Genomic DNA, 144,179 nt, shown 5'->3' on the forward strand with positions numbered 1-144,179 from the left:
ACAAGAAACAGATAAAACACACCAGGAAAGGTGTAATAAACAGCCAAGCCCTGAGGTACCACTACATTTGGTCTAGAAAGAACACAATCATTGCTACATCAGTAATCTAAGGATTATTTTTACCAAAGGATGCTATTCTACTTAAGCCGATGGAGTTCTTGAAAGAGCTATTTAAACACCTCATAAGGAATTCCTTCAGAACAGAAAGAAAACCCCTGATTTTATGGAGTGGCTAACAAGTGCCATCCTAGCCTGGAACCCACACAGAGCAGTTACAGCTGTGATTACAGTCTTATGAGATAAATATCCTACTTCGAAAAAGTCCTTCTAGGTCTCCTATCCTACCTTGAAACAACCCTCATGTTTGAAACTAGGGTGTCATTTACAGAGCTGCAGTTTCTTCAGGTCTTTTGTTTTGTGTTTTATCTGTTTTATCTCCAGTAAAATCTAGGTGAGGAGATAATACGTGGAAGGATTCAACTACTACACAGCAGTAATTAATACTGCAACTATCTTTGAGAGGTGAGAACTATGTATTCACTGAACTTGTTTTGCCCAAATGTATGAAAACTGAGCCCTGTCAGGGGGCAACAACAGTTGATCAAGGAACTAGCTTAGGTGCCTGTCACCATTAAACATTAAACATCTATCTGTGCCTGCTCTAGGGTTAAAGCACCTGTCAATGCAGGCTGTGGCTGAACGGAGCCGCTCAGAAATGGATATAGATGGCTATAGGGGGTTCATCAGGAATAGAAATCCTTACAAGCTCCAGCTCAGTGCAATCAGTCAGCATTTCTGCTGAACTCTGCCAAGCCTTTTGTAGGCATCTCAACAGTTTTGCCTTGTCTTGTGTGCCCTGTGCCTCTGCATAACTGTTTTCTCCTCTCTGCTAAACATGCCTTATATGTTGGGAAATCCTGTTGATCTGGCATGATGCCCAAAAGCTTTTGCAGATGGGCAGAAATGTTTTATTCTGATAAAGAAAGGGCTCCAGATGCAAGAATATCAATTCTCCAAAAAAAGGGAGGAGAATACCTGGTGGAATGGAAATAAACCTCTTTTTCTCAAGGACAAGAGATATGCTTAATAGTTTTTCTAACTCCCTTTTGTGCTCGGCAGCAGCAATTTGTGCTCGACTCATTATTTTGTCTGTGGACGAGGACCTAATCTTCAGCTTGGTGTTTCACCATCCGCACAAGTACTTTTAGGAAAGGCAGTGAACTTGTCTGATGTTAGTCATTTGACTGCAGTGATTGCTGCTGCTTCAAATCTGTTGATCCTGACATTCTGGTAACAACTGCACTCAACTTTCTCTATTACAATTCTGGGCACTGGCACTTCTCTTCACCAGTGTCTTGATCTGATGCAGTGTCTGTGCAGCACTGTGAAATTAGTCACCTTTCTATGTAACACAGCACTGTTTCAAAGCAAATCTTTTTCAATTTACACTTGAAAATTCCAGACTTTATTTAATAGGATCTGGTCAACAGGGGCCTGTTCACATCAGGTATGAATGTGGTCTGAGAAGAACTAAAGACTGTAATATTAAGCCCTGAGTTAACCTAATCTTTTTTTTTTTTTTTTCCTTTTTCAATTGTAAGATTAATAGTCTTGGACTGTATTGCATCGCTTTACTACACTCTTAGCAAAACACATAGGACAGAAATCTCCCCATCCTAAAGTAAATGTCTAAACCAGAGTAGATGAATGGTGCTGCCTCCTCCACTGGTTGCACTTGAACCCCAAGGTGATTAGCTGAGACAGAGACATCTCTGCTATGGACACAGGGCACTGGGGGCAATGAATCCCATCTAAATTGCCTGAAAATACTTGAGTAACTGTATTCCAGCACAGAGTATGTATGCTGACAGTTGCTATGGGACAATTACCTCTTTGTACTGCCAATAAATATAATTTGTCCTTATAGTCCAAGCAGCCTGAGCAGTCAAGCAGGTGGGCCAAGATTCACGATGGTTCTACATGTGATATATTTATTTCTTTCTTCTTCCCTGAAAACCTAAGGAATAAGGGTACTAGTTGTTCAACTATAGCATGTATGTTAGGATTACATCTTTATTTACATAATCACATGCGATTTTGTCCCACAGAACAGGGTACAGAATGATTTCACAGGAGGAAGGAATCAGGACAACCTTCCATCTGGCATCTGCTTAGCTTTCCAACCTATATGCATGATGTTTTGCATAGGATGTATAGGAAATGTAATGATGGTAAATTGCCTGTGAATCCTGTTCATGGTGCAGTCAGGGAGTGAGGGGAATGGTGAAGGATGAGAAGACAGTGCAAAGAAATTAGGTTATATTTTAGCATCAGTTTTCTTCACAAAGCATGCTGGGAAATGGCAGAGAATGGGAGAAAAATGAGGTTATTAGCAAAGGCTAAGGAAGGAAGTTATGGGAGTGTAGAATAAATGGTAGCATGACTCAAAAACCATGGATACTCACTGTAGAGCTTTGAAAGAGTTTAAGATCCAATGAGATGCCAATAAAACTATACAGCATGCTTGTGAATGCTCATCCAGTGTTTCAGTGTTGAGAGGACAGGGGAATTCATGTTTATTTTGTGTCTGGAAACTCCAATATTTGTCTCTGAAAAGGAGCATCAGCAATATCTGCTTCATTTAACCTTTCACTGCTTTCTTAGGTGTAAAACAGAGGCATTGTCAGCCCCATGGTTGCCCTAGTAGCACGTCCTGGTTGGACTTAAATCTAGCTCCTCTAGCTCACACTCTCCTGAATGTTTGTCTATATCATGCAGATGGTGTAGAGCATCCTCTAGTAAGTGCTGATCCATACTTGCAAATCTGTATAGTAGAGATGTTCCTGATCTTATCCACTGTCATTTTTCTGGAGAAGATGCCCTGCAGAAAGCAGAAGTAGAAAAATGCATCCCATATGAATGTCATATTGGTAGACCAGCTACTAGGATTAAATCTGAAGCGCAATGTTTTATGTTCTTTCCAAAAACCTATTTTGGCCTTGCCAATTTTAAGTCTGGATAGCCTTGGAATGCGTGTACATGTCTAATTTTTCATAGAATCATCTTTAAGTATTGGTGAAAGCGATGTATTGTGGCTATAAGTATTCTACCCAGCAATGTGCAAAGTTAGAAAGCACTTATTTTGCCTAGTTGTGAATGTTCCCCAGGACTACATCCTTCCAGCTGAGAACTGAGAGTCCCTGTGCTAATCAGCAGGGTAATACCAATTCAGTGTCACCTCTAGATCATTCCTGTGTAAGAACAAAGGGAAAAGCTCTTCAAAGGGCTAAAGGTCCCTGAAACTTTTCTGCTGCAGAGTCCTCCAAACGCTAACCAGATCAAATTGCCTCCTTTACCTAGCAGCTAACTTCCCTCTCCTTGTATATGTTCCAGGACAAGTATCTGGCAGGTACATGTGAGCCACTGCCCTTGAGTCCTGTAAATCTACTTTTAACTCACCACCCTGGGTCTCCTGGTGTTTCTTCTCTCAGTCCCAGCCACAGACTTTACTGTCTTAGGCTCCACAGGCCAACAGCCCAGCTGCCAGAGTCTATAGACAGATGTTCTCTTCCAGAGCCAGCTGTTGGTGGAAGAAGTGACCACTTCTGCCTGTGTCATTGTGTCTCCCCACCAAGGCTGCTATTCTTTCTTCCCTTTTAAAATATCATGGGTTTCTTCTGGTGAAGCAGTGGGAGTGCTTCCTAACCCATTTAAGTGAAAAGCAGCCAACTTGGCTTAGAAAGTTTAAATAATTCATTTTCACATTCTAGGTCACTTTGCCAGAGATGGGTTTAGAAGTGTTTACAAAAACAACTCAGCTGACAGATATGAGGGGTCAGGAATCCACGGAAGAGCGGCAGCGAAGAACATCATTTGGGAGTGATAACTTCCAGTGTCACAGCTGAATCTAGAGGAAGGTAACGGGTCACAGACTAAAACTGCCTACTCTTCAGAAAGAACGTGGGCAGCTGATGTACACAGCTAGTAGCGAAGCCATGCTTCGGTGCCTGGAATACCGGTTAAGCTACAATTCAAAATGGAATGATAAACTAGAAAGATGATCAAAATATGACAATCCTTACACATCTTTTGAAAAGGAAATTTATGTCTCACCCTTACATTATAGTACTCTGAATCCATCAATGAAATAGGAAGAGGAGAAGAATCAGATCACAGAGAGTTGGACTTGAGTGAGCCTTTGAACAAGTTCTTTACAAGGAATAACTAACCTATTTGAGAGAAGTAAAATACCATCACAGGCCAGAGATGGGAGAAATCAGTACTCACTCCACCCACGTTGATCACGGCCAAGAGTTAACACTGAGTAGCCAAGAGTTCGGAGTAGAAGCCACACTACTCAGCACAGCCGTGCCACGCTGCTGAATGGCAGGAGACATCCCAGTCCTCACAGCTTGGTGTCCTACTACGTACTTGCACTTTTGCTGTAATAACGTTATACAGACCTGGGAGTGATGATGGGGACAGTGTCAGCTACTCTGTCATAAATGCCAGAAGCAAAGCTGTCCCTACATCTGTTCTGGTGAGAAAGATTAAATGAGAGAATAAATGCTCTTTTTACTTGCCGTGACTCTTCCAAAGGAAGAGCATCATAAACCAGACATCAATAAAGCATTTTCTACCCAAATTAAACTCTTGGTTACGTAATAAGAAAAACAACTTGTATTATTATCTGTAAAACTGCCATCTGGGGGCTATTCGTATTATGTTCCTTGTTTGGAGTGGTGTGCATGGATTTATGAATGTTCATTACTGAGCTGGAAAAGAGGTGAGAAGTAGGGAGGCAAAACCTGCAGACTAGTCAGTATTATTTAAGGAAGGGGAGACCTGGAGACAGAGCAAAGACTTTCTGAAGGGATATTCTAGAATAATGTGCTCAGCTTGGCCACTGTGTCAAATAAAGAATATAGCTGAAAGAAAGGTTGAGAGATGGGCAGTAAAAAATCATGTAAGAATGGAAAACCTTGGGTATTAAAGGAAAAATGCTGAAACTTAATTTTAGAAACGGGACAACGAGGGGAGACTATGATGAAATGCATGAAATGAATACTTAAAAGAGGCACATTGGGATTCTTCCTTTCATGTGCTTTTCACAAGAAGCCATTCACTGAAACAGAATAGTGGTGAGCGTGAAAGGAAGGAGGGAAATATTATTTCAAATACTACACGACCTCCACTGACTTACAAGGTATTAGGGTGAGAGATTAGCTGGGCTGAAGAAAGTATTTTCTGAATTTTTTGTATTTTCTGACAATTTTCACAAAAAATGTGAACATCCTCACTTAAAGGAATAGAGATCGAATTATGGTATGGAAGAGATATAAACCCTAAAATTCCATGGCATGAATGTAGCTGAACTGTAAGTGATACTGTCAGGGAGAAACCACTAACTGCAAGTATTCATGCACCTGGTTTTATAGGATCTGGCTGTTACCAAGGAGAGGATACTTAAGTAAACAGATCACAATTCAGGTCCAGTATGATAAATCCTATGCAAGCACCAACACTTTGGTGGACATCCTGGTTAAAGATGATGTCAGAAAAATTTAGACATCTATATTGAATCACCTTGTTTGGCTTTGATTGTCAACAGGATGAGATAGTGGGATCTGCTTAATCTTGATGCAGTGTTTGTAATTTTTTTGTAAAAGACCTTCAGATCCTCCCTCTCACTACAGTGACACTTGAAGTATCTTGTGCTGTAGCTATTACGTGGGAAAAATGTGTGTAATAAAACCTTTGTCTTCAGACATCTCTGAAATGGTACACTCTCAATACGAAAAAAGGCTCCCACTGAAGGCAGAATTTGCTGGGAATTCTCGATTTCCTTCTAGCCTTTTTGTCTTTGCAAGCTCAGCACAGTGTTAAACTCTTTGATAGAACTGCGGCATGTAATTACAGCTGAGAAGGTGCGGAAATGCTGTATACATAATAACAGCGTGTGCATATGCATTTAAAGTCAGCCATATCTTTAATTGCTGTGAAATTGTAAAGCAAAGTACATTCTGGTTTTAGTACTGGACACATTTCTTCAACCTAGAAACAAGGTAGATAACTCTGTTTTGATTGTTTGTGTCAGCTGGCTACACTCCAACATCTATTTAAAAAATAAAACCATGCCAATGTAAACCATAATAATTCCTGGGATTATATTAGAAAACAGAGATATGTGAATTATATTCTTTACTCAAAAGCTTTTGAGACTTCCCCTTCTGGAGGGTGTGTCACCAGCTTTTGGTAAGGAATTTATTACTTTACAAATTGCTATAAATCAAAACTATAGTGCATATGAAATGAACATGCACAAGGGAAAGACAGAGGATCGTGACCAGCAGCCTGGCGGCCGGTGCCTGTTCAGCTGCTGTGGGAATCTGTGTAGGAGCGTGAGTATCGTTAAGATATTACACCTTCTTTAACTGTGAAGTGCCATTCCCTGGGTAAAAGAAAACAAAAGCTAGATGATCACCATTGTTACAAATCTTAAGCCAAAACAAAGCAGTCATTCTTTTCTTTTCCAGTATTTAAACATCTCATTGTTGAGCCAAGAGTAAAATAATGCTGTTCTGCAGAAGCCTGTACATTATCCTGATGTGCAGCTGCTGAAGATTTAGTCAAGGTTGCTAACTGGGACCTTCTCCCTAAACCTCTGGCCTCCAGTTCAGGTCTTTTAACAAAGTGGCTTCATTCCAGTGGGTATCTTCAGGGACCTCGAAAATATGCTGACCTCCAGTTTTCTTTGTGGTGTGTAGTCCAAGATGTAGGCAGGGCTCCTCCAAAAACAATTTGAAAATGCAGTCCTAATATTACCTCTTCCATGTGTCTGTATTGTATTGAAACTTGACTTTATAAATAGAGTGGTCAGCTTTGAGGTGGTTTTAGCTCTAAGGATGAATTGTGAGAATGCTGTTGAACTGTGGCGTTTCGCTATGAGGTCAGAGAAACTTAGGGTTGTGACTCACAATCACAGGCAGATTAAAAACGGCTGTGGGGGCTGACACCTATAATATGAACACAGATTTCAATGTCCTCCATTGTGTTGACACTGGAAATTGTCCAGTCCCTTGATGAGCTGGTTCTGGGCACCAAAGTGGTAGGAAACTACTTCAGGGGGAAAAAACGTGAAAGCTTTCTGCTGATTTATTGCCTTGGAGTGGGTCATCGAGGGTCATATGAGCATGAGAGTGGCACTAGGAACAAGACGGGATCATATAGCCAGGGACTGACCGGGGCTGTGGCAATTGTCACCGAATTGTGATCAGAGTTGGACAACCACTGTGGGCCAGAGCCCCATGGCTGTGGATGGAGATCCTTTCCTGTGCCCAGCTGTGCTAGCTGCTGGTCCCCAGCCTCCTCCTCCCACCAAACGGTGCTATTGCCCAAGATCTGCCAGTAGAGCTGCCCTGTTCAGTCACAGGGAACCAGGACACTTACTGCTACGGGAATTAAGCAAATCCAGCTACTGGGGACTGAGAGACAGGTCTGCCAGCAGACAGGGGACAGGAACCTCCAGGGGAGGAAGATGGCCAGAGGTTTGATGGGCTGGGTACACAGGGTACCTGCAGCAAGTACTCCTGTGGTCATAGCTGTTTACAATATGCATGCTGGTTTCTACCCTTAAAGAGCCTGTGTGTTTTATCTTTAAAAAAAAACAACCCCAGAAACAGACTACTATGTGGCTTTATAACAAAATTTATTCTTACAGGGAAGAAATACCATGTCTCTTTATTTTAGTGGAGAGAGACATAGCGAGAAGAGATGGTAAGAGCTGGAGCCAGGCAAATTTCACTTGAGAAGTAAGGCACAATTGTTCAACTGTGAGAGTGATTAACCAGTGGAACAGACTACCAGAGGAAGCAGTAGATTTTCCATTTCTTCAAGTCTTCAGCTCAGGACTGGATGTCTTTGTGGAAAATACTTTTAATAAACATGAGATTTTGGGCTCAACTAACTAACTCAGTAAAATTCTGTTGTGCTTATGAAACAGGAGGTCAAGCTGGATGATATAATACCCCTTCTATTCTTAAAAGTCTGAGAAGTGTAAATGGAACAGCTATCAAGCTCCACTATGGAACAGGTTAGGGTATACGTTCATATGCTTTCCTTGTCAGTGGCAATATTTTGGCTGGAATATTGCAGCTCCTGATGACCTAGCGTCCAGGACAGCATCCTACTTCTGCTGAACCCTCCTCTGAGGTCAGCCTGCCTCTGTCTGAAGCCCCTTAGCTATGATTACCTCCAATTCAACATTCTTTGCATCTAATTCAGGTTGTGTTATATAAAAGCAGAACTACAAATTATGGGAGAAAGAAGTATGCTTTAGTACCAAGTGAAAGGTAAGTAGAAAGAAGCAAATTCAGTTAGATACAACAGATGCTATATGTGAATGAAGGCTGAATAACAAGCTTTTCATGCAGTCTTAGAGCTGCAATTTTCTCAGCAAGTCATCTCAAAAGCTCTCTGAGTCCTTAAAAATCTGTTTTTCTCCTGAAAATAATAAAGCAGCTCTTAAAAGAGCACTTTCCCTCAATAGGGTCCAAAGTCCATTAGCAAAGAAATCAGCATTATTATTTCCTTCAGTTTTACACATGGAAGTGAAAAAAGCAAGTTGTCCGTAGCTAGTCAGAAACTAGTGACAGTGATCTTGCAGTCTATATCTCAGATAGACATCTGACAAGATTAAAAGTATACAAATATCTTTATTTTATTACAAGAAACCCAATTTATTTTCTTAAAAGGGTTTTCTGTGGTTGTCTTTTGATAATAATCCTGAAGGAAGCGGGCTAAGGGATTCTCTTGCTCATAGCTGGATCTGGCCCTGATGACTTCCACCAAATATAGTTGAACAACAGACAATATATAGTTAAAAGTTGTAAACATTTCTGGTACCCTCTGGAGTGCCATTTCCGTCTATTTAACATCTCCTTTAGATGTAGTTAAGATGTTAAGAGTCGATCCATAGCCAGCAGCGTGGGTAATGTGCAGCCCAACGGCAAATGAGTGGTACCAGGTGGGAGAAGAGTTGATGCGAAGTGCCTGATGCTCAGCCTGAAATTCAGCATGCAGCTGTGCAGCTGCTTCGCATGCACAAAGCTAGATGCCTGCCTGCCATCTGACTATTTACATGAAACCATGATTAGGAACGGTTAGCATGTATGCACTCGGACTGTCTGTGCACTTGGCTACACAATTTAAAAGCAGGCCTTCAGTTTGAGGCTGAACTAAAAAAATAAGAAGGCTATTCCTATCATTGTTTAACAACACTGTTTTCATCTGTGAGAGTCACAGCAAACAGCCAAGTATAGGCCATAGTAAGCAGAAAGGATCTGAAGGTTCCACAGTTTTCGCAGTCAATTTTTTTCTACCAGCCAACTTTATAAACCACTTCCCAGCAATAAGCCAACATACTCACTACAGAAACAATAACTTTTAGTTTCTCAAGGATTAGCAGAAATATGTAGCTACCTTGAGCTCAAATCTTACCATGGCCCTAAAGGTAAAGGAAACAGGCCAATGAGACTTTCCCCTGATTTCTGCTGCTATGTAATCTGTTGACTACAGTATTGTCTACTAATCCCTGTTAATTCTGTGCTTCCTTTTTTGTCTGTCCTGCACCTGGAACATGCCTGTATAGAAGCAAACTCAAGAGGTCATTGACCTCATTGGCCTTATATAGGATCAGTTATACCTAAAATATTCCTGACTGACATTTCTCTAACCTTAAAGTCTCCATATACCATCCTGCACAGTAATCTATTCCTATTCATTATATATTCCTATAGTTTCTGATATGTAAATGGAATCCTCTTTACTGTAATTAAAGCCCATTGCTTTTTGTCCTATAGAAAATAAATTATTTCTTCTTTTCAATGGCCATTCATTTCTTTCATGTCCATTACCATATCTCTTCTCAGATTTCTGTTGTTTAGGGTAAGAAGGTCCAGTTTGTTCCATTTTTCCATTGCAGGTCATGGTTTCAACCCTCTCATCATTCCTGCTGGTTCTTCTCTGGACAGTCTCCAGCTGACTCATATTGTTCTTGAAGTGTAGTGCCTGGAACTGGATAAACAGATGAGACCTTAGCTGCAGTAGCTGACATTATTCAACTCTATCTGTTATAATCCCCTCAGCCTCCTTCCTGAAACCTGGTCCTTACTGGTGTGTTTTCTGTCCCATGCTTGTGCAGTTGAATGTTTCTGCCTAAGTGTAGTATCTCGAATTTATCTCCATTAAAAAGCTATTTTCAGACCCTTTTAGAAATATGCAAAGAGCTTTTGGAATTCTAATCCTATACCCCAGTGTATTTTCAGTCCCCTCCCACCTCTGTCATTTCCATGTGGAATGTGCCCATTTTCCATTCCAACAGCTAAATTATTAGTGACTAGATTGAAAAAGACTTAACGAGGGAGAGTCCCACTTGGTAATGCTGCTATACCAATAAAGGATGGCAGCAAGGAACAGTATAACGCAATTGCAACAGCGCTGTGCTAGTCTGGTAGTACCCAACACAGATACAGACCAAGTCTGTCATTTCCAAACCTTTTAAGGTCTTCAAGTGGAAAAGTGGCGCGAAGCCATGTTGGGCTATGGTTTAACCTGTTATTTTTAAAAGCAGCATCAGCTTATGTATTCTGTTCCCTACCTTCCCTTTGGCACTTGCTCGTACCCCTGCACAGCCTCTTCTGTCAGGCCAACACAACTACTTGTGTAGCCAAGTGGTAAGCCAGGTTGGAGGAAAACTAAAACAGCACAAAGAGAAGAAGTATAGCTCGTGGCTAGATGCATGCCCTGAACCAGGTCACTGTGGAGCTTGTGCAAACACAAGGAAGAGGACAAGAAAGTGTAGCTGGAAGTGTATGCTCGCAACGCACTTAAGAAAAACTCAGCCCTTGCTGTTGCTCAGAGAAATGGTCCCATGCACCTCTCTGCTCTTGTCTTCTCTCTGGCGCTGGGTGTAGTACTTAGAACTACTCTATTCTTTTTGGCTTGGTTAATTTTCAATCTGATTGGATCCCTGATCTGTCTGACTGCATACCTAAACAGTCGGTACTGTTGGCTCAAGACAGGTGTTGGGCATAGGAGAAAGGTCCCTAAAAAAGTAGCTTCATGCCTGGCTTTCATCTAGCTAAAATGACATTTTGGCCCAGAAAATATTCTCCTTTATTATGCCTTCCACTACCTCAGTGTGTTGCTGTGTGACTGATAGAAAGGACACAGCAGGTACCAGCAGTGTGTCCTGTGGCTGCTGCACCAGTGCCTTAGGTGCCTTAGCCTTCTGTATTGCTAAGGGCCTTCCATCTACAACTCCGTACCTGCTTTCCAGCCCCAGCTCCGTGTCCTCTCATCCCAGCTGCCTTGGCAATGTTTCCCAGAGCCTCGGGGGCAGTACCTTTCCCTTCTTTTTCTCATGCTGTTGTTCTCATGCTGTTATTCTTACGACCTTGCACCTGCAAATCCCTGATAGAGTTCTTGGCAGGTTCTCATGGGAAGCGATTGCCACCAGTGTGACAATCACCCCTTCTTCCCTCCTTTTCTTACCCTTTGGTTGTAGCTTTTAGTTTACATTACAGGGGGCATAAAGCTTAACAACCATCCAGCATGCAGCACCTGCAATGTAAGCGGTTACAACCAATAGCATTTGGGTGGATCCCAATAAACATCATACCATTACTATGGCAAAAGCGCTAGGGGGGGAGCTCTGGAGAGGAGTCCAGGAGAGGATGGTTTCTGGGACACCTCCCTCCCCCCCTTTTTTCTCAGCTGCTCACTGAGAAGAGTTCTCCCTTTCCCTTCTCATTCTCAATTTCTCTCTCTTTAGTTTATTTTGCTATTAGATTCAATGTATGCCCTCAGCTATGAACCCCACTAATAAATCTTTGTGCATGTGAACTTCTCCCTGCATGCTACATGCAACAGGGGAAAGGCACCGAAGGCAGGAATCCCCCTGACAGCCCCCTTGCTTTAGCAACAACAATCTTAGACTAGCTTTGCAGCATCAGTGCAGTTCCATGCAGTTTAAATTCATGGGTTTAAGTGATGGGTTTGCCATCACGTATAATGGAGGGGAGGGAACACATGGCTGGGCAGGAGGGAGAGTGACAGTGGAACGGCGGCTGCATTGGATTGGAATAGGGTGAAACCATACTCTAAGTGGGAAGAAAAGCCAGTAATACCCAAGACTTTCTTCTTTTTAGAGAGTTAACAAGTTTACAGAAACTGCTGTGACCAGAGGAATGGTTCAGGAACAGAAAGCTGCCAGTCATCACAGACACAGGTAGATCCTGGGGAGTGGGGTTCTTGGGAGAAGAAAGAGCAACAGCAAAGTCATGAGGTGGTAGGACACAGGAGCGGCTCCAGCAGCTGCTGGTGTGGACCGTTACCCCCTTAGTGCTGCTGGCAAATCTGTGCCTGCACCCTGTTATGAGGTTTCACAGTTATTTTGGAGTTTTTTCCAGTACAACTACTGAAAAATTAAACTGAAATATGAGCTGAGAGAATAACCCATTTATTTAAATATAGCTTAACCTTAGGTGTCAGACCCTTTTTCCCAGAAAACAATTCCTGCACCATGCAGCTAAAGAAAGCCTGAATTAGAAAGAATAAGTAGGTCTCTAAGGCATTTCTAAATCATCAGATTTTGTTGCAGCTAATCATTGCACTGATATTTTAGCACTGTGAGTAGCTTCTGAAGATAGTGCCAACACAGTCATCCTGGCTGTGTGTGTTTCAGTGGAAAATATTTTGGGCTAAGCATTGTGTGTGGCTATTTCCATAGAAAAATATTTAAGGGAAAGTGTATTGTCATGGTAAATTACATAGAAAAACTAGGGTGGGGCATGGGAAAAAAGGCAAAAGTTACATACAAACAGAAAAAACAGAAGCCACATTTTGCAAAATTCTATTCAATTATCCATATATTTTTTGCATTAGCTGCTCCTTTGATGAGTGATGCTCACACAGAACAGACAATACGGTGCAAGGCCTGACTCTGTATGGACTTCCCCACAGACTGGCTGTGTAACAGGGTTGTTTATTTAAGAGGATTCCCTGGTGTTAAGGAGGGAGCCAGGCCAAGGGTAGCCTGCCCAAGAGGTGCCAAGAGGGCATGGGGCTTCCCTGGGTGGTCCTGACCTGTTGCATCTGTCCCAAGTTGAATGCAAATCATGGTGGGGATCGTCCTTGTAGTGTTTTTTGGGAATTTGTGGAGAAAATTCTAGGGAGGCAGCTGCACATACTTCTGTTCACTATACAGACAGGGCAAGTGAAATACAGTTTATCTGAACATTAGTTTCTTATACTGGTCTTTCAGATTCTTTGATGCTGTGGAGATAGATTTAGTACTTAACCATTCATACTTCTAGGAACAAGTGCTAGGATGGTCAAAAGGATGGACATCAACCCTGAGCATTTAGGACATTTTTAATTGCTGCTGATACAGGCATATCTGTCACACCAGCAGCTGAGTTCCTGTTGATAATGGAGGTTGCATTGTTTTTGGACTTTGTCACAGAGCCAGCGTGGGGCTGCAGATCCCCACATTTCTTCCATAAACTGGGGTCTAAAGTCCCTTTGGAAATATGCTTCAAAAACTGTAAGCGTGCCTTGCTGGTTCATTGAGAGCTCCTTCACACACAGAACAAGCTATTCTGGAAGAAAGGTCACTTTAAACTAGAGTAAAGGCCCTGTTCACATGAGCTGTGGGTCCATGAGGATTTCTTTGGTGACGATTCTGGCTTAAGTAATTCTGGCTTTTTTCCTCTGACCTCCCTCTCTTCCCACCAATTGTCCATGTGCCACTCCCTGCACTGCGCCAGCAGAACTGTTTGTGTAGCTACATCATGAACAAACAAGGGAACTGATCTAATACAGCTAGGCAAAATGGAGAAATATTTGTTTTCTTCTACCAAATCGTTTGACCTGTGTGATTCATTACACAGCTATATAAATCACTCCCTGGCAGAGAACAGGAGGGCAGGTGGAAGCAGAAGAAATTAGATGGATGGGGTGGGATGGGACTGCCTGAGCAGCGCTGTTGCTGACCGTGAAACCACAGACTGAGTTTAGGTTTTACCGATGCTAACTGCACATTGTTGCCCCTCTCTCATCACAGCAGCAGAGTTGTTGGAGAGGCACAGACTGTCCTACACCCTGGGTCGAACCCTTTCACCCTTGAAGACAAAACCACAAACTAAACTGGCACACAGGGAGATTTCAGGAGATTGCTGAGCTGTAACTCACCACTACCATCAGGATGAGATCTTGTTTCTCAGCCATCTTTCACTCCCGGCTGCAACTTCCAGCCTTCCCTTGCACCAGTTCTGGTGGTCGTCAGAGAGTTTGCAGAAGTCTGGTCTTGTTCATTAGCTAAACAGAAAAGATCAAGTTAGTTTGTGCTTGATCAGTTTTCTTCTGGGTTAGTAAAGATGAACTGGCTTATTGACAGCCTTTTGAAAAGCAGAATCCATGGAAGAGAAGTGGTGGAAAACCAGAACTGGGAACATGGAGAAGGTTTGGATATCCTTCCTTCATTAGTGTTGTTAGATCAACTCAGCTGTCTAACCTTCTGATTCATATACACCTTCCATTTTTATGCAGGTTGTTAGCTCTAGCTGATGGATAAAATATGTGATTTTTATCCATATCATCCTGAGCTTCTGCGGCAAGATTTAAATGTGTGAGCTGTTCCTTGCTTTCAGAGCATGAGTCAGCTAAAGGTTTGACCCATTAATCTTTCAAAAGTGAGAGGGGAAAAAAGACTGCAGCCTTTTCTGGCTGTTGCATTCCCATTATGCAGAAGGGATGCTATGGGTTTCTGTGTTAATGCTTTTTCATTGGTTTCTAAATTTGCTGTTTTCATAAGACAAAAACTACGACATTAGCTGTCAGACTTACAAACTCAACTGGTGTTCTGAAAATCCGGCTGTGTTTTCAGATTCTTAATAGAAATACTAGTAAAACGGCCTCTGTAATTGGAGATTAACTGACAGGGCTCTTGACAATACATGAAGCAGAACAGAATCCACCTCAGTTGCCATGGCTATGTCTTCCCATTGAGCTAACAGAATTTAAAAAATTACTTTTGCCAGTTAACTCAGCAATTCTGACCTGTACACACATAGAAAACAGTTAATATCAATAAGAAGGAACACTTTTTATATAGCAGATGCCAGCCTCAGGTAACTTAGGTGCAGGGCTCTCTCTGTACACAGGTAAAATAACCGTGACCTAAGGCAGCACGATATCAGGGGCAGCCCAAAGGCCAGGGCCCCACTGTAAATGCTGGACCTCTAAAAACTCAGACTCATAGCTTCTCCACTGAGTAATGGGAGAGGTTTGAGGGCAACAGATACTGCCTGAGGAGAATACCCCTCCAGCCTTTTTCATGCTCCCGGTGGCAGTGGGAACAACAAGCTTAGTTTTCCAGGGTTCTGCTCCTTGATCTGTCTGCTCACTAGCTCTCTATTTCAAGTATCCTCCTTTCCCAGCACAGCCCCTTCACATTTAGGATGGCAAAATTCAGTGTTACCTAGACAGTTGAGAAACCCTGGGCTAATTCTTTAAACCACCTCTATTTCTTACATTCTTTCTTAAGTATCCTCTACTGCCTACTCTTGGAGGAAAAAAAAAAAAGAAAAAGTACTGGGCTGCCTGGACCAGCTGATTGCCAAAATCAGCACCAGAAGAATGCAGGAGGGTGGAGGTCCTTCTGTTTTATATAGACTACCTGAAGCATGTCAAGGAAGAAAGATGCCAGGGGAGATGTCCTGCTGGACCTGCTGCAAACAAGAAAGAACTGGTTGAAGATGTGAAGGTGCAGTCTTGGCTGCAGCAAATACAAGACTGTAGAGTTGAAAATCTTGAGAGAAATGACCAAGGCAAGCAGTAGAATCACAATCCTGGACTTCAAGAAAGCAGATTTCGGTTTACTAGGGAATCATCTTGGCAGGATCCAATGGGAGACTGCCCTAGAGGGCATGGGGCCCAGGAGCAGCTGGTTGATCATCACGGAGAACCTCCTCTAAGAAAAAGAGCAGTCCATTCTGATGTACAGAAAATCAGGCAACCATGGCAGGAGGCCAGCATGGATGTACAAGGGACTCCCAGCTGAGCTCCAACACAAAAAGGAAGTGTACAAAAAGTGGAAGCACAGATGGGCTGCCCGGAGGAATAGAGAGACATTGCTTGAGCATGCAGGGCTGGTGTGAGGAAAGCCAAAGCTCAGCTGGAGTTGAAACCAGACAGGGAGGTGAAGGTTAACAGGAAAGGCTTTGGTAGGCACACTGGCAGCAAAAGGAAGGCTGAGGAAAATATGGTTCCACTGCTCCATGGAGCAGGGGACACAGTGACAAAGGACGTGGAAAATGCTGAGGTACTCATTGCTATTTTTGCCATGTTTTTTTCACTGATATCGTCTGCCCTTAGGCTTCCCAGTTCCCCAAGCTTAGCAGCAGTCTGTGGGAGTGAAGCGGTACCCTGCACAGCAGCTAGGGAGCACTGAAGCTAACTGGACATACACAAGTCCACAAGACCGGATGGGATGCAACAAAGGCTGCGGGAGGAGCTCGCCAATGTCATTGCGAGGCTGCTCTCTATCATCTTTGAAAAGTTACGGAGATCTGGGGAGGTTCCTGATGACTGGAGATGAATAAAGGTCACACCTGTCTTCAGGGAGGGCAAGAAGAAAGATCCAGGGAACGACAGGCCAGTCTGCCTAACCTTAGTCCCTGGGAAGGTGACAGAGCAAATCCTCCTGGAAGCCACATCCAAGCACATGAAGAAGGTAATTGTGAACAGCCAGCATGTATTTACCAGGTCAAATCGATTGCTTTCTACAATGACATCACTGGCTGCGTGGGAGCTGTCGATGCTGTAAACGTTTTACAAAGCTTTTGACATGTTTTCCCATAGTACCTTTACAGTCAAACTGGTGAAATACAGCTGAGTAAGTGGACTACAAGGCAGGTGGAAAGTTGGCTTAGCCATTGGCTCAAAGAGCCAGTGGTACAAAGTCCAACTGGCTGCAGGTTACTACTGGCATCCCTCAGGGATTGCTACTGGGGCCAGTACTGTTTCATGTCCTTTACTGATAACCTGGATGATGCGGTGGGGCGCAATCACAGCAAATTTGCAGACAATACTAAACTGGGGGTTAATGATTGATAATCTGGAGATCGGGGCTTCTATGCAGAGTGTCCTAGACAGGTTGGAGGAGTGGGTTCACAGGAACTTCATGCAGTTCAACAAAGGCAAATGCAAAGTCCTGCACTGGGGGAGAAATAGCTTTATGCAACAGTAAAGGTTAGGAGTCAACAAAGGAGCCTAGTGGAAAAAGACTCGGAGGTCCTGGTGTACAGCGAGTGAAACACAAGTCAGGAGAGTGCCCTTGTGGCAAAGAAGGTTGACCACACACAAGGCTGCTCCTAGCAAGAGTGTAGCCAGTAAGTTAAGGGAAGTGGATCTTCACCTCTATTTGGCACTTGTGAGACCATACCTTACAAGTGACCAGTTTTGAGCTCCCCAGTACAAGAAATAGATTGATATGCTGGATTAAGCCCAGCAGAGAGCCACCAGGCTGGTCAGGGGACTGGAGCTCATGATGGATGAAGAAAACCTGAACGAACCGGGTCTGTTCAGCCTTAAGAGAAAGCTAAGAAGGGGGCTGATTGCTGTCTACAGCTGCCTAATGAGAGGATGTAGAGAAAACAGGTGCATGGGGAAAGGATGAGAGTGGAGGATGAGGGGCGAGGGACACAAATTGAAGCATGGGAATTTCTGACTCATTACAAAGGAAAAAAAGGTTACCGTGAGGGTAGTCAAACACTGAAAACAGGGGACCACAGTGGCTGCAAAATCTCTTGTATTGAGGTGTTCAAAACTGGACTCAACGAGGCCTTGAGGAACCAGCTTTAACTGGCCCTACCTTGAGCAGGGGTTAGAGATGATGACTTCACAAGTTCCTTCCAATCTACATGATCCCATGATTCTGTGAAGAAGTGTGCCTTGAAGAGGATGAATGAAAGGAGTGAGAGTGATTTACTTGCAACCCACATATATAAAAAGTATTTCAATGTCGCTGAATGATCCAGAAATATTCTGGGATGTAATAAAAAAACCCCCGAAACCAACTCATCTCTTAAGACCCTATGTCTTCAAGGCATTTGAGAAATTATTTTTTTTTTCCCTGACATTTACTATTGCAATCTTATGAGAACTCACATTTGGCAAAATCCTCCCATATATATCTAATCTAGCCCTCCCAAGTACCCACCATGTGCTTTTAAAATACCACTAAATCATTGTTACTTGAAGCTGACTACGGATTTTTAAAAAATATTTTATTGTTCTCCCATTTTCCTCTACGCACTAAGTCAAGGGCCCTACTACTTCCTAGTTAATGTATGTATGGTATTTATATAGCAGTATCATACTAATTAAACAAATAATGAACTATAACTTATGTATTTTTTCATAATAGCCCCCTGGGATGTAAGAAATGCTTCTTCCATAATGCAGTTGAGAAACTGAGGTACAGAAAAGCATGGAGGTTTTCCAAAGAGAATCTCAGCAGAGCACAAATTGAAGCAAATTCTCTGAACTTTCAAGCTTGTGTTTCACCACATGACTAATTCTTCAAATGAAGCTTGATGAAGTGTACTGTGGCTTTTGGAAACTCGGCTCCCCTGGTGTACCAGCCTTTCATGTCTTCTGAGAAAGCAAAAAAAGGCAAGTGGTTTAGACTAAGAACTGTCTAGAGAGACCAGCAGGATTGTCACCTGGAGAAGGCAGTCCTCGAGCATCCAGAAGACAGGTGAAGGCATAGACCAGTCTGGGCTGAGTAAGTTGGTGGCGGTGACTGAACGGGTTGATTCTGGGTGTGGGTGGGGAACTTTCCTGCATGCAGGCCAAGAAGCACAGGCTAGCTGAGACTTTCACTTTCCCTATGTTTTGGATGAGCCAGTGAAACGCGGTGGAGTTGAATGTGTAGCTGGCCATCTGGAGGATGTCAGCTGACAGCTGTGAAATGAAGGGGAGCTGTCTTCTCTCCAGTAGCTCAAGGGCACCCACCGGGATTAGTTAAAAACCCTCACCTCTGAGAACTTTGTGCCTGCCCTTCTTTCAACAGACTGCAGCACAGTCATGATTTAGTCTTAATTAAGATGCCAGTCTAAAAACATCCTGTCATATTTTAAAAACAAGCCTGTTCTTTCTTTCTGTATTTTCCCACAAACACTTTTATCACAACCTTGATCTTAAAGCACAGTCCCGAGCAGAGCTTTTATTAATTGTAAGCAACAACCTTTTGCTATATATTATGCAATGCTTCACTGGAGCCTGCAGTTCTGCAGATGAAAAGAGAGACAGTTTATTGCTAAAAACACTAGAGTACATGCACCATTTTAAGCATATCTCTTCCTCTTCATCTCTGGAGGTTATGTGAGATTAAGTTTTACATACAGGGCACGGCTCACCTCTGTCACTGCTCTCAAAGCAATGGCTTTTTGAGAGTGGAATGTCTCCCTCAGGGAGGAAAGACTTGTTTCAGCCCCTACAAGAAAAGCAGATAAGAAGCTGTGCCTGCGGGCATATTACTTTTCCCCTTTGGTAGAAGTTTTTTTACTGTGCATAGCTATTATGACTCTGGGACCTGTGGTTTCTGAAATAAATAAATACAAATCTGGCAACCGCAGTTACTTCATTTATAGTTGTAGTAGGAACTTGCCAGGGAGTACAGGAGCAGGCAGCAGAGCAGAGCCTATCTCCCTTCTGCGGAAACACCGTTTTCAGACTAAAGGACTTTTGAAGAGCAAGAGAACAACAACAACAACAAAAACCCTTTAGGCGCAAGAAACGCCACTCGGCAACCGCGGGAAGACGGGCAGCGGGACCGCTAACACCCGTGGCGACAGGGACCGCTTGTTTCTACCTCACACGCGTCCTCGGCCAGCCCCGCCTGGCACGGCCGCGCTACCAGCAGCGGTATAAAGTGCCACCAGCTGTTAAAAGACGGGTTAAATTCACGCCCGGCCCCTCCGAGGCGAGCGGGCACCACGCTGCCCCCTCAGCCGGCGGCGGCCACCCACCCCCACTCTCTGAGGCGCCGCGCGCCGCCGGGCGCGGGAAGAGCCCTTTTTCAGCAGTGTGGCAGCTCGCCGCTCCCCGCCCGGGGAACGGGGCGCGGGGGCTGCTTTACGGCAGGCGTTTCGACCTCCCCGTCCGCGCTTTGCGGCTGCGTGGCGGGGTTGGGGGGCGGGGAAGATGTCTGAGCGGGGAGAAGCCCCGGCGGCGGCGGCGGCATCGGCGGGAGAGATGCCGGCGAAGAAGCAGAAGCTGAGCAGCGACGAGAACAGTAACCCCGGGGACCTGTCCGGCGACGAGAACGTGAGGCCGGGCGGGAGAGTGAGGCGGCTGGAGCTGGGGGGGGGGGGGGGGGGGGGGGCGTGGGGCGATGAGGCGGGAGCGGGGCCTCACGCCGGGGGCGGGCGGGAGCGCTGAGGCGAGGGGGGCCGCCGCCCCCTCTCACCCTCCCTCCGGTCCCCGCTGTGAGGAGACAGAGCTCCCGGGCCGGCCCCCTCGGGTGTCCCGCGGCCCGAGGTCCCCGTCCGACCCCTGCGGGGCGGAGAGGAGGGTGTCAGCCCGCCCGCCTCGGCTCGGTGGCCGGTGCTGGAGGCGGGCGGGCCGTTGGAAGGGAGGCGGCGGCGTGAGAGGGAGCAGCGTGGGGCCGGGAGGCACTCGCTTGTCCTCCACGTGGGGTGAGGGAGAATTTGAGGCCCGGGCTGCGTGTCGAAGTCAGCTCCGGGATGTCAGACTGTTTTGTGTTTTTTTTTTTTTTTTTTTTTTTTTTTCTGCAAAAGAGCAGGATTTTTCCATCTTTTTCTCGCAGTTTTGTGTCGTGTGCCCTCACCGTCACGTTGCAGAGTAACATACAGCATAAATATATGCGTGCAGCCCTTGGGTGAATGAATGAGGGATAGGGGATAGTGCTCGGAAGCTTCTGTCAGCGGGGCATGAGCACTGTAATCTCTAAGTTAGGCTAAAATCTAGCGTTCAGAACAAAGGTAATGTGATTGATACGGAATAGCTTTATACTTGAAACATCAGTTTAAGGTATGTAGCAGTCATGTAGTTCCGGGGGGGGGGGGGGGGCGGCGGTTGTTAGCTTTATGCAGTATGGGTTTTCTTCTGGTTAGAGCATTTATCCAGAAAGCGAGGGATCTGGACCACATCTCCCACAACCTGTGGAAGTGCTGCTTGTGAGACAACAGGCAGGTTCAAGGTGCTCTGCACCACTGCCACTGAATTGTTTTACTGCTCGGCAGCATTTGTGAATCCAAGTGTAATTTGGTGACAAAGGCGTTCAGGTTTGCTTTGGTGTCCGTTGTAGACTATCAGTGACCGCGGATGCGGGCTGTCTGGTTACTGAAAATGTGACCTGTCTCAGTGGTGAAAGGACTCCCTTTACAAGAGTTTGTGACTGGACTTCACTACTCCTGAAGGACGGGGGTTCGGTTTGAAGTTGGCAAGAAGCGTTGATTTGGAGAAAGGGTGCATTTTGTTCTGCTGGTATCCTGGGTGAAAGTTTGTCAGTTACGTTGTAGCTGCAGATACCCCATCACACTGGGTACCTGGTGTTCTTATATTGACAATATCTAACTAGTCCAGAGAAAACTTCAGTCTTGTAAAGTATTATGACTCTGGCTAGCAAGTGAGCTTCGGAGACAAGACTTTGGCAAGCTCTGAAATATCTTAGGGCGGAGGTGAAGAAACTGGAAAACGTAAAAATTGTTAGACTCGGTTATGCATATTAGGGGAGGGTTGGCTCTTCTAGGGGTGCAACACGAAGGGAATCTCTCCAGGTTTAGGCAGTTGGCTTACAGGCTTGCGTGTTGTCTTTCTTCCTTTTTCTCCTCTCGATGTCCTGATTTTCAGAGTTGTTGGGCAAACAAAGACCAGTACACCTCTACTGGCTTCTGATGATACAGATATGAAACTGGGACAAAGAATAAACGTTTGGTGGGAATTGGTGTATTAATGTTTATAGTTGACCTTATTCTGTATTCCTAGTGGAGTTCCTGATGCAGCTTCATGTTACACTTAATCTCCTCTAGTGACAGGCTCTTGCCTGCCTCTGTCTCCCTTAATTCAGCTGTAGAAACGACATGGCCTTGGGATGAGTTCTTCCCCACACCCCCCCCCCTCCCCCCCCCCCCACTCTGATAGAAAGTGAACAGACTACCTGGCCAGAAAAAAAACCAAAAACAATCAGTTGATTTTTAACAAGCTGAACTTATATGGAAGCACAGGGTTGACAGTTATGATGCAGGTAAAGTTGAGGTGCACTGTGATGGGTGATGCAGGGAATAGAAATGTCCTTTTGAGTAGTGTCCTGCAGTCAGACTGCATATGAAATTGTAGTTTCTGTTAATTGTCTGAAGCTGATCTAAAACTGCTCAGCGACTGGGAGGGTTGTTTTGCACACCCCCTTTTTTTTTTCTTTTTTTTTTCTTTCTGTTCTCCTCATCCTTACCTTAGCTTTGGCTGCTGACAGTTGGAGGGCCAGTTGGATTAGTTAGCTGATCAGACAGCAAGCTAATTTTTTTGTTTGTTGTTTAACTTAGCTTTTAGTTGAAGCAAGTATCTGTAGGAAAAAGCAAGAGGGAGATGTGGGACTTCCTCTTCTAGTGGCAGTACTGACTTACTGCAGGACTGTGCTGTGCCTGATGCTGCTGAGGGCGTACCGAAGTCTCAGAACGGTTAGATTCTTGGTATGGCTAAGCATAATGTTTTTACACAAACAACTTCTTCCTTCACTACTTCAGAAGTACTCATTTTGTCTACGTCAAAGATGTTTTCTAGGGAAAGCAACCACTTTATCTTTCGACATTTTCTTAAGAGCAGCTACCGGTATTCTGAAGAAACTTCAGTAGATCATAGTTCACGTCTCTCCCTCTTGGATTAGTCCTCATGTGACTCATGTTCTGTTTCTAGGGAGGAATGCTGTTATGTTAGTAGTAGATTTAAATACGTGAATCTAAATAACACCAAAGTCCTCAGAGATCTTCTGTTCTTATGGAGGAGAAGGAAAAGTGAAAAGGCCAAGTGCTGCAAAATTAGTTGAATTTGTACAGCAGTTAATGATATCTTTATTACATTCTATATAATTTGCATGTTTTCAGGATGATGCCGTTAGTATTGAAAGCGGTACTAACACCGAACGCCCGGATACACCAACAAACACTCCTAATGCACCAGGAAGAAAAAGCTGGGGGAAAGGAAAATGGAAGTCAAAGAAGTGCAAATATTCCTTCAAATGTGTAAATAGCCTAAAGGTAGGTGTGTGTAAGCTTCAACATGGGAACACTGGGTACCACTTGCTGACAGTAATGTTAATGTTGACTGTGAGACAGTGTCAAGGCAGATATTTTAAAATATCTGTGTACAATTATGTTCCGTGGTCATGTGAAGAAAGTACCTTCCTTGTTTGTAATAGCTGAAGTTTTGGAGAGAAAGGATACTCAGAAATAGGAGACAGTAGGTAGTCCTGCAATTAACCCAATTTTTTGGGTACAGGTTTGCAAAATTGTGTGTGATGTGTTATACTTAGGTATTTAATTGAAGCTGTAGTTGCTTGAGATAAGAAACTGGATAAACAAATACAAATAAAACAAAACCTGTGACAACTTGATGCAAAGCACAGAACCTGCACAGATTTTTCTACCCATTGAAATGTATTTAAAAAAAAACCCAAACAAAACAACCCTGAAATAGCTTTTTCCTCACACTTACCAGATCAGGTGTTTTCTGTCCTCTGGCAATTGTCATAAATGCTATATAGTGCAATTTCCTTAGTTTATCGTGAGTGTTGTGGTTATGAATTTGCACCATATCTAGGTCATATTTATCTTCCCACATAATACCTGATGGTATTAAGGGATGTGGATTCATGGTCTTCACTCCCTGTTCTTGTGTTTTAGGCTATTATTGTTTTCATCTGCAGTGGTGACACACTATGGTGAACTGAATGAATTTTCTTTTTGATTCTTTTACACTGTCAGGATGTTGTTTCTTTCATTCCTCAGCCTTGTGTGGGATATTTATGTGGTAAAAGCTGTAAATATGCCATCTGATTGATTTTTTTTTACAAGATTTCTAAATAAAGAAAAGATTGCGTCTGGAACAAGATGGGAGTTTTGCTAAACTTTATATTTAGCTAACAAGAGGATGTGTGCAGCTCCATAGTGGATATTATTTTCTGCAGAATTGCTTTGAGAGGTTTTTGTTATTCCTCCGCACTTAACAGTTGAGCTGTGCTGATGTAGCCATTTCCAAACTTTGGCTTCAGACTGCCTCACTGAATTGCTGGGGTAGCAGAGCGGGAGGTGATGAGAGATTTGGAGCATGGAAACCTCCTTAATGACCTTTGCCACTGGAGAAATTGTGATAGGAAGTTATACTGACAAAAGTATCTGGAAAACAAGTTGATCTTAATGTGTTTTTTGAAGTATAAAAATTATTTCCAGTCCCTTCAGGGTCTAGGAGGAAAGGAAGTTCTTTCATTTTCACCTAGGTAGGCAGCTGTTCCTGTGATTTGCATGAATTGCCCCTGCAGACAGTGCCTTTTGTGGCTTCAAGTCATACTTCAAACACAGGTGCAGGCCTTTCAGAACCCAAGTGTTTAACAAGTTCTGAGTTTTTCTAAGCATATTGCTTTTCTATCTGCAGATCAAATATTCCAAAGGGGTTAGTACTTTTCAAGTGTCTTCTGGGAAAACAGAATATTCCCTCACCCCAACTTCAACCCAGGCCCCAATATGGGGTCACCCAAAAGACCACCGTATGAAGTTAAGCAATCCCTGACTTCTGTGGATTTGGATCAGGGCCTGGGAACAGATTCCTGTGCAAGTGGAGTCAAGCTGTGAGGGAGTAAATGTAGTGTTTCAGCTAAATGGGGTATTTTTGTTATCTTCTTTTTCCCATTTCTCTTTGAACTAAAATTAATGCTAATAATAATAAACGAGCATGTTAGTACAAAGACTAGGTAGCAGCCAAATTTGGTAACTCCTTTTTACTTCATGTTTGAGGAAGCCTCTCTTTTCTTTTTCCTGTTCTTCCATACTAATTTTGCAGATACTGTGGAGATAAACTCTATTGAATATTGTATATGGGTTCAGAAAGACACTTGTGACTCTTTGGATATCACATTACATATCCCATAGTTTATATGTCTTTGAACTATGCTGTAAGGTGCATGTACTGAATTAAGAGTGGACATGATTTAAAGACATGGAAATTAATTTTAATATTCTTTAGGAATGTATAAATTATGTGTTTTTCCACTTTCCAACTCTTGTTTTTCCCTCTTATTTTCCTTTGTACTTTTTTCCCTTGGGGAAACAAAGAAATATGGCCATTACTGTCTACTTTGAATGTTAAATGGTTATGATTCAGCCTGACAAACTCAGTGCTTGCTAAATATTCTTTTTAAACACTACTGTGGAAGTTATTTTGGGTGAAATTTAAGCATCAGGAAAACAAAAATATAACTTGGAAAATGACAGGAAATAAAAAACTGCCTTTTTTTTTCCTTTTTGTAGTACTGAGTTACTATAAGGTACACTGAGAAGTCTTTGCTCTCTGTGGGCTGAATCGAAATGTAGTTTGTAAATGAGCATATACAGCTAACAGATGCCCATCCTCACAGATCATACGTGTTTTGCTTGTAGATCTTTCAGCAAAGGACCGTGTGTGTTCTGTGTTGATGTGCTCCCTTTAAAACAATACTATTATTTGCCCTATCCTTTGCTCTTGCTTAGGGTGTGGCTCAGTGGTTGTTAGCAGTCCGATGTTGTCACTCAGCTTCTACTCCCTGTCCCCTGAGCTGGGAATTGGTAACCAACCCCATGCAAGTCTCTAGCTTGTTGATGTGTGAAGGAGAGATAACTAAAACCATTACCAATAATGGCTTGCTTCCACTTCTGGAACTGGAAATGCATGTGTGGTCAGTTGGTTCCCTGCTGGCAGTGTGGGTGACAGCGTATTAAAATGTCTTCATGTAGGTGCAGGTGATTATTTTTTGTGTTGGCATAGTATTTACTTCACTGCCTTCAGTCTAAAAACAGGTCTAGTCTTATTCTCTGACTGAACCTGAGTTGACGTTGAGTAAGGGCAGAACTAACGGTTGATTATTTATTTATTTGCTTTTGTAACACTTGTAGGTCTATTTTCTCCTCTGCCTTCTTTCTCTGGTGCATGAAGAACCTAAGTACTTTGGGTTTTGTGCCCTTTTTTCATAGCAGGGTCAAGATGGCATTTCACAAGTCTACTTTTGGACCAGCATCTGGGTCACTCTTCTGTCTGTACAAACTAGTGGTCAGATTTGCATGACATACTTGGCATGTCAGAATAACCATAATGTGCAGCACATAAAGCGTAATGTTTTTAAAAACCTGATTCATTGTTTAGAACTTGGGTCAAAAATTAGGGTGGACAAGTATTATCAAAATAGCTATGTGCTGTCTCTGACCAGTGAGGATGACGGTAGTTTAAATTAAGTGAGCATAACTTCTGCAGATATCCTAGTGACTTCCTGCAAGAGCCTCTGCCTGACTCCTTCATGCATTAAACACCAGAAGAACTGCAATATGTACAGTCAGGCTCTTGGAGGTTGTAGCACTTGATGTGGGGAATGTAGTGCAGATGATGCAAGTAGTCTAAAGACATTTGTCTCAGAGAATAATTTTTCCAGGGAAATAGGTTGTCTCTGAAAAAGTAAGTACTTCAGGTATGTACCCAAATATAGAAATATAGAAACAGTATAGCCCTCTGTTGTATCCCTCTACTTACTGTGTATCACCCTAGTCTGGGTCCTACCTAGAAAATCACAAACTTATCACAACTTATGCTGGACAAATATCCTATCCTGAAGGGGAAAAGCATCTTCCTCTTCATTTTTTTTCCCATTTCACTAAATTTATTAGAAGTGGTGGACACGACAGAGAACAAGGTTATTCCAGAGAAACAAACTTGAAATCTGCTAATATATCTCTGTAATAAAGGAGTAAGAATCCATGCATTTTACCTGTGGTATGTCAAAAGCCCTCAGTATTCACCAACATGACCTCTTTCACACAGAAATTCAAAACCAACTAATTATTAGTGGATTTTTTTTAATGTATTCTTTATTTGACCTCTCAGCCATTCTTTTCAAGGAAGACTTAAAAACACTCAAAAAATAAGCCTAGAAAGTAAAATTCATAACTTTATTGGACAGAAAAACTCATGGCTTTGCGTATGCAATTTTATGGCATAGAGTTTTCTTCATTCTTAATCTCTAATTAAACTATAATGCTTTACAGATGCTGAATACTTGCTTTTTCCTTCTGTCCTGGGGTCACTAATAACCTTGCTACTTTTTCCTTTGCTAGTATCCCATATCCCTCATCACATAAAGCTACTAGTCTGTTCTTTCATGTTATGGTGGGTAATACTTCAGGCTAAACTTTTAACTATTCTTTTTAATCTGTATTCAACTTTGAAAGTTGTTACCTCTCTTAAAGAAGTACAGGAGGGCCTTCATCTCTGAAAGATTTTCTCCCTTCTTTTTCTAGCTCTTCTAGCTATTTCTGTTAATAACAGATACTGCCTTTCTCAGTAAATAATGCCATTTTAAATTCTTCCAGACTTCCTTACTTTTCTGAGTAGTGTTGGACTCCCCACCCACACCCCCTCCTCAAATTTATTCTTTGGTTCTTGGATAGGCCAAAGCTGCCAGGGCTAATATTTCTCATGTTGTTTCTGAGAAGCACTGCCATTTGAAGGCTGCTTAACGGCCGTCATGAGACACTTCCTTCCTGCCTGCACTGTCCCAGACAGTCCCCTGTGGGGAGGCACTTTAATGAACATTATTCTTACTGAAAACATCCTGTCAGGACAGGCCAAAATACTGTTATCAATTATTAACAAGCACCACCATATTCATAAACATATTTGCTTCTTTTTTTTCCTCTATTAAACTGATGTAAGCTGTATAAAAATAATACTTGGCATTTCTCTGGTAACTTTGTGAAGGCAATCTGAAAACACTTTGTGGATGTGAATTTTGCAGCAGCATTGTGATATGCTGGAGAGAGTTTGTCATGTCTGTGATAGAGTTGCAAGACCTAACTGCGCTGTAGTAGTTAAATGTGACCCTTCTCCACCTGTATACCAGTATAATTCTGTGTCCTGATAATGCTCCTCTGTAAAGTTGGAAATCCTTGTGTGGAAGTAGTTAGAACAATGTAAAATGCATATACACGTGGTCTTAGATGCAGAGGTTGCCTTGCTGAAAATTGCAAAACAAAGTAGTGGAGCTGCAAGTACAAGTCAGGAGTTCTGCCAGCTTCTGGCCATAACTGTGAGACAACAGTTCTTCCCCTTCACTTTTTTAAAAGCTTGGTGGGGGAAGAAAGGGGGGAGTGTCAGAATGTTCATTTGACCTCGCTTAAGACAGCCAAGTTAAAATGTGATGTTACAAAACTTCTTTTTAACTGTTCACTATCTGAACTTATACTAGATGCAAACCCAGTAGTTTGAGGAGGAAAACATATCAATTAAACTGTTTACCACCACAGCTGAATTTCACAGAAATAATATGCCTGTGGGTTTTGGTTTTTTTTGTCTCTAATCTTACTTTGCATCTACAGGAGGACCACGGTCAGCCATTGTTTGGAGTCCAGTTTAACTGGCACAGTAAAGAAGGTGATCCTCTTGTTTTTGCCACTGTAGGCAGCAACAGGGTGAGTAATCTGTTTTTAACCATAAGCCCTTCTGTGTGCTTCTGCTTGCATTCTTTTTTTAACAAAACCCTTTACCTGTGTTTAGTACAGACACAGGATACTTCATATTGAAAGTTTTATTTCCGAAGTATGTAGCATCTGTTATCTGGGAGAGTTGCATCCTCTGGATTGTTTTATGAAGTCATGTGTCAGCTATTTGGGAATTAGCCTATATATTAAAGAAAAAAAATCCTTTGGTAATATAAATGTGGGGTAAGGAAGAGAGGAGCATAACTATCTTCTTGCTAAAATTACTCTTAGATGTTATTGTTTCCAAAAGGTCATATGCGCTAAAATGGGATGAGAAGTGTCTGCAATGATGCCACATAGCTCACTAGCTAAATTAATGGCCTGTGTGGAGTGAATTTACAGGCTTTTTCTGAACAAAGATCTATGTCATTTCAGTCTTGAAAATAACTCCTGAAGTGCATTCTATGCAAGCGTGAATAAACAAGAAGCCTTTCATTTCCAGGTTTGTTCCACCTGGCAGTTCCCAAGAATGCTAAACTAAGATTAAACAAGGTATCAAAGACTCATTAAAAGACCAAGTCATGTTGGAGATGGTGTGGTGGGCTGATCCTGGCTGGACTCCAGGTGCCCACCAAAGCCACTCTATCACTCCCCTCCTCAGCTGGACAGGGGAGAGAAAATACAATGAAAGGCTTGTGGGTCGAGGTAAGGACAAGGAGAGATCACTCAGCCATTACTGTCATGGGCAAAACAGACTAGACTTGGGGAAAATAGTTTAATTTATTACCAATCAAATCAGAGTAGGGTAATGACAAATAAAAACTAAATCTTAAAACACCTTCCCCCCACACCTCCCTTCTTCCCAGGCACAACTTCACTCCCGAATTCTCTACCTCCCCCCCCAAGCAGTGCGGGGTGATGGGGAATGGACGTTGGGGTCAGTTCATCACACGTTGTCTCTGCTGCTCCTTCCTCCTCAGGGGTAGGACTCCTCACTCTTCTCCTGCTCCAGTGTGGGATCCCTCCCACAGGAGACAGTCCTCCACAAACTTCTCCAACATGAGTCCTTGCCACAGTCTGCAGTTCTTCATGAACTGCTCCAGTGTGGGTCCCTTCCACGGGCTGCAGTCCTTCAGGCACAGACTGCTCCAGTGTGGGTCGCCTGCAGGGTCACAGGTCCTGCCAGAAAACCTGCTCCAGCGTGGGCTCCTCTCTCTCCGTGGGGCCACAGGTCCTGCCAGGAGCCTGCTCCAGCACAGGCTTCCCACGGGGTCCCAGCCTCCTTCAGGCATCCCCCTGCTCCGGTGTGGGGTCCTCACCTGGCTGCAGGTGGAGATCTGCTCCCCTGTGAAGCTCCCTGGGCTGCAGGGGGACAGCCTGCCTCACCAGGGTCTTCATCACCACGGGCTGCAGGGGAATCTCTGCTCCGGCGCCTGGAGCATCTCCTCCCCTCCTTCTGCACTGACCTGGTGTCTGCAGGGCTGGTGCTCTCGCATATCCTCACTCCTGTCTTCTGGCTGCTGCTGCACAACTTTTTTCCCCTCCTTAACTCTGTTCTCCCAGAGGTGCTACCACCGCCACTGATGGGCTCGGCCTTGGCCAGTGGCAGGCCTGTCTTGGAGCCGGCTGGCATTGGCTCTGTCGGACATGGGGGAAGCTTCTAGCAGCTTCTCACAGAAGCCACCCCTGTAGCCCCCACCCCTGCTACCAAAACCTTGCTGCGCAAACCCAATACAGATGGCTGCAGTAACTAATTCCAAATAGAGTTTAATCTTACTAAGACTATTTGAATAATAGATTTAAATATCTGGGAAGGACTGCTGACAAGTCCTGGAGTGGTGCTTTACTGAAACTGCTGTGAGCATTCTTTTATCAAACCATTTCCACCTGTTAGAAACAAACATGATAGATGAGATCTGAACCATAAAGGCACACTACCTCTCCCCATCCGGAAGTGAATACACAGGTGCATGTGATTTCCTTCTGAAATACCACAAGTAAGCAGCAATTGCTCCTACTTTTTTTTTTTTCTCCAGGTTACTTTATATGAATGTCATTCCCAAGGTGAAATCCGTCTGTTGCAGTCCTACGTGGATGCTGATGTATCCTTTTAAGTTAAAAAGCCACTTCTTTTCTTCCTGTTTATCAAAATGAAGAGGCTTTGTAGGAAAAAGCATCTGATTTTTTTGTCTGTGATTTAATACTTTGCTCGTGTGGCACATTCCTTATGTTAGGTCCAAGTCTTACCACTTTCCCACATCCGAGAGACCCTCCTATTGAAAAAGGATTAAAAATGCAGACTCATGGTCCATGCTGTATTAAAATATTGGAAAACTGATATTCCATCTGTTTCATTTTCCCAATGCTAATATTTGTGTAATGTTTTACATTCACTGCTTTACAGTGGTCTCCATTTCCCTGTGAATTGGAACTGGGTTTAAAGCCTAAGAATAATGTTTCATGGTCTGAAGTGGTAATAACTTGTATTGATCATTTGCAGTACACAAGTCAATAACTTGTGAACTCAGTCTTGATTAATCCTCATTTTATTCCCAGTCTTGGGATGATTTGGAGAAAGAGGTTGAAAAGTGATGCCAAGAGAAAAAAGGTGTTCTTTGTATGCTAAGGAACAGAAGTGGGGAAACTGACATCTATAGAAAAGGTGATGTTGCTTGTATTTGCAAATGTATTATCAAATATTTATCTTTTTCTTATTGGGTCTAGCAGAGACTCCTGGGACCTTGCATAAAGTAGCATTTTAAGAGGAAAAAAACCCCAAACCACATTGTTTAAAAAAAATAATATCTGTTTCTTCTATGTTCCTTAATGTGAGATGTTGTAGGCAGATGAGAATTTCTATACCTGTGCATGGACATATGATAGCAATACAAGCCATCCTCTTCTGGCTGTGGCAGGGTCCAGGGGTATTATTAGGATAATTAATCCTATTACAATGCAGTGCATAAAGGTGAGTGCTCCAAACTTAGAGATACAGCTTGCATTTCAGTAAGGCATGAAACTTATGTCTTCTAAATACATGTAAACATGAGGGGAAATGATAACTTGGTCTCTGAATTCTATCCCAGCACTACGTGGGCCATGGAAATGCAATCAATGAACTGAAATTCCATCCAAGAGATCCAAATCTCCTTTTATCTGTAAGCAAAGGTGAGGAAAACCCCCTCTTTTGTTTTTTTTTAAATCAGGATACTTTGGATTGGATTTTGGTCTTGAAAATGGCCAAAACCTCATTATTTTTTTTATGAATGGCACTGGAAAAGTTTACCTTGAAAGTCTAGAGCAAATCTTGCTCTTTTATGGCTATATATCTTGTACATATTAAATCCATGGCCTACAATAAACATAACTCCACCTGTGGTGCAAAGGGATTATGAACAGTGCTGCTTTTAGGAAAGAAGAAACATGAGCATTGGGTTGCTCTTTCCTTTCCAACAGTCGAGTTAAATTATTTTCAGTTGTTGAATCATGTTGCCATCTAGTGGGGATGTCTTAATATCGCAGACAGCATTCACCATTGTGTTCATGGGGAAAACTTTGATTCTCTATTGCTCAGGAGCAGCTCTGACTTGAACTGGACTTTGTGTAAAAAGCATATTAGCGAAGGGAGAAGTGAGTTTTTGGTATGGTGCCTTATGGGCTTGTCCAGAATGTCTAAACAGTCACAACTTCCTAATCTTGACTATTTTGTTAAGTAAGGGAATATTTGATCTGCCGCGAGAGCAAGCGTTCAGGAATGCTTGAGTTGGAAAAGTTAATATGAGGAGACTTGACTTTAGCCTATTTGGTATTACTGATGAAGCTACACAAGAATAGGGGTTGGGAACCTCTGTGATTCTTGCAGCTGTCAAGTTTGTGCTGTGGGTCTGTAACATTGAATTTCTTTGAGTTCTGTATGTATTATATATATATTTTTAGGTTCTCTTTTTAATAACATTTTGACATGAGCCATAGTACTACAAGTTTTAATGTGCAATCTCTGGACCAGGTACTATCTCCGAGAGGGCATGAGGCAGGAGAATATTGGAGTCTCAGAACTGTTTGGATGAGAGATGAGTAGAAAAAGAGGAAAATATTTTAGACTGTGTGGCTTTTCAGTTGATATTGCTGTAATTCAGTGCAGTGTACTTGTGGAATCCAAAAGAGAAATACGCTAGAGGTTCCCATTTCCAAATGGGAAATACAGTAGAGGTTCTTCATTAGAAATTGTTAAAACTTTAAGTGGATTAGTCCGATTGGCTTTGGAGTCCATATTGTTTATAGTAAGAGTTTCTTCCATCGCTACAGTCTGTGGTTCATAAAGAATAATATTTTAAAGATAAAAAAAAAAAAAGGAAAATCAAAACTTCTCTGAATGCTGATGTAAGAATGGCTGAAAAGAATTCTAGCATTTTTTATATATACAATTATTTTTGAGAAGACTGAATGAAAGCACACTTGTCCAAGATTAGACTCTTCTTTGCTTTTCGGATGATCTGAAGATCCAAGTATATTTTTGTTAGAAGCTGTCCCTAGGGGCGGGGGGTGGGCACACTTTCTCAATTACAGAAGTCCTCTAACAACAGTTTAGTTGTAATGGCAATTTTAGTTAATGCAGTTCCGTTGTTTCTTACAAGTGAAGTAGAATTAAGTGCCTTTCTGATGTTTACATGAACACCTGTTATTGAAATTAGTTAAGCTGAAATATATTATTCATATGTACATATAAAAAGCAGCATGTAATTTTATTTGTTCTTTATAGATCATGCATTGAGACTGTGGAACATCCAGACAGACACGCTGGTTGCAATATTTGGAGGAGTAGAAGGGCACAGGGATGAGGTGTTAAGTGCAGTAAGTGGAAGACTGTGGGGCAGTGATTTAGATTTACAAAGGGTAGTAAGCCTACAATATGCAACTTTTTATCCTCTTGTGCACTGTTTTGATATTATACCTACTTAAAAAAAACCTGAAGTGCATAAATACTGTTTTAAGGGGATAGACAAGTTTAAATCTAAGGTGGTTTGATTGATCTGGCCACCTCAATATACAGGACAGGTGTTCACTTTCTATGTCTTTCAGTAGCTAGTTTTCTCACAGTGCAGCCTAGAAGCAAACAAAACAGCTCAGTGGGGCTAGAAAGAGTAAAAAGTTTTCACGATGGTCCCACTTTTTAAGTTCTTGAGGTCTTATCAAGCCAAAGCAGCAAGAACAAATAAGCTTTGAGAGACATGGTAGTGAAGGAAGTAAGTTATTTCAGGTGAGTTATGCTGCTTTTCAGTGGCTGTGAACAGACAGACCAGCGCTGCTGGTATCTAGCAACTAGCAACTACAATAGTTGACTTCTAATACACTGCTCTTAAGAACTTTTTCCATTCCTGTTGTGTGACCTGAAAGGTGAGGGGTGCATCTATATGAAACCTGACACTATTATTCTCTTGTGGTTCTGAATAGTCATCACCCATGTTGTAGCTCTGGAATTCTGCCAAAGTTGGTTCTGAATAGTCATCACCCATGTTGTAGCCCTGGAATTCTGCCAAAGTTGCTCCATAAAATGAAACCTAGGGAATTAAGTGAGGTGGGAGCACTAGCAGTAGATTCATTGTCTGTCAGTGCTGTTGAATATGCCTCTCTTTCTTGAGAGAGAGTAAATGTAATTAAGATACTGTGCTTCTTTACAGTGAGCAGGATTAAGTTATTAGTATTTTTCTATTTGAAATACACAGTTTTATTGCATTCTCTAAGCCAAAAATGCTGTTTTGATGGAAATGATGGAGTAAAATCTGAGTTGATATAATGCACCTTAGGCTGGGGGTCCTCAAAATTATTTCATATACATAGGATTATGATCTTCTTGGTGAAAAAATCATGTCCTGTGGGATGGATCACTCTCTAAAACTCTGGAGAATTAATTCCAAGAGAATGATAAATGCCATCAAAGAGTCTTACGAGTACAACCCAAATAAAACCAACAGGTATGTAGTCTTCATCTTCATGGCTGTCTTTGCAAAACATGAATATTCTTATCAATGGCCCAGGTTAATTCATACCCAAATTGGGAGTTCTTGGGGATAGCGAGCGAGCTGGGGATTGTGCCGGGTACTGAATCTCTCTAGAAGATGTGTCTTATTGATGTTTGCTTCAGTAGAATTTTATTGAATTCAGATTTAAACTCCTGACACTTTTATTTTTAGATATCTTAATTATTTCTCATCTGCTGGACTAGAAAATGTCTGGGATTATTATTTCTACATTCTTTATTAAAGCTTGTATTTCACCATGCTTCAAGGTGTCAATGGCTTTTCTTTCTCTCACCTCAAAATTTCTAGGAAGGAATCAAATCTGCGTAATTAAATGTAGGAAATAGTTTTATATTGAGTAGTTATTATTATTGTATCTGTTATTTGACTTCGGGGTGGGGACAAAACTGTTTACATGGTAATAACCTTAATTTTCATCATTCTCTGACCTCAGATATGAGTCAATTGTCAAATAAACATAGCAATTAGATACATGATAGATAAATCATCCTTTATGAAGTTCCTCAACTTTTTAATCTTAACTTCCAGTTAAACCATTGAGAGAATTGAAGAGTCTAAAACACACTGAACATGTTCAGCAATGAGACTAGCTGTGAAAATACTCTTGCTTTTTTTGGTAATGTTACCAGATATTAAATGATGCTTTTTTTAGAGTGCCTTTTTAAAATTATGATTTTTTTTTTAATAGCGTGCATTTCTATTTAACAATTTAGAGGTTGTAGATGCAGCATCAGGAAAACTGAGCTTTAATTAGTTCTTGAAGTATTTGGCAACAGGAGCTGTATTCAGTGTCTGAAGGAGTGGTTTTGCTCAGCACTGTCTCTGCAGATTCTTGTACATTGGAAACTAGTTATTTCATTAGGAATGAGGATGAAAACGGTCTGTTCCCATTATTAAAAAAAAAAAAAAAAGTCATACAGGCAGAGCTGTTTCTCCCTCTACTTTGTTGTATAACTGCTAAAAAAGACAGGCTTTTACTTCTAACATCGAGATGTTAAAACTGGCCATTAAAAATTAGACTTGTGCTTCTGTGTTTCTCTGAGCCTTACTTGGCAATTTTCTCCTTAGGCCTTTTATTTCCCAGAAAATACACTTTCCTGACTTTTCTACAAGAGACATACATAGAAACTATGTTGACTGTGTACGATGGTTGGGAGATCTAATTCTTTCCAAGGTAATGTTGCAGCTTTTTCAGCTGCATTACTCTTATTTGCTTGTTTTGAGGATCTTAAACAATAGAAATTTTACTAGCATGGGGTCTTAGGTTAAATCACTATGCTGGGTCAAGTGGTTTTATGGAGTGTATTGTGAACTTTGTCAACTGTAAGGATGTGTGGATAAGCAGCTTGTACTTAAAAAGTAAAATTGTTACTACGGCTGTACCTCTGCCAAAAGTACAGGTATACCAGCTAACCAGAATCCACATGGAATGTACAGAAAGAGTATATAGATACTGATGAGGTGTCCTGCTGCTAAAGGGAGAAAAGAGGGTTCCCATAATGGAGTAACTTTGATTAATATGCTGTGTCCAGTAGTAACATTTGCTTGCATATATAAAATTATGTGGTCCAACTGCCTCATTGCCAGAAATTGGTGCATGCGCAGTCCTGTTGGTCGAAGGGATTGGGTGAACAATCCTCAAATTGAGGTTAATTTCAACTGCTCATGAAAGTGCGTTTGAGCACACCTGGTTGACTTCCTCTGAAGCGGGTGAGGGAGGGCTCCTGCAGTCCTGTTGCCTGGCAAAGCTGCGAGGGCAGCAGGCTCCCAGTGATGGGCAGCGATGTATTGTTGGTGATGTGGCTGTGATCTAAGGACAGAGGTGAGATTTTTCTGTTGTACTTTTTTTAATGTAATTGGGGAAGCTGTGAGATGAAATGTTTGGTTATAATTATAGTTGTCAATGTGCAGTATCAATGTATATACAGGTGATTTTTTTTTTTTCATTGTTTCCCCCCAGTCTTGTGAAAATGCCATTGTGTGCTGGAAACCTGGCAAAATGGAAGATGATATAGATAAAATCAAGCCCAGTGAGTCAAATGTGACCATACTTGGGAGATTTGATTACAGCCAGTGTGATATATGGTATATGAGGTTTTCAATGGATTTCTGGCAAAAGGTATGTGTGAGCTTTGACTTTGCTGTATTTGAAGGTGTGTAACTTTCCATTGATTCAATATTTGTGGGCATAGGAAGTCTTGGTTCATGTGATGTGATGTTTGAGAAGCAGAATTATTTGCTGCAAGGGGCTTTATATGAAACTGGAGGAGCTCCAGATTTTCATTCTGGGTTCTGCCTGGTAGAAAAAGTTTCACTGAATAAATACTTATTTTCCATCAAGGGTATGTTTATTGATAACTTCCTTCCCCATCTGCAGAGATGGATAATAAAGTGGAAGAAAGGAGACAAGTTTTATATAACTCCTAGTCCCTCCAACAAGCTCATTAAGTCATTCATGTTCAAACATTCACACACAACTTACCAGCTATAAAGCCTTTATAAAATTCTGGCTTCCATTTTTTGAGATAGTATTTTAAAACTTCTATATCCTCTGCTTGCTTTCAAAGATGCTTGCTCTGGGCAATCAGGTTGGCAAACTTTACGTCTGGGATTTAGAAATAGAGGATCCCCATAAAGCCAAGTGAGTACTTTTTTTTTCTTTTTAAGATGGGGATTTGGGGTATTTCCCTTTTTCCTTTACTGATAACTATAGAAATTCTTTAACAGTCGTAGTAATTTTCCATTTTAACTACTAGGTAAATAAACATTCTGAGCCCCTGAAGGTTAACATTTATTATTTTTTACTGATTTATTATTTATATTACAGTCGTGCCGAGAGGCCCCAATCAGATTGTGCTGGGTACCGTATGTAGATACAGTAAAAGACAATTTTGTTCCTCAAAGAGCTTACAAACTAATTAGGTGGAAAATTTACAAAGCAATTAAGATAAGATGCTCTAGGTGGGTGTAGCACATGACAAAGGAGAAATAGGTGAAAGGACTAAAGTAATGAGAGTATAAAGGTTAGCTATGAGCACAATGTGGAGAAAACAGTATGGCTTTCCAGTTCCTCCCCTGCGTGGCCAGGCAATTTCACTGAGTGTCTTGCATTATATAAAAACATATAAATGCAAAAAACCTCCACACCCTGCATCCCTTCCCCAACCCTCCTCCATTACATGTATAAAACATATATACACTATGTAGATAATATATGCATTATATTTGTATATACACTATATAATTATACTTTTATATAGCTTGTATGTATTAAAAATATATATATGTGTGTGTATATATATACATAGACATACAAAGTTCCTGAAAATGCTGCAGTCTTTAATCACCCAATTATGATATTTTATTCCTAACCACTGGGAAAGAACACTGATGAAGTCCTAAATAATGTGATTCAATAAGCTTTCAATTAGTGCTTCAGTGAAAACTGGGAGGATGAGAAATGGCAGTGGGTGAACAGGAAATTACTGCTCTCCCAAGTCCACATTTGGAATACAAAATACACCATGAAAGGCATAATCCTGTTGCCCTTCAATTCCTCCTAGGTCACATAAGTAAGAGGTTGGTGCGACAGTGCTCCATAATGTAATAGCAAGTGCAGATTTAACGTCGCAGCTGAATAATTTTCTTTTATTTATAGGTGTACGACTCTCACTCATCCTAAATGTGTCGCTGCCATTCGACAAACCAGTTTTAGCAGGGATAGTAGTATCCTTATAGCTGTGTGTGATGATGCCAGTATCTGGCGCTGGGACAGACTACGATAAATTACTTTTTCTTAATTCAAAGTAGAAAATATATTTTCAAATTATAATATAGTCTGTTAACTTGCTAGTATGGTAGATGCATTTAGTGTAGACTTTCTCGAAGGTTCAGCAGGCTGGAGCTGAACTTAGTGATGTTTACATTCTGTGTATTGTTCTGCTTGAAATTGCTGCTTTTAATAAAAAGAAGTATTTTTGTAAAGTTTTCTGAATTGTCCATTTTAATTATTTCCCACAATACGTTTTAACTTATGGCCTAAGAAATTGCTTTGCAGTATACGGTAACTTGCTAGAAGTTTGATATGTGTATGTTTGCGGTTGTATTTGTGCCTTTTTGACTGAAAACCTAATGAAGCTGTTGAATATTATCCAGGAACCACACAAAGGAAATACTACACTTAAGAATATAGTATAAATAAATGTTAAATCATTGCTAAAAATATTTTTAACTCATTCCTTAAGTTAGTTGCCCCTTGAAATTGATTAAGTTTTAATAATCTCAAATTGGCATGTGCTTTTCACTATTTTTGTTACTGATTGGGAGGGGGAAACTTTACTGGCTTTTTTTTTTTTTTTTTTTTTTAGTGTATCCCATTGCTCTACTGTTTGGATTCTGGCTGTACAGTTACTATGTTTATCTTAAACCGAAGTCGGTTACTGGAAATGTATTTTCATTGCCTCTATTGTCAGTATCCCCAAATAGCCTCATCAGTGTTTTACTTGCCCTAGGAATAATGAATTCTAAAATCAATACTATTTCATATAGGTTTAAAATATGTACAATTCATAAAAATGAAAGGGGAAAAATGGATAAGTTACAATCACAGAATAGTTTGGGAAGGGACCTTAAAGATCATCTAGTTCCAACCCCCCTGCCACGGGCAGGGACACCTTCCACTAGTTGCTCCAAGCCCCATCCAACCTGGCCTTGAACACTGCCAGGGATGGGGCAGCCACAGCCTCTCTGGGCAACCTGTGCCAGTGCCTCACCGCCCTCATCATAAAAAATTTCTTCCTGATGTCTCATTTAGCCCCACCTTCTTTCAGTTAAAACCATTGCCCCTTGTCCTGTCTCTAAAGGCCCGGTAAAAAGACTTTCTCCATCTTTCCTGTAGGCCCCCTTTAACTACTGGAAGGCTGCTGTAAGGTCTCCCTGGAGCCTTCTCTGCTCCAGGCTGAACAACCCCAACTCTCTCAGGCCATAATAGATGGTAGACATCATAAACAGTGATGATTTGTTTTCAAACACTTGTGTATATCTTGTCAGCCTATAGCTGAAAAGTTAGTGTTTGTATTCTGGAAGTGGTCTAAGATATTGCACAATGGCTGTATGTACCTGAATGAGGAAGAAGGTTAATAACATTTACTGAAGCTGAGCTGTTTACATACTTTTTTTCCTACTGTGCTCTTCTTATCCTTCACCATAACATATTACTTGTATTTATGTAATATCCTAACAAATTCTTTTCAAGTGTACTATCATTGGCAACATAATAGTGCTTTTTTCATCAGTATTTAAGTAGTCCTGTCTGCTACTGCCTTGGTAAGTGACTGTCTGGCTTTTATAATTCAGGATATTGCTTCTTCCTGTTTGTTACAGTTTGGGAAGCTTGTAAATGCTCTGTTTAGATAAACTACCTGTTCAATTTGAAGTAATAGGACTAAGTCAGTTTTGATTTGTGTCCTTGGGAGCTTCCAAAAAACAAGTCTGGAACTGGCAAGTAGTTTACAAGTCTTAGTCTCTAATGTATGATTTTATCTTTTTTTTTTTTCTCTTTTAAATCCTTGTCTTTAGTACAGGGGAGGTGGGGTAGTACTGTTGTAGCACAGGTCTATCTAAAACCAGTGTTCAACTGAGCTGGATTCTGGACCTTCTTTTTCTTGTACAAGCCAAGTGGCCGGGCTGCTTGCTCTTGGAAGGGGTGCCCCTGACTGAGTGGTCATGGGGGACACGATCAGGAAGCCAAGTGTAAAACCAGAGTCGGGCAGAACCAGGTACAAGCCCAAGTGTTGGAGGGAGGAGACTGAAATACCAGCGGAGTTGAACACAAATTAGCTGGAGTAGAAGACGACAGGTGAGTCTGGAGCTTGGAGGTAGTTTTTAACCTCTAGTTCTAGTGCATCTGCAGAACTGCTGGCACTGTATGAAGCAGCGTCTATGCAATAGCGCTGGCCTGTGCACCTAAGAGTTCATTTTGTGGAAAGTACGTGGGGTTGGCAGAGTCTGAAAACTTGTGGGGTGGGGATGTGGTTGGGAGAGCACTCCAAAAAGGCAGTGGGAGTGCTCAGGCTTCCTCCAGCCTTCGAGGAAAGAGCTTTGATCAGATGAGCTAAACTGTATTGAGAACACTTGGGTTGGAGGCTGGTATCATTTAGCCTTTGCAAATGCTTTAAGGTAGCATGCCAGTAGACTGTCTTCTGTGTTTTCCCACATCCAGGGTTGAGAATGAAATGGGGCACAAAAGCAGCAGGGATTATTCAGCCATGGTTGGTTTTTTTGGAATGTTAAGTGGTATGTTCTGACAAATGAGCTGCTCTTACAGGAAGGCAAGGAAGGGTGGTGCTTGACTAGAGAGAGGCCTAACACAATTAGGGTCGGCTTTAACTTCTGTATTAACTTATTAGTGTGCTGAAGACTGTTCTCTTAAAATGCAGACAAATGTTCCAGCAGGTTTGCCCTGAGAAACCTGGAAGGAGCTGAAATCAGATTCAGGGTGTCAATGAAGGGAAGAACTAGACAATGTGAACTTGCAAAAGTAAAGCTGGAACAAGCCACAGGGAGGAAAAAAAATTCTACTTTACAACAGCCAGCCAGCCCTATCTGCTCTTAGGATTAAGAATAGCTTGAATATGTACCACAAGGGAAAAAACCTTGTCACCATTCAGACCCATAAAGCTCAAGTGAATGTGAAAGTTGTGTATTTATTTCATTGGGGTGTTTCCTTTGTAGGGTTGCCTACTTCTAGACTAAAAACAGGGGGAAAAAAATCAGATTATTTTTGTTGGGTGTCTTCTGGAGGATAGAGAACTAGTAGAGTTATAATCATTGCAAAAGAATTTAAAAAAGAGTTTAATATTCTCCAAAACCTTTTAATATATACTTTTGTGTAACATACCTTGAGAGCTCCAGTGCCCAAGTCCTTCAATTAAAGCAGCATGGTTTGACCCTAGTATTGGAGAAACCTAGCAAAATTATCACAAAAGACATTAACTTGTTCTTTGCCATTGTCTGCAAGCCACCTGTAGTTCTGTTCTTTGGCAAATTCTGTAATCGGCTCCTTCTGTTTCCCATCTCAGCAAAAGGCAGAGGAGGGAGAGGTAAAGTCAGGCTCTGCCTGGCTCCAGTCTGCTGTTGGACAGTTGCAGTACAGCCAGGAAACCATTTCAGGAGACCGCAAGCATTACAGATGTCTGTTCAACAAAGTTTGAATGGCACAGTTTCCTCCAACTATTGCATGCTGAGTATGTCTCCAAAGAGATTCATCTTTCATCCTTTCATAAAAAAAAGAAAAAAAAAGGAGAGAAATAGTGCCTGGAGGTCCTTGTCTTTCTTCACTAACTTTCAAAGACGTAGAAATTGGCTAAATGATTGGCTTGAACTACAATCCTAATTTTTAGACGGAGGCTTTGCCCAGAGTCAGTAAGAAAGTTTGTAGCACAGGTGGAAGTAGAAAACTGGCTCCTGAGTGTTAAACTGGCAGTTCACTTAAAAGGATCTCTTTTCCCTAGAGATTAAGGCCCTGTTTGCTGGGGGTTTGCTCCAGCTGGTGGTGACCGAATTTAAAAAAAATGTTACCACAATGTAATTTTAAATCGGGTGGTTCTTGATGCTTCTAATTTTAAGCCAAAGAATTTCATTCAAATGTGGATTGAATTTGCCCTTCCTTGTATATGTAGGAGTGCATGTTTTTTTTGGTGTTTCATGCTCTCCTGGTTTTTTTTACCACTGATTATGTCAGGGAGCTCTGCTTCCATGGCTGAAAGTCAAGAGATGTACTGCTTCAAGTGCTGCAAGGAAGTCAAATTGTCTAACAAATGATGATGATTACATATGATTGATGACATAAAAAGCAATCAAGTGATTGCTCTATATTACTTCAAGTGAAGATGTACATCTTCCAACCCAAGCAAGAATAAGTATGGCGTGTCCTGTGAATGAGTTTTTCCTCAAATAACCAAGACAGGCAGAAAAATCCTAGTGATGCAGTGCTACCCAAGAGGAGCTGAGAGGCTCTCACCTCATCAGTCAAGGCAAGACAAAAGCAGCCTTACTCACCTGGGAAACAGGACATCAGGTGCTCCAGTTTCTCCCCAGGGAATGACCCAATTCATCATCCCTTTCTTCCTCTGCAACAGGGACAGAGACAGGTAAGATGATTCCAAGGCAACAACCATGTCACTAACAAAGACAGCAAACCTTTCAACTGCTAAAAGAAGCAGCTGCCTCACCAATGCTCTCCAACAAAGCTCTCTTTGGTTAATTATAGCCCTTCCTTACAACAAGCAGAGATACTCCTGCTCTGAACTGCTCCTGGGTACTAACAGTGCTAGGCTTTCTGCAAGGGTGACACTCAACAGCTTCAACCAGGAGACAAATTCCTGACCAACAGAGAACCCAGCAGAGGCAAGCACAGCCTTCTTCCTTCCCTGGCTTTGGGCAAATTCCAATTAAGAAGCAAAAGAGAAGAACTCCTGAGAATTACACAGACCACTTCAAAATCCCATGAATTTATGAGCAAGTGTGACAACTTCTGGGGCCAGTGACCACTCCTAGACAGCATTATCAGACATCCCACATCTGTTTCAAAGGGAAACAATATTTTACTCTGTCTTCTTACTGGGATAAATTCTTCTAGCATGGCCAAGGTTAAGAATCTTTCTGACAACACTGGACAGTTGAAACATGGGTCTCTGAACAGGCAAACAATCATTCTGTTTTCCATAAGAACAGCAAATATCCCCAGCCTAACTATTCTGACACTCTAAAAGTGGAAAAAGGAACATGGACAAAGGTTTGACATAAAAGTAGTGCAAACACCCTTCAGCTAGAGGGGAACAGAGAAACTCTGACAGCATTGCTCTTTTGAATATAACTACAGCTGGACTTGTTTTTTTCTGTACACTGACAGAAAAATCTGATTTGTGGCACACCCCAACATTTTCATCATGGAAGAGATCTTCCAGATTCTAAGAACCATTATGCTTATTTTTCTCCTCCTCCACATCATTCTTCATACCATAATTAGAGAAAGCTGAAGAGAAAGACAAATTCATCAAATAACTCCACAGTCAGTAATTTAGCAGCTCTCACTTCACTGAACAGTCTGGGGCTGCAAAGTACAAATATACAACTCTGAATTGGCTTGTAACAGCCATTTCAAAGCTATTTGACTTGCAGCAGGGAAAGAGTCCCCAAAGATTTCTCTTCATTACACTTTCATACAGGAGAAGTTAAAGACAGGTACCCCAAGATCAAGCTCAATTGTGTCTTCACACCAAAAAGAGGGAAATACTATTGTACCATTTATGAGAGCTGGGGACAGCAATATTGGTTGTGCACAAAGTAAAAGAACTTACATTGTAAGTACCAGCAGGAAAACCACCAGCATATTCTCAGTCACCCAATCACCCTTCAGAATGAGGTAAAGGAGGAAAAACTACATTTTGTCTACAACTAAACACCCCAAAACATCACACAGGTATGAAACGGTGCTGCCATTTTTCATCTTGTAATTTCTTCCACTTTAAATGCAGTTTGAAAAGGATATTTCTATGCACGCACATTGAACACTGATTTCTTGTTGCAGCCAAATACTTCAATTAAAAAAAACCACAATGCATAGGCAAGTAGTTTTCATGGATTTTAATTTTAAATAATTTTCAAGAGTAATATAAAAGTTACAAGTTTGTCTATTGAGACTAATCGTTTTGTGTTTTTTTTTCTCCCCCCAAATTCTTCAGTGGAGTTACTTGCTGCATCTTTCAGATCACACTGTTTAGAAAGCACTTCAAATGACACAATTTAAGCTTATGTTTTCCAGAAGAGAGGGTTCTGTGTCAGACGTCTCTGGAAGTTCTCATACCTAGGGGAAAAAAACCAAACAAACAAAAACCAAGCAATCAAAGTTGCTGCAAATAAAATGGCTTCAAAAACGATACAAATAATTCAGTCTATGCAGAGAACACGATACATTACATCCACTCCACACCAGGGAGTAAATCCAAAGTCCTCCTTTTTGATTCCATATCAAGAATTTTCACAGCGAGACTTGTGTATTTCAACAACAATATGTATTTCATTAAAGTGGTATCCCAGAGGATGCTCATTCAAGCTTAGTAAAATTGTAAGTGAATTAAAAGTGGCTATTTTGTGCATAACATTTTTTGGGCTAGGAAATCTAAGTTCAGGCAGGTGGAAGCGTGAGTCTGAGGCTGCACATCATCCTAGTAATCAGGCCACGTAGCTCACAGAAGAAACCCCAAGCAAAACCAGACCAAGAAAGTCTCACGCCATTCAGGATACACTGTAATACTGGGAAAACCAAGCTAACACCACTGCTTCTGAATCCAGTTCAGCTGTCCCTGTACTACCCCTTTGGTGCTGCTCCATCTAGGATGCACAGAGCCAGCTTAGCACTTCTCAGTTCACGGGACAGTGGATGCGAGATAGGCAAGCTTGACAGACTTGAGCAGGCTTGCACAGAGACCACAGCCTCCAATCCAGAATCGCTTCCTAGCAGGCGATGTGTAACCTGCTCGCAGTTAAGGCAGAGGGGACTGCAGGCAATTCTGCACTCAAGGCTATGCATCGGTTTGCCTTGTAGTTCTAATAGAAACCTTGAGACAAAGTAGTCCCCGTTATTCTTCCACCCTCATCAAATAATTCTAACTTCCACATATTTTATATATGATAATGTTTTAGTAAAATCTAATGAGGAAAACTAATTCTCTACCGCATAATGGAATCACGTATGCACACATGCTGTCCTAATTTCACTTCTCATGCTCACAGAAACAAGCAAACCACAAACAAGCAAATTCAGCATCATCCAGGCAATGACCAGCCATTGCCCTGCTTCTTTAGCCCGTCTGCCTTTTGGTTTCTCTCAGAGACCTTACCCACACATGTTCACAGCATGTGTAGAGTTACTTCTAAATAGAAGAGATCTGCATCAAGTTACACTCTCCCCAAAAATATATTGCTTACGTTAACTGCCTGCATATTCATGAGATCTGTGCTAATGATAAAACTGTATTCAGAGCGCCAAAAATACTGTTTTGAAAAGGGCTTAGGTTAATACTGTAAAGGTTAAAAAGGGCTGAACTGATAAACTGTAGGGAATTATTTTTCAGACATCTTAAAGGACTGCCTGCAGTTCACAATTTATCTCCAGACACAGAGGCTATCCCCATAGACAGTTGTATCTTAAACCAGTCCCTGGAAAACAACTCTCAGAGACTTTTGTATTTGTGCTTAAGGGTCTTGGTGACAGAACCAGTTCAACTAGGAACATGATTTCTCCACCTCTCCCACCTTCTTAAGCAACTGCTGGAACTATGTCTAGGAAGAGACCAAGCATAACAAGTAAGCACAAATTGACAAGTATCAGCGTGTTCTGTCTTCCCCTGACTCCAGAGCATTTGCATAATCAGCAACATAGTGCAAATCCACATATGCCAAGGGTGGCATTTCTAGAAGCAAAAAAATTTCATATGCTCTATAGCACTTTTCTAATAAAAAGCTGATAGGAAGATGCTGACAAATAAAGACAGTGGATAGGTGCTCTCTATACTTGAGATAAACAACAACAACCACTTCTAAACATTTTTGCATCATCTCACCAAAGAGCATGACAGTAGTTCAATACTTAGAAATCAGCTGGTTTAACAGCTAGAAAAAATCCCCACTTGTTACTAGAGATCACTGCCATTACCATTTCAGAACTACATTTGCAGGAATAAAAGCTTCAGAAGGATTTGGGGTCATCTGTGCCTGAGTAACAGCAAATGAGGAAGCAAAGTTATAGAAGTTATCCAACATCTTCTGAGTGAACTGAAATAAAAAAGACATTTTAAGTTAGTTATTTTTTCAATTTGAATTTTTGTGCAAAAGTTTAACAGATATACAACTCCTACATGAAGTAAAATTAGCATTATCACCTAAAACACAATGGGGAAGTGGATATAGTAGGTCCAGAGATGTCCATTTTAAATCAATCAAAACTCTTGGTCTTGCCCTCAGATCCATCCAGCTTCCAGAAATCATTTTCAGAATCTTCTCTTGCCCTCTCCCTGCCCAATTTCATCCTATTGGATAAACAGCTTTGGGAAGAACATTTTCTTTTTGTGACAAAGTGATGCGGCGACAAGAGCTGTCCCTCTCCTCCAAATTAAACCATCAGAACTGTAGACCAGGTCAAAGCTGCCATTCCAGCTCATAGCAAAACGCTAGTTGTTAAACCAGCTGAAAAGTCTGCATTCTGCCTTGTTACAACTCATCACGACTCCAGCAACAGGAAAATTTCCTTTAGTTTTCACCACAGAAGAGCTGCTACCTTGGCATCCTCTGCCACAAGATCTTGCTGGGGAAAACATGAAAAAGATGCATAGCAAACTCCTAAACTGTAGGAATAAGGAAGTAAAAGAGTGAAAGAGAAGCCAAGAAGTAGCAAGCCCTGTGTGCAGAAGATGAAGCTGTAGGACATTCCCAGCCAGTTTACAAATACCTAAGCCTATGGTACCTCCTTCTTTCCCCTATTCTTTTTATTTTTAAAAAAGTACGCATTGTTTTGGTGGGAGAAAAAACCATTTTCATAGACAGTGAAATGATGAAGGAAAACAGAACCTGGTGCAATATATGCACACTCTTGTGCTTCCCTCCATCTGCTCTGACATAAGGATTGGAAGAACTGATGTCCTAGAACCCAGGAGCCTACCCTCAGTCTCAGCGCACTCACATACAAAGCTCTGTGGTTTTGTCCCACTTTTTTCCATACAACTTTTTTGTAATATAACTACATGTATAAAAAAATACATACAACCATAAAGCTCCATAAAACTTACTATAAAGGTAGTGGTAGAACAACCCCTTAACTTAGAGCAGCAACAGATGATTTTGCCTTTAAAAAAAAAATACTTTCATTGCTATAATGTAGCATTTCCAAAGAGATGATGTCAAGTATTAAATAAAAGCCATTAGCATTCACAAACATGCTCCCAGTCATATCCCCTTCCTCTGCTACTCCCTCAAAGGTTTCTTTCAACTATGACTTCATACGTTTTCTCTACAGGAGTAACTATTAATTTAACCTTTGGCTCAGCTGCATCCCTTGAAAGCAATATACAATTTCAGTTAAGATGCTACTCCTTTTTAATAGAAAAATCCACCTAACTGGAAATAACATTTTTACAAATGTTGTGCAATCATGAGGTGGTTTTCTTCTTTAAATACTATTGCCAGAAAAATCCACCAGCCACCCTGCAAATGACCTCAAGCGGCACATTATTACCTCACGACTTAACTACTGCTATTATAAAAATTGGTAGAGTCAGAAATATTATTTAGATGTCATTTCCCCTAACAACTCCAGAAAAGCTCAATTAACTGTACTATACAAAAATAGCTGTTGGTCAACTCCTAGTCACAATAACTTTCTCCAAGAGACCTTACCTATTTGGAGCTATTATGTGTACAAACTGCCAAAGGACATCAGGTACATTATCAGGATTACTGTTCAATTACCAATCTACCTCAGCAAGCGTCTGTAAGGAAAGCGAGCAAGAAAAAAATAAAAGCCTCAAGAAAAGCCTCACCAACTGCTGAAATGTTAAAAGATAATGCCAGAGCCATCAGTGATAAGGAAATCAAGACCTGCCATGCAGATCTAGCTTGCCTTGAACTGCTGTTAAATGGCCAACTGACTGCCAGTGTTGGCTGAGGATTTCCAGAGGTTCAAACTAACAGACAGGCTGGGTAAAAAATGGCAAGTGTTGCAGCCCAAGGCCTGGTCCACAAGGAAAGAAATGGAAAAAAACCAAATACATCCTTCTGTGGGAGAGGGCACGATTCTGTAGTTTGGCAAAACTACATCAGAAGGATTTCTCAAGGGTCAGTGGTACCCCTGCATATCTATCTGCACCCACACCCATGTCTGCCTTGACTTCTGAGTCATTTTTGACCATCTCCGTAAGTCTATGCACTGGAGTTCCAGCACCTACAAATCACTAAAGATCCACTGTCTCTTATATGCATTCAGTCATAGCTGCTCCTATAAGGAAGCATCATAAATATTTTTACAGTAGAGTGACATCAAGACAAGTGAGTCTATTGGCCTGATTCCACTGAGCATGCAAAATCCAGTCCTTTACAGGAGTCATAGTTTTCCAGTATAAGAAAAAGTAATTTCAAAATAGCAAGGCATCCAGCCAAATGATATGACAACTATTAGGTTGGCTACAATCCTATAGCCCCACCCATAGCAGTTTTTTAATTAGTTCTTCAGAGGCTTAAGTCCTAAGACTTTAGTAGTACAGAGAATTTCCAAAACCAGGATGTCCAAGCTACCTCTGTGAATGAATCTACTGATGACACAGCAGCACTTGCAACAGGAGTCTGCTGGGCCAGGTTCTCCAGCAGTTCCACTGAGATTCCAATCTGGGCTACCGTTGGCGTCTGAGGGAGGTTCATGGCACCAAAGGGATGTTGACTTCCCTTCCCTGAAAGCACCACAAACAGCACACATTAGATTTGGCACACATGTGAAGACTGTGTTATTTAAATTACTGTGCTTCTTCTGTACAAGGTATTCCTCAGCTCTCACCAGAGAGCTCTCCCTATCTCACAGATACAGAAAAATCACAGTCCAAGCACAGACACAAGTACACAGAAGCACAACAGATGAAACAGTTCATTTAAAAAACCACAGCAGATCAAGGAAGTTTCTAAAAAAAAAAAAGGAAAAACAATTTTAAAGCTCCCTAAGAAGTAAACAGATTCAACAGGGAATATGATCTGTGAGTAAAAGACAGCAGAACCTTTCTCTATAGGAACCACGACTTTAATTCACATTATAACAACTACAGATAAATAGGAAACATGAAGCACTGCTACAGAATCGTTTGGTTCACTCATTCAAACCAGGCGCTTGTGAACCTGTTTGTGTGCTGAAAAACAGAACATTACTTCAAGATCACTCTGACTCAAAGCTATCCCTGTGGAGGGCTGGGCAGCCCCAGGTCTCATGTGAATTGCTCAAAGCCACCAACAGCAGCAAAGGTCAAAGAAACAGCCATGGAACAGAAAGGCACCTGACTTTGCAGGAGCCACAAAGAAAAAAAATGCATCGGGCAGAAAAACAGTCCCTAATTGCATACCACTCATACAGGCATCATCCCAGCCCTCTGCCATCACTTCTGACCTTTCTCAGCTGAGTATTAACCAGTACTTTCACTCCCAGCTTCAGCTATGGTCTCTGCAAACAATGACACACACCTAGAGTCACATAAATAATGCACTTCTCTTTGTCACCATCTGTAAAGGAAAATACAGGAAAAAGGTCTGGGGGACCACAATGCTATTAGTAAACAAATACTAATACTCCACCTAACTTTGAGCGAACACAATAGACAAGTACCCTCTTAACACAGAAGTGACATTTCAGTAGCACTCTAGCCCCTTACTAGCAGGAGAAAGCAAAGCTAATCAAGAGCTGTCCCACAGAGCAGTCAACACCATACTGAGCTGCAAGAAAGTCTAACTAAAGTCTAAAGCACCCTTTGACTTAGTTCCATGGTCAAAAACTCAGCCAGCAAAAACAGCACAAGTTTGAGAAATTTAACTCAGGCTTAAGACTGAAGATCTCAGAAACCTGACCATGTGAATTATTCCTCTTGGCACTAAAGAGGCCACTCAGCTTTGTTAAAGTCAGAAATATTCTATTCTGAAGTGCTATTTAGGAGCTCTTCTGAGAAATGCCACTGCTGTATGATCTCAACCTTTACTGTAGATAGATGCTTGCTTGATAAAGGTAAAATTTATTAAAGTATTAAGAAAGAAAGAGAAAAGCTATTAGAAACCAAATATCACACAATCTCATTGGTAAAAAAGCGAATAGCAATAGAGCTGCTAGAAGTTTTACATCTTGTAATGTCTTCACTCGAGAAGCTGACATTTATAATAAAAATAGAACATCCTCAAGCAACAGGCTCCATCAGGATATATCACTACTTTAGAAAGACACTCATGATCTCAATAATAAAATACATCCCTTCTGTCACTTTGCATGCACTCTCATGGAACCACTCTCTTTGAGAGATGTCTGTCTAAAAGGGTAAGAGAAAAGCATCCCCTGCCATCTTTAGACCAACTGAATTACACTCCACATTTTCAGTCCTTGGCTCCTACGATTAACTCTCCAAATCTTACAAACACAGAGAACACAGTATGCAAATTGGTACTGAAATATAAGCCCAGGCTTTCACATTCAGACCCTACGCTCCCATAGAGTCCCACGTCATAATGTACTATGTCATACCAGAGCAACTGCAATCAGAAAAATATTTTTTCCACCCTTTCTTTGAACCCTTGAATCAAGATAGCGAGCCCTTATTGCCTTTCAGCCAAACCATGTCAAAAACCTTACCCATGTGTATGCCTCAAATGCAGACATTATATTAGAGGGTATATTTTAAGTGGAAAACAGCATCACATACATCATTGCATGCAGCGCAGCAGAAAAAGTCTGTAACAGAAAAGGCTATCCTATAACTTTTATCCCACTTGTCAACATACTCCCAGTAAGGGTGCAAAATTTCAGCCCAAGTTTTGTTTTCTGTTTCTACCACACTTTCAGGTAGAAGTGAGAAATAAAAAACCTTACAATTTCAAGGCAAGGAGTAGTTTTGAGCCCCTTCTTTCTGCAAAAACCTTGAACTCTCTGGTCATACCATGAGACCAGACCATAATTCCTTGAGTAATAACGCTCACAGCAATTCCATTAGGAATGCCAGTGACCTTAATGAATGAATACTACTAGTATGGCTCCAACAGGCACCAAGGGATCTTACTACAATATGTGATTACAGCTGTAGCTTATTATACAAGTGCAGAAATTGCACAATTTCAAGAGATGAACACAGTCTCTTTCACGAAGGTATATTGCTACTTTATTCCTCTTGGCACTAAAGAAGCCACTCATCTTTGTTAATGCCAGAAATATTCTATTCTGCCTTGACTACAGGCTGTTAAACATTTCACCTGTAATGAAAAATCCAGGAATGGGAACAGTAAGAGACTGAAAGAATACACATTGACTGTCATCCCACTGGGGAATGGGGAAACGACCAGAAAACCCCCAAACCTCACAAACACACATTTTTCAGCTTTTAGCACAAAATCTAACTACCAATTTAGGGCAGGGAGGGTAGGGGTTGGAGGGTGCTGATTTTATAGTGTTATTTCCAGCAAACGTGCAGATTGCATCTGAAGAGAAAAAAACCAACGCAAATTTAATGCTTATTGCAAAGCCAGACACCATCTTACATGACAGTTAATTCTCAAAAAGAAACACATAATAATGCTGAACACTTAAGGCCTTTGACTGCTAGACTTACAATCAATATCAGCAGATGCAAGACCTCCCTCACTAAATCAAGGGGTCAAAACAACAACAACCACCACCACCAAACACAAAACCCCAACAAACTACACAAGCACTTACATTTCTAGCCTCACAGCATAGCTTTTAAGAACAGTTAAAAGTTAGCAAGGAGAACAACAGAAAAGCTTGCTTTTAGATATATTAAGTTTGTACCGAGACTACTATGAAATACAATTCAAAAAACTTTTCCTGATTATAAAGGAGCTCTAAAGGAATCTTTTAGAAGGTACTATGACCAGGTGCCTGTGAGACACCTTCAAGACCTAATCTGGAAACTCTTATTCAAAGGTTACCTGAGTTTAAATAGCACCTGTAGTCAAGGAAAAAGTGTCCAGGTCCATAATTTAGTAGCTACTCCACAAATCACTTTCACAAGGACTGTATTCCACAAAAGCGATTTTCCCTTTAGTTCACCTATTGAGATAACCTTCTGGTACCCCATGTGGAAACACTGCAATGTTCACCTGCATCGGCTTTCCCAAGTGAGCATGGGACAGGAAGGAGAGAAACAAACAAGAAAACCTGGGGAAATGCCATTTTACTTGACCTTCATAGTCCAGAAGTCTAATACCACATCCCCAGACACTGTATTTAACAGCCAACCAGTCCTTACAACAATGTGCAACGTGGGCAAGTTATATGCAACACAAAACCTGTACAGTTCCAGGGCACGTCATACAGCATAAACATAAAAGTTACAAATGATACATTTAACCTTTCCCAGAGTCTATGTAATAAAACCTTATGACACTCCAGCTGGCCACTCATGTCCACATAAGAAACATGCTGGTCCTCTTCATCACACAGCAAGAAACTCTGCTACAACCACTGCTTCACAGGGAGCTGACAAACAGGGACACAAATTTGTTCCTTTCAAAAAGGGATTAAACCCAAAACACAGATTTCAACAGTCAGTAATGTCTCTCAATGATTCCAGCTCTCTGTAATCCCTCGCTGGTGTCCCCTTTCTACAGCCTTATTGTCTTCTCCACCAAAGAACTGTTTATGGACATGAACACTAAGGCTGTGTAGCTTATACTGACTCTACAGTCAGAGATAAGCTGTAGACAACAATATCAGGTATCTGTGGAGGTCTCTGTCGTTCAGATCAAGCACAGCGCGTCACAATTCTTTCTTGAGAGCAGCCCTTATGTGGGCATTACGGCTAATCATGAAAAAGCATCTGAAAATGTGTTTTCCTACAAAGCTGTCTGAAAGCATATATAATATGGTTAAGTCTTTCAAGCATAAGAAACACATGGCAAAAGAACCAACGATACACTTTACTGTTTCACTAACAACACAACTTTGGAATATACAAAAGCACGCCCCCACCCACCTGCCCCACCAACCCTTCCTGTGGCTGTTCTCTCTTCTGAAGAAAGCCCAAATTTTTGAGGAACATATACGATCAGAATTCATTCTGCTCTGCCCCTTGAGAGCCCTTATCTCATGTCACACTGCCATCCAGGATGGATTCAAAAGCAAGCATGCCACATTATGAATTAATACATTTTATCACAGCAACCTCAACGCTTACCTAAATAGAGATTCAAGCTAAGGCTGTAGACTACACTGAAGCCTATAAAAGGTGTGTATTACTTTATCACCATAACAGTTTAAGCTGCTTGACTGACATATCTGTCCCTTTAATAAGACAAAGGTCTACCATTGGGGTGCTTCATCATTTTTATAATATGCATGGCAAAACTCACGTATATTTAGGAAGACGTACCCACACCTACTTCAGGTAGCAGCAGCATTCTCTGGCTCCCACGTGAGTCACAATTCTCTGACTCAGGTCTATTTCAAAAATACCAAAACATCTGGAAAGCTGCTTTCCCATGACGACCCCCTCTACTGGACAATTATATAGTGCAACCGCACCAGAAAAGGAAGCGGCTAGCTGTCCGAAATCACTGCGTCAGACTTTACTTGTCACAAAACCTTTCTCAGTGCTACAAAGAATACAACAGCTTAACAGTGGAAGCTGAAGGAAAACACTGCAGGCATGTCTAGACAAACGCCTAAAAGCCATGCTAGGGAAGTTACAGGGTCATTCTTCCTCAGGTTCTCTATGCAGAAGCACTGGAACACATGCCAAGCCTGCTCAAATGAATTTCCAGATCAACACCACGTACAAGAGAAGATGAGTGAGAAATTTCAGTAGGAACATTAACATACAGACGTCCATGAAGCTGACAGACTGCTTCTAGTACCACGTCTGCTTGGGACCATCTGAAAACGCATGGTGGTCTGCCTTTTCAAGTAGCTTTTTGCTCAAAACCACCCTCAAACATTTATCCCCTTATGCATGCAGGAACACATCTGTTTAACTGACCGCTATGTTTTACCAGTCTTACCAGATTTTAGACCAGAAATTTTGAAGATGGCACTTGGCTTCTCATTAGTGACAAACCCTAGCAGCTGCCACACTGCCATCCCACTCTGGTCCGGATAACAAAAATAGACAGATCCTCCCATTCCTTCTGGAAATGGTATAGTTCCCAGCATGAAGACCACTACGTGGTTGATATTTTCATAGTCCGGTAAATCAAATACAAATTTATCTTCAGCCACTTGTTGGGGCACTGCTTGTACCTAAAGAGAACAGAACCTTTATTAGCATTATTGTTTTTCATCTTTGAGCGTAACTGTGAACTTCCTTTTACAGAAATACACCTAGAGTGGAACATAACAAGAAGTGAGGAACACACTAACCTAAACAGCAAACAGCCAGATAAAAGTCAAACACAGCAGAAGAACAACTGCAAAAAATATTACTAAAAAGGCACAACAGTCTCGTTCTACCTGCACCAAACCAATATCCCACCCAGGACTACAGGAGCAGAATACCTTCACTCCCCATGTGTGTAGGAGGAAAATAGGGTGCAGAAGAGGTTGCCAAGTCTACAAGCAGTGCCTGTTGACCACCTGGCTGGCACAACCCCAGGATGATGGAAACCTGTTCACATAGGAAATACAATAGACCTTGAGACAGGCAGCGGAAGGACGGCTAAACGCCAGAGCAAAAGACACCCTCCTCTTTACCCGAGACGCCACATCCTTGCAGCCAACGCACGATCTAGCCTTAAAAAGCTTCTTTCAAGCTCGCGGCTCGTCTCCGAGCGGCCCAAACCTCTCCGTTAACAGAGGGCACGGCAACTGCCTCCCGGCAGCCAGCCTCTACAACGCAGCCGCCTCTGGGGACGAGGGGCAGCAGCCAGCCGAGCCAGCCGAGCCGCCGGGCAGCCGTGACGAGGACGGCGAGCTCCCCCTCTGCCCGGGGCCAACCCCGAGCGGAGCCCAGCTGAGGGCAAAGGCGAGGCCCGCGGGGCGGCCCTGCAGCAGCTCCACCCCGGGCCCCCGGCGGGTCGAGGGCCCCCCCGGCAGGTCGAAGGCCGCGCCCGCGGCCCGGGCAGCGCTCACCAGCCTGCCCGCCACCAGGCAGCCGAACATGGCGGCGGCCGCCGAACCCCCTCAGACGCTTCCCTGCTCCGCAGCCTCCATGAGCGCCGGCTCCCGGAAGTCAACACGTCCCCCCCGCCGCCCTTCACCCCGCAGCCGCCGAGTCACTTCCGGAGCGCGGCCCGGCGGGGAGGGAGAGGCGCGGATGGACTACAACTCCCGTGGTGCAACGCGCGGGGAGGCGGGGAGGGGCGCTGCGCGGGGCGGAGCGGGGCATGACGGGAGATGTAGTTCGCGTCACTGCGCCCAGGGAACGAAAGGGGGGGGGGGGCGAAGATGGCGTCACACCGCCAAGGCTGACGTCCCTCCCTCTCTTGTCGGGGTTAAAACATGACGCGATTTCTCCGAGTACGGCAGAGCAGAGGCAATTTGGCGTCTTCCGTACCTAGAAATTAAAGTCAGTCTCGCTACGGAAGCAAAAGGCCTAGGTCCAAAGTGTTTAAAGCCAAACAAAACTGGCCAAAGCGACTGGGAGCAAATACAATCTGCACTCAAAAATAAAAAGTCAGTCAGGAAAACTGCCTGGTTAAACGCGCTGTCGCACACCAAGTATCTCGAGAGAGAGCTGCCGTCACAGAACGCGGCGGTGCGTCACCAAGAAGCTCGAGTTTGCCCTCGCGGACGCCGCTCAGGTGCTGGCGGCTCACGCCGGAGAGGAAGAAGAGCGCGCACCGCGTTTACGTACTCTGCAAACTGATCTTCGGTGCCATTTCAGACTAGTGCATAAACAGAAGGGTCAGGGATCAGGAATCCAAAGCCCTCGGCTGATCTCCAAGCTCCTTAGGCTACGCGGAGAGGTGACGGGCTCTGCTGGCATTCCCACGTCTCTTTAATGATTGCACAAGGTCAGCCCTTCCAGGAGGATTTGATGCTCTGCCTGGAGCCCATGAACAGAAACACCCATGTGCAGGGATGACTCTGAATGGCTTTATATAATAGTAATGCCTTTATTTGTCTGGGATTCAACATGCTGAGGGCACTTCTCGGGTTGAACATCCTACTGAGGGGTGGTGTGACTGAGTAAGGGAAGGAAGGACGGAAGGCAAGACAGCCAGTCCAGCAGCCTGCAGGGGAGCACGCTTGTTCAGAAACAGGAGGTATGGTTTCTAGGCTCTCCTCAAGTCTGAGGTGGTTTGAACCCATTACTCTTATTCCCCAAGGCAGCGACCTATCACGAAGCAATTCTGTATGATTCTCGATGTCCCTCCTGTGGTAGCTGGGTCACAACATACAACAGAGAACAAGATTAATGAACCAGGAGAGAATTAACAGGGAGACATTGATGAGGACTTCCTCTAAGGGAAAATACAGTCTGTAGTTCAGGTTTATGCAATGTCTTTTCTGAACAGGATTAATTAAGCAGATACTGAAGCCTAGAGCTCCCACATGATTATGGTCGGCAATGACCTAGTCACTCAGGAGGATCAGAAAAGAAATAAAATGGAAAGTAACAATCCATTTATACAATGTAATTCTTTAAAACTTTGTCCATTAATCAACGGGTTAATCAAACATGCATGGACTACCTCAAAAGCACTATTCACAGATACTAATCTCTGTAAAAAAGAGGTGCCATAGTGCCTTCTCCTTCATTTAAAAAAAAGATTGATTCTTTGTTTAAGAAAGTTTAAATTTAAAAGCCCAAATGAGTAGCATCATTGCAGATATTTAAGTTAATGACAAGCTTTTCAAAAGAATGCTATGACTTTAATGCATTTTTTTGATGTGTAATAGATGCCCATTACTTCTTTTCTAGGTATATGCTTTGTACCTTCAAGCCTTGCTACTGCTGAAAGCAGCCTGTCAGATATTTAAGCTTTGAAGACTATCCAATGCTTGCAGCAGAAGCTGGAAACCAACTTTTGCCATCACCTACACAAAAAGTAAAGGTGAACTTCTAGGTGTTTCATGTGAAGTGTAGAGGTGGAACACCTGCTGCTTCAGCGGAGGTGCTGGCTCAGAGCTCACTCTCAGGAGGAGAGCGAGGGCTCCTGATCCCTGCTCCAAACCTGGGAGAAAAAAAGAGATTTTCATTGGGGTCAGATGATTGCTCTCTTCACTGGGTGCCTTGGGAAAACAGCACTCACAAGCACCACCACCACCACTACTACTAACTACTACCGCCACGGGACTTTTTGCTCAAGAAAGATTAAGGTTGTTTTAATTGGCCGACTCCAGGTTGGCAGCCGAGACTCAAGCAGAGAGGCAGCCCTCAGGATTTGGAGGCCTTTTAGTATCTCTTTTAATTTGGTGCTAGCAGGGCCTCCCCTTGATTACAGACCACACCAAGACCCTTCTCCTGCCTGCTTATCACTGCTGTCATATCCATGGAGCAGTTCACCAGAGAAGTGATCTCATTATACTCCTGGCAAAATCAGTTACCACATTCAAGTTAAAAACTAACACACTAATGGTGTTACCAGCTTTGGGAGTGAGGTGAAATGGTCAGATTTTGCCTGACTACTCCCTCTAAGGGACCTCCCACACTCAATGAAGGCAGGCAACTTGTGTTTTAAACCCACGAGACCTGCCCCTGACGAAGAGACGACTGACGGAGACGAGGTGGCCGACCCACCTGTGGAAATCTGGTGCCTGAAAGCGGCGGGAGGGGGGTTCACCTCTTCCCAGACCCACCCTGCGCCTGGTGCAAGAGGCATTCTTCTCTCGAAATTATGGCGTCCTGCTGCAGGGACAGCGGGTGCAGCAGCTTGTTTGTGCCCGAGGCCAGCGGGAATAACGCTGAATACCGAGCAGGACAGCTTGGTTTATGCCAACTGGTCATACGCAAGAGCATCTACGTGACGGAAAAGCCATATTTATGTAAAACTGAAAAAACCAGCTGTGGCAACCAATGCTTCTTGTATCGTTGCTGCCTCCTGTTCTTCCTCAGGTTTGAGTCTGGTGGCAGTGACGGCTGAGGATGTTAGTGAGGGGGCCGCTGCGCCATGTGTGGGTGGGACTGCCTTTCTGTCTGAGGAAGGGGCTGCGAGAGCCTGGTGGTTCCAGAGTGCTGACTGATGCCGAGGGGAAGTTTAATTACTACTCTGCTTTAAGCTAAAGGGAGAGAAGCGGGCAGCACCAGAGCACCTTGGTGAGGGGAACTGGGTAAAGCCATGTGGTTTTAGTGTGGGTTGAGGTGAGGCCCGCGACAGTGCCAGTGGTTGAGAGTGACCTGTCACAGCTGTTTGAGAAGGAGGAAATGGCTGATAAGAAACCAGCAGGAATAAAAAAAAAACCCGAACAAATAGCTCTTCCACAGCCTGAAGGAATCAGTGGATAAAGAGTCAGGATGTTTTCTTCCTTCGTGTAGTGAAGGAGGGACTGGTAGGCATGTTGCAGTAGTCTCAAAACCAAGGTTGCTAGCTCCTCAAAGGGCCTGAATAAGGACAGTGGCACTAATGCACCGAAGGTGCCAAGAGCATAAATCACTGAGCTCTAAGGCTTGGTGCTCCTTCTTCCGATTATTTAACATGTAGAAATAACTTGGATGAAACCCTAACTCTTAAGTGCCTCTGTGCAAACAATGATCATAGGTAAAACTCATCCTAAGCTTAAAGTTGCGGGTACAAATTGCCCTGTTCAGATCACGGGGGTACAAATGTCACAATGCTCTGGTACTGCATGATGACAGACCCTCAATCTAATTTCTGCCTCGAATAAGCCAAGGTGAGCTAGAGCCTTAAGAAAGAGATGATTCCCATGTTGCCAGCAGTTCTGCCTTTCATAAATGACCGGGCTTGCATTGCCAAGCAAATGAAAATGAAGCTAGGTACTAAACACCAAGTTTAAAGGCCCCTGTGTGGCATAGGATTATACAGCTGTAGTGGATCTTTCTACCAAGAGAGATGTTCTAGGACCTAGTGTCTACTGCAAACTGTTCTTTCCTTTTCTAAGTTGGTTTGTGTACCAGGGAGTAAACATCTAGAGAGATCCTTCAGGCTGCTGAAAACCAAGTTCTGCCTCAAACTGCTGATAGTGGTGGTGTTTCTTTCTCTCATGGAGCCCATTTGTTTTCTTCTGAGGAGAAACATCACCTGGAGATGATTGTGGAAAAGGCTCTTTACCTGTACCAAAATGGAATTCACTTTTCAAGTTGGGAATCCCAGCCTTCATTCTTAATTGGTTGCGAACTTCCCCAGAAGACTGTCTGTGGTTTGAATGTGTCAGAAACATGAATTTGTGCAGACAGGGCCAATACAGATATCTTAGACTCTGAAATGAAATTGCTTCTTCAAAAGAGACTCCGCTAGGTCTCTGGCATCTCCCAACCAACTTTTCACAATAGGGACAAGATAAAGGGGACAAAAATTACTCCCAGGAGTAATAATGACTGAAATGAAGTGTTAGACAAGTTCCAGTATAAAAAGGGCCTAAGAGTAGGACAGATGGGGAATTAATGGTCTTAGTTGTTTTTATGACCTGACTGAACATGTCTGCATGTCATTCTCATGTGAATCCTCACCAAGATGCTGTTTTAAGAGAGGTGTTGCTTAATTTTCACAGGGTGTCTTCCAGCTCTTGCAGTTGATTTGAAGGAAGGACCAAGGGAGAAAATCAAGGTAAGAGAGTCCTTAGTTAGGGGAGCCTCCTGAGGAAACAGTGGAGGGTAACACTGCACCTTTGTGCTCGTGTGAGAGAGAGAGTTCCTTTGGACAGGCAGACATCCTCTGGCAGGAGGCTCCAGGTGGGCTGTCCAGAAAATGGATATACTCTACTTAAATGACTTTCAGGCTGTTCAGTGGTATTTTCCGTGTTTACACCTCCACCTAAAATGCTTTATTATTTTTTTAACTTGCAAAATAGATGGAAATGCTGGCAGAAAAAGAGAAAAGGAAGGGAGTATGGTTGTATGATGAGAAGCTTGCTTAGCTGACAAGAAAGAATAATATGTATTGAACTGAGATCCTTCGTTTAGAACTGTTTTTGAAAAGAAAAAAAAATATCCTGGTAATTTCTTTGTCACAGCTCTAGAGTTATTTCTCAGAATCCACATAACAGGCAAAGAAACCTTGCAAAGTGGGTCTTCTGCTCCAGTAAGGCATATTTATCCACAGGCCAAATTTCTAGGCTGTTTCTAGAGAAGCAGCAATTGGCCAGTTAGCAGTGAACCCAAGATAAAGTCCATGGCCAGAAAGAGTTGTTAGGTTCATTTTACGTGACCTGCCAAAACCCACTGTAGGATTCATTTTTTGATTTTTGCTATGCAAATGACAGTTGCCTCATGTAGTTTATGATGTTCTGAGTCATATCAGAAGGATACAGGGATCGCCAAGTGGAAACTGGAGAGAAAGCATAATCAAACAGTGACATTGCTGTGAAAACTGTATGGAGATGATTAGGGTTGTCCCACTGTTACGGAAGTGTCCATAGCTGGTGGAATAATTAGTTTGGGCTTTATGAAGCCAAACATAGACCATGTGGGCTGGATGGCTGGCTAGCTGTTTTCATCACTAGCTTCTTGACTGCTGTGTTTTCAAAGTGTTTGAGTGAGGTTAGAGCCAGGGTAGTATCTTCATCTAATTGCCCTACAGATTGAACTGCTGTACAGAAAATTGCAAGTGATGAAGCTAAGTCAGCACTCCTATTTCACAAGTATGTGATTGAGAAAAAGAAGTCAGTGAAATGCCTGGGAAAGTGAGAAGTGCCATGAAACAGGGAGAAGAAAAAGAATACTTTCTGTATGGGAATGAATGAGAAAGGAACGAGATTGGTGGAGAGGATACTGGATGAGTAAGTGTGCATGCACTTGATCCACTTGGTCCTGGAAAAGTAGGGTGGCAGAAACCCATCAGAAGTGCCAGAAGTGAAAACTGCTGGGCTTTGGAGAATGATACAGATTCCTCTGGTTGCTTGAGACACAGGGATCACCTGAATTAGACTCTCACTCTAGGGACCTGTGACCAAATGAATGCGAGAAACTCATTCTGAAGTTATGTTTGTGGGTTCAAATTAGACGGTGCATGTGTTCTTCCACCCCAGGGGTTGTGGGCAGGCAGAAGCAGGAGTGTTCTCAGCCAAGGTATGAGAGAGTCTTTTTCCTTTCTGTTTTAGCTAGGCTTCATTATGGTAGATCCATGTTAATGCAATCTAGATGTAGGATGAAATCAAGCAGAAAGCAGCGGAAGAAAATGAACAGGGAGATGAAGAGAAGCTGTTCATCTGGTAAATCTCCATAAATTATGATAAAGATCCCCCCTCTCCTCCAAACCCCTTCCTTCATTCTAAGCAGCTTGCTTTGGTGAAAGAACTTTTGCAGCATCCCTCATGGGACATGAGCAGGCTTTGGAGACAGACATCCTTCCTGTTCATGTGGTTCTTGAAAAACACAGAACAGTTACAGGCAGCTGATGGCTACAGGCTTCTCTGTCAGTATCAAGTGTTGCATTCTGCCTTTTCAAATTGGGTAGGTTGTCTTTCTTCTCTCAGAGCATGGAAAGCAGGTTTGGTACCTGCTTAGGCAATGGTCTCAGCTTCTGTCTTGTTTAGCCTCAAGGTGATTTAGCTGCAAATGTTACCTTATTGTTGGCTTGGACACAAGGGGCCTGTATCCTGTTACAGGGACCAGTGAAACTTCATATGAAGCAGAATAAAGGTGTACGGGTTGAAATCAGCATGTGGTATTTCTCTGCCTTTCTCCTAAAACCTAAAACTTAACATCTTTCTTTTAAATTCCTTGCTGCTCCGGGGAAGATCCACGTACAGAACAAGTGCAAAAAGGTATAGGTATTGCAGGTTATGTAAATGAGATATGAACAAGTCTGAAGAGAAGAATATAATATAAGATACTAATACAACCCTAGATCCTGCACATCACCTCCTATATTTTCCCTTGCAAGGAATTAGTTCATTCTTTGAATTTGCAATGCTGTAATAATATGATCAATATTATGCCTTATTGCTTTTTATCACTGCTGATCAACAATGACCTTTTTGTATAAGCATATATTCTGTAGGATTTCTGTCATAATTATGTTTAAATAAAACAAATTTCAAATTTTCGATTGATATTCAGCTTGACAGGAAATAAAATACTGAGTGAGTAGGGTGTAAGCTTTGGAGGGGTGAGAAAGGACAGCTCAGGACACAAGGACTGAGTTTCAATCTCTGTTCATGGGGCAGTTCTCTCCCAAGTTAGTGCAATAATTGTTAAAACTGCACCAAAGTTCTTTGGTCAAGGGAAGCTCCTGTGCTTTGTTGTTTGTCCTCTCCTGGGTGACAGAGCACAGGCTGTCTGGGCTAGATGGAAATAAATCATTCCTCAGTTTGACTGGGAAGTGTTCTGCGCTTTCTATAGAAGCCATTCTTTTAAATCTTTTTTCTGCCGTTTCTTCTGGTGTTTTCACAGGTATTTTCATTCATGCTTCAGTTTAATCATACCTGCTGTAGTAGTTAGTTTACAAAGCTCTATAAAACTTCCCTCTTTTTACTGTGCCAGGGTGCTGCTCTGGCTCGGAAATCTGTGATTAGACCCATCCCTATGGGAAATGTTGGGGTCCTTCCTGCAGCCAGGCTCAGCTCTGGTGGACAGATTCTGCTGTCGGGCAGGGTCCTCAGCCATCCACCACAGCCTTGCCAGGCCCAGGGCACTGCGCCTGTGGTTTACGGTAGAGACTTGTCACTGGGGAAGGTCCCAGGGTTGCTTTTGTTGCTCACTTTGAAGTAGTAGAGTTGTTAGCAAAGGGTGGCACTGCCTTTCCAAATACTGAAAACTTAAAAAAATACAAAATAAAGACCCTCGTGCCTGCTACCAGATGGTGTAACCAACCTGTGCCTTGCAATGTGTTTATGTGTGGGGATTATGAAAGCAAGATCTATTAAAAATCCTGGTGCTAGCCCACTGTCATTTGTATGGGCATAACGGAATAAGTATTTCTGTCTGATTCACCCTTTGGATTTAGTAAGAAGCCCAGGTGTGAGAAGTGTTGAGGCAGTAGTGCAGAACTGCCCAAGTCCCAGGCCTCATTTTGGAAGTGAACCTTTACAAGTGAGTTCTCCACTTGGCAGGTGCTTTTCCAGCTGGCCCTGATGAACTGGAATGAAAGAAAGTGTTTTAAAGCTTGAGATGTTGCAAATTAGTGGAGGGTGGCCAGGCTCTGCAGTGCAGTCACTGAGGCACAACGAGAAATCTGCTAATTAGGCAAGAGCTCATCTCGCAATGCCAATTTGCTACAGACCTCTGAGATTACACCATGTCTAAAAGGTGCAGGGCAACCCCATCCTGCAGGCTGGATCTCAGCAGGGCTCTCATGCACTCTTGTTAAGGCATGGGTTTTATTTTTATTTTTTTTTAATTTAAACGTAATTCTTTAGTATTTGCCTAAAACTTGTTGAGCTTTCCATGCAAGGACAGCACAGCAGAGCTGTTGCTGCTCCCCTTGCCAAAAGCTAATCTCAGCCTGGCTGTGATGTTGCCCTAGAACGTACTTTGCTCTCCACTTGAACCCCTACTAAGATCCGTGGCTTAGTGCCATTTAGGTAAAAAAAGGTTACACAGAGCAGGCGTTTTCCCTGTGTGCAATAAGTGAAGGTATTTCCCATTCGATATTAACAGATAGTGGCACAACACAGGAAACAGTTACGTGTAGAGAACCTCTGAGAAGAAGGTAATTGTTCCTGGGTGAGGCAAAGGCATGAGTAAGAGGAAGAAACTCCAGGCAAGTTGAGTCCAGACCTATACAAAACTTCACCTGTGCAATGGTGGGTGGTGTGCCAGAATATGGACTGGGATCCGGCCTGAACACACAGACCAGTAGCATCTACAGGTGTCTGAACGTGGGTGCAGTGAGGTGTGGATGCTGGATGAGCAAAAGCTGTGAAAAGTAACTTTTTTCCTGAATAAAGAGTAATTTTCTTGTACTTTGCGGTTGGTCTTTTCAAATTAGTCACAGTTGCAAAAGCAACAATAGCTTGTAAAAGCCTGGTGTGGTAGGTTTTTTTGTAGGTCTCCTTTCCTCCTTCTCTGAATACCTTTTTTTCTTGGTTTGCCAGTGTATTTTTCTGCTGTCACTCTAGTCTCCAGGCCATTAATGAGTTCCTGAACCTATGTCACGTCCCTTTTCACTCGCATGTTTTCCAACCAGAGGAGTCCTAGCCTATGTAGTAATTTATTGTGCAGAAGTTGTTCCATATTTTTGATCTTTCTTGTCATTTCTTGATCACAAGGAAGCTGGGGCCTTGCATCTGCTTTTCCGAGGACAGAAATTTTTTTCCCCTCTGCTGCTCTACAAGTGAGGAGGGAACCGGGGAGAATTTCTTCTTAGTGTTCACAGTGCCTCAGGCAGCTGCAACTGCCCGACTATTTATCGACCGGATCTAGGCTGAGCAAGCTGCCCGTGGTCTCTTTCCCCCAGATTCACCGCAGAGGAGCAGTCAGCCCTGTAGCCAGTTCTAGCTGTCAGATAGGCACGAGCCAGATCTGCCCACAGTTGGGTGTCTCTCCCATTTCAGGAAGGTAGTAAAGCTGCCTTTGATGGCCACGCGAGGTCAGATGTTATTGAAGAATGGACTCTTGACCTGTTCCCCTGACTTAACAGGCTTGCGATGCTTCAAGAATGGATTCCTCGATGCAGCTGATGTATCTCAGAGCTCTCCTTCTTGAGAGCTTGGGTGAGGTGGCGTAGAGACACCCTGGTGCCAGGAGGTAATGGGGCTGAGGGCATTTGGGGTAATGAAAATATGTGGTAGGAAGGATGCAGTTATGTAACGGTGAAGAAGGAGCTGCCTCATGGGATAGAGGAGGAACAAGGCTAAATGGAGCACGCAGGAATGCGACATTGAATGGTTCGGGGTCAGTGGCTCTAAGGTCATTTCAGAAAGAAATTTTAATTGTCTTTCTGCTGGGCAGTGGCCTGTGTTTGTTGTGTTGCTGCTTTCCTCAGTGCTGTTGACCGAGTGGTATTCATCTTCACCCTTTAGGGGCCGGTGAACATTTGTTTACAGAAATAGTGATCAGGAAAAATTACCAGATAAATCTGCAGAGGTTGAGTATTTACTTGGAGACTGGAAAAAAGAGCCAAAGTGCCCAACTTAACTGCAGACTAGCTATGTTCTTTTGGGTCTGTTCAAATAACTGTGTAAAGCAATCAAAATCCAGAGACAGTGAGCACAGGTGCAATTGGTGGCACTGTTTTATATTAAAAGGTTTTAATTTACATTATAATTTGCCATTATCATAACCTTTCCTTGGCTGCTTCTCAACTTTTCCACACTTTAACTCTTAGGACTAAAGTTCTTTTCACTGAGTGCCTGCCTTAGGTTTTTTTTTTTTACATCTGAAAGTTTCAGCCAGAATATTTCATTTGTTTCCAAGACATGGGCCAAAACCCACATTGTTTTGCTCAAGCTAAAAGAAAAAAAATTAAAAAATTGAATGACTTGCTCTTTCAGAAGCCCTAATTCCCTCACGTTTTAAAGGAGGGACTTGCAATTTGGTGGCGGGTAGCCTTGAGTCAGAAATGATGCTGAGAAAATAAGCTCACCTGTATCTGTGTAAGAAATATTTGAAGAATCCCAGTTTATACATGCTCAGGAGAAATATCACCACAGACTCCATCCATGCTGGACAGGCCTCACTGGAGGCTGCAGAGGTTCCTCTGTAGCTGCCTCTAGGTTAAGCACCAAGCCAAGAAGGGAGTACCGAGGCCTTCTCATCTAACTTAACAACCTGAAGGAAGTACCTAGATTAAAAACATGGTTTCTTTCTGTTCTTTCTAAATACTGGCTCTTCTAAGACAGAAATTGTTCTCTGGAAGAGCACCTTGGTTGCCAGTAAACTACAGAAGACATCTTGGCGGTACAGCCTTCTAACTGAGAGCTGCAGTTACACTGAAATTTAGGTGGGATAAATCCAATCATTTCTGCAGGTCTCAGTGCTGGTGTTTAGGAGTGATAGGAGGTACAAGAGAGGAAAGAAGGAATAGTGGGACTGGGGGAAGCCATAAGGCCATTAGGTTGCAGCAAGGGGTGGGAAGGAGGGAGAATATAGTTTACTTTTTAGAAGTGCTGCTTTTTTGAGGTTTGAGAAACAGTTTTAAGACTCTCTGGGCAACTGAAAGAGATGATCACTGGCCTTATAGTGGTGAAAAAATGCCTGGCTTACTGCCCTTGCGGGATCTTTTATTTTCCAGTGATAGAGAGGAAATCGGTGTCTGTGCTGTGAATTTTATTTCACTTACCAACAACCTTGAAGCCTTTGTCATGACAGCAGTATCTGTCAGCACCTGACTATGGTTCAGTGAAAGATTTAGGAATGACAGAACAGATTATTTGTAGGAGAATGTAGGAGATCATGTAATTTCTGTCTGTCCCTCAGATGACTCTTTGGGACCTGAGTTCCACGGCGGTCTCTCACGTCCTTGCTGCCTTTAAGATCTTTGAATCTTTATGGATAGGATTATTTTGTCCATGAAGTCAAAAATTTTAGGGCTGAGGCTGAATTTACATTTTTTAAGTGAATGACACTTTCTCTCCAGCAGATGGTGATAAAATACCAGGGTTTGGCCTATTAAAACTGAACTGTTCATGTCAGAAGTTGAGACTGGCTCTGATTGTATCTCAGGGGAAAAATTGCTCTGTTCAGTTTAAACCGTAATCGGGATGAAACAGTTTATAAATGTAGTAATGACATGTAATTAACTGGTAACCGGTGAACTATACATTCAGGATCAAACTAGTAATATAACAGATAAACCATAGTGCTAGACCCTTATGGAATGTCAGTAAAGTTCCAGACACCTTTCTGCAGCTAATCCCAAGAAGCGTCAGTCCCCCTCTTGCCACACACACACAGAGATACGTGTCCTCCCACCCCAAGGTCTGGGTTACAAACCAACCAACCTTTTCTGAGTGTTCTATCCCAGTGCTTAATTTGCCATCTGCATTTAGAATTTAAAATCAACTTCACAGCAAAATTATTTTTTGTAGATCACTATGTAAGGATTTTTTGAAGACATTTCTATTTGTTTATGTAAAATCCTCTAAGTTACACAACCCCGTTTGAGACCTACACTGTCTGAGTGTCTCTCCAAGCACAGCTTTTCTTAAACACTTCAAACAGCCAAGTCTGGCTTCCCCAAACTTACTAACATCAGCTTAATTCTATTTCATCTAAAGTTGCTTTGCCTCCTTCCTGTATATGTGAATAAAAAGAAACTAGCATACGACTGCTTAAAGAAAAAGTTTGGATTGATTTATAGCATAAGCAAGACATCATTCTCTGGACTTTTTTGATGGATGACACCAAAGCTATTGTCCAAACATAGTTTTCTAGGTCCAGTTGTGCTAGCTCCATATGTTATGTCCTCTGCCCAACCGTAGATGTTCATCACTCCTCCTGTTAAAGCTTTTTGCTTCTTTAGGTTGCCTGCTAAGCATTCCCCAAATGGTTTTGGGCAAAATAAGCTGGAATAGTTTATACAGATTCAATATTAGATCTCTGCTAACTGGACACATTGTGAATAAAACATGTCAGTGGGTAAAAGGAACACCGGACAATGTGACACTGCAGCTTCAGGCGGTGTTGTCCTGTCACTTGTGGGTCTGCAGCGCATACCAAGGCTCCTCACCCTTAGTTGTTGTGTGCACTGTCCTGTCATGTACAGCTCATTAAATGCCATTACTCAACTTCTGATGAAGGCAAGGCCGTGATGCTCCCCTGATAGGAGTATTCAGAAGAGCCAGCAGATCTTAGATGCCTGAGATTCTTAGATACATCAAAGATGGGTACAGCATGGCTCTTTCTCAGTGAAGAAAACTGCTTCTCTAGGAGCAGGGGGTTTCCATCTTGTGTCCTGTTGGTGTTGCTATTCAGTGGGCAAAATTAAGAAAAGAATGAATAAGAAATTCTACACCAGGATGACTGTGTTCACTGTTGGAGCTGGGAGAAGGTGGGAGGAATGTGCAGCTACTTGACGGTGGGGTGTGAACTGTCTTGATGGTTTGTTCACAGGACTGCAGGTGGTTGACTTCACCTGTCTTGGTCTGGTACAGCTTGACATTGAGACAACATAGCTGACCATTTCTGAGCTCGTTCTGTCCCAGATGAGGAGATAACCTCCCCGTGTTTCACTTTACAGCATGCAGTCATGTAGACCATGACAGCTGTATGTCTCAGCTGACACATGCCAGCTTGCTGGCTTGCTGCGTGTGGAGTGGACTAAGCCTTGTCAATGTACAGTTGGTAGTTAACCGCATGGCTTGTTAATTCCTGCTTTTAGAAACTGTAGTAACTCTTCATCATACCTGACTATTTTTTGCTTCCCCAGACAGAATGGAGAACCTCTCTGCATGGTCATTTGGCTGTGCTTTGAATCCTCAGCTTTGCTGACATCCCTCCTGCTACTGTTTTTTCTGTCTTCACTCATGACTGCAGATGGCTGCTCTCTTGGTGGAGCTAACCTGAATGTCCAGAAGCTCCCGTTGCATTTCAAAACTGGCCAAGTGGTTTTTGTTCACTTTCATCTCACTAGATACAATGGGAGTGAGATCAGGGTCAGCTTGAGCCAAGGTGCACCTGGATTCAGGATCGGAGGTTGCTATTCATGTGTGCTGGAATACCTCCAGGAAGGGCAGATGTCACTGAGAGAAGCACTTACTCTCATTATCATGCTAATAGATCGATGTTACACAATACATGTACTGCTGTCTTTGCAAGCCGAAATGTGGGATGAGAGGCTGAATCCAAGGCCTTCATGTATGAGCAGTTGGTGAGAAGCAGCAGTACTGCTAAAAACCTTGAGTGAGATTCCTCCATGTAGAAGAATCAACGTCTGAGCTGCATGCTCTAGGCCATCCCAAGCTGAGTTGGTTGTTGGGTGGTTTGGGCTGTTTAATAAGATAAATGTAAAGGAAGGCAAAGTGACCTGTGTTGTAGGGGTTCATTTTAGAACCCCTCAAACTTTAAAAAAAATGTTTTATTCAACCTGAAAGAACTTTTCTTAACAAGGGACCTTGCTTTTTTGAGGGTTAGTTACTTAAGACTTTCCAGTGAAAGTACAGAATACAACCTTGTAGCCCTTCCTTGTGTAAGCAGTCTCATGAATTTCTATTAGGGTTACGGGATTTGCATGTTTAAAGACTTAATCCATAATAACTAGTCTCTGCCTATCTGCTAACTAAAAATATGCATTAAGAATGCAGTTAGCCTTGGATTCCAGGATTTGGAAAAACATATTGAGATACATGGCCAATCCTGAGATGTGTTGAACTTCTTCAATTCCTGGTAAATTCAAAGGTTGTGATGCTACCCAGCAACCCTTGGATGGAGGTCTGGAAAATCAATGGGGGGAAAAAAAATATCCTTTTTCCTTTGGAAACATTACCTGCATTCCAGTCAGGCCAAGCTGTAAGTGGCTGCTAGCAAACACCATCATCTTACCAGGTGAATGGTGTATTAGCAACTTGGACAGAGTAATGCTTCCTACCCAATGCTGGAGAAAGGGCATAGGGCTGAAGGATGGGTAGGAAGTGTTTGTTATATGTCTCTAGAGGCTGACTTCAGTGAAATGTGGCAGTTACCATCAGGGGAGGTTATTGTCCATGTTTTCCCAAGCTTCCTTCAGAAAAGCAGTGCTTGTGCTTCCGGGGAGCTTTGTGATTAACAGTCCGCAGTACCGCGGTGCTCATAAAACAGTTTGGTTGGTATTCGTGTACTGGACACAGAAAAAAGCAGCCTGAGTTCAGAATTGCTTTCAGTTTTGCACCCAAATTGTGGATCTCTTCCATGAAGACACTTTCTAGTTCTTTTTTCTTGTACTCCAGCCAATCCTGCTGAGCAATCCCTCAGAGAGCTCACTATAACTTAGCTCTGTTTTACACTCCTTTTAAACTGTGGGTCTGTATTTCAAATACAACTAATATTATTTAAACATTTGCATGCATCAGTCCACTAGAAGAGATGGACAGTCCCACCCAGCCAGCATTTATAAGCTCCCTTAGGAAGAAGTGATGCGTTTTCTCCCTAATCTGACAAATCCCTGTCGTGTCAAAGATGTTGTAATTGATCTTTGTCATTAAATTCAATAACTTCCAAATTTACAGATCTACCTTGTTTCAGGCTAATGTAGATAAATGAGGTTCATGGTAAAATATTGACTTTTACTTGGCACCTATGCACCTCAGCACTTTATGCATTTGATTAACATACAAGCAAGGCTGTAAAATCAAAGAAATGAATGCAAGGAGTAATGTTTTATTCTCCTTAAATGATATATGAGACTTAGCTATTTATAGCATGGGGTTGGGAGAGAAATGTAAAGCTAAGCCAATTCTAGGAATGCTGATACAGGAGATTCAGTGAAAAATTGATATTCGTATGAGGAAACTACTGTAGGGAAAGTCAGAACACCATGTAGTGGTGTAAAGCTAATTTGTTTGTGCCTTGGTCATGGTCTGTACCCAATACAGCCAAACATTACACAAGAAGCACTTTTGAGAAATAAGGCACATGTTTTTAATGCTTAGTTACTGGAATACCTTGCTAGGGGCTGTGTTAGATCATTTCTATGGAAGTCTTTAAAGCAAGATTTTATACTTCTCTGCAGGCAATGCTGCAGCTCAGCTGTGAATACTGGACTTACTAAAGAAACTTCTCCAGGAGATGATCATTATGCAGGAGCCCAGACTGGACGAGCCTGCTGATCCCTGCATGGACGTGACACGCTCAAGTCAGAGAAGGCTTATTATGCAAGTGCTGTGATGTGTCTGAGCTATTAAGAATCGACAGAAATAATTTAAGGAAGGATCCCCTCAGAGAGATGATTCCCTTGAAAATGTTTATCCATTGCAAGGGCTACTGTTCAGATCGCACTGAGCCCACAGCCAGGGGAGTTTTCAAACTATCATCTCACTTGAGCACAGGAAAAATACTGACTAATTTCAGACTTATTCTTCGACTATTTTGACCCATGCAAAATACAGAGAGGCAGATCCATAAGTGATGCAAATCGTTAAAGCTCCATTGGCATCAAGGGAAAATCTTTAACAGATGAGAAGGATGCTGCATCTCTGAGAAGGCTGCATATGAACGAGGACAGGTACAAAAATATGAAAAGTGTGACCAATGTAATCACAGACCATTTGTCTGTTTTCCTTGCTGGCAGAATCGCCGGGGAAAGAGCAAGATTTAGACAGCAATCGGAGAATCCTATTCAGCTTTCATTTGAAAGGGGGGAGGTTTTTCAGCACAGACACAGTGGAAAATGGCTGAATGGGGAACCTGAGCAGAACAGTTCTCCCACTGGAGCAATCCTGGAGTAGATCACTATGGGGATACTCCTATTCCAGAGTGAAAATTATTTCATTGCAGGTACTTAGTTTGCTCCCAGAACAGAATCAATTTTCAGGAATAGAAACTTTTATTTTGGAATAAGTAATCCACAAGGGAAGATAATGTAGAAGAGCAATCATCCACCTGTGTATTTTGACTGGCCTGTATTTACAGAGGGTCAGAAAACTGCAACAAAATGCAGTAGTGGCACTGCTTCTTTCCACCTTAGTGATGTGACTCCCCTGCCCCTGTGCTTTCCTGGGCAATTTGCTTATACTACCAAGCTCTGAAATGCAGAGACCCTAGTTAAAATTCCACTCAGACAACAGACTAGAGAAAAAAAGTATTCAGAAGGACTAGGTCTCCTCCAGAACTCATTTTGCAGATGGGTATCTCTCTAAAAAGATTTCTCTCTGTCATGATGTTTCTTCCGTGGATTTTTCTGCCTGTTGGGTTCCCAGCTATTTCAAAAGGGAAGTGACTTTGTTTCAGTAGGAAAGTACAGTATCTTGAAATGTCACAGGAGTCAGCACTGTTTTCTGTTCTGAAGTTAGGAGTGAGCTAACATTACACAGCTGGGTCCTGGGAGGTGTGAGTTCGTTACCAGGTCCGTCAGAGACATCTGTGAATGCTGGGACAACTGCATAGGATCCATCATGACGACCAAATGTAGACATTTACTGAGTCTCTGGACTCAGTAGACTGGACTGCCTTTACAGCTAATGGAAGGAAATATGTGCTTTCATCTGAGCTATTCTAGATATTTGCTGTAGGATGTGATACCCCACAAAGATAAAGTGCCTGTTTCTTTCCACCTGCTACAAAGCTAACCCAGGATGACTAGCTCAGGTAACAGAGATCTAAGCAGTAGACATCTACAGCTAAGTGAATTAGGCTGAAACACTAGTGTCTTTTAATACCTTTTATATAGTGAGCCTATGTTGTTTAATTGTGATCCTCAAAGGGGGATAAAAGGGTGTGAACATGGATCACGTGCTCTCCTAAACAGATGGGGATCAGATCAGGACATCTGGAGGCTCTGAGATGGACTATCTCCTCTTCTATCATGAAAAAATGTTTAACGAATTCTGAAAACTTTTGGAAATTTATCTGTGGAGGAAAAAAAAGGAAGTCTGACAGTCCTTCACACAGTTTCTTCGTTTCAAGGTCATCATGAATTAATTTTGGAGATCCATGGAACCAGTTGTCTATGTCCAATAAATTATGGCAGGTAATTAAGCTATTCATTTTGACTTCAGTGCTGTATTCCAGTGTCCTTGTGGATCTGCTATACTGGGTGCTTTTTTTGCAATAGAAAACTTGGATAGATAGTTCCCCATTATTTTGATAAGGCCATTGGTGGAATGGTGTCCTGCAATTTTTTTGTGTGAAAAGTTACTGTGAGTTGTTCCCTGAGCAGATTTTTTTTTTTTTTTTCCCTTTTTTCTTAGGAAAGGTGGTCCCCTTCTACCCAGCTTTTGATTTCATTGGTTCTATAGGATAGTATGAGTATGCACATCTCTATAACTAATTTTATTTGTGCATTTGTAGCTCCGTGATTCTTATCTCCTCATGATCTCTGACAAGTTTATACATGTAAGACTATTGATGAGATAAATCTGAGCTATTATCTTCATTTTGCATGTGGAAAAGTGAGACACAAAAGGATTTCCACTGGCTGCAGTGAGCTTTGTATCAGGCTGCAAGGGTTTCAGTCAAGATGTCACAAAGTTTGTGGCACATTTAGGGAAAGAATCTAGAAAATCTAAATCTCATTGAGTGTACAGAAGGTAACACAGGCCACGAGGAGGAATTAGGATGGCAGACTGCACTCAACCTTGTGTAGCCCTTGCTTTCTGTTTTAGATCACCAGTTAGATCACCAGTGTCCACTCACATTTTAGACTGGACCAACACAGAGGTAAGGCTCATTAGGGCTAAAATATTGAGACATGCATTCATTTCAACCGGTACACTATTGCTTGTATCCCTAGCTGTCGTAACACCCACATACAGAATAGCAGCCCAGTTTCCTAGAGGGTAGGCACATGCACCAGGCAGTTTCCCACCCTCTGGGTTCCCGATGGCTGCAGGTTGCACAGCCAGTGGATTTTGGAATCCCTTGGATGCCAATCCACTGCAGCTGCAAAAGGTCTTTCGCATCTAGGGACTCTTCTGCAGAGCATCTGAAGAGTGCAAAAAAAAAGGTGTAAGGGCAATGTAAGCTGAAGGAGGAGCTAGCATAGAAATGATGCTGTCAGAGATCATGGAGATGTTGGGATTCAAGGGATTTGTCTTCCTCGTCTGTTAGAGACAGGCCGGGCCCTGAGATCCCGAGTCTGAGAGCCAGGATGTTGCAAACACACATGCACATGCAAACACACGCTCACAGTACGGACATTCAGTCTGTCTGGTAGCTGTCCCTCAGAGCCTGACCTCCTCCAGTTGCTGGCACCCAGACCAAAAAGCCCATCGAGCTCGTGGCTGGCAGACATCGGCTAGGACCAGCGAACTTGAAGTTTGCTAGTGGATCATGCCCACACGGGGAACAGGGAGCACATTCACACAGCTCGTTAAGAAGAGAGTTTAGCTGTGATGTTGCTGTGATCAGGTGTGGGGATTGGATCAAAATACTGACCAGCAATTGCTTTACGTGCAGCTGGCCCTTTGTGTCCCCTCTTTCCTCTGTTTTTACTCACTTGCTCCTTTCCGATCCACCTCGTTTCCTTCCTTTCCCCACCTTTGATCTTTCCTCTAAACATCCCATAGTAAGTTTTGTACCTTTCCACAGTCCACTTAAAATGCCCTCTAGTAAATTTTACACGGTCCTCAAATTTTCTCTGCTCCATACCCATGCCTCCCATAATAAGTCCTACCCTGCTTTAGGCAACAACCCCTTTCAGTTCGCTCAGCTTTCCAGGGAGAGAGGTTTTTTTGGCTGACTTGTCTTAGAGGTTTTCACACCAGGTCTAATCCTTCTTCTCTGGAAGGCTCGGAATAGGTGATTCAGTGGTTACTGGGAGTCCTCCCCCTCTTGTTGTCCTGGTCTTCCCTGGGTCTTTCTTTAATGAGATTAGCTGTTGGTCAAATAACCTCACAGATACTTCAGTTCCATTACTGGAAATCCCCTTTGGAAATTTCTGAGCCCACATTTGATTTCAGCTTAGAAATTTTCTTTTATTTTTCACTCTGAAGTTCAATCAACCATTTGTAAGGACGTTGGAGAGTGGTCTAACTGACAATGTGCTGAGATATTTGGAGGCAGATCCCTCTGGATACAACCCTGGCATGGGTCAGCTGGAGTCAAGGGATTTATGTGGTTTCAGTCATGCAAGACTGTTCCCTGATGCCTGATGCTTCTAATGTTTGCTTTTTTATAGATGTGGGTAACAACTGCAAGTTATTTGGGGACTAGGAAACTGCCATAAAATCCTGTGTTTTTAAATTGTCTATTTTCCAATGAAAATGACTAGGGAAAATGCGGTTTCTTGTATTTGCACTGTATGAGGTTTCAGAGACTTGTAGGGATTGTGTACAGGTCAGAATCAAAGAATCATAGAATCATTTAGGCTGGAAAGACCTTTAAGATCATCGAGTCCAACTGTAAGCCTAACACTGTCAAGTCCACCACTAAACCATGCCCCTCAGTCTAAGTGGAACACCAATCCTACAGAGGAGCCACCTGAGAATGTTTTTACTGAGCATAGCAGAATTGCTTCTCAGGTCAAGTTCCTTGTAGATCTTGAGAAGCTGGTCTAAATCTGAGTTTATAAACTGTTATAGTAGGTAAGAGAAATACAGAGCTGTGTGTGGAAGTTCAGCAATACAAGGTGAAGAGTGTGGTAGTTTCCACAAGTTGGTTGTGTGGGTAAATAGACTTCACACATAAGACAACCATTTATCTTAAGGAATTTGACATCCAAATTATGATGAATTGCAAGAATTTCCCCAAACCATGTGAGGTAGTATTCTTGTGCTCATTTCTTTAAAGTGCTAGTCATTTCTTATTAGTTCAGTATATCTCTTCTTTCTCACATTGTGCAGTTCAAATCTAGACCTACATGACTTTGAGGGTTTTGCTCATAGGTTTACACTTGAATTTAACTCTAGAAAGATCTCAAATATTGCACTAACCCGTTAGTAACTTAGTGTAATACCCTTTGAAATAATGACTACTAATGTTTCAGGAAGCCTCGTGGTCCCTGTGCGCAGGGAAATGATGCCTGGTGGGTTACAGACCCCACTGGTCTGTAACACAGGGTTGCTGGGTCCCTGTCCTTGCTCTGCCACTCACAGAATCAAGTAGGTTGGCAAGCATCTCTGAAGGTGACCTAGTTCAAACTCCTTCTTACCCGTGTCAGGTTGCTCAGGGCTTTATCCAATTTGAGACTTGAATCTCAAAATGGAGGATGGAGATTCAGCAACCTCTCTGGCCCCCTATTCCAGTGCTTGACCACTGCCTGGTGAAATGTTTTTCCTTGTATCTAGTTGTGTTTTTTCATGTTTCTACTCGGGTCCATTGACTCTTGTCTTATCACTGTGCATCTATGAGAAATGTCTGGCTCCAGCATCTCTACTCCTTTCCGTTAGGTAGCTGTAGACAGCAATAACATCTCCCTTTTGCCTTCCTTCCTGAGACTGAACAAACCCAGCTCTGTCAAAATCCCACTTCTCGTTCATTTCCTTTAGGACTTAGATCAGATTATTTAGCCTCATTCTACCTTTCTCTCTCTGTAAAGTTGAGAGTAATGCTATTTCTCTACCTCAGCAAGGAGCTGTGAGGATAAATGCACGGTAAGTTTCTCAGTTATTGTGGAAATGGTGTCTTATGGAAATATCATTGCCAGACAGTGAGTCAGCTTGGGTAGAAGGCATTGTCCATAATGGAAGAACCTGGAAAGGGCATGTGCATTATCGGGTGAAGGGGCATCTGCCCATGCTCCAAACTGTTGATCTGCTGTTCCCCAGTGAAGCTTAAAAGCAAAATGTTTTGTACTGACTTTCTTTCTGTGTTTGCGTGTGTCTGTTTTTCAAGGCATATAGAGCTTGCTTTGGTTTCTACAGATACACTAGAGTTGTGTGTGTGTTGCCATAAGAAAGGGGATGGGAATGGTGGGAAAGAGGGTTCCTCCTTGTCCACATTTGCAGCTTTTCAATAGACAGCAAGCTCAATGGATCTCACAATCCACGTTTCCTGAACAGAAGGGCTGGTTTTACGTATTGCCTAGACACATAATAAAATCACTGCCCTGAGGCCTGGCTTGTCTCCACTTACGTCTCATCTGTTACATGCAGTCCCATTGACCCCAAGACTGTTATTCTTGGTGCACAAATGTAAGCTCATGACAGACCGGGTCCTTAGGACATAGCAATCTGCACAAAGTGATTCATTTGTGTGTTACACTGGGCTTTATTAATATTCTGTCAATATTCACAATCTTCTGAAAATGTTGCTATCTGGAAGGGAATTAATTTCGGAAACAAAGAAGGTAGTTCCTCACCTTCAATCTGGAATACACCAGAATAAAAAAAAGATGGTAGTATTCAATTAACTGTCTTTCCAGCTCGTAGGTGAAATACTGTGTTCAGAGAAAAGTGTGGAAGTGAGTAACTTCTATTCTATTATGTCTACTATTATCTACCCCCAAATCTGTGAAATTTTTAGCATATTCTAGTTTTCATTAATGTTGGCAGAATGTTGGATTTGTATTACAACAGGTAAAGATTAAGATATATTACAATGCAAGGATAAAAAAAAAATCTGCCACCTTACTCCTGGAGAAAATAATAATGTGTCAGTTGCATGAGGGTCTAATTCAAAATAGCAGCATAAACCAGAAATAAGTTGTCATGCAAATCTGATTATAGTTTAAATTAAGCTAGACAAAAGCATTTTTCTCACAAACCTCTGGCAACACTCTGGTCCAGCCAAATTTGCCCAAATGCAAGTGTACTCTTTCTGGAAATCTTTTTCTCCAGTCCTTCCAGCTCCTTTCTGCAGATGATGCCTTAAGTTGAGCAGGGCTAAACAGTGCTGTTCCCCTTCTCCGTGTAATTTTTCATTTCATAGACCATTATCATTGTCTCATTCTTTTGGCTTTTCTCCAAGCTGAAGTCCTAGTCTATTCAATTTCCCCTTGTACAGAAACCATTCTACATCTCTCATCGTCTCAGTGCGTTTCCTCATTTGTTTCTCATCTAGCTGAGATGGGGTGAAGGCACAGTACTCACGATGGAATTTAGCGCTGTTCAAATACAGGAGGGCAGAAGGGCCTTACACCTCCCAGGACTGGGCTTTGTCTGCCCTAGGTTGATCAGAGTAAGTTCACTTTAAACTAAAATAAAAAACTAGAGATGAAAAAAGGACAAAAAGATCCAAGTGAATAACATCATTTTCATCATGACCCCATTAAGGTTAATAAAATGTTAAAATGAGACAGTGCTCACCCACTGTTTTATCTTTACTTCATTGCTTTTTCCTACTAGCAGTGCATCAATAACCTGCAGTATATTCTAACTGATTGAATAAAAAGTTATATTTAATTGGGAAATCAATGAGCAGGAATAGGGCACTGAGGTCATATAGATTGTATCATCCTGACCAATCTAACTCACTTGCCCTTTGAGCTGGTCTTTCATCATTATATTTCACTTGCCAATTCCTCAACGGTCTTAATTATGGGCACAGCAATTTGTCTTCAAATATTACACTACAGTGAAATCTATGCATCAATAAATACAGCTCAAAAGCTGTTTTCCACACTGCTGGAGAGTTAATTGCTTCTATGGTGAAAGCAAATGCTGTAATTCTTTACCTTTGTGGTGCTTTTCAACATCTTCAAGTGACTGGAGGCCATTCAGAATGGCTAAATTAAAGGAAAACATGTCTTTGAATATGAAGATTGGTTCTGAGCAATTTTTGACACTTTATCTGTACAGAACATTCTGCTCTGTGCTGCAGTTGGAGCGAGCATGGCTAAGAACTAGCAGAGGACACTTTAGAAAACATAGCTAGCGTAGTCAGAAGGATCTGCTGGCTGTTCATTTTCTACCTGCCTCTTTTAAACACCAGCTATATGTAGGGAAAATGGTGAATACCACATTTACAAATTTTGCCCAGTCTAGGAAAAACAGCTATTTCTGTTCAGGAAAGTGCAGTTCTAGTGCTGTGCTTGTGTTTGTCCTCTCCAAAGCAGGAACGTGTGAATGCCACTTGGAAAGCACAGGGTGCAAGTGAGCCTTGAAAAATCAGTCTGTGGAGAAGTCCACAGCTGTGGAAGGCGTTGGTTGCGCTGGGTGACTTCGTTGCAGGCTTTCATCAAGTTACTGCAGCCAACCCTCCAGGCCATATAAAGCATCTGTGTTTCTATTGTGCAGTTCTTTTTGCATGCAATAGCTGTTGTGCTCCCTGACTCCTAAACCGCCTAAAAATTACAGCCCTGATTTCTGTACTGGCAGCTTGCCTCCACCTGATTTCTGAGTGGCTGTCAGTATTTTCTGCCCTTGTAATAGGCAGCCTAAGGCCCTCCTAGGAAAGATTCTGGCACCTCTGAAAGGAAAATGTTGTTTCAGCCTGATATTATCTTACCAAGGGTGGATGGGACAGGAGCAGACCTGGGGCCACCAATACTGTGTTGCAAGTATGCTCTAGGCACTGGGGTCTCCTGAGCTCCTCCACCAGGAGCACCTGCTCGGTTCCTTGAAAAAAAGCATTTCAAGTGAAGCAGTGTGCATGGGTGATTAATTTAACCTGCAGCCATGAGAGGTTCCAGTCCACATTGTATTGTGGATGCAAACAGGGAATCACTTTTGGGGCAAAGAACTCAGCAATGTGCTCAAGGGTGAGGAATGAGATCTGGGCATTCTTGTTACCTCAACTCCTTGTCTGCAAAGATGGTAATGATTCCTTCTCTCAATGTTTGAGGCTGCCATTTGAGGAACAGGCAAGGAAACATTATTGTTTTAATTTGTGGGTTTCTGAGCTCCTGCTCAACAGTATCTTCAGCAGGAATTGCTTGACTGTATGTGAATAACTAAATATGCATTGGTCCTGTTTGGTGCTACGATCCAATATCTGTTAAATGTGTTCGGCATTTAAGTGGCCAAGGTTAAATCCTAGGTCTTCACCATATTAAAACCCGCCCCCTTATCAGGCAGAACACCTGTTATTTTGCCTTTTCTTCATCTAAAACCTCAGTCATGCAGCTGAGGATCCTCTCCTGACCAAAAGCTTCATGAAAACAGATAGGTGGTTGTGAAGATTTTGATTCTGATGCTTCAGCTTTTTCTGACAAACCGCCTCTGTTGAGACATTTCTGACAAGCTGTAAACTGTATCTCTGAAATATCTGGACAAATGTGTTATCTTCTGGGGATGCTATAAGGGCACCAGGAGTACCTGATTCTGAAAAACACATACAGAAATAATCCTTGTCTTCTTAAAAATATTTCTTCAAATAAAGATGCTCTTTAATGTCCAAGGCATGTATTGCAAGAAGCTTATTCTCTAAGCCAAGCAGAGTGGAGCTATTGAATAACTGTGCCATTGCATGCATAAATATCCAGAAGACAAATCAATTATATCTACATTAGACATTAGACATAATGGAAATAAAGCTACTATAATTGAACATTATCGCAGGCTTTGACGTTCCTGGCTTGGAGGGCAAATATCTCAGCTTCTGCTTGGAAGGCCATCTTGGAAAGCTATCAGCCCACACAGGGGTACTGACAAGACAAATACACTTTAGAAAAACCACAGCACACTGTCTGTGCCTCAGACTCTATCAGCCCCCAAAGTCTGTCACAAAAAGTGACAGTCTGAGGAGAGGTTTGGACTTCTGCCTTGGCTGTGTATTTCCAACTCTGGAAAGCCTTTTCATGGAGTTTTCATGCATAAAACCGTGTTGGACTTACCTCACATTGTGTTCATGTCCATCTCTTAAAAAGAGTATTAAAACTAACTTCTTGCTATAGGGGCACTAATATTGTTGAGTTTCATCCCTACTGTATTCATAGTGCTTTGTCAAGGATGTCAAGACCAGTACCTGCATTTTCAGGGACAGGTTTGAAAGCTCTGAGGGCTAAGCATTGCCTCCCCAAAACCCCCAAACAATCATGAAGTCTATCTCCAAATAGGCACAGACTATCTAATCGCCATACTTGCAGATAGGCTTAATGGAGCTTGCTGTGGAAAGTGGTGGAGTCCACACAAAATTAGGCAGCTGGTCAGAACATGCAGGAAATAATATGTACAGAGTATTAAATATGGACTTTCATCTAGAATTTCAAGTGCCTTCCAAAGTTGTTGTTGGGTTTTTTTTTTTCCATTTTCTGAGTATTTATGCCAGTGGTTCCCAACTTTGCTGTCCAAAATGTAACAACACTGAGTCAAGACCACGGTGTGTGCAGCCTCCTATTTTGAGCTCTGTGTTCATGGGAACGTCGAGAAGCAAGGAATCCTACAGCTATTGGAGGATCTTGTGGTGAGCCTATTGTCCCCAATTTGAGGGATGAGGATCACTTTCTACATCAAGAACGTATTTGTTTGCAGGTAGTTTATGGATGGAGAGGTTGGGGTTAAATGAAAGACCTATGGCTTCTAGACAGTGAGAGTGCTAGAAAGATTACACAAACCATTCACTGTGGACCTGTGTCCTCATTTCAGGTCCTATCCCAACATCCCAGCTCTGGCTGATACACAAAAGAAAGCAGGTACACCTTTGTCATTAAATCCCTGTGGTTGGTCCCCTGCATCTGCACATAGAAATTACTTACTGAAATTCTACATCAGCAGGTACTTTTCTTGATCTCGTCTGGCAGAGGAAAACATGCATACCCCATTTTTCTTCTTTGTTTGGTCACATGGTCTTGTTCTATCTGTTTTATGGAGCTCTGAAAAGCAGTCAGGTTTACAGGCTTTGTGCTGATATTGGAGCTATTATCTAGTTTGTCTTCTTTTGCCAGTGGGGATTTGGCTAGATTATCTTCCCTCGGCACATAAACCCTAACTGTATGTTTTCTATGCATGACTGATGTGGTGATGTATCATCCTACAGAAGATGGAAAAGTGTGTCTTGTGACTGCCCTGAGCAAACTGACCTTCCTGAAAATGAAGCTTCGCCTTTGTGAATGCTGCTTTAGTGTTTCTAAAAATGAAGCTTTGCTTTTGTGAATGCTGCTTTAGTGTTTCCTTTGTAAAATAATACTTTTCATGAGTAACAAGCTCTATAGCTGTGTATTGCAACATTTTCTGTCTACAAAGAATTTGATCTTCTTGAGGAAAGAGCAATGGTTAAATGTTCATTTCTTTTACAGAGTGTAGATCTGATTATTCTCCAGTCAATTCAGTGTTTTTCTCGAGGTCTTCTCTGCTAGTCACAGGCAGTAAAATAGAACAAAATTATGAAGGATATCACTGTAGACAGCGAATGCAGAAATAATTTTGGGAAGAGGTCACCTTTGTAGGCAGACACTGTATCCAGATGTAGTAAGGATTCTGCAGATTTCTGTGGGTTTCTACATTTAATTATAGGTACTGCTGAAATGTCATGGTGGGCACACATACAAATGAACTAAGTCATGGGTATTTTTACTTTTTTCAGGGCAAAGATTAAGTAGAGCTACTGTTTCCCTGGATATTTCCTGAGACCATTATCAAGTTCCAGTGCAATTCCCCTATGTCCAGCTTGGCCACCCTGTACTCATACCAAAATGGAAGTACTCGTGCAATAGCTCTACTGATGTCAACAATGTTGACAAGACTTACCACCAGTATATAGTAAAAGAGAAATTAGAGTAGCAAAGAATAGTTATGGCAGGACAAAGATAAGAGAGTCTTTAAATAGGATTAAATAGATGATGGATTGATTCTAAGCTTCCTGAGCTGGTGCATTTACAAAGATCAGTTTTACTTTTAAGGAACTGCATCCTTTTTACACGACTGAAGGGAAAGAGGGTTGCAGATCAAATAATTTTTCATGCTGAATCTAAGACCTGGCAGAAACATTCTTCATCTTAAGAAAATGAATTGACGAAAAATAAAGTCCATTCACAATATGCAAAACAGAAGCTTCTACACATGGCAGGTTCATACTGCGAGCAGGCTTATGTCCTTCTTCCTGGAATGGCTATGTGAAAGTAAAAAGGAGTAGCATGACTTTAAATCATCAGGAATCTTCAAAGAAAATAATCAGCTGGGGAACTGAGCAAAGAGTTTTTGGTTGTGGCAAGTAGTGAAAATCTTTGGGGAGCTGTGTTCAGTGAAAGGAATAATTGTACTAGAAGCAAGAAATGTTGATTCCTGATTGTGAAGATTATACTAAAATCCTTCTCTAGTTCCTCCACATCCAAAATGGGAATAATCCTTCTTCATTTACAGTTAGAGGGAGTTGTGAAGTTTAATTGTCAGCAGATGACTCCCATAAAAGTCCGCTCTGAGTAATGCACTCTGCCATCTGAAACAGTGTCAGATCCCTCATGTGTCTTGATTACATGGAAATTTTCCATGATTAGCCAAATTCATGCCAACATACCTGTCCTTGTGCCATTTGGAATATTGCATCTGCAGAAATTGCTGTGATTAAAGGGATGAATGAAGGCAGAGTTCGTGCAGTGCCAGTCTCCTCCAAAAGGTATTGAAAGGTATTGCTGTTGCTGAAACACTTTCATCAGTGTACAGTTTTTTGCTCCTTCCCCTGGTCTCATAGTCCATCTCCCTTGACTCAGAGACATCAAACCCAAAAATATTTGGCAACAGCAGATGTTATGTAATTTCAAACTTGAGTACTGAATTTTGGAGTTGCTCTATTGCTTGACATCTGAGGTTATTTATTTTTGTTTTTCAGAAGTCCAATAGATTTACCAGTTGAATTCAGGTCAGGCCTTTGTTCAGGTCATTAAAGGGAACTGATTTTTGCAAGGAAGCAGCTGATTTTTGTGAGGGCATGGGAATCTTCATACTATACTCAACGAGGCATCCAGAGCTTGGAGAATAATGATAAATGCTTTACTCTTTAATGGTATGGCTTATAATAGTGTGAGTCCAAAAGGAACATGGGAGAAGAAGTATGACTCCATGTCTGGTCCTTTTTGCTTCCAGAAGAAAGCTACTGTAGCTCTTCCTAAAGTATCAGCTCTTCTGCGTTTATCAGCACTAGCTGATAAAGATAAGGCAAAATCAAGGCTCTTCTGCTTCCTACCTATGTTCCCATCCATGCTTGTGTGGGTGGGATGTTTGGGTGTGATCTGGATGAGCTGGTCAAGTGTTTGTATTTGTGCATGTGTGTGTGCAAAAGAAAGGGTTGACAGGCTGGGCGATGAGTGGATTGAGAACAGCCCTGCCGAGAAGGACTTGGGAGTGTTGTTGACGAGATCAACATGACCTGGCATTGTGCATTTGCAGCCCAGAAAGCCAACCGTATCCTGGGCTGCATCAGAAGAAGTGTGACCAACAGGTCAAGGGAGGGGATTCTGCCCCTCTGCTTGGCTCTGGTGAGACCCACCCTGGAGTACTGCGTCCAACTCTGGGGCCCCCAACATAAGAAGCACATGGACCTTTTGGAGCAGGTCCAGAGGAGGGCCACAAAGATGATCAGAGGGCTGGACCACCCCTCCCATGAAGACAGGCTGAGAGAGTTGGGGTTGTTCAGCCTGGAGGAGAGAAGGCTCCAAGGAGACCTTGTAGCAGCCTGCCAGTACCTAAAGGGGGCCTACAGGAAAGATGGGGAGGGACTTTTTACAAGGGATAATGGCTTTAAACTGAAAGAGGGTAGATTTAGATCAGATATTAGAAAGTTCTTCACTGTGTGGGTGGTGAGGCACTGGCACAGGTTGCCCAGAGAAGCTGTGGCTGCCCCATCCCTGGCAGTGTTCAAGGCCAGGTTGGATGGGGCTTGGAGCAACCTGGTCTAGTGGAAGGTGTCCCTGCCCATGGCAGGGGGGTTGGAACTAGATGACCTCTAAGGTCCCTTCCAACCCAAACCATTCTGTGATTCTGTGAAAGGAGTACAGCTCAATCCTCACCATTTCCTTTAGTGGACAGAAAGAGCAAAGCCCAAGCTAACCCCCTTTTATGTTGTAATGCTGGTAGAGGACATGCAAGGAAGTGGTTCCAGTACACTGGCCCACGCTGACCTTTGGGGAAAATTCTGTGGATTTTAACGGTAATTACTCTAAGAAATGTGTGGAAAACCTCTGTAGTTTGTCCTGACAAGACAGGAACCTGCCACCTTCAGAGGGAGGCCTGGCTCTAGATAGACCTGGGCAAATCTCAACATTATGGTTGGTTCTTCTCCGGTGCTGTGACCTCTCTCCTGGTCTGTGACTAAGCCCACCTTCTGCACACAGGTTTGCAGAGTGGGGAGAGGCAACAGAGGTCTCAAATGATGGTCACAGTCCCTGGGGGTCATGCTCTGCTGCTTCCCTCCTCTCACATGGCCAGACGCACCGGTGGTAACCATGAATAACACTCAAGCTTGAGAGAGGATTGGCCAGGTTTTCCCTAAAATGGCTAAAGGAACATCAGGAGAAGAACAGGTACTGAAGAAAAATGACATCTTGGAGCTGTTTGACTTTATGTTGTGTCACAGAATGAAACTGTGTCCTGGAAGAAACTCAGACACAGCTGAGATACATCCTGAGCTTGGAAAACAGCCGTCTAGCTTACATACAAGAAATTGGGAAGGAAGGACACAGAATACTGTATGAGGAAAGTAATCCTCTCCGCAGTACTATATGAAGGCTTTAAGAGGCATCGGCTTTGTATTAAATTTACAGGCCCTTTTTTCCCCACAAAGGTGATCTCTCCCCTGTGAAGCAATTAGCGATTAAGAATCGGTTTCATCTTTGTCCTCGTGATTCATGCCACACATTTGTGTTCATTGCAGAAGGCAAGTTAAGTCCCTTTTGGAGAGAGCCCTATATAATTTTATAGTCATCTGCAGAAAGAACATAACTCAGTGTAATTTGTGTTGCACAGCTCAACCATTGTGTAGCACTGGGTACACTTGCAAAGCTATCTATTAGAGCTGTCGTGGTGGTTGTTCAGCAGTATGAGCTGAGCAGCTGCTTTGGGGAGGTGGTCTGGTAAGGCTGTGTTGTATTCAGTGAATGGGGATGCTCAAAAGATGTCTCCAGAGGTAGACAGTTCTGCACTGGGATGCTCTTGCACCATATTTTCCAAAAATAGTGTGTGATATTAATATTTTTAACCACCATGGGCAAGGTAGAGTAAACAGAGAATTTTTATATTGTAGCAAAGCATTCTGTTCCCTTCTAAGCAAAATACCTGGGATTCTGCCACTGCTGTGGCCGTGGACAGATAAAAAGAAGATACTCAGGTTAAACATACAGTTAAAGCCACATTTGATTAAATGAAAGACAGTGGTGATACTGGTATGGCTTTGAGATGCCCAAGGGAATTATTTCTCTAATTGTCTCTAGGTCTGGTATAAGCATTGCTGTCATTGTTCCTCTAAGTAATCAGGATACACACTGCAAATAAAAAAAGACTGTCTTTTCAGAGTCTTCGCCTTTCTCTCACTTGGTGAAGAACATGTAAAATCAGCTAACGTGTCTGATCGTCTGGCCCACCGGTCAAGCAGATTTTGCTAAAGCGCAGCTTTACAGGTGGATGTATGTGATCAAATTCTCAGATGTTACGATAAGGTGTACAGTGTTGCAGTCAGGGGTGCAATCCCAATGCGCACAGTGTGATGCAGCATCTGGACTTTGGTCCATATTCTTAATTTATATCTTTAGAGTCATATTGTATAAATCCATTACAAAGGTCAACCACTACTAATCCTCTGCACCAGCAGTTTTCATCTAGCATCACCCTGGTGCCAACACACTAAATCCAAAAGGTCCATGCACTGAAGTCCCCTGTGAATAGGTTTAGACTTGCTGTTCAGGCATCTGCATTTCCAATTGGAGCACAAAGTAAAAAGTTGAAAGCCTTAGAGGGAACAACAGAATCCCTAACTGAGGTCACTTTCATTAGTTTATTTTTCAGTGCAGACAGACATCTTGAAGCAGATGAATAGAGAAGAGAGAAAGTTTGAAAAAAATGCATGTCAGTTCAAATGTTAGTGTTAGTACAAAGGCAAATAGAAGATAAGGAACATGAGGTCAAAGAAAACAAGAAAACAAGAAGAAAAGCCCCCAGACAAACTCATGATGCTTTCAGTTCTGGACATCTTTTCATTGACTCAGTGGATCAAAAAAGCTAGCTAGAAGAGTAGGAAGCATCGCAAAACTATTGAATGGATGTAGTTTCTTCCGTAGCTGAAGAAAAAAAAGAGAGAATTCAAGGAGTGAGGATACTGGAATGAAAGAAAAGGAGAACAAGACTAGAGAATGATGAATCTCTACCTTCTGCAGCACAAGAATTAAAGGGACATCCAATAAAATTTCCAGATAGATTTAAAAACAACACCAGACATGCTTCTCCACAAAATACATAACTAAAATACAGAGGTCATTGCCCCAAGTTATTTTAGATGCCAAAAAATTAAAGAATTTAAAAAAGAGATAAAAGGAATTAATGGAAAATGGACCCTTTGATGGTTGTTAAATTGTATGCTGCAAATGGGAACACTGCTGTAAGAATTCCCTATCTCACTGGGAGTGTAAGGAAGCCAGAAGTGGAGAAGGATATACTAAGGAAGGATCATTACAGATTTTCCCTGGTTTTAGAAGTCTTTTTCTAAGCATCTGCACTACTTTCAGTGAAAGGTCGTGGGTATGACCCTCTATTGCTCATCTGAGGGTCTTAAGAGCACTACACATTCAAACCAGATCCTCCCTTGTTCCTTATTACAGTCATTGGATTTGATCCACTTTTTCAGACTCTTTCTTTCCTCAATGAGGACAGGGAAGAAGATGTTGTAGCGTCTTCTTATTCATCACATGAAATCAAATCGTGTTGTTTTCTTCAGGACGTAATCACTTCAATAGTTAAGAAATGAAGAGTGACTCTCAATTCTGAAAAGCTTTGATAAGTAAAGCTTAGATTTTTGGTTTCAGTAAGCATCTGGCTGCACTGGCCACTCTCAAAGAGGAGAGACTGAACTGATTTGTATATTCCAGATGAACTGATTTCTAGAAGTTACATTTTGGTCCGAAACATTACACTCTCTGCTATATTTCATAAGTTTGAAGGACAGTATGCTTTGTTTTCTTTAGCAGCAAGCCCAATATTTCTGTAATGTCTTCAGATCCTTTTTGACTTTTTTTGCATGTTCCTTCTTATTTGTTCCAGTTAGCAATATGTCTCCCAGATAAGAAGCACTGCCATTTAACTCCCAGCAGACCAGGCTTTTCTGCTCTTAAACAGTGGAGCTTATTAGCTTGGAAGATACTTAAGCTAACATTCATTTTAGCACATCTCATACTACTTGGCTGCTACTTCCTAAATAGAAAATGAACCACATATTCTGTCCTACTGTTTTCTTTAAACCCAATTAAGTCATGGTTTCTTTCTATCTATTCTATTAATTTAGGCTAATTGACACTGGTATTAGCTGTATTGAAAATGGAAGGTGTTTTATGGGGTACCACACCCGAACATACACTTTTCAGATAGTAGCAGAAAAATATAGTTCCTTTGACAGACATCATCTGTAATTCTGCAAAAACTGTGGTTTTAAAGAGGTTGTCTTCCTGTACTGTTCCCCTGAATAACTTAGGGTGAGATTCATCGCTACTTGCTAGATATCTACCACGTAAGGACCTGCGCCCAAGCTAATCACCCTGGGTTCCCCTCAGGGAATTTGTAGGTCGTGCTTCTCAGGAACAAACGTGGATCTCTGCTACAGCTGGGGTGAATTTCCCTCCTTTGATTATCAGAGGAGTCTGAAACATGCTTGCACTGGAATGTCTGCATTCGATCAGGTAAACCTTACCACAGTTTCTTGGTAGCTTGCTTAGAATTACAAAATGTTATAGAATGAGTGGTGTCACTGATGGGACAGCGTACCTGTAACTCCTAGGGCGATGAGTCCAGAATGGTTTAGAAATGGATGGGTGAACAGGTTACCACCCTACTTTGTCTTTATGCTAAATATCCCCCAAATCTTTTTCTCTTTTCTTGAACTTGGGCGCTTTCCAGTGCTACCCTCTGCACTTTCTTCAAAAGTCCGCATCTTTCCAGAAGTGTGGAGTGAAAACCTGGGATGTGTTCTCCAAGAGTACATTCCTGCTTAGGTCTCCTACTACTGTTTGCCTTGCTCATGCCATTGCTGGCTTGTTTTCAGATCACGATCCACTACAACGCATAGCCTGTTTCTGCAGAACCGTGGTGCGAGCGGCTGCTCCCCTTTTGTGTGAGCGCTGTTGATGACTGGTCGTGGCGTTAAATTTTAAGCAGAAAAGTTCCTGAAAAAAAGATATGAAAATGAGGGTCAGGTAGATATTAAAGCCCCCGACTGCGTGTTCCAGATCTGAGCTTGGGTACAGGCACAATTGATTATTCTCATTTCGAATAATTCTATTCCACTGCAGCCTTGGAAAAGTCAAGTTATAGCTTGTTTCTAAATTCTCCTATTTTGCCTTAGATCCATCCTTTAACAGAAAACATATATTAAGTAGTGTTTCAAGTAGAAAATATTACATCATGCATAGGCCAAAGGAGGACTTAGAAAATGGGGTCTTCAGGAACATCCCACACCCTGGCTCTCAGTCATGCTAACTTGAACCAAAGAATGATTTTTCTTTACACAGCATGTTTAATACAAAGATATTTAATTCTAAATAACTCGTGTTATTTTGTTGTGAATTTTTGAGTAGATAGCATTCTAATTCAATTTTCTGTAAATCTTTTAGAACACTTTCATGACAAAAAATGTCCTTGCTTGACTGAATTAGTTTAATTCGAAATGATGTAAATTGCCAATTCTAATAATAATTTAAATCAGTAAGTGGGAAGCCTTGATTTAAATAATCTATTATAACTTTGTTTTGCATTTATAATTATTTTACCAAAGATAGCTTAGTCCTTACTGACTAATAACCATAAAAACATCTTGATTTGGGACTGAATAGATCTTTAGAATTAATCTGGTATTTTTCTGCTAACCAAGACAATATTTGTATACATATACCGTATGTGTGCGGATACAGAGACATATAGCTGTACTGATAGAGATACATATGTTGGGTTTTGTATATGTCAGTTAAGTAGTAACATATCTTGACATATACTTACTCTGATTTTTATGTCTCATATTTTCACTATATTCAAGGATGAATGATACATTTCCTTCTACTAGATGATGAATGTTTTATGTGCAATTTGTGTCAAATTACATTTAAATGGGAATAAAATTCAGTTAAAGGCACAGAAACATTTTAATGATTAATTTAATAAAAATACCTTCATTGTGGTAGATATATCAGGGAAAAAAGTTAATGAAAAATGTTTCGTATTAAAAACATTATTTGATGAACAAATGAAGTATTACCATTAATTAATTAGCAAATCTTATTATTTCTTGTCATCATGCCCTTTAAGATTTCCAAACTACTGGATTTCATTTGCTCTGATTGTATCTTTTGTCCTAAACCAGAGGAAGAAGAGAAACTGTTCTACTTTTTCTATCCAGATTTTGAAAGAAATAGTTATTGAACTGATACTTGATTAAGTGAAAATTATTTTTTTTTTTTTGCATTGAAAAATTAATATTTGCACCTAAAAAAGAGAGTCCAAATGTCAAAAATAGTTTTATAACTTGAGAAAAATCTGGTTTCAGGTAAGAAGTTGGTAACTTCAACCAATTCAGCAGTTCGCATTTCTATAAAAAAATTAAGCAGTAAACTTTTATTTTAATTTACATGAATTTAATTATGTTAGTTTAAACTTTAGTACAGATAGCCTTAATTTCAAATGGCTTATTTTAAGGCAAAACACATTTCTCTGAAAAAAACCTAGTTTAAATAATAACCAGTTTTTATCTTCTTTATTAACACACAGGCTTAAAGCAATTGAAAATGACAATTAAAATGAAGAGCATTCATGTCGTTGAAGGAGAGCGGATCCACAGGTCATCCAAAACACCTTTTCAAGAGGAAAAATACATGAACAAAACCAAACCACTGCTGAGTGACACTAGGCATCCAATATTCCAGGTTTGCTTACTTAGTGCAGGCCGTTTGTCAGGATCACCTGCCGTTTATTTGGGTGGGAGCTGGTGTCTCCAGCTGGGTTTGGAGTCTGATGGCAAGCGGGGAAAGGGCTGCAAAACTCCGTGCAGGCTGACTTCTTGCCGAGACGGTTACTTGGGTTAGGAGCCGGCGTTGTCCTCCTGGAGCCCCGTGCTCGCTTCGCCTTCGGTTTGGCTGGACAGAGCCGTCCCTTGTTTCTTGCCTTGGCGCGGTGGAGATTGTCACCAGCGTAAAGCAGAAGCTCAGGAAAATCTGGTACTTCCCCTTCAGACCTTGACTTCTGAAGTAAATTTAAGTGGGGATTTTTCTTGGGGCATTTTTAAATCCTGAGGGATGCGCGGGGCGGAGGGCGGCGTGAAATAGGTGTGTCTGTTGTATGAATGTCCCGCTTATCGATGTAAATGTGGTATGAGCAAGTGGCAGGCGTTTGCAGGTCACATCTGAATTCTTTCTGATGCTAAGGCAGCACTCTTGGAGCACATGATCAACGAGACATTTCACAATGTCCTTCCTACTCAACATAATGTTGCGGGTAAATAATGGCCTTTCAGTGAGCATCTTCTTTGGAGTACGATGTAGGGAGGTTGATGTTTCCGTGAGCACCACCTTATAAAGGTGCTCTTGTTCCTGAAGGAATCAGGATTCCTGTTATCCAGGTACCAGAGAGAATTCTGCTGCAATAGAAATCTTTCATTTTGCTTTGTCTGCAAACTGACACAGGCTGTGTCATTCGGATCTGGAGGTTTAACTTGTTATTAAGTTGAAGAGAAATAATGTTGAGGCAGGGAAAAAGCTATATAGAAAAATGTTTTGTTGGGGTTTTTTTTGACAGGACAGTCTCCTGTCTCACAGACTGTGTTCTCCAAGCCAGAACAGGAGTGCAGGCCATAAGTATTCCTCAGCAGTAGAAGAAATTACTGCAGAGATGTTTGTATGAGAAGTCAGGGTAATTTTTTCCATACAAGAAACAGAGGAAAACATCTTTAAGGTATAACTTTTATCAGTACAGCTAAAGTTCAGTTTCACAATTTGAACGTTATTATACATTTATTTTGGGGCCCAAAAGAGTGAATTTCTGGCTGACATCAAAGATATGGTAAACATAAAGTTACCTCAGGGAAGATAGAGAGAACTGATTTAACATGTAATAATCTAAGAATTTGTTTTGCTCTAATGTCAGCAAAACCAAAAAGACCCTAAGTACAAGGAAAAAGCAATGATCTGGATTTCTAGCTGCTTACTTTGCTCTTGTTATCAGGTAGCTGGAAAAGATGCAGTCAGATCGATGCCTGTATTTAATAGTAGGTGTGAAAACGCAACCTCACATCATACCTGCAAAAATGGAAATCTGCTTTGTAGGACTTTACTACAGCCCTGACCATAACAGCAGAGAGGTCTTTTGGACTGTGATCACCGAGGAAGGCAGAGCACAGCTTGCTTATGCTTTAGAGCTGATAGAAATCTAAGGAAGGTCTGTCTGTTAGCTAGTTTCTTACTTCTGGTTCTAAGTAATATTTTATCTTGCTCAAAGCCTAATTTTAAGTCCTAGATTTTTGGCACAGAAAAGTGTCTGGGGATTTAGGTGTTGCTGATTGACCTCCGGAGAGCAGCTGATGGAGACCTGCTCACCCTCCTGTCCCTCTGTTTGCTTTTAAAATGGTGGCAGATGTAACTCCTTGCTGTATCTCTGAACCAACAGTTGCAATTTTCTTTGGTTTTCCTTTCCGCACCTTACTTTCTAATCTAATGGCTGGCTGAATGACATATGGACCCTTCCAGGTTTTAATCCTGCCTAGCAGACTGGGAAAAAGTCTGTGCATCTCAGTAGTAATCTACTAAAGAAATCTACTGTAGATAAAACAATTATGTCTTTCATTTGTTCTTTTTTTCCCTTGAGCTGACATACAGTTCCTTCCAACTCTATAAAGGTGTTTTATTGCACTTACTAAAAATGTCAAGGATACTAAACAGCAATGCATAATTTACAATAGACTTTGTAGGCAATGGAGTCCTTATAGCCACAGCTTCCTGAGAATGTATTTATTACTATTTTACTACCTGCTGTAGTATCCAGGCTCAACTTCCAGTGTATTTGGTGAAAAAACAGAAGGGGAGGAGAGACAGGGACTGCTGGTAGGCACAAGTGGGTGATTACTGGACATTTGCCAGTTTACCTAAGATAAATGGATATTATTAACTTTGTTGACCACATTGAAGTGCTTTAATTATGCAGAAATGCAGGCAGGAAAACATTAAGCCAAAGAAATGTTCTTGAATTAAAGTGTTGGGGTGCTGAGAAAAAGAAGTCATCCTATTCCAGCAAGATTAAAGTGACCTCGGTTATTGGTTAAAAAGCAAAGAGAAGATAGGATATTTTCATTCCATTTTAACGTATGGGTTCTCTGCTGAGGTTGGTGTTGGTTAGTAATAAAGTGCAAGCTTCAGATGTACAATAATCATGATGACATGATAATATGTTGATGTCAGCTTGACAAAAGTGGTCTGTGTAGGCACTAACTGTGATGTTTTAATGTATTAACCAAGGAGGTTGAGAAGTCCCTGGAAAAAGAATACACAGGTAGGTACAACAGCATATGTTTGAAGGGTAAGGTTTTTGAAGCAATGTTTTTAAGTACCTATGCCACACATCCTTTGCTAGGCTTTTGTAAAAGAAAGCTATCACTGCAATTTCAGTCAGAAATAGCATTTTCTGTCTCTGTATTGATTTCTGCTTAAGCAACATGCACAGGTTTGTCATCGTTTTAGTGTGTTTGCTCAGAAATGAAGCTAGCAAAAGCAACAAGTGTTAATTGGGCTCAGTTTAATTTTAATTTACTCTAACGGTCAATACCTCACACTCTGTGTAATAGCCCTTATTTATCATGGGAAATGTCTTAAATGCTGAGAGAGGAGTCAGCCTGAGCAGAGGAATACCTGGGCTTGTGGTAGCCCTGAGCAAGCCAGCACACAGCTCTTTCACTGTGGCTCGCAGTCCAGGCACAATCTCTTGAGTCTAGATGCCTTTTCTGAAACAGGGTGACAAGATTTGTCTTGTTTTGCAATCCTGTTAGTAGTTATTGGGGCAGGGGACGGTGGCACAGCATCTGGCTGGAGGGATCACACTTCCCGCTGGCATCATCTTGTGATAGGAACTGCGGATCAGCCAGCCTTTGGGAATGAAGTTCCCTATCGTACTATTTTCATTAGCTTTGCTTGAAGAACCCATGACTTCCCTGGGGACCGCTTGCTTGTATGATGCCAAGGACTTTGGTAAGTGCTTGCATGATTGAAGCCGTTGACTGGCAATGGCACAGAAAGAAAACTAGAAGGTATTAATGGCCTGAAGCCATTAACTCTTGCACGTCAGATTTCCTTCTTCCAGAACAAATTCTGCATGGTAAAAATGTGCAAGGTAATCAAAGTAAGCAGAGTATTTCCTTTCATTTTTTTTCTCACTCGATTCACTTTATATCTCTAGCTAGAGATATGAGGTGTGGCTATCAAAGGGGGCCTGAATCCACTAGAAGAACAGTAGATTTTTCTAAGTGATCCATCTAGATGAGTCTCACCCGCGCTGTATGCTTCTAAAGACTGCCTTAAATTGACATGCTTAGTTTAAAGCCTACTGCTTTTCTACATGGGCCTCCAGCAAAGACTTAGTTGACTGAGGATGAAATTCCTTTGACAACTGTAGCTGTGTAGACCTGCAATTTGGTATTGCCTTTGCTAGTAGCAGACCATAAGCTTTGTGCTGAATTTGCAAGGCTACAGGACTGAAGCGTGTCAGGTTTGCTTTATCTGAACTCTTCGTGACCCCTCTGAGCTTTGTTTTACTTGCTGTAGCTGTGACAGCAATTTTTCTAATTGACCAGTTGTCTATGGCTAATTTGTTTTACTTTTGTTTGTCTTTCTGTTGTACCTCCATGGTTTTATGACTTTACCATAAAGTTGTAGTATAGAGAAATACAAGCCTGGTGGGAGAGCAGTGAAGTGGAGACACGGGATGTGGCATAGAGGAACACAAGCAGGGGATGAGAAGAGATGGGGCACTGGAGACCCAACAGCTATAAACAACTCAGCCATGGTCAGTTAAAAGAAATGCAGACCTGGTGCTGGTCAAACCTGGTTTCAGGGGTAGCAAAGAGAACAATAAGCAAGTACCTAACATGTGCAAAAGGCATATATATAGTAAATTTAGATGTGACATGGAGCTGCAGACAGATTAAGAAAGAGCAAGGTGTAAAAGCATGTTAAGAAACATATAAAATGGATCCCCAAATGGATCCATAAACCCCAAATGGATCCTAAAGAGAGGAAGAAGAAGAAATCATCAATATGAAGATCATATTCCTCCCAGTCAAGGAATCCAGATGCTGGTGGCGCACCATAACATGCCCCATTCCCACCTCTGGAACAAAACTACCAACATTGTGTTCCAGAAGTGCAGAGTGAGGGTTAGCATAACATCAGGAAAGGGGGTAGAAATTAAGATGTGTATGTATAACAATTTTAATTATATTATTATGATTATTATGGGAACTTTTCTGCATAGAAGCATTCTTTTATTCTGTAATAATTAGATTTGGACTAATAATGATTAAGATTAAGATTTCAGTTATACTAACAGTAGATTCTTGGCTTTATATGTATCAGGTATGCTTCCTTTTTGCTCATAAACAAAATTTTGAGCATAACAAAACACAGTAGGTCTTCGGACCATTAAAAGGATAAAACAACTGCACTTTGACCAAGTGTGGCTGAAGCAGAAAAGACACACGATGCTTATTAAAAGTCAGGCTGGAAAAAAGAGGTAGAAGAAGAATGACATATTTGGGAGTCCCTTTTATTTTTTCTGGAGGGAGGTGGAACTTCCTATGTCCCCAGGTATCTCAACGTGATGGATGATTGATATTGTGATGGTTTAACACCTGATTCTATGTTAGCTGAGCTGTGGTCACTGTCCCTGCTCTCCTGCATAGTCTGTGATTAAGATAAAAAAATGCAGTTTTGCCTAGCTTGGTTTCACTGTGGGATGTGAAATTATTTTGCATTCGCCATAAGTTAAGGGCATGCACACAGCTACCCAGGCTCACCTGATAAGGAGCAGCTCACAAAGTGTAAGATTCATGTTTTCCTACCCACATTCTTGTAGTCTAGTAACCAAAAATGCCATGCAGCTGCATGGGGTATATGAATTCTTATACAAAAGTAAACACTCTGTATTCTAACCTACCTACTTATCTGGCTCGAGTCCAGATGCAAATCCAGGCAGTGCTGTAGAAATAATGACAAGTTCAGACCTTCAATTATGAAGTTAGAACAATTTATTAACAGCTCCTAGAGTCCTATCAGAGGTCTAGTGTGCTTGTCTTTCCTCAAAATATATTTTTTTATTTTGCAAGGGGAAGCAATAAATCTCTTTCCCTTTAACCGGCTGGATTCTTGTGTGAAAAGGCTCCCATCTCTCCGAGGGAGGAAGAGTAGTGAAGTTAGTACTATTGGTTCATACAACATCTTTCACTTCATTCACATTCACTTCATTTTACACATCCATCAGTTAATCAGTCAGTCTGCACGGTGGGCCACGGAAAGGGAAAAACTGACTGGCTCACGTTGTTTGGCAAGTTCTGGGTGGATTCAGGATGAGAACATGGGATGTCTTGGATTTTCTAAGCATGCTCTTGACTCTAGCAAGTAGACACTATATCAGATACAGGACTGAGGACTGCAAACAGGTTGTATGCAAAATTAAAATATGCAGGTTCAAAGTTCTGATAAAAGCATCTTGCTAAATCCCCTGTGGTATATTAGCTCACTAATCACAGCCTTATTCGAAATCAAGGCATTTTAATTTCAGAGAATATTGCCCCTTCCTAAGGCCAGACCCATTTCTGCCTGTGCAGCTGGATCTTTAACTCCATGATAACCTGATAGGGAACTAAATATCACCCAGAAAAAGTCTTCTGGAAGCCCACTGGGGCAGGTGAGTTAAATGAACTCCAAAATACTTTTCTGTTTGCTTTCTTTTAAAGCACGACTGCTAAGGATAACATTCTCCACATGTTTTATTATGTAGCCAAAGGATTAGATGCAGTATCAAGGGATTAATGGTCAGTGCACTCTTCAGGTGCATATCCACATGGAGTAAGAAAAAAGATCTTGGTTAACATCCCAGTTACTCTGTTGCAGTCATTTTCTGTCCACCTTTATCACCCTCTCTCCTTGTGGTGCATATTCTAACCCTTGAGCCGCAGAACATAGTCAGACAACAGTCACCTCCTGAAAAAAAAGAATCACCTGGCTAATTTTTGGAAGAAATGACTGTAGGTGCCAAGAAAGACAGAGGGGTTGGACCAGACACCTTCTTGTCGTCAGCCTTGGCTACTCACCAGCAATGATCAGCTCTTTGTCTGAACAGTAAGGATGACTTCTCTGAGGCATATAAACTCTCTACACTTGGTGCTATTTTCTGGAGTGCATAAAGCCACCGTGGGGTCTGTAGCATCCTTTAAGAATCTAATTCAGATTTCAGGTCCAGCTGCTCAAACTGGACTCTCAGCTGCATGTCTACGTGTGTAAGTCTTACATGGAATCCACATGGAGCAACTAGTGTTGTGCACCTCTGAGAAAAGACAATTAAAAATCTAGAATGTCAGAGTATTCTGCTAGCAGTGTTATGTGAGATATTTTGCTGGATGGTTTTTATGGTTCAAAGATAGTTACTTTGTTCCTTCTAAAGTATATGGCATATATACACAAGGGAGAATCAGGTTTCCAATAGCCCTGGTGACATTAAAATCTCTCCAGTCCTCTGCCCCCATCTGGCTAATACAAAAAGTGTTTGATGTAACTAGTTTCACATGGTTACTAACAGGTAGTTGTAACAGGAGTATAACTAGAAAAAAGTCCCACAACCTATAGGGAAATTGTTCTTTATTCTTTAGAAGAGCATTGTTCCCTTCAGGAAAAATCAGCTTCAACTTCATGATGGCATGATAAAAAATTCATGACTTCCTGCTGTTGAGTTCCAAATGTGAACATGTATGTGTTAGCACTCTTGCCACCAGAGTCTGTGGGTGTCAATACATTCTCAGTCTGAAGCCTCCTTGTTGAAGGATATCACTCTGGATGTCAATTATCCATGATGTCCTCATATCTCGTTTCACACCGTTTTTCCTCCTAAATCAAATGAGGCAGCTGCATTTCCAAAGGCTGTTAACTTTGCTGGCAGTGGTACCCCCCTGGAGATATGTGCTTCTTAAGTACTAATTCTCTTCAATTAAGCTTCCTAGATCATGCTGCATTGATCAGGCAATTAATTGATTGCTGAAGACTCACCTAAAACAATGAGTCAGCTGTTTCTGTTCCCTGTGAGTTACTAACCCCCCGTTTTTTAAACTCAGTACAACTCAGAAATATGGCATTCATTTGTAGTTTGGTGTAAACAGGCACCCTTTGGTGCATATAGCATCTTGTTGCTTGTCTTTGTTTCCCAACTCAAAAGAAAGTGCAGCCTTACTTCTAACATCACAAGAAAGCTGACATATGGAGGGCAGTAAATTGCTCTGTGTTTCTCTATTTTAAGTAATGGAAAAATCAAGTGGCCATTAGGATGGGGTCTGGAATGGTAAGCCTAATTCAGTTGTGCTGTGTTGTGGTGTTGTGAATAGACATGTTTCATCTTCCCTACTGTTATGGGGTAAGAGTATCTTGTTTCTTCTGATGCTGTGGGAAGTTATTTCCCCTATAGAAGCTATTTGTTAGAAATAAAAACTTGGAGAATCCTAGGATAAAAGAAAGAGAATATAAAAAGATGTCAGGCTGCAACTAACTAGAATAATTTCACATTCAACCTTTGCTCTGTAAGTCAGAAAAAACCCCAAAGTTAGTAGCTTTCAAGCACAGGACTTGGAGAGCTTGTATCTGGGGGGTGTGAATTCTGGTGGCCAGCCAGATCAGCACCTTGTGCTTTCTGTTCACCAGACCTTCAAAGCAAATTTAAAACAACAGGGTCTAGAAGAGAATGTTTGCAGTAATAAAAAAACTGAAGGGAATGTTGGTTAAAGAATATAGTCCAGTAAGTGTTCGAATACTACAGACAGCTTTCCTGGAGCCTGCTGCAGCCAGTGGGAATCCTTTCATAGTCTCCTGAGGATTTTGGTTTGGACTGCTCATGAGCTGGAGAAAGAGCAATGTAAATATGATATTCAGATCCATGGTGGAGGCTGCTTAGACACACAAAGAGAGGGAATTAATTCCACAGTAAAGTCAGAACAAAGTTTAATTTCTGTTAGATTCATCATGAGAAATAGCTGAATGCTCAAGCTCAGGGAAATGTCCATGCACAGCGCTTGCCCGTGCTGATACTGGCACGAGTCGTTAGCTGTAGACAGAGCCAAACCCAGGATTCATCCCTTTTTTTGACAATAAGTTCTAAATTGGAAATGTAAACAGCAAGTGAACACTACTTGCTTGGACAATATGTTGACACAGATACACGTCTGGCTGGCTCACTACAGAGTAAGCACAGCTGTGGGACTAGTTGCACACAGGAGTACAAGCATGCCCTAAATGTCTATAATAATAATAATAATAATAATAAACCTCCTGACTGTAGACGTTGCTCAGCTCCAACTGCTCCAGTTGTGTGTTTGCTGACTTTTAGTTATCCATGTTGAAAAGATTCCTCCCAAATGTGATGAACATTGTAGAGATAGAAGGTAAGCAATGAGGTAGGATTTTGCTTTCATGCTGGTTGTTGTAAGCCAGAAGTAACTCAGGTAGGGTTGGGAGGTCTTATGGTGATGACAATTAAGAGTGAATCCTGAGGCTCAGAGGATTTCTGCTGGCACAAAAATAATTTAAGGAAGACGTGAATGAGGTTTGGCATCGCTATTCCTCACATTGTGTGTTAGTGAAAAGAGAAGCAGAGTACTGGTGCACTAGAACCATGATTACTGATTGAACAGATGTGTATGACATATACTTATTTAGGCATGTGTAGGTTTTGTTTCTGGTTAGGATCACGATGGAAGGGAGAAATCCTCTGAGAAATGTGTGTATGAACTTTCAAAGGTTTTTTTCCAAAGCTATCTTGCAGAATTACTGCACATTGGTTTTTGTTCTGTTTTGCTTTCCGAAGGCATTTTTTATAAGCATTCTCATTTGTAAAGGCTTATTTTAGTTAAACCCAAATTCCGGATCTTCTGTGCTCTATTTATCTTTGCCTTAAAAATGAAATGAATTCATAAGGGCTGTTCTTGGTCTTGCTCTTCTGTTCTGCAAGAGTCAGGAAAATGAATATGAATGAGATTTTAAAGACAGAGTCTATGGTAGCGACCTGTCAGACTTCTGTGAACATGGTTTGTGTCCATTTTGATTTAAAGCAAATGATTTGTTTAAAAACCAAAGAGGCAGAGAACTAGGTCCTATGGGAGGAATCGTAGAATATCTCATGTTGGAATGGACCCATAAAGATCATCGAGTCCAACTACAGCACCATCTTTTGTGTCCCTACAGTTAAGTCCTTGACTAATGACTGGTTTCTGCTACTTGTGCATGCATAACACATGCTCCCCTGCTTTATGTCCTCGTGTTTATTCCTTGACATCCTCAGGGGCTTCATTTGCAGCCATACATAGTGAAACATCACCAGTGACAGCAACCTTGCCACTCTGCTTCTCCTGCAGAGAATGTATTAATGTATTATTGGCATGTGACAGTTTAATCAGTCCTACCTGTCTGTCCAGCCGTGTCCTTCTCTTGTGATAACCTAATCTGAGAGGAACAAAAGTAGTTTAAGAAATGACCTGTGTCAAACCAACGTTTCAACCTGTGTTTTCTATTTTCTTCTGTGAATACAGAATAGCTTACGTATTAACTGAGGAGGGCTATCTCTTGTATTTGGTTCTGTCTGCTGCTAAAATGCTTGGTGTAAAGATGGGATCATTTGTTGAAAGACCCACTCATCTTAATCTTGGATTTTTCCAAAATTGCTTTTTGGGCATCTTTTTGATGCTTCCTTCAAGCTTTCAGCAAGATGATATATGGAAATAGCTATGTGATGTCTGTAAGAATATTTCTGGGCTGTCTGAATGCTGACTACACAGTACTTAGAAGATGCATATGTTTGAAAGATGTGTTTCTTTTCCTAAAGAGGTGAAACTTGGCCCAGTTATTGACATTCATGAGTTCTTGGATTGTACCAGTCATCTGCTACCCTAGATGTTACCCATACTTGAACTTTCCACAACAAGTATATGCAATGCAGGAGCTACAGAGGCAGCTCATAAATCCAGATGAAAGAGATAAAGAAGAATCCTATTTCTGCGGTCTGTGGACAGAAGCTACAGACCAGTTGGTTCTCTGCATTATATCTTTATTTTCTGATTGCTCACAGGTGCCTGTGAGCATAAACTGCCTCGCGTCCGCATGCATAAGGCCGTTTCCCTCTAGAGTTTTTGTGTTCTTGCTCCATAGTTCTTGGTGTGGTGGGCCTCCTTGGTATCCTGTGGTGTCCTGGTGACCCAAAAATATAATTGTTTTGTTTTATTTTCCATTAAAATATCAGAAGCAATACGAGAGCTGTGTTATAGCCAGAATGGTGTTTTCATAGGATGACACCGAGGCTGTGTGCTACATGTCATGAGAGCCTGTGAGGAATTTTGAGAGTAGGGGTCCCTGCTGAAGTACTGTTGGAAGACTCTAGGGTGGGGGAACCAAAGCTGGTGCAATGTCACCCGTACTGCCATGTGGAAGCTGTGCTTGCAGGGAAAGATCTCCCAGACTGCTCCTGGCCTTCGTCGTGGAGAGGGAGTTAACTGGGTTGTTCAGAGTAAACAGAAGGGATCCTGTATACAAGCTTGCTCCTTGGCTGTCTGTTACTTATTCAGCAGTATCTGCCTATTAAGTTCAGATATTGGCAGATGAAAGTCAATGAAGAACAATGAGAGAACAAGTGAAAAAGAATAGGAATAGAAACAAAGAATGGCAATGGAATCGCTTTCCATGGTCCATGCAGAAGATGGGGGGTCAGGAGATTTCCTTCACGCATCATATGTGCAAAAGGTGCCTGAGGAGAAGGATCATGGGCTGCCAGAAAGACTGGCAGCAGCTGAAATGATTGTCAGTAGTATTCTAGTCCAGAAAAACATGAGGAAGAAACCCAGCCAAACTATGATGGCACTGCTTATAGCATGCAGGAGTACAGCTTGATCCGTTTAGAGTAAACAAATTATTTTGGTCTCATCCTAGGAAAAAGACTCAGTGGACCTGATCCAATTAAAGTGGAAGCAGTGAAGCAGGAAGGACTGAAGTAAATCTTACTGCTGTTCTTGAGCAGTAGCAAGGGCGATGGGATCTCCAAAGCTCTTGTCTTCATTAAGTGAGGGGAGAAGGATGGATGTAGCTGGGTATCTTCCCTGTCAGTGTCACTCTGGGGAGAAAGACAAGTGTGACGTTAGGAAATTCAGGTCTGAAAAGGAACTGAGAATGAGACATATGGACAGATGCAATAGAAGGAAGTGATTAGTCCTGAGAGACTTTTCCCTTTGCAAGGTTAAGTGGTTAGAGAAGCTGTTTAGAGGAAGGTCAATGACCTCTTGGCATTTTGGTTTCTGTGACCTTTTTACAGAAATGAGCATTTACCGACACTCTTTCAGTCTAAATATAACAACAATGCAGTCAACTTCTCCAAGGCTTCTTCTACGGTCTACCTCTCCATCCTCAAGGCAACTTGAGAAGAATGGTCTTTAGTTAACTGGCTTTGCTGATGCATTTTCAAATTTAGACTTCATAAGAAGGTAAAAACCTTGGAGGAACAGAGAAGTGCACAAAAGGTTAACTTTAGAGCTCAGAGTCACTTCAGATTTGCAAATGGCATTGTCATTCTTGCAGAACCCCTGGAGAGACAGGGAAAGAGTAATTAGGGAGAAGTTCATAGTAGGTGAGGAATAATTAGGAGCTGCTGAGAAATGGCTGATGAGGACAACTCGGACAGTGCCTGGGAAAAAGAGCACTGCAGCTCATATACACATAAATGAGATACACTTGTGATCAGAGGTTAGAGTTTAGATATAGGGTCTCTTTTTGTATCTGTCAGCACTCCTCAGTTCATACACCCTTCCTTGCTCCTGAACCCCAGTACTTTCTGTCTGCTGAAGCATTGTTACCCTTCTCCTTGCAGTAGTAGTTGAACCTGTTCTTCCCAACTGGGGACCAGCGATGAGGAGGCAGCTGGACCTAGATGTTAGCAGGACATTAATGCCACCTTGGTATAAAGATTCTCAAGTTTGACTCTAAATGCTGTCCTCTGCGCTTTTTTGGGGCTGGTCACTAAAAGACATCACGAATGCCCTCACACATACTCTTGAGCTGATGTGACACTGCAGGCAGAAGAAAGATGCAACCCTAGCACTACTCTGCATACAGGGGTCATGCTGAGAAACAGGGGTGAATGAGGAAGCCTCATCAACCAACACCTGCAATCCTTGTGATGGTGGAGTTATTGATTTGACATTGTCAGAGTACAGCACTGGCCATCGCAGGGCATCTTATCTTACAGATAGAAGGACTAAATGTGTCAACAGTCCTTACTGTGAGTAAGAGTGGTACAACCGACATTAAATCCAACTGTTATATATTTATGCCATTAAACTGAGACATAGAAATTGAATGTGCTCAGTCCATTTTCCCTTAATTTTCCATACTGAGTTATACCTAACAAAGAGGTAAGAGATTATAGACTTTTTTCAGTTCCCAAAAGAGGGAGATTCTCTAATCGGATCATCAAGAAAACTCTTGGTTTTCCGTTGAAAGACAACAATAGGAGTTACTGGATCTTCCTGCAGATGACAGTTCATTTTCTATTCATCAGCTCAAGTGATTCCTATAAGAAGCTTGGATTTGTATTCCTGCTACACTGAAAAAACCCCAGAGTGTCAATCAATATAATATAAAGGCAATATGAACACTAGGAAAGAAGTAGTTCCTTAGAATATGATCTCTGAGCAGTTTTTTTGGAGTGAAATTTTTACCTATGGAGAGTCGAGAGGCGGTATGTTGGCACATGTGACTATTTGAGGGTAATATTTCCAGCTAGAATTACTACTTCTAGCTGGGGTCCCTGTGGCTGTGGTAATGTCTGGAGCTATTGTTAGATCCTCTAAGCAGGATTTAAACCACGGTGTCAGTATAATTATATATATTAGAATAATCCAAGGGTCAGTTTGTTTGCAGGGATGCAGTAGGAGTGGGTCCGTGGAGTGACACAGCTGAGGCTGAGGACTGGATGACCGCACTCTGGGGTTTTGTACTCGGTACTCTGCCCTTGTCCCAAGGACTGAACACCAGTTAGTGGTCCGAACACATTAAGTATGTTCCTGGAGCAGTCCAATTGGTTTGCTTTCAATAGAAACAGGTCCCATTTCTGCTCTTGAAGACTGAGAAGCAATGCACGGTTCGGTGGGGTAAGGCAGGAGGGTCACTTCAAAAGTGCACTCCTGATCTCGGCTAAGCACGAGAGCAGATGTCCCAGGCTCTTTCTGTGCCTCTGGTCCCCCTCTGTAAAAGGGAGAGGAGGTCTTTTCTGCTTGCTGGCAATGAAAATGGGCTAAGGCAGTCCTAAGGGAGAAGGGAGCTCAGAGAAACAAAGTGAGGGGTAAACACAGCTGTGCAGACCGGGTAACTTCTCCTCAATTTGACTTACCCTGCTGAGGATCCCTGATGGGGCCATCCCATAATTACTGGTGAGACTGCACTAAGATTCTCCATGTGTTACGTGTCCTGTCTCTTACTCAGGTGGATGTGAAATTGTTCCACCTGTAAGGGCCAACTTCACTTGCCCATATCAAAAAAGACAGGATTTGTACCTCAAGAACAACATTTTATTTGACAATGAACTGCATATTGTATTGACACTACAGTATTTAACACTGCAAACTGAAAATGATGTTATTGTCATCTTAGAATTAAGCATCATGAAAATTCAGCTTCTTTGATTAATCTAGTATTGGCATTTAGGCGTCATGGTCTCCCTTTAGCAGCTTGTGATGTTTTAGGTAATTTCATACTGTTCAATTTACATTTATTGTTATCAGTAGGAAGAAAACTTTTTCTTCTACACAAGAATCCAAAGAAAAAATCTGTACCCATCCATTCTTATGATAGATGATCTTTCTATTTTCATTATACTTTTATGAGGTAAGCTTATTAAAATGTGAAAATAAAGCTAAGCAAATCCACCATATCAAATAAAATGCACCAATGCGTTTTTACTATCAACATGGAAAAGTTTTTTCTCCATCAGGCTACCTTGCTTTTCAAATTAAATGTCAAGTATCATGTCTCCCCCAGAGATTGGAGCTATAGAGAAAAGTTTAGATTCGTCAGCTACAGAATTATATTTACCTTAATGCTTATTACATATCAAATTACTGTGCTGTAACATGAATAAATATTGGATTTTAATGTTGTTCCATTCAGAGCTTTAGTGAAAGAAATTTCACTGCTTTAGTGCAGCTATTTGGCAGGCCAAAAAGTTCATGTGTTTTAAGGGAATATTCAGCTAGAAATGCGGCTGTCCCCAAAGGAAGCAGTATTTCTCTTGCCTGGTTATTCAGCACTTTTGTTCTTGAGAAGTTGCACCTGGGCACCTGCAATCCATATTGCAAGTCCACTCACAACACTGCTACGAGGTAAACAGGCGCTAGACTTCTCGTTTTACCAAAGGAGGAACTGCGGCGCAAGGACAAGTATTCACAGGAACAACCCAAATGAAACAGGAGGATGCTCTTCTTGTGCCGAGAATGATGCCTGAGCTCTTGTGTTCGGCTCCTACCTTCAAAGCATGGACTTCATCTGGCTCAGAGCAGGCTGTGAGTGGCCCACGCACTGAGGACGGGGCAACCTTGGCCCAGAGCTGGCCGGTGTCTGGGGTAGAGGTGTCCCCACTGCGGGTGTGGAATCAAGAATCGTGACAGGACATCGTAATCGGGACCCCATCATCTTTGTCACCTCTTCCTTTGACCAAACTCTACTGTTATATCCCTGCTGCTTATTCACAAGCTACTGCTTAATTATTAGACAATCTTTGCTTGTTCGGCTTTGATGTACATTTCCCTCTCCATTCCTAGACTCATCCTGTTAAATGTTTGCCTGTAGGTCGGATTTTATGCTAAACTCAGTGCTCTGTATTTTTTTATGGCGGGAGGGCAGTGTAGAAAAAACTGGGTTTGCTACTGTCTCAGTTTCCTTCTAGTCCGCAGCCTGGTTTGATTAAGGTCTCCTGGAAGTCACAGTAGATGTGAGTACAGAATGAGATAGTGCTGTTTGTCAGAGGTCATGTAGAACTGAGAAGAAATATGAGGAAACCGGTGTTTGCCAGCTGCTTAGACTAACAAATCCTGATCTGCTGTTTCAGGCTTCCAGGGCCGTTTACATTGGTACAGTCTCTTTCAAAGAGAAGATCTCGCAGGACTTAAATTGGCCTTGCTTGATTAATTTCTGATTTCTATAAAACCAACTCTAAATTTGCCTTTATGTTTGCATCTGAAAAAGACTGGTTTAATCCTGTTACCTAATATTAAATTTTAAGACTTCAAGTCAGGGAGTCATGGTTGTTTGGTATTACTGCCTTGGATAAAAATAGTGTGACATTATTGTAACAATATTAATCTTAATGAGATGTGCAATCTTACCATGTGTGTATCAAGGACACCGTATTTATATGTTAACTTTATTATGCCAGTTAATGCAATTAGTGTAGTGTTGCTAATGGAGTTAAAAGTTTTATCAGTAATCATATAATCTCCAATAGGATAAGTATAAAGGATTATTAATGTGGTAATTTATTATTAGCAAGTAGAGAAGCAGCAGAGCAATAAGCTTAGCCTTGCTGCTGTAATGCCTTTATATGCCAGCACATTTTGGTTTTCATAGCATGACTGTGTCATTCCTTACACTGACTACTGGCTGCTGCTGGATTCTGTCTAATATCATATAAAAAGGAGTTAGCACCCTTTTGAAGATCTCAGTATCCCTCAGTCAGTTATGTGGTGGATAATCTTCTTTCACTTTTTCTTCTTCCTTTTGACAGCTTGCAGCAGGTCTGACTCTTATCTGATCAGAATTCCTGTCTGTGAGAATGATCTTTAAATACCTTCAGTTCAAGGACACTGTAGACTGTCTCTTTCAACTAATATAAGGTACCAAAATAGTGAAATTTAATGAGATAGAACACCAAATTGATTGTCTCAGAAAGAGTACCTGAGAGGGTAGTTAAGATGATGTGTCAATCACTTTGTCTTAACAGCTTGTACCATCATCGTGTGACATTTCTACAGAATGACACGAACGCACTTGGTGTCAAAGGACTCATATTTGCACCTTTGATTTAACAAGCAGTCAAAAATCATTAAAGGGCATGGACTGCTTTGCTTGGTTGAGAGGACACAGCTTGTGTGGTTTTGAACAATTTAAAAAATATTGATGCACTAGTTTTAAGACAACTTTTAGTTTGTTTTTCCATCACAAGTGTTAGAATTTTGAGGAAAGCCTGAACCTGTTTTAATTCTGCTGGGCCACTTGGTGTCTGGGAGACAGACAATTATTCACCATGTTACAGAACAGTCATCTCGAGGCAAGGAGTTGAGACAAGTCCCCTTGTGTTTCATGATTCAACATGAGTTGTGATCCAGGCAAAAATCTAATTAGATGAGGTGTGTCTTCGGATTTTTCATCAGACTGAGTTGTCTTCCAGAAACAATTACACGGGTTGGATATGGGTTGCCCTGCTGCGTACTGGAGAGCGATATGATAAAGCTGGCTGCGCAGCTGGTTCAGGTCACAGGAGCACCATAAACCAGCTAGGTGACACTAGTGAATCTGGACCAGCATCTATGAATGTGGATTTGGGAGCTTTGCCTGAATTGAAGGATGAGATTACAGTGCTTTATGCGAAGAGATACAAAGACAGTTGTTTTCCTGCCCTCCTGATTTTCCTGTGTGCATCTCAGTTCTGATTCAGTGCAGAAGTGCAATGCATATATCAGGTACATGGTGCTATCTTTTATGTTCCTGCCATCACAGACCATTTCTGTTTCAAATAAGGATGCTGGTAAGTAATTCTTAGGAAGGAGTTTTAAGCCTTGGACTTTTTTCTCTCCTTAGCCCTCCAGAATCCACATTTGGTTATTTTCAGGATCTTCTGTAAAAGCAACATGTAGGTTCTGCTTGTGGGGATGACAGTCTGAGAAGGGAAAGGGATCAGGAGGAGAGGATTTGCTTTACACACTGCTGCATCGGGTACTTTTATGTGGATTAAGAAGAAACTCCCAACATTTAGGGACAGCGTGCAAGGAGATATAACTGTGAACACAGAAACACCAGTGGAAGGAGCTTGTCTGGAAGCAGTGGAAAGCAGAATGGAATTAGCAAACAGCATAAAGCTGAGCTGAGAATGAGAATAAGGCTTTAAGAGCTGTGAGGTTCCTAAATGACATTTAATTTAGGGCAAAACTCTCCTGGCTGAATTTAAGATGGACTTTGGGTTATTTTATGAAACAGGTCAGATCATCCGGTTTCTTGGCTATGCAGTTTAGACTCAGTAAGCCAGTTGGTCTTCAGTCCTATCTTTTTAAAAGCTTTGAATAATACGTTAGCAAGAGTAGTGCCTAGGAGAGTCTTAGGGGTCAGGACAAAGCAACTGAACCTTGTACAGAGCCATACACAATCTGTTCTTAGGAAGATATGAATTTTATATGTTAGTTATGCCACATTGTGATGTTGCTGAAAATTTGTCAAACATCAGTTTGGGCACTTCCTATGCTTAATAACAATAGCAGCAATACAGGACTGAGTTATTGTATAGCTGTCCATTCAGAAAGATCCCAAAGCATCTATATGCTGCTGTGCCTAATGAGAATCACAGGCTTGTCAGCCCTTCCAGTGAAATAGAGCTGTCAGATTCTCAGATGTAACCAAAGAGAGAGGAAGAGAGAGCAAGAGCTACCCAATGACATTTAAAATTCCTTTCAAGTACGCATAGATAGTAAAATGCCAGCAACAGGGTTAGACAAGTTCATAACAAGCCTCATAAATGGGTTACTCTAAATGAGAATGTGGAGGTCTCAATAATAAAACCCACACACCTGCTTCCTCAAAATGAACCTTTTAATTGAATTTTCTGCTCTTGTCGGCTCCTTTTTGAATCTGTTTCCCCATCTCTGAGTTGTAGCTGTGCCCCCAATCTCAATCTGAGCCATCTGTTCCACTTCTAATATTAACATCTTCTATCATATAGCATACCATAGCCAGCAAAAAAAGAAGAGATAAGATCACTTTCTCCTGGGAGGAAACCTTATATTTCAGCAAAAGGTTCAGCTGTCACTTTAAAACGACACCTTCCCACACACAAATATGCACCTGCCACATTAGAATATTATTAATAATCCAGCCTTCATGTGTTTGACAAGCCAAACAAAATTAACCAAAAAATGTGAAAAGGTCTAAGAAAGGTGAGAGCAAGTCAACGTTTCTTTTCAGAATTACAGCACACAAACCGATCCACAGTAGAAAGGAATTACATTTGAAATGAAGTGTTCTAACTTAATTTAACTCCTTGTATACATTGCAAATTACTATTCATTCCCAATTACATAGTTAACTCTTTAATCTCAGTGAAGTTTGCTGAGTTGTGTTGACTCTTCTTAGTCCCAATCTAGACCTACAAATCCCTGTTCCTTCTCTTCTGTGTTGATCAGTTGTCACCAATCCTGCCTCATTGTATGGAAAATGCAGGGTGCTGCCTCAATTAATATGAGATTTATATGGTACAATTTCTATATGTGATTTAAAGTGTTTACTACTGGAACACAGAGTTTTCTCTGTGAGCTACAAAGTCACAAAGTCACACTGACTGCCTTTCTGTGGGAAAGTGATTAGTTACTGAGAGGATAGGATGCCTCTGGTTATTGCGTGTACCCCATATAAATGAAATGGCTTCACCTACCATAGAAACTCATCTAGGATTGAATAACTATCTATTTGACCAGCAGAGTTTGAGACAAAATAAGCAGATGTATTTCCTGGATCCTACAGTAGCTTCAGTGCCTTGACAAATGTTATGAAGAAGAATACAATCATCGGGCAAAGTTGGAAAAAGACACAGGGTATATTTTCACAACTAATTCCTACCCCACAAATGTTTTAGTGTCTGCAAGGCGTGGGCAATGCAATTAGCAAATTGAAGTCACGAGTAGAGTTAGGACCTAAACCCAAGAGGCTTTAGTAGAAAGTGTTGTGTGCCAGAAGAAAGTCGCCCCTGGAGTGTAAAAATAATCTGCTGATTATTGAACAGAAGTGTCAGAATGGCAATGATATTTTAAAGAAAGAAGGTAACTTTAAAAGCCACTTGTCTCTCCCAGGGACACGGCTGTAGTCAGCTCAATTTATAGCATTTTGTCTTCAGAGCCTCCCAGAGGATTGGCTCAGGTATGAGAAGTTCACGTCACGTGGATGGCCATGAACCATGTCCTTTGGTAAGAATAAAAAACAAAAGGGGAGTGAGATTCAGGGATTTGGAACATGTTTCTCACCAAATGGTCCTCAATTCCATTACAGCATCTATCAATCTTGTTGCTTTCAGACTGAAAAGATGCTCTTTCTTTCTGACCTTCAACACATTATATCCAAAGCTATTTGATCTTTTTGGAGGAAATACTATCGTTAGAACGTACAGAAATAATTTTCTGCAAATTACTGCTTGTGAAGAGAATCTATTGGCTAAGACAAAATAGCCACATTTCAGACCAAAAAGTATCTTGGAGCAAAATAAAGTGTCTTAATACTAAATAGAATACTATCCCTCTATATAAAGAAAAAATACCTACTATTTGTGTACACATGGTTTCTTTTCTTAAGGGGAATATGCATGTTGACTGAGGACGTGAGTTAACTTTAGAACAAAATTGCTATCCCACTGGGTTGGACCAACAGACCATCTAATCTGGTATTCTGTTTCCAGAAGGGGCTGGGACCAGATGTTTAGAGAAGAGTATAAGAAACAAGCAGTATACAAAGGGATACTTGCCACCTTCGAGATATATTGTTTATGGACTTCCTGAGCTGGTGACTATTTTCAGACCATCTGCTTACTGCACCCATTCTCCATGAATTAGTCTAGGGCTTTTAAATGCATTAGTGCCTTTCGTCTGGGCCTCCACAGCATCCTGTGGTAATGAGTTTCACAGTTTTATTATGCATGATGTGAAAAAGTACTGTTGATGGAAAAAGGTATTTCCAGAGGGTGATTCATCCTTCCTGTCTTAGCTGAGGATTAATTACCCTTTGAAGAGTCTCATCTTTCTGCATTGACATCAGAGCTTTAGTCGATTACTTTACAGTAGACACCTACGTTTTAGATAACTACAGATAGGGGAGAGTTATCCCAATATTAGGGTCAGTTTAATTAAATGCAATAACCTCATTCAGTTAAACACCTTCAGCATAACATTTTTTTGCAGATTTTGACGATAGGAAATATCGTAAATTTTTCCACAAAGATGTACTTGAATGAAAAATTGCTACCTACCTTTGTAAGCCTGATGGCAAGGCTTTCCCTATGCCAGTTTAAAGTAATTAACTCCGTGTGTAGATGAGGCCTAAAGGATCATTATGAAAAGAGGAACATTAGGTTCCATTATTTCTCTTTTTTATTGAAGGACTTTGGCTAGTACATGTGGATGGTTACGTTATATGAACAGTGCTCTGAAATGGATGGCCAAATTCTTGTCATCCTATCAGTCAGTGGTTACTAAACAAATCATTTTTTAGAGGGAGAGACCGTCACTAGATTTTTGGGAAGTGAGCCATATATCATATATCAACTATATTAACAAATGGGGTGGTTTTCACATTTGAAAGAATAAAGGTTTGTATTTTGGGAGATGACAATGCACCCAACACTGATCATACAGATATAAGGTTTTTAAGCAAAGTAAGCTTTCAAGCTTTCTATGCACCTATTACCTCAAAAGAGTAATTAAATCATGTAAAACTTATTTTTAATAGCCCATAGCATAGACTGAAGAAATTATGTTATAATGAAAACATATTTTTAACTCTTGGGATAAGAAATCTAAATAAAATATGCATTTACACAATATGCTGGAACCATTATAGCTCTGAAATAGTTCTTATTTGGCAAAAGCACAGACAACTACTTGGCATTAACTAACTTAGCTCCTGTAATTGTAATCAAGGGAAATCACTGCACAAATACTCAGTTTCTAACAATAAGCTTCATAAAGCTTGTTAATGAAAGTCACCATTTAATTTTTTTTTTTTTTTTTGAGAATAATTCTTTCCCCCAAAGTAATAAAGGAGTAGAAAAAACCCCAAACCCAATCAAACACCATTTTCACTCAAACTTGACTCACTCCCCTAGCTTTCTGAAGAAGTGTCATAGAAATAGAAACGCTGGCATTTTGCAACTAGAACTGCAGCAGGATGAAATGAAATGGTTAGCTCATTAATGCAAGTCTTGTGAGACCTGAATTTCTTGCTCAGTCACAGATGTCTGGTGTCCTTCTGCAACTGACTGGTGAATGGCACAGTACAGAGATGCCTAAGTTCGCCCTCAAGCAGAACGACCACTGGAAGCAGTAAGGCTGTCCTAGCAAAGTGCCGCAGCATAGGTCACTGACGGACTAGATTAGATAGGTTCAGTAATAGTTTTGCATTACCTCTGGAGGAGCGTAGAACTTCACCCAGAAGTCAGTGTCTGGATGAATGCCCTTGTTGACTTTTTGCATATGAGAGGAGCAGGACAATAAGAGCATGTTTTGGAGTGAATCTCGGATTGATAAGGACGTTCTTAGACTGTTTAAGGGTTTGTACCTAAAAGTCTGAGAAAGCTTGGATGGAAGATAGATACAGAACTGCCAAGCCATGCCAAGATGGAGCCATTTAAAGCAGAAACTCGATGGAAAGTTGACTGGCAGAAACACCACTTGTTTAGACCTTAGGGGTCTCCAGAGTTAGGCGGTAACTAAAGTGGGATTAATTTCAGTGTCAGTCAGGTGCCCAAGTTTCTTTGTGGCTTTATCCTTTAGCTTTTTGATATTTCTTGTAAACATGAGTCAGTGGTAGTTCTCTGCCTCACAATGATGTCTGGAAACAAAAGAATGACGGTTTTATAAATACTGTGAAAATGACAGGCAGTGCTGTAAGTCCAATATGTAGACGTCATTCAGAAATGGTCTTACTATTTGCTTATGTACTGTCCAACTATGGTGATTCCCTTTTTCCTTTTCCTGTTGGCAAGGTTAATTTTTTTGTAGATGCTGGACTTTCTGAAAGCAGATGCACAGAATCTTGGCATTCACTGTACTGACCTATCTCATGGAAGTCAAGTAATAGATATTTAATGGTAATAAAAGTATTTTGGGAGTCTGAAATGAACAGTAATCTATTTTTGCATAGTTGCATTCTTGAAACAATTCTGTTTATACAGCTATGTTTCTGAGGGCAGCAATATAAGTCAGAATGTCATTGTATAAATAAAGTGTTTGCCCATTAAAACAATGTGTTATTTAGGAAATTGCTGTTATAAGCTTTGATTTCTAGTACATCTAGATGACCTATTCCATAGGAAGTTATTTATTGAATTTCTATCTCTTTTATGCTTTTTTGTGAGTACAGTACATTTCATACATTTGCAGATATTTCAGTTTGTGGATGGTGTTTGCAAACTACTTATTCTGCATTGGTTAATTATTGATAGTTACGTTTAAAAAATTTAGCTGTATATGTGGAGTTTGTGAAAGATAGGGGAACTCATCTTTGACAAATGGTGGATTCTTATCTTTGTTGCCTTTTCCAATTTTTCTTCTGGAATGAAAGTCAACAGCATCCTGGGCTATATCAGCAGGAACACAGTAGATCAAGGAAAGCGATCATCAGTCAGCACTCATTAGAGCACACATGCAATATTGCATCCAGTTTTAGATCTGTCAGTGCAAAAAAGAGGCACGCCCTGCATCTTTACAGACTGAACGGTGGCGAAATTGTTTTGCGGTTGCTTCCTGAGTCAGTAACTGTGACTCTCTGGGGTGAGCATTCGTAAGGCGCAACTTCGGAAAACTTCTGTGAGAATCCTGCAACGCTGATGTACGACTGGATGTGCCAAACATTGCCTGGCCAAATTCTCTACTGGAAGAAATTCCCCTAAAGCCAAGGAAGTTAGATCAGCAGATGGTTTGGTATTTCACAAGTGTGTTTGCTTGCTAAAGTATTTGTGGAAGTAAAGAAGAAAGAGCTGAAGCTGAGGTAAGACTCACTGTCAGTGGTCGGACATGCCGGGTGGTGTATGATCAAGGTCTGGGAAGCACTAAGTGCCTTCTGCCAGGCCCAAAAAGGCTGAGATCTCATTGACTTCTGATTACATTGTCTGAATTTAAAGTGATGTTTGTGCATGCCAGGCATGCATAAACCACATAGTTTATGCATCTTAGTTTATCAGTATGCTGCTGATTATCCTCAGTCTCCATTAACGTCGATATATTCAGCTATTTGCCAGGGGCTCTAAGCAGCCTGTTGGAACAAGACGTCTCTCAGACCTACGGGTTGGGTGTCGTGGTTTGAGACCAAACCAACAGCAGGCTAAAGGGGCTCAGATACCCAAAATGCTTTTAGTCACAGATATGTTTGGCATTAGTGGGTGACATGGCCTCCCCGTCCCACGGGGAGACACCGCAGTCCAGTACCAGACTGGGGAGGGGACAGGGTTCCCCTCTCCGGGGGCCTTCAGGCCACCTCTCAGGAGGTCCCTGACCTCTTCTGTCAGTTACAGGATTTGGGGGGGATATCCTTGACTCTGATTGGCTCAACTTCCTACAGCAGCTGTCTATTGGCTGTTGCCTGCTGGTTCTCAGGGCCCACCCTTCCAGAAGGTTCTCCCCACACAGCCACAAACAGCTTAGGTACAGGGGCACAATTTGAGGGTAAACCAAGAATGACTAGTCCCAGCCGTATGTCCAACTACCATTAAAACTTCTTACTGGTTTTTGGGTCTGATCACCCATCTGGCATTAAGCTCTGTACATATGGAGTCGCAAATATGGACATTTAGGTGTCACGTAAATAATAATGACTAACAAAACCATGACGCAAAACCCTTTTGGTGGAGTGAGAGTGGCCTTTAGGCTGAGCCCTTCAGGAGCAGCAAAGGTCTTTCTGTCTTTTTTTTCTGCACATCCATCTGTCATTTCTCTCTGAGTCTGTCCTCCTTCCTCATTGCCAAGCTGCTTTGGATAATTTGTCCCAGTTAATTAGATCCCAGAGCTGTTTTCAAAAGCCTGTATCATTCAATCCTCATGCTGTTGGCTACTTATTAAATGACATAATCTAGGATCCTATAAAGAAGATCAAGCATTTAGCTTACTTTTTGTCTACGTCCATAGCACACCAAAGAGCTGGTATTTACATGGAAGCCCATCTGAAATGCTAATGCAAATAATTAACTCCAGCCTGCAGACTCCATTCAAATTGCTCACTGAACCCCACACTGCCTCAAGAAATGAAACTGGAAGGTTTTTTTTTAATGAGTCTTTTCTTAGTACCGATTAAAACTGTGATTTAATCTTTTGTCTGGATCTTCCTTAATTTGAAGTACAATTAAAGGATGTCTGTAATTGCCAATCCTTTTCTACAACACCAAAGTTTTTTGCTGTTTTGTTCAGTAATTCTTTCAGGAGACTACGTAACTTTTAACAAGGCTCCCCAACCTCCTTTTTATGTCCAATAACACCAGCTGCCTTCTTGCATCTCTAATGAATGTATCTTCCTCGTCTCACTCCACCACCTCATCACTTTCATTGTATTCCCCTTCTTTGACAGGTGGTCTTGTGGGTATAACGACATCATTAAGTAGCTCTAAAGCTGCTAGTAAGAAAATAGTTATTGAGTGAATCAGAATATCATCATGTGAGAAACCTTTACTGCTATAGCTGAATGAACGACTTAGTGTTTGCTAAATTTAACTGTTTCTCCTCTGATTGATCTCATCCATCAGGTTCATAGATTTTGGGGTTTTGTTGATTTCTATGAATCATGATAAGAGTTTCACTCCCTATATAAAGAGGTTTAGGGCCGCCTGAAATATTTGGGGCTGCCCTCCCCTCCTGCCATGGGGAGCAGATATGAAAGAGGATCTCTGGGTAATTCACATCTTGGATAAACACATGTAGGACATACATAATACCCTGGAGCACCTACAGCAGAGTTATGAGCCTATGTTTAGGCAGCTGAGTTGCCCCAATTGACTCACACATGACCGTGGCTTGAAAGACGATTTGTTTCTTTTTTTACGGCCCCCCAAAATGCCTTCAGAAATGTAAAAAAAAAAAAGAAGGAAGAAGCAATGCTTAAAAACTAGTAGCCAGCCACAAGTAAGTTCTGTCAAAAATTTCTGATATTATTACCATAAGGAAAACTGCCTATTGTCAAGTGGTGAAAATGCAAACCCAGGTCAAAATTCAGTCATCCTTCAGGGATTCATCAAGGAGAAGGAGGAAGAAAAATGAAGCCACATCCAAGGAACATGGAAATCTATACAGCCTAGGAAATTTAGTTCCCTACAGGACTCTGAAGCACACTTGCACAAAGCATCCAAAGGATTCTCTTGGACTGGTTTTCTCCGTGTGGAGATTTAGTTCTGGAGACAGAAAGTGAATCTCAAGATGTCTGGTTAAAGAAAAGGTTGGGAGTACTTCAACATGGAATGTCATTTAAACATATTCTATTTAATTGAAAAGTTTTGATGGTAGTGAATAGAGTGCAAAAAGCAGCCAGTGATTTGGGAGCTCTATTAACAATAAAATCCCTGATGCAGTGTGGCCAGTGAATCTTGTTTGAGATGAGCCCTAGCACTCAAACAAGAGGCAGGACAGACCTTCTGCACTAATTTGAAAGCTTGATTAACTGCTCTTAACAACAATTGTGACCTGAAAGGCCAAGTCCAAGTATGCAGAGGGCACCGTCCCATCCTTTTCTCCCATTACCTAATGGCAGAAGTGCTGCTCTCCTCTCCTGGTAGGTGAGGAGAGGAAGTGTTAAATTAGGAATCACCGTAGGAAACAAAATTGCCACCACAACTGATCCGGGGGTGAAGACTGGCCTGCTTAGATTAGAGTTTTGTTCAATTTGTAGTCAAGTGGCAGCAGATGGGCCGCTGACATTCTGAGGTTTTTCTGTGGACGTTACTGCTGGGCATGATCCACTGGTGGCTGTTGAATAATGTTTCACATTTACATTTTGCAGTTCACAGAACTATGACATCTCGTGTCAATGCAAATAAACCTGTCACAGTTTGATACTGTATTTGAGGCAGTAGATTGAAAATTGATTGTGTGACTTGCCTGAATATAAATCACGTATTTATTTACCCTGAACCATGGACTTGCAATTAGTCAATACATATTCATAAAATATGGGTTAGGTAAATTAACACTTGCCTATTGTAAATTACAACTGAGAATAATTTGCGGTGTCCAGGAAGTTGAAAATGCAGTTCATTTTAAAATGGATTTGATGCATTGCATTATTTAACCATTCCCTGAATAATTTCAAGCCATGAATTTAGATACAACACAAAGTATTGCTGACACGCAGAAGAAATTTACTTAGAAGAATAGCCTTTCTCTTCCATATATTGGTGCTCTTTTGCATATATGTTTTAATTGACCAGTTCAGAAGAAGAATTATTCAATTTTGGCCCATCCTATCGGCCTTACATTTCTGTTACAGAGAGATCTAAACCCTCTATAAATTTCTGATACCTTTATCCATGCTACATGGCTTCTTCCTTTATGAGTTAAAGTATAATGTATCATGTACAATCTAGGTTAATACTGGCTTGCATTGCTCCCACCAGGATAAGTTAAAGTACTTACTCATCCGGGTGAAATAATTGTGTTGAAATGTATGGAAATGGTGGCTGAAATTGTATGGAAATGGGAAAAAGGACTTCGTACTTTGGCTAGAGATTGCATGGAAGATACCTGTAGCCCTGCTCTGCCTGATTCATATAAGCCATTTGAACTAACTTTTTTGCCTCTTGGCCGACTGCCTTGTCCCTGAACTACTGAACATAAATGTGGCCAATGTGTGGTTTCCAAAAGCGGTCAATAGCTGTTGCCAGTGGCGGAGTGTAGAAACAGGGCGTATTTGGAGAGCTATCTCTTCAATGTATGTCCCAACTTTCAGTAATGTGCAGTGAAGATATTTCCTCAGCCAGCAGTGTTTTCCCCTGTGTTTATAGCTCTTACTGGCTTTTCAGCCTTTTTGAAGATGTTTCTTGTGTTCTTTCTCCCTGATATTTACTGTAAATTGAATCTCAGCCCTGAATGGCCTTCCAGAAATTTTCACTGCGTACCTGTTTTTTTGGTGAAGTGCTGCTGTGTTTGTAAATTGGAATTTTTGAGTGAGAATTTGTTGTTGAGGAAAAAAAAAAAAAAGACCAGGTGCAGTACAGAAAACATGGACTATGTGTGGAAATGGGGTGTGGATGGATGTGAATTTCTCAGTGAACAGTTCTTCAAAGAGGCAAGGGCCACACTTCAGAAATTACATTCCTCTGCCAAAGAATTTATGGTATGATAATCGTATTCTGCAATCTTCTTTTCTGCTGAGTAATGTATTACTCTTCAAGCAGGTACTTGGGTACTGAAGTCAGCATGGGTAAGAGACGTGGTATTTGGCCTAAATAAAGGTTCAATTCAACCACTACAAATATGAGGAGAGGAGAAGGCTGACTGTAATTTGTACAACAAAACTGTGGAATTGCAGTTTCTTGTGGTGAACATTAATGGCTGTGTGATACAGTTTTGTCCTTCTGGGAATGGAGAAGTGTAGAATTTTCAAGTAGGTTCATGCTGAGCAGGAATTTTCCACTTTCTGGCCATGCACTGAGCAAACACCACCCAAAGTAGAGTGAATTGTTTTTTCTTCACAGAAACAAGTTCTTCTAAAATAAAGAAAAAAATTAAAATGCTTTTGTGATTGTATACCTCAACCACAAAACAATTTTTCTATGGAAAGCTTGAAGAATATAGAATGATTCTTGGGTCAGAGGGCATAATGTCTATCTTGTTTCTTAGGTCATATGGAAAGTTCTATATGGAATGATGAGTATTCTTCTGTCTGTAATAGTAATTAAAGGAATGTAAGCTGATTTGCCTCTGGTATTCTTGAGCTGTTGCATTTTCAGCAGTACTTCCTCACCTGTTTGAAGGTGCCTAGGTACCAGCCAAGTCCATGTTCAGGTTTTAATTCTAAATACCTACTCACTTTAAAAAGAAAACTAAAAGGTGAATGACTTCCTTTCTGTACATGGGGACACACACATACACATATATATGTGTGCATATATATATTTTTTTTATTTATTTTTTTTTTCATCTTCCCAGCATTTAAAATATGTTCCCAGCCTGCCGATGCTCATGGAGAAGCACTGCTGGAAATCGCTCACATGGCATGTTGCTCAGCCAGTGCAGTGCGGATATGTAAGGGAGAGCATTCCAGGGCTCCTGAAAGGTGCTTTTTGCTATGCTGTGTAGAAGCTTAGGCCTGCTTTCACTGGCTCCCGTGGACAGTATGGCACTGTCTGCTTTGGGCTTGAGATGATAAAGGTGCTCGGCAGAGGTAGCTGAACTTACTGAATCAAAAAGTGGGATGCTTCTGTCATTGCCATTCTCTGTAAACCCTATGGGTTCCTCTGCTACAGCTGTGACTGCTCTCTGGGTGTTTTCCCTCTGTTCTTCCTCTCCCAGACATCTGCAGAGCAAAGCAGACCACATTCCTAAAGACTTCCTCCTTGCTCTCCCTTAGTAGCTATGTTGTTAAATCCAGCCTGCTGTCAAGGAGTGGTGGTATGACAAAAAGACAGGCTGGAAATCTGGAGTCAGTGTGGGAACTTTGGTGTGGAAGCATCACTCATTTCCACAGTGTAGAAACCTTCCCACCAATGACTTCCTTTGACTCAAAATAAAAAGTACCGTGTGCTGGTAGTTGAACTGCTATATTTAATTTCATTCTTTTAATTGACATCAATTTTTGAAATAAAATTAGCTTGAAACAAAATGTCATAAGGTTACATTCATAAAATAGGAAACCACGTTCCAAACCAAGAAATCATATTGTTTTACAAAATCTTACAGAAATAACTTTCTAGTTTTCTGCAGTAAGGTTTTAGAGTTGGTTTTGTGGGTTTTTTTTTTGATACCTAGGAAACTCAATTTTTAAAAATGAATTTGCTACTCTTTGAAAAACACTGACATAGGTAAACTCTATGTCTGTCTCAGTGAAATGGGAAAAATGCTGGTCCTGCTCAAGGCAAGCTGTGTTCTATAAACTGAAAGTAGTGATATTTTCCTCAGTTTTCAAATTAGACCACATAAAATAGGCAGAACATTCCTAATTAGCAGAGTAATGTAAGGCATGTGCATCTGCAGAGGGTGATGCAAAATGGGGGACAACATTTTAAGTGCCAAACACTAAATAATTTTCACTCACCCCCTCTGTGTCTCCCTGCATTGAAGAGAAATCTGTCTAGTCTTTCCCTTTGCCAGCTTATAAAGTGAGATATGAGTTTTTTACCTCCATTCCCAGGGAGCCATGTGGACATGAATTCACAGCACAGACTTTTAAGTTTTGCAGCTCTCTGGCAGAGGTTCAGGTTAAAACACACATAAATCACAGGTCAGCCACCAAGTAGACACAGCCATAGTTATAACTCCAGCATGCATGTTGTCTTCAAGGTGCATCTATATTAGTGGTTTAGTTTGTGTCAGGAGAGAGCTTTTGAAGAAAACCATCTGTTCATCCCCTTTACTGTGCTTTTATTCACACAGCAAAGTAGTCTCGAAGTGCACAAATTGGATTTCTTTGGCATGAATGTGATGACAAGATGTGCTCCAGGACTGCCCCAAATGCACTCCAGCTGTTAATGGACCTTCAGTTCAGAGGAGCAGACTAGAGCCAGGCTAATGTAAGTCTCACTGACGACATGTGTGTGAGTGCTGGTCCTTGCCACCAGTTCTTTCTCGCCAGGTACCTACCCTTGGGCCACTCACCAATGTAGACATGTTTTTTCCTGGGCAGGAGGAGGAAACAAGTGGACTAATAGGTTATTTCCCTATTCTCTTCTTCATGTGTGCTCGGTGATCTGGCAATCTGGCTCTTACTCACTTGTTTCCTTCTCCAGTTTTGGTCCTTAGGCAGCTCTCTGCACAGAGCTGGCCCAGATGATTGCTCGAATTTATAATTCTATCAGGCAAATAGGCAAAGCAGCTGTGACCAGCTCAGACTGAGGCATAGTTGAGGGAGAGCAGCTAAAGCTCAAGTCGTGGATGATGGCGTGGGACCTGACTCACTGCTGAAAAGGAGTCAACTGCATTTCCCTTCGGAAAAGGCTGAAAGGCTCATCCAATCTCATACCTGATTTCTGTGACCTTGCCTGAGAGCAGATAGATGCACAGAGATAAGGAAGGGAACAAAGAATCTGCAGTTGGCAATGGATTTTGTTCACCACTAAAACTGCCTGCCTTGATAGTGGGGTGGGTTGACTCCACCTGGGGATTACTTTGAAGCCTGCTCACAAATTAGTACAGAATTTTCCTGGCTATGCAAACCCCCTACAAGATCCTTATTATAGTTCCCCAGAGCTTTATGTTACATTACTTTATATTTCTGCTTCTGACTGTAGTCTGAGATGATGTTGATGTATATATAGCCAGTAAGATGGATCTCACATGCTGCCCAGTGGAAAGATGCATATCTCCACAGGTATCTGCACTCTAGGTAGAGGGATGCTTTTCCTGAAACTCACAGGGCATCAGGCAGGTGTGCTCTCTACTGGGTTCTTACATCTTGAATTCATTTCTTTCGCTGATCCCACAGATCCAGACTATCCTCGAGAGTATGCAATTGAATGACACCTTTTCTTGATTTGTTGCCAAGAAGAATGATCCTGATACAATAAAACAGAAAATGGCTCCTTCACTGACAGCTGGTCTTAATCATAACCTTATGGACATTTTTAGAAAGAAATAATTATTTGCAGAAGACAAACCTGTAACCCTGTAATGATGTTCCATTGCTGACTTCTGAAGTCTTTCTGAGATTAAGAAGAATTAGGTGCTTCAAAGAAGCAATTTTGAAGGGTAAAAGAACACATATAAGTTTCTTCTCTGACCTCTGAAAAACTTAACCCATTGGTAGTTCCAAGACAGTTCCCTAGGAAAATGGCAAATGAAAATGTAGGAATTTCCATGCTCTTGAGTAGTTAACTATATTTTTCCTGCAATGGTAAATAGAAAAGAGGAGGATTTTCTGTTGATATTGAATGAGATGATATACCCAGCAAAAAGACAGAAGAGAAGAGGATGATTTCAGGCAATCATAAACAGATTGTCACACATCCTGGGTTAAATGGTTGGGAGAATTTATGGGATATTTAGGAGACAGACTGTTCACTTTATATCACAGCTTGAGCCCTTCAACACTGCTTTCAAATAACACAGGAGGGTTCCTGGCCTTAAACATTACTGAAAATTGAATGACAGAGGTAATCCAAATAGATACATTTAGTAGGTTAGTTGCTGAGAAAGACGGTGAAATTTTATACTTGAAATATGTAACTTCATTTGTTTCATCTGCTTCGGAAAAACCTGAAATCATTGTGTTATTCAATAAGAATTATATTTATCATTTTGTGAGACCTGTACCTTCCAAAACGCCTTCCTATTGCCTTCAGTTTATAAACTTGAGGTTTCTCCTGAAAGTCCTCGTTTTAATTTCTCCTCCTTGCTTAACAGTCTACTGAGTACTTCTTTCACTTCTGACCCACGAGACAGTGAATCTCTGCAGGATCACAGAATCTCTGCAGTTGGAAGGGACCTCTGGACATCATCTAGTCTAACTCCCCCTGCTCAAAGCAGGATCAGCTAGAGCAGGGTGGAGACTCCGCAACCTCTCTGGGTAATTCATTCCAGTGTTTGAACACCCTCACAGTGAAATTGTTTTTTCTTAATGATTGAATGGAATTTTCTGTATTTCAGGTCATGCCCGTTGCTTCTCAGACTATTACTGGGCACCACGGAGAAGAGTCTGGCAAAGGTCAAAGTGTGCAGTGCAGGGACTGTTGAGCGCAGAGACGAGAGTCTTTCTAATGAGGGCTGTCGTGCCCTCCTCTCCTTAGCTCTTCGCCTTACCCAGAAGGCAGCTCAGGAAGGTCCTCTGTCACTGCTTTGACACCACTTCTTTCCCTTCTTCCTTGTTTTGGTAGGAACATGTGGCTTTGGTCCCTTCTCTGTGGAGGTGCCAAAAATCAGACAGAAGGCTTGGCAAGGTTCTTACGATCAGTTTTCACTTTATTTCTCTTCTGCATAAATAAACTTTACTCCTTTTCTTATTCCTCCTTCCCAAAGTCCATAGAAGAGTGACTTGTGATGGGATAAAAATAATCTGACATGTTTTTTTTCACACCCTGTATTTCACGTATTCTATAATATATACTATTTTTTCTTATGGTTGTGCTATGTGTACAAGGAGAGTCTGCACCAATGTATCCACAAATGTATCCACAAAATGCATCAAATAATAGGGTTGGAAGGGACTCTATTGTCAAATGTCTGTTGCTATTTTTGACTTGAGAGGAACTTTTGCAACAAGTCTTTAAAGGCGACATCTACACTATTAGACATCTCCTCCAGAGGGTATTTCCTAGCCTCCAAGTCAGGGGATGCAGAGTAGCTCTCAAACACACTCTATGGCACAGGTCTTTGGAAGAGAGAATTGGTTGTATTTGCAGTGCATAGTACTTGGCCCAACTCTGCTCCAAGTCCAAAATAGCAGTTCAGTGGCTCTAAGAAACAAGTATCAGAAATTAATGCCTTTTTCAGCTTAAAGAGCCTGAAATGAAGCGAAGCTTCTGTCATAACCTCTGCCATTTTGTGGCAAGTACGTCCCAGAACATGTATTGAGAGGCTGTGCAGGTACCTGAGGGAGCAAGGCTTTCTGGGGTAGTATTGCAGTACTCTGGTGTGGATCAACATAAATTGTTTAGTATTATTCTATATTGCGTGTAAGTGAGTTTTCTGGAGTCAACAGTGCTCGCAGTTGTAGCCGGGCTTCGTCTGGAAGGACCTAGCTGGTTACCTTTGAAAGGGTCTAGGAGCAAATCAGGACATGTGAGTTCAATCTGAAAAGTCAGAAAAATCAGAGCTAAACTGACAGCGTAGCACTACCCAATCAGTTGTTCCAAGTCCTGTCATTCCCAGCAGAGTTACAGCTGAGCGTGCCATTTCTGTGGTCTTTCCAATTTTAAACTGATTCTTGAGGATACAGTGACCCCCCATCCTCCTCCTTCCCCATCTATTAATCTGACAGATCCCAATGACTGTAATTTATCTTGGAATCTGATGGGGTGGTCAGAATGAACTAAGCTTAGCTTTTCTAAGCCAAAACATTTCATGTACTATCTACACAGGGCTCCAGCTGCAGTTTCTATCCCATTTTCTATTAGAATGCATCTATTCGATTTGCCCTTTGTGTCTACTGAAATACTGCCCAGCATCGCAGGATCTTTTAAGGTATTAAAATCCTTTTTCTCCTCGGCTCGTGTCTGGAAACGGTTAATTGTGCCACCCATGAACATTCCCACTTAACAGCGCCTCCACTCAGTTCCCTTGAGAACTTTTATTTCTGTCATTGTGGTGTTTCCTATTTGCTTCTCACCAACAGCTCCCTTGTTGATTTAGATCCATGTAGTTATGTAGAATACTACCTGAGAGTTGAATGGAGCTGCAAGTTGCTTGTACAACATGGTGCACAGACACCTGTGTGGGCACCGTTATCGATCCTGCAGGGAAATGTCATGTCGCTGGAACTCCAGCAGAGATCAATGTGTGAGCAGAACTGCAAAGAGCGGTGAGATGTGCCAGAAACGGCAGCTTAATTTGGGTCTTCATGGTGCTCTGAATGCAGCCGGGTGGTTTACTGTGAACGAGATAAATCGTATGAACTTTTTGAACTGCCTTTAAGTGTTAGGCTTTACGCTCCTCCGCTGTAGTAGAAAGTTTCTTTGCTGACACAAAGGCAAGAACATGACAGGTAATAATCTGAATAGGAGCTTTTATATTTTCACTTTCAATGCATTTCACAGCCAGAAGAGTTGCATTTGGGTGCTTTTTAATTTTTGGATACCCATGAGGAAAAATGGCTTAGCTTTTAGAAACTTCTTAGCGCTTTCGTAAAAGCTCTGTACTTCTACTCTGAAGCAGGAGATAAATTTCAGGGAAAATGTCTTCCTTGTCCATCACCCGGATGCTTAGTGTCTGCAGCATGAAAAGAGACAACAGTTAAAGACTGCTATGCAATCTGTAGTTTTGCCTTTTCCTCTCAGTCAAATAAAACAGAGCCATCCCAGTTGTTATCATGGGGCATCTGAGTCAAGTCCACATGGTCTTCCCTTGATGCCTGTAGTCAGCCAGAGACAAGAGTGCAAATTGTAACCTTAAGTTTGTTAGTATAAGAAGAAAACAAACTGTTGAGCTTTAAGTTGACTGATATATAAAATGGAAACTAACTGAGGTGATTGGTATAAAAATATGGAACTGTTGGCCTTTTGGGTGGTTGGTAGAAGGTAATAATAGAAAGGTAAGGTCTGTCAGAGATTGGTGACAATGGAAAATCATATGGCAAGATGGATGAAGAGTATCTGGTTGGGACACTGATGTGATACGTAGACCTGTGTGATGATTAGACCAGAGATTACTATATAAAAGCACAAGCAGTGGCAGATCAATTTTGGGAATGTTCTTCCAGACGCCAGGAGACCCGTCAGTAGATCTGACTGCCAGTTGGAGAGAAGAGAGGAGAAACCTGCCTTCACTGTGTGCCTGAGGCAGAGAAGCTATGCATGTGGACTCTGGGCTGGATCAGTGAGAGAAAAACCCCCAAATCTGTGATGCTCAGCCATCATCATGGGTACTCTCTGCTGGTCATCACTCTTTCAGCATATAGGAGCATGACTTTATGGTGTTGCTGTACTGATGGCAACAGCGGTGGTGGTTCTGCAGTATTATTTAAGTTCTATTATTAAAGCATTAGTAAGAATATTAACAATAATAGTTCTAATATTGTTTTATGTAATAAAGAAGAGTGTAATTCAATATTCCTTGTAGTATTCCCTGTGTGGATTGTCATTTGCTCAACCGTCAGTCTCTCTGTGCAAATTGATCTTAAATTTCCAGAGCCCTGTGCAGTACCACAGTGGGATAAATGAGTCAGCTCACACTTCTGAGAGCTACCTCTTCACAGAAGAGATGATTTCGGAAGGAAACTCTGGACATTGCCTAGTTCAACCCCTCTCCTCAAACAGGGTCTGCTAGAGCAGGTTGTCCAGAGCAATGTCCAGCTTGGTTTTGAATATCTCCCAGGACAGAAACGCCTGTTCCTGTTGGAACAGGTTGTGCTCCACCCAACCATCTCTTCTAGGAGGAGATCTCAACTCAGCTAGCTGTGTCTTCGAGGCTGCCTGCAGACTATGGCAGACAGGATTGAACTGATCACATCGGATCGTGGTTTTTGTGCGTTTTTGAAATTGTAAGTATGGGAACTTCCTTAAACAAGAAAGCTAAGGGGAAAAAAAAAAAAAAAAAAAAAAAAGTAACAGCCCGACCTCCTGCATGAATATCCTGTAGCTGCTTGCATTCCAGCCCAGTCCCTGCTTTTAAGGGGCATAATCAAAATTAAATGGTCCTCCAGCCCAGAATCTACACTTCAAAGTTAGTTCAGGGATGGACTACCAGCTATCGTATTTGTAGTTGCTGATTTGCAGTGTGGACGTGAATGGGGGAGACAGCACTTGACTGGACATACTTCTCCCCTTGCTACCTTGTGTCCTAGCAAGAAGGGAAGCCATTAAAGCTGGATACTTGGATTTTAATGCTAGCTCCTAGGCAGGAGAGGAATGAGTGTTGGATATTTGCTGTGGTCAGTGGCAGCCAGAATCTGTTCTCTCTGTGCTACCTGAGTAGAACAAACAGGATTAGTAGTGAGAGATAATCTGAATTATATTTTCAGAATAATTAAGAGGCTACCAAGAGGCTATAAAAGGAAAAATTGAACAAATAGATACAGTTTTCCTATGCATTGTGAAAGGGAAATAAATAAACTATGGTAAAAATAATTTCTTGCTCTCTTTCCTCCTGAATTTTATATTCTCAGCCCTGGCCATGTCTGGGCAGTCAGGTATCTCAGGGATCCAGCTCTGTGCAATTATCTTCCTTGTCTGGCAGTGAAAAAAATAAAAAAAAGTGAGATACAATGGTACAATCTATAAGGCACGTTCAGACGTGGGGAAAGCAAGTTGTACAATTCTCTTAATATTTGTGAGAGTACACCAGGAGTGAATACTGAATAGGGACCTATATCTTAAAGAGATATTTTCAGAGGTTACTACTCAGCTTAATAATGGGCAGATCAGCACATTTTTACTTTGGAAACTCTCAGTTTTGCTTTTTGATCGAAGGCCAGAAACTTTTAAGCATGTGCTATTGAGGTTATTTTAGTGAAGTTTTCCTAATGATGGAGGTAAAATGGGTGTTACTTTTTGAATGCATTGTCCAAAACCAATGTAAAGACAGCCAACATGATCAGAAGGACTATTTTTGGTGACATCCTAGTTTCTGCTATCTTTAGATTAGACAAAAATATAGTACTTTTTCTCATTAAATGTAACCTACTTGTACAATTCACTCATACTGTGATATATAATATACTTTACTGAGGGAGAATGTGCACACAAATCTTCCAGAAAAGAAAGCAATTTTAGTCCAAACTCTTCTGTAAAGAAGAGAAAGGACAGACATTCATTTGGTTTATCTAACATAGTTTTCCTTGCATTTATGCTCTTTCCATGGTGTGGAAATCAAGTGAACTTCTTCATTTATGAATTCTTTTCAGATTTTTCAGGGATGTGCCTGTGGTGAGGTGGCCATACATGCCCGTGGGAAGGTTTGTGTAAGGAATGAACTCTGCAGTATTGGGGTTTATGGCAGCTGCCTGCTTAAGCCCTAGAGTCATCTTGGCTGACTTTGGTGTAGAAAAAAAGGTGCAGCAGCTCAAGTGAAGCAAAAGATATTGTTTTAGTAAAGAGTCTGTAACAAGCAATATAGAAACAAATTTTACTTTGGGCATTGGATTACCTTATACAAAAGATTAGAAATTAGTAAGTTATATTTAGAAGTCATGTGAGGCCAAGCATTTTCTTGCAGGCTGGGTTTCAAGTTCATAAATGATTAAAATATTTATTTTCCGTAATCACTGGAGAGAGGAAAAAATGAGTACAAAAATACAAATGTGTTAGAAACAAAGACAGAGCAGTTTTGACATGTTGGGTAGGTAATCATGCTAAAGTATCAGCCAAATTATTAGTTTGTTTCAGTAAGTTTTTGAGTGGTCTTAGCATTTTTTCCTTACTGAAGATGTCAACTTAATTCAGGTCGTCATCAACAAGAAAGATGATCACCAACCTGCTAAGAACAGTCATTGGATTTGATAGGAAATTAGTCTAAACAGTGTATCGTTTCTCTTTAGTTTGAAAGTTAAAATCTCTTTTGTTCCCATTTACTGAACTGATACCTGATTTATACCAGACTAATTTTTATTATTTCACCGGAGTTTTTCCTGGCTAATATTGATGTAAATGAGAGCAAGGCCCTCTTCTACCATCAAGGACTGAGCATAACCATCATTAATTGCTGTTTCATCAGGCAACTGATAACATAACCTTCAGCTAAGAATAGCTATGTCTCTTTGAACCACTTCTAATGCAATTATGAAAGGGAGAAGAGCTTTGAAAGTGGGTTTAAATAAATTTAGAAGTGGTGAGGTTCTTTGAGTAGTACACCTGAAGAAGACATGAATGATGACACTTCAGAAACTAGCAATGTTTAGGCTTTTCACAGTCAATACAAGATTGCAAGAATTACGTTTTTATTTTTTATCTGCTCTCCTGTCAGAAAAAGATTTTACTTACAACAATGTTTTCATGAGTCTGTATTAAAGAACAGCAATGATCTATAAAAAAAAATCACACTTCTATTTGAAGTTTTTTTTTCTTTTTATTTTAACATGAAAATTGTTGTATTGTGAAAGTTGCAAGTAAGGAGGTTGGAGGTAAGACCATTCTGCTGCTTTTTTTTTTTTTTAACATTCACAGCTGATGGTGCACTGGGGTTAACTCATTCTTTTTTATCTCCTGTCAAGTCCAATTCCAGTTCCACTCATGTGGGTCACATGTGGGTCACTCTACCATAAGGCAGAAGAAGAAAAAAAGAAAAAAAAAACCTTTGCAAATTTAAAATTTTGTAGAGAAATTAATGTATGGTTTGACATGGCACCACTTTGACATCATTTACACAAACTGATTCAATTTCATTTGGTAGTATCATTATAAGAATGAATGATTTTTTCCACCTCATGTAAGTAATTTTGATTTGAGCTAGGCGTTCAGCTAAAATCAATGGTGCAAGTCTATCACTTACTGTATCGTGAGACTGGACATCAATGTGGAAGAAGGGATCCGTATTCCAGATATTCCTGTGACTCAGCTTACTTGAAAAATGTATTTTTACTGTTTATTTTAGAAGTCTTTCCCAAAATGGAATTATTCATCTTGTTGAGTTCTTCCTGCATTGAAATTGGCACAGGTTTCTCTGTGGGGTTTGGTAGGCACAGAATCAATTCCTCATTTAACAGTGCTGTTCTACATGGTTTGCATTAAGAAATTGCCACCGGTGTTAGTCTAACAACTTTATGAATTGCCTTCACAGTGCCATGTTGATCTTCAGGATGTGTGGATGGTTGAAAGCACACATGAATATGAACTTTTGCTAGTTGGCCCAAAGCATCATGTGCTACTTACCCTTCTCTAGGCACTCTGTAACACAACTCCCCCTCTTCCCAAATCCTTTTAAAGGTCATTTCCTCTATCACTGAATGAAATATTTGGTTCAATCTGAAACACTTTTTTTTTTTTTTTTTTTTTTTTTTGATATGTAGACAATTCAAAGTCTTGGTTTGGATCAAACTAAAAGAAATCCAGAATTTAAATTTATTTCATTGTATCTCTTTTTTCCTTTTGCCACTTGGAAAAATCAGTTGCTCACTTAATTCTAGTCTCAGTGACAGCTGAAGTTCTAGATAACTTAAATTTCTAATTAAACTGGTTAATGGACACTAAATCAAGATACTGTGTTTATTGTGGCATTTTTTGTAAGTGTGGTGGGATTTGCATCAGCTTATTTCAACCATCTAAAATTTAAATGAATAGTCTAAAAAGTAGGCTAGGCTACTAAAAGTGACTGGGCTCTCTTTAGTCAAAAGAGAAAAGAAGGCTGCAGCGGGTACATTATCTCTGAAGGCAGGAAGAATGAATTACCATCTGGAAGCACCTATTTCTCTCTGCTGACTATGGAGAGAGAGAAAAATCAGCTTAGACTAGATGGCTAACTTCCATTGTCACTTCAGGCAATGGGAATTAATCCTTAGCGTTACTAGTGCCTCAGGAGAATTTATATTAAGTGTCTTGTATAAAATGTCAATTATTTAATGAGATTGAAACAAAATATTTAAAGGTTTTCACTTTTATTTTTGGTATTTTCTATTTGAATGCAGGTACTCTAGTTTAGCATTCCACCCGGGTTAAAATCCTGACCTTTGTGCTGCTAAAAGCTATGCTGGAATGATGTATTCTATCCAAATAAATAGTTTAAAATGCTCCTTGTTTAAATTTTTAAATATTTTTTTTTTCTGTTTGAATCTTGTTTCATATTTTAATAATGATCTGAATAATTTAACAACATTTGGGCTAAATAAAAACCTATACGACGTTTTCTCCTTTGCCATTTGAGACAGTACTATGCAAAATAATGTCTGTGCTGATGAACCAAGGTCTCCCCTGTGACCTGTGGTGTGTATAGTTTTAATCACAAGACATTTGCTTCTCCAGGCACCTTAATGGCAGAGGACAGAAACTGGTATGAAGGTTTGTCTTAGCATGACTGATATTCTGTACAAATGTGTCAGTACCGTTAATTTGTCCATGTTATACTGCTACAGAAATCCTGTTTCAGGGTGGGGAGTGGGGAGGATATAGACCGTGAAGGATGAGTTTCTGGTCTGGTTTGTAGATATGTTCCTAAGAAGCCTCCTGGGAGTAATGTGTCTTACATATTTCTCATACTGAGGTCTTTAAAAAGGGCTGACAAGATCTGATCAAACAGCTGTGGCTCAAGAAGACTGACAGGCAGTGTGTATTAGACTCTTCTGGGTTATTTATTTTGTCAAAAATACCCCTCAGGTCATAAATCTGCATAGAGGACCCTTTAGATTGCTTAGACTTGGGACTGCAATACATTTTTACCAGGAGATACCAAGAAAAGCTACGTTCCCCTCATGACCCAACATGAAAACAACAAATGACACAAGTGCTGGGACCCAACCTTTGGCTGCTGTGAGCTGGTGTAACTCGATGGACAGCTGTAGAGCTGTGCGGACTGGCCAGCTGATATGCTATCCTAAGACTCTATCATGCCCCAGGAGAAGACATTTTCGTTTATCTCCATTGCGTATTTGCTACTCAATTATTGAATTGAAGCAAGCAGTTATTCCTCATTTTGTTGAGTTGGGAAAACTTCTGCTTTCTTGTTCTTCATAAGGACATGAAGCTGAAACATTAAATATATGATATTTAAAAAATATAGGCAAAACTGAGATAATACCTCATGTAATTGCATTCTTAGAATATCAGTGATATCAATAGCTTAATATTGGCGTGGACTCATTTTCTCCCTACTTACCATTACCACTGTTACATTTCTACAGCCAAGGTGTGCCCATTTCTGGGCTCCGTCCTGTGAAACGCCAACATCTTTTGTTGGCTTTTGTTGGCAAAGTAGTTCTGAGCTTCCTCTCTTGACATTGGTGGAAGAACAACTGTACTTGGAAAGACGAAGGGCTCGTCTTGTCATCTTTACCCAAGTTAATATTTATGGGATTCTGAAGGGAGAGAAGCAGGTAACTGGAGGAAATGTACACAATTTATATACCCCTAAGAATACTCGCACGCCCATGTGGCATGTACTAGTGTGGTGGTTGACCCTGGCTGGATGCCAGGTGCCCACCAAAGCTGTTCTATCACTCCCCTCCTCAGCCAGACAGGGGAGAGAAAAATACAACAAAAGGCTCATGGGTCAAGATAAAGACAGGGAGATCACTCACCGATTACTGTCATGGGCAAACCAGACTCAACTCAGGGAAATTAATTTAATTTATTACCAATCAAATCAGAGTAGGATAATGAGAAAGAAAAAACAAATCTTATAATACCTTTCCCCCACCCCTCCCTTCTTTCTGGGCTCAACTTCACTCCCAATTTTCTCTACCTCTTCCCCCACTGAGCGGTGCAGGGGGACGGGGAATGGAGGTTGGGGTCAGTTCATCACACATTGTCTCTGCTGCTCCTTCCTCCTCAGGGGGAGGACTCCTCACTGTGGGGACTGACCCCTGCTCCAGTGCGGTGTCCCTCCCACAGGACACAGTCCTCCACGAACTTCTCCACTGCAGCCCTCCATGAACTGCTCCAGCGTGGGTCCCTTCCCCGGGCTGCAGTCCTTCAGGCACAGCCTGCTCCAGCGTGGGTCCCCCGCGGGGTCACAGGTCCTGCCAGAAAGCCTGCTCCAGCCTGGGCTCCTCTCTCTCTCCGTGGGGCCACAGGTCCTGCCGGGAGCCTGCTCCAGCGTGGGGTTCCCACGGGGTCCCAGCCTCCTTCGGGCATCCCCCTGCTCCGGCGTGGGGTCCTCTCTCCCCGGGCTGCAGGTGGAGATCTGCTCCCCCGTGGAGCTCCCTGGGCTGCAGGGACACAGCCTGCCTCACCAGGGTCTTCATCCCCACGGGCTGCAGGGGAATCTCTGCTCCGGCGCCTGGAGCATCTCCTCCCCTCCTGCTGCACTGACCTGGGGGGCTGCGGGGCTGGGGCTCTCACACATCCTCAATCCTCTTTTTTGGCTGCTGTTCTGCAGCAGTTTTTCCCCCTTTTTAACTCTGTCATCCCAAAGGGCACTACCGCCATTGCTGATGGCGTCAGCCTTGGCCAGCGGCGGATCCGTCTCGGAGCCGGCTGGCATTGGCTCTGTTGGACATGGGGGAAGCTTCTAGCCGCTGCTCACAGAACCCATGCCATTAGTCCCACCGCTACCAAACCTTACCACAAAACCCCAATACAACTAGATAATATGCTGGCTATGTTTTGCCTTCCAGATAATCTTCTTTGTATCCATGACCTGTTATATTTATTACTGCAATATCATCACAGCTTTATCAGGCATGTCCTAACATGGCACATTAGTTTTTGAATTTGGAGATCTGTGCTGCTGCACTGCATGCTGAGGGCTTCAGTGGAGATATTACAAAATGTTTTTATAAATGGGGAAATATAATGATTTGTTGCATGAAGCGGGATCTCAAGGAATCTGCTCCCCTCTGAGTGCCACACAGAATCTTTACTAATAATTTGTAAGAAAATATCAAGTTAACACCAGTAAAATTGTCAACTGAAGCACAAATTTTTATGAGAGAAATAATATGGGAGTAGGCTAGTAAATTATGTTTTGCTAGCATTCTAACATCTAATTGCACATTAACTCTGTCATGCTGTCATGCTGGAAAAATATTTGTTTCTTCTCAGGTTCTTCTGGTCTGTATAGGCCTTGACTAGTGTGGTTATCCCTTCATGGGGCTTTGACCATGTATTCAGAAGATCCAGACTCACAGAAGAGCAATGGTGCTTCAGACACTGCTAGACAGGTAGCTTTGGGTTTCTTCTAGACTTTTGTAGAAGTGAAATGCCCAGAATCATATATAACATCATTATTGCTTGAACAACCTGAGGCCCCAATACACAGGTTCATCACTGGAGTAGGACTGAGGTCTTAGGACTTAGCTGAAAAGGATGTTGACACAGATCATAGTGTCTGAACCATGACTTCTGGTTCAAAGGACGGGTAAACTTCTTTGTCTACATGACGAGGATCTTAGGCCTCCTCAAATGAGGTTAGCATAAAAGATCCGCACATTTAGTTCTGATTTCCGTGCTTAACTCTTCCTGTTAAAAAAGACAAAGGAATCTTCATTTGTTAGAAGGGGAATCTCTGAAGCAATGGACAAGTCTTTAACTGTCTGATCCTTGTATTGTGTCTTGGAAGTCATTGGATAGGAATTAATATTTTGATACTATTTTGTTTTCATTTATGCAAATGTACCTTAATTGAAGTCAGTCATCTTAATTTCTATCACAATATATGAGATCAGAATCTCACCTGCTAAGATTACCTTATTTGGATGCAGTATCTCATTTCCAGACAGAGTAAACTCAGGCATAAATATTAATCCTCTCCTCAGATATCTTTCTTTATATGATTGCTAATGTTTTGCTTCCATGCAGACGTGACATTACTTCAAGCTTCTTCTATCTAGATAATTTTTTAAAAAGAGGAGTGAAATTACTTTGACGTGGCCCCTGTAAACCTCTGCTTGCAAGGCTGAAACAGCAAATCTAGGGCAAAGGAGCTGACTCAACAGAGCCAGTTACATTTCTGTCCGGGCTTATCATTGTAATTTTTCTAGGATGTTTGGCTCAAAAACTATTCTGTGTGCATGCACACACACACACAGACATGCAGGCACACATACACAAACATACTCCAGGAAAATAGGCACAAGAAAGATCAGCAGCAACCATAGATAACATCCATCACGTATTCCATGTAGCATATCAAAACTAAAAAGCAAAATAGAGTTATTGCAATGGTTCTTTTACAATACAGATACTAACTGCTGTTGCCAGGTTCCATCTTTGTGTACTCAGATTTCCTTCTTTCCCCTCTACTATCTGTCATGATTTAGGAATGTCTTAATCACATTTGAATGGGTATTTGACATGTCCCTATTTAGGTCATAAATAAAGAGATAGCTTGTGACTTCTGCAGCAGCTGTCAGTTGTAGTGTGCTAGTCGTGCAACATTTACAAATGACGTGAGGGACAGTGGAAAGATGTCATTAGATTACAGACAGATAATTTATGATATTTCAGTATCTCCTCGTATGCGTTATTTGTAATGGCAACCGTTTTTTAAGGCCATCTGGTTAATAGCTGTTCAGCGTAAAAGACAAAGACAAGGTACAGGAAAAATCATAATTAAACCCACAAATACATAAACTGTAACGTAGATAATAGAGCCACTAACAAAGACTAGTCACTGATCATTGGGCAACTGATGGAGCCACTCAAGCATATCCTTGAAGAGATTAAACCTAGAATTTTCTATCTGGTAAGAAGGGAAACAAAATTATCCTGATCATTGCAATCTGTCCTATCTTCTTAGTAAACTCTATTTCTGAATATTTCTGTGTGACCTTGTTCTCTTCTGTGGGTGTATGTGAGTGATTTGCTAGTGAACTTCAAGCTGGACTAGCCTGTGAGTAGGAGGAGAGCAAAACCTGGAGAGACACAAGGTGGGAGGTGGAGGCTGGATAAACAGTACCTGGGGTCTGTGTGTGGATTCTAGATGGATTTACTATCTAGTCTAAGGTTTGAGGGGACTCATAAGTCTGAGAAAAGATTGAAAACAGAGCCACAGAAGAATTAAGGACCATATCTCCCAAAGGAACTACATCCTAAGTTCCAATTTAAGCACTTAAATCCTAATAAATCAAAATATATCTCCTCCCTGCTGATGGTTATCCTTGAAGATGCCTGAAGTCTGTAGCTCAGTTTTCTGTGTTACAGTTCAGGTGTGACAAGACTGGATATCTTAGAAGCCCATCACATGCTGAAACTTTACTGAGATCCGCAATAAAGACCATCTTTGTGTCTCTCCTGAGGACTTCAATCCAAATAGTATGTTCAGAGCTTGCTTTAATGAATCAGGAGCCACACAAAAGTCACTAATACTTTCTTTTGGCACATTGTGCTATCGCAGAAAGCCACTGGGGGAGTCCTAGACTACACTGTAGTGTTGTCATGAGCTCTATATAATGGGCTTTGACAGTTGTAGGTGTCAAAAGCAGAAAAGGACTCCTAGCATGGAGAAAGTGAGCTGTGCCATTACCTTGGTTCTGCCTCCTTTACGTCTGGACCAGCTTCCCAAACATGGGAATGAGTGGTGTCTGCCCTAGAACGGCTACTTTTCTTTGGCTGTGCATACACCAATAAGAGTGGCCCTGGCAGAATTGCAAGGATTTCCCTCTGTCACTGATAATTGGACTCTAAGTAGCAAAAATATATCATGCACAGCATTACCCTTGAAGGAGGTGAGTAGCTAAACCATGAAGGATGGTTAGTTTTCTGGTCCTGCTGGATGAAGACAGTAAGGTACAAATCACAGCAATGCAATCTTGTTCAGCTGCCATGTACCCTGCTCTACGAGAGGAAATATTGGGCTGCATCATCATCTTTAATTATACATCCCAAGCTAACTGGGGAGTGTTCAGCAAACGTAACCCTTTCTTTTCTTTTATATCAAGTTGACTTTTTCATTTGCCAGAATATGTTGCGTTCTAAGTCTTCTGTTATTGCCAGCTACTACATGGAAAGGGTTGAGACAAAGCTCTTAGGGTAAGGGGGTCTCTAGCCCTCCCACCCACTCAGCACAGTGTGCAGGTTGTAGCAGGTGATGACATTGGGCTGCACAGCCTCTCTCCTTTCTTCTCCAGTAGAGAGAGAGGCTGCATATGACTTTGCTGTATTTTTTCAGACTGTAAAGACACCTATCACTGTTGTTATTTATTGCTGTGACGTGGGCATGGGGCGGTAAGCAAGGGAAGACAAGTGGTTTAGGAGAATAAGCTGAGACTGCTAAAAGAAATTTTGTTGAAACTGATTTTCAAAGAAAACTGAATTTTGATTAACCACACTTTTTTCACAATGAGAAGTGGATTTTTGCCACAACGCAATATATCATGGGAGATACTGTCTGATAAGGGTGATTGGCCCACGGAAGAGAGGCGAGGCTTGGAACAACACAGCTACCCCTCCCAGGTGGCACTGAGATTTTATTTTATAGTGACATATTTGATTTTCAGTTAACTATTTCAAAATTTTTATTCATTTTCACCCAATAGTCTAACTTCCAGAGAAAGGAATAAACTGTCTTCTGATCTGTTCCATTTTTCATCCCTTTTAATTGTCAACACTCATTATAGAATGAATCCAGGAAATGTCTGTGGAAACTGAATCTGTGTGGGGTACCAGAGAGAATATCTTACAGCAGGATCTTTCTCTCCTACCACAAGAAAGACTAGATGTTTCCATCTCAGCCAGTTACTCTGGGCTCTGATATAGTGAAGGAAATAGGCTTATTTAAGGTCATTTTCCTCTGTCTACCTTAGGAAGAAGCTCTTTCCTATAAGCATCTATTAATATTAAAGGATGTTCTATTAAGTAAAATGTAGTCTAAGTATATAGTCTAGCTTAGATGTAGATGCCTACATTGGAGACGTCTCAGGCTTCATAAAAAAAACTTAAATATCTATTTTCCCTTATGCTTCAAAACTCTTTTGCATTGTCTGAAAAAAATATTCTGCCCTTCAAACTTTCTTCTTTGCTTCTGGTTTCCTACTTTTGAGTAAATGTCCTGCTTTGAGCAAGTGTTAGTGTTAAAAATAATCTTTGTTATCACCTAAAGGTTTCAACAGCTTTCCAGTAATCACTTGACTTGAACTTCCACAGTCTTACAGTTAGCAGTGACCTACTAGTACACAGCTTCTGCTGGGTTCTGTGAGCAGGAGAGACGCCAGGTTTCTCACTCACAATTATCACCAGCAAAGGTGGCACAGAAGCTTGTCCGGAAACTCTGCAATGGAAAGAAAGAGTCTGCTGGAGGGCTCCAGGAGCAGCCAATAAATTCAGTGTGTTTCAGTCAGAAAAAAAGTCAGAGAATTTAAGTCATGTGCAGAGAAAGGAAAATCACTTTGATCAATACTATGTAAAAATATTATTGTTTTATTTCAACCAAAGAGTACTATTGCAGGCATTACTGTAGTCGTCCTCCTGCTTTTCCCCTGAGAATCTTGTCTGTGTGAAAGACGTGCAGAGTGATGCTGCTGTGACAAGTGAGGCTGCTATGACAGCCATTTAAAGCTCCTTTGGGTAAATTTTTGATACTGAAGTATTCCACCTGTAGTATTAGAATAAGAGATGAATGAAAAATATTTCACAGATAGAAGGGGAAAAGAGAACCAAAACTGAAGAGGAGAGAAATGTGACAAAACCATAGAATCGCAGAACGGTTTGGGTTGGAAGGGACCATAAAGATCAAATGGTTCCAACGCCCCTGCCATGGGCAGGGACACCTTCCACTGGACCAGGTTGCTCCAAGCCCCATCCAACCTGGCCTTGGACACTGCCAGGGATGGGGCAGCCACAGCTTCTCTGGGCAGCCTGTGCCAGTGCCTCACCACCCTCACAGTGAAGAAACAAACTCTACATGGGCTGTAGAGGAGATGGGACAGAGCTGCATGTCTCATCAAGCGAAGCAATTGATTCACCAAAAGTCTGAAAGGAGAGTTTTAACTTGGTGAGTAATCAGAGATCTTCACTTAATGTTCCTGGGTTTCTAAGTAGGGTTCAAGTCACCATTTACTTGAGACCTCAGAAACTGAGCCTGGCCTCTGTGACTGCCAGTCAAGGCTTGGCAGAAAAGTTGGGCAAATACATTTGTATGTACTAGGTGGCTTTAGCCACTGTGCAATTTCTGCTCCACATGGTGGCTGGACTGACTGTACAGGCTATGAATTATTACTGCAGTTGAGCCTGAAGCAGGCTTCTCATTTAGAAGGCAGGCTAATGGGAGTTTTCCCTGCATTGACCTCGGTCAAACATCTCAGCTGGAAGTTGCTGCTTTGCACGACTTAAACTCATTTGCAAGCTTTAGAGTATTGCTAGCACTAATATTATCATCTTCCTAGCAGGGTAGAGAATCAAGCTAGATTTGGCTAACAACTACAATTTCTAGTTAGCTGGATTTTGAGTTTAATTAAACTTTTAATGCTATTCAGTTTCAGTCTGAATCGACTGATTTTTTTTTTTTTTCTTTTGGGACTATTGCTGGTGAACTCAAAGCTCCCAGGACCTTCTGGCTGCTCCCCGAAGTTATGATTCTTTTTAGCCTGTAGCATACACATGGTCCCAGAGCACGGCCCATCAGGAATCCAGGCACTTTTTTGTCAGGTTTTGTCTATAGAAGTGAGCTGGAGAGCCAAGGCATGGGCTCAAATACTGCTCCATCCCTGTCTATACCATTCCATGTTTTGCAGAGTCCCTGCTGTGGTTTTGGCTCATGCAATCTAACGCTCTCCTAGACAATGCCTGGGCTATTTGCAACAGGCAGAGTGGATGAGACCGTGCTTTTTGGAGTGGAAGAGCGGTTTGCTGTGTAGCTTACTGTGCCATGCCACTTGCCCTCGAAGCCAGAGAAAGGGCCCTGTACTTATTAGTAAAATCATAACCTCTAAGTCTTACCTTGGATTTGCTGAGAGCTACAAGAGACTTAAAGACGCAGTGAAGTTTTTAAATGAAGCTTTGTGTCATTAGTCTCTCTACTTGGGCAATAATGAGGTATAGTTATAACACCTCTTTAAAGTCACTGCTCTCCTGTAGCGACTTTCACACTGCAGGTTCTGGAGCAGAGTATACATCGCTACCGGTGAAATGAAGCACAGTCGCAGCTGCTGTGCACCAGTTAATAATCTGAACGTAGCAAATACTGTGTAATTGGTATAGTGGTGATCCACAGGGAACATAGGTCATGAAACTCCCTTACTGCTGTGGTTTTTGCTCTTTAGCTTGTGGTTGTCAGTTCAATCAGCTAAGAGCCTTTACACAGGAGTTTTAGGGAACAAAGTGGACAAGAAAGTTGTATCCAGCTGAAATTATAAACAGACATGGTTAGGGAAGATGTGAATTTTCAAGCAGGAGGAGTTCACTCTAAGATGTTCTTGCGAGAAGTACTACAGAATGCTTAATGAACAAATGGTCAGGACCTCAGTATTGCATCTTGTCCAACAGCTGGCACCTTCAGAAGCAAAGCTCTCCTTCCCACCACGAGCAGGGCACCAGTTCACTTCACAGGCAGAAGGAAGAGTGTCATTCACCAAATCACTGACTTCCAAGCACTGAGCCAGGCAAACCTGACTTGACTTTAAGGTCAAAAGTCAGCAGAGAGAGCAGTGGCGTGGGAGTTAATGACTGCGTATTGCTCCTAACCTTCTGACCAGAAGTCACCGGTAGCTATGTTGGATAATGAGGATAGCATTTACCTAGATGAACTGAAGTAATAGAAACACAACTGACCTGACAAGCCGCTGTGTATTTACATTTTTACTTCAGAAAAATGAGGATGGTTTGCTGTGCACTGAGCTAAATGTAAAGGCTGTGGATATTGCATGTTGATGTATCAGATGGACAACTTTTTCTTAGGGATAATTTGTAGGAATAATTTAGAATTTCAGGGAGAGTTTTTTGTTTCTTTCTATTTGTGTTTGTCAAAGTAACATCAGTCTCATACTGCTTGGCATGGACTCTTCAAAACACAGCTAGAGATGCCGCTGAAGCTAATAATTCAACTATATCCTGCTGTATAATGAACCGATCATCACATTAGTTTTATTGAAATATACGCAGCATCAACCAGCCATTGCTATTTCCTCATCTGGATTTCAGCAGCAGGAAGAATTTAGAGGGACTCGTGTTGTGCATTGATCTAATGGCCTGCAGTTGGAAAGAAGTGGTCTTTTTGGTAAAACTTCAGTTGAGGTCCCAGATTACAGGAGACTGTGACCCTTGTAATCATTATCAGTTGGTGGGTCTTTGCTTAAGAACCTTGTTTCAGACTCCATAAATCTTAGTCAAGATTGCTGCTTATAGTCTATTTTCTCTTGTTTGTTTGAAATAGGTATCTGTTTTCCTGTTGGATTAAAAGGAAAAGAAATGGCATACGTGACGTACTGCCACTGTGTTGCCATCTTCCTGGTATTGGGACGCAATATTTTCCATTGACAGATCATTTGTGCTGTGCTCTTATCAGAGGGAAAGCCTTGTGGGAGTCACATCCACAACACATTCCTCATCTGGGCATCCGGGCACAGTGTCCTGGGAGCGGTGCCTTGGGAATGGTGTTTGCTATCAATACAGGCCACTATTTTAAAGCTTGTTCTGCTTCTTCTTCATTGCCCACACACATAGACACACATTTGCATTCATACTGCATGTACATCAAGCTTATTATTCCTGTTACAAATCTCTGCAAAACCATTTCTGGACTCTGTGTTGAGTGGTTTCAAATAGGCGTAGCTGGCAAAGGAAAGAGGCCACATCAATACCTCCAAAGGATTTCACTGTGTGGGGCCCTTGTCAGATTTAGAACAAGAAAGACAGTTTAAGCCCTGAAACATTTTCAGCCCCTAGGCAATGAAAGCACATTATTGTCTGTGCTCCATGGGTGTTTTAAAAAATATGTGTCCTATGTGGAAATTCTGCAGAATGCACCAACATTAGCTATGACAAGCAGTTGAATTTCTTATTATTCTATCCTAATCCCTCTTACTACAGCTATGGCTATCTAGGCTATAGCTAGCTCTTTTAAACTTTCCTAGCAAATCAATCCTTTCTGCCCTCTAATTATTTTAACTACTATTCTGTGTATCCCCTCTATTTTTGCCAATATCTTTCTGATAAGATGCCTACAGATGCCTTCGGTATTCCAGCTAGAGTTGCTGCGCTGACATCCAGAAAGACCTTTTATATATTTGCCCTCAGGTGCTGTTGCACATGGCATCTATGCTTGCTATGCTTTATCATCAGATTGTACCAAGCCTCAGTAAATGTATTCCCTCATTGGGACTTTCTAAGTTTCGCTGCCCCATTCAATATCTGGGATGTGTATTATTTTTGAATCTCACAGTGAATCTTGCCTTGTTAGTTTAACCTCACATTCTTTATTGCTCTGCTCCCCTCTCATCTATTATCTGCCCTTGGGAGTTCAAAAGTAATTTAATAAATATTGCTTTTATTTTATGATTTGTAGTAAAGTACCAGTGGCACAAAGTCAACGAAAATTAGGGACACTTTCACACCACTGTTCCATCGTTGAGTAAGAGGCAGTGATCTTGCCTTAAAGAATTTGCAGTCCACATAGATGAGAGTAATTGAAGTTGGGAGAGCGTATATTAAAATATGCGTTTTACAGAGGGGAGGCTAAGGAGCAGCGGGTACCATACTGAGGCCCAAGCAAAAGCTTTTACCAGGCGACTTTGAAGGGCAAGAGTAATGTGATAGAAATCAACAGATACTTTCAACAGAGAAATTACAGAGGTGCCTTGTATATTTGAAGTTCAGTCTGCAAGTAGCATAGATTTCTGAAGAAAAAGCACAGATGCTAAAAGGGAACTGCTTGGAAGAGCACCAGAAAAATAATAATCAGTCTACGTCTACATGGCTGCAATGTTTGGACCTGAAACAGCTCTTCAAATAGTGGCTTTAATAAAATGCCTGTTTATTTTAGTAAGAATAGAGCTCTCTTAAAGTCTCCCCTTGCATGCCTGTGCCACTTGCATATTTGTAGGATGAAATCAGGTGATTTCCCCAAGGGCACACTAGTGAGAGAGAGCTGAATCGAGAACTTTCTCAGCCCTGACTTGGCACCTTCACCTTACAGCCGTTTCCTAGTTAGCACATCGCTCTGTTCCGGTCACTTAACCTCTTGTAGGGTGGAAGCAAATCTTGCAGTACAAGACTTTACACCGCCAAAGTCCCACCTGCTTTTTTGAAATAGCAGCTGAGTGCCATTTAAGTAGCGCAGAAACCTTGTGTTATCCACACTATGATAGACAAAATTACAGCTTGGATTATTTTTACTAGGAACTGTTATCTTGCAGCAGAGGAGAATGAGTGGAAGAGATAATAGGATTAAAACTAAGTGGCTAATCTGGCTTGATGTTTGTTATATCTCCATTCTCATTTCTTTCCCACTCAAGCCAACACCACCCCCTCTATCAGTAATGAAGCTGTTTATCTTGGTAAAGTGCTGAAGTCAGAGTTACAGCTTTGAAGAAAAAGGTTGTCTGAAGAAAAATAGCATTTGTTTTTCTCTTGCTTACAGTGGCATTAACACCAGTAACTCCCCTGAAATCCCCTGAGAAATGTCCATACAAGACCAGAGAGGAATTCTGGTTAAAATACTGTAATACACCTCCTCTTCCTCAGTCCTAATGAGGGATGTCGCAGGCTCAATTCAGATTTAAAAAAAACCCCACAAACATTACTCATTCCCATTTTTTAGGTTTTTATTCTTAGTTATGACTTGAAATTATGAAGATTTTTGTCAACAGTAATGGTGTAGGTACAATAGAATAGATCTAGCTGGTTGGAAGCTGTATTAAAAATGTAGTAAAAATGTATTAAGAATTGAGTAAATAGATGTATTAAAAATGGAGTAAAAATTACTGACACATTTATTATTTTTTAGGGTATTTTTAGTTTTAGGTTTACACAGCAGTAAAATCTGGGACCATAATGCTTTAGAAGACATGAAGTAGATGTTCTGATGTTGTGTCAAGGGTGTCAGAAAACTGTCAAGTGAACCTTTTTTGGCAGCAGTTTGAGATAGGCTATTTGTATGGCTGTTAATGGGGAATGATGTAAATATGAAAGAATAAATGTTTCACCAATAGGATGGAGAATTCCAAATGTTTCATGGGATACGCATGCGCACACACATGCATGCACACAGAGTTTAAATAAATATGTAAATTGCATGGCATGGATTGTAAAATAATATAGTCTTTGAAGCTCTCCCCAAGGTGTCCTTTTCAACATTTGTTTTCTGGCTTGTTC

General features: G+C 41.5%; 2 protein-coding genes and 1 long non-coding RNA gene across 8 annotated transcripts; 1 reads left to right on the top strand and 2 right to left on the bottom strand.

Annotated features, from left to right (window-relative positions):
* Nucleotides 1–8,590: 8,590 nt before the first annotated feature.
* LOC126048318 (uncharacterized) lies at nucleotides 8,591–18,032 on the bottom strand. The gene is made up of 3 exons (XR_007508836.1): nucleotides 17,936–18,032; nucleotides 14,254–14,379; nucleotides 8,591–10,074 (listed from the first exon to the last, which is right to left on the bottom strand). It is a non-coding gene; the product is annotated as an uncharacterized LOC126048318 (long non-coding RNA).
* A 2,206-nt stretch (nucleotides 18,033–20,238) lies between these two features.
* Nucleotides 20,239–38,929, top strand: EED (embryonic ectoderm development). Of its 3 annotated transcripts, none has more exons than XM_049822889.1 (12): nucleotides 20,239–20,394; nucleotides 23,190–23,342; nucleotides 28,698–28,790; nucleotides 30,836–30,901; nucleotides 31,642–31,767; nucleotides 31,886–31,967; nucleotides 33,559–33,692; nucleotides 34,638–34,771; nucleotides 35,906–36,011; nucleotides 36,798–36,956; nucleotides 37,405–37,478; nucleotides 38,496–38,929. In XM_049822889.1, exons 1-12 carry the CDS (start codon nucleotides 20,272–20,274, stop codon nucleotides 38,620–38,622), a joined length of 1,377 nt encoding a protein of 458 aa, XP_049678846.1. In that variant the 5' UTR covers nucleotides 20,239–20,271; the 3' UTR covers nucleotides 38,623–38,929. The 3 variants fall into 3 exon arrangements, with proteins under 3 accessions (XP_049678846.1, XP_049678844.1, XP_049678845.1); XM_049822887.1 differs by having other exon boundaries at nucleotides 33,559–33,650; nucleotides 38,496–38,928; XM_049822888.1 differs by lacking the exons at nucleotides 31,886–31,967; nucleotides 33,559–33,692.
* A 5,538-nt stretch (nucleotides 38,930–44,467) lies between these two features.
* On the bottom strand, nucleotides 44,468–55,818 carry HIKESHI (heat shock protein nuclear import factor hikeshi). 4 transcript variants are annotated; one of them, XM_049822891.1, is made up of 6 exons: nucleotides 55,707–55,818; nucleotides 55,134–55,242; nucleotides 54,641–54,878; nucleotides 49,184–49,335; nucleotides 46,554–46,672; nucleotides 44,468–44,702 (listed from the first exon to the last, which is right to left on the bottom strand). In XM_049822891.1, exons 3-6 carry the CDS (start codon nucleotides 54,789–54,791, stop codon nucleotides 44,648–44,650), a joined length of 477 nt encoding a protein of 158 aa, XP_049678848.1. In that variant the 5' UTR covers nucleotides 54,792–54,878; nucleotides 55,134–55,242; nucleotides 55,707–55,818; the 3' UTR covers nucleotides 44,468–44,647. The 4 variants fall into 4 exon arrangements, with proteins under 4 accessions (XP_049678848.1, XP_049678847.1, XP_049678850.1 ...); XM_049822890.1 differs by lacking the exon at nucleotides 55,134–55,242 and having other exon boundaries at nucleotides 55,707–55,815; XM_049822893.1 differs by lacking the exon at nucleotides 55,134–55,242 and having other exon boundaries at nucleotides 55,711–55,792.
* Between the last annotated feature and the right edge of the window lie 88,361 nt (nucleotides 55,819–144,179).

The sequence above is a fragment of the Accipiter gentilis genome, chromosome 19 (assembly GCF_929443795.1).
Source record: "Accipiter gentilis chromosome 19, bAccGen1.1, whole genome shotgun sequence".
NCBI lineage: Eukaryota > Metazoa > Chordata > Aves > Accipitriformes > Accipitridae > Astur > Astur gentilis.

What these genes read in the sequence shown, in the direction of transcription:
- EED (XM_049822889.1), top strand. Translation starts at nt 20,272, where the DNA reads ATGTCTGAGCGGGGAGAAGCCCCGGCGGCGGCGGCGGCATCGGCGGGA. An exon ending in ACCTGTCCGGCGACGAGAAC is followed by an intron (nt 20,395 to 23,189) that starts GTGAGGCCGGGC and finishes GCATGTTTTCAG; the next exon opens with GATGATGCCGTTAGTATTGA. An exon ending in CAATGGATTTCTGGCAAAAG is followed by an intron (nt 36,957 to 37,404) that starts GTATGTGTGAGC and finishes TTGCTTTCAAAG; the next exon opens with ATGCTTGCTCTGGGCAATCA.
- HIKESHI (XM_049822890.1), bottom strand. Translation starts at nt 55,736, where the DNA reads ATGTTCGGCTGCCTGGTGGCGGGCAGGCTG. An exon ending in GCCTGGTGGCGGGCAGGCTG is followed by an intron (nt 54,879 to 55,706) that starts GTGAGCGCTGCC and finishes TGTTCTCTTTAG; the next exon opens with GTACAAGCAGTGCCCCAACA. An exon ending in AATTTCTGGTCTAAAATCTG is followed by an intron (nt 49,336 to 54,640) that starts GTAAGACTGGTA and finishes TGGTGCTTTCAG; the next exon opens with GGAAGGGAAGTCAACATCCC.